This window comes from Crinia signifera, chromosome 6 (assembly GCF_055691185.1).
Source record: "Crinia signifera chromosome 6, ASM5569118v1, whole genome shotgun sequence".
NCBI lineage: Eukaryota > Metazoa > Chordata > Amphibia > Anura > Myobatrachidae > Crinia > Crinia signifera.
Genome location: NC_139222.1, coordinates 31,595,940 through 31,740,118, shown reverse-complemented (window position 1 = coordinate 31,740,118; position 144,179 = coordinate 31,595,940). Strand labels below are relative to the sequence as shown.

General features: G+C 48.9%; 3 protein-coding genes and 1 long non-coding RNA gene across 5 annotated transcripts; 2 read left to right on the top strand and 2 right to left on the bottom strand.

Moving 5' to 3' along the window:
* Positions 1–33,758: 33,758 nt before the first annotated feature.
* Positions 33,759–110,257, top strand: LOC146007499 (uncharacterized). The gene is made up of 5 exons (XR_014444336.1): positions 33,759–33,969; positions 34,964–35,141; positions 49,594–49,717; positions 96,481–96,693; positions 108,857–110,257. It is a non-coding gene; the product is annotated as an uncharacterized LOC146007499 (long non-coding RNA).
* LOC146007498 (protein kinase C delta type-like) lies at positions 43,134–44,899 on the bottom strand. Its single transcript, XM_083145902.1, has 2 exons — positions 44,751–44,899; positions 43,134–44,030 (listed from the first exon to the last, which is right to left on the bottom strand). The coding sequence occupies exons 1-2, from the start codon at positions 44,889–44,891 to the stop codon at positions 43,869–43,871; spliced, it is 303 nt and encodes a 100-aa protein (XP_083002028.1). The 5' UTR covers positions 44,892–44,899; the 3' UTR covers positions 43,134–43,868.
* On the bottom strand, positions 69,285–83,610 carry LOC146007496 (uncharacterized). 2 transcript variants are annotated; one of them, XM_083145899.1, is made up of 8 exons: positions 83,451–83,610; positions 81,944–82,091; positions 81,537–81,716; positions 79,924–80,047; positions 79,259–79,395; positions 78,986–79,177; positions 77,910–78,030; positions 69,285–70,662 (listed from the first exon to the last, which is right to left on the bottom strand). In XM_083145899.1, the coding sequence occupies exons 2-8, from the start codon at positions 82,013–82,015 to the stop codon at positions 69,401–69,403; spliced, it is 2,088 nt and encodes a 695-aa protein (XP_083002025.1). In that variant the 5' UTR covers positions 82,016–82,091; positions 83,451–83,610; the 3' UTR covers positions 69,285–69,400. The 2 variants fall into 2 exon arrangements, with proteins under 2 accessions (XP_083002025.1, XP_083002026.1); XM_083145900.1 differs by having other exon boundaries at positions 69,285–70,659; positions 83,451–83,609.
* Positions 110,258–114,160: 3,903 nt separating the features above from the next.
* On the top strand, positions 114,161–129,801 carry TCIRG1 (T cell immune regulator 1, ATPase H+ transporting V0 subunit a3). The gene is made up of 20 exons (XM_083145901.1): positions 114,161–114,312; positions 114,814–114,937; positions 116,776–116,854; positions 116,938–117,167; positions 118,161–118,246; positions 119,428–119,554; positions 120,130–120,212; positions 120,306–120,399; positions 120,506–120,712; positions 121,780–121,930; positions 122,036–122,175; positions 122,271–122,428; positions 122,653–122,743; positions 124,079–124,197; positions 124,641–124,854; positions 125,460–125,585; positions 127,757–127,858; positions 128,024–128,141; positions 129,129–129,300; positions 129,418–129,801. Exons 2-20 carry the CDS (start codon positions 114,821–114,823, stop codon positions 129,491–129,493), a joined length of 2,490 nt encoding a protein of 829 aa, XP_083002027.1. The 5' UTR covers positions 114,161–114,312; positions 114,814–114,820; the 3' UTR covers positions 129,494–129,801.
* The last annotated feature ends 14,378 nt before the right edge of the window (positions 129,802–144,179 follow it).

Below are 144,179 nucleotides of genomic sequence, written 5' to 3'. Positions count from 1 at the left end.
TTTCTGAGAAATTAACCTGTTTAAAACAGGTGATGGCAATCATACATTAAGGGGAAGTCTAGAAACAGAGCATTGTGTCCCTCCTGGAGAGGGTCATGTTGGGAGGTATGTGACAGAGAACAAGCCCAGTGAGCCCACAGACAGTGCCAGACACCCACTGACTTCCCATGTTGCCCAGCACTGCTACTCCACAGCCACCAGGTGAGCGCCCCCCTCCCGCGATTTGCGGCAAAACCTTCCCCCCCGCGCGCCCCCCCCTCCCGCGATTCGCGGCAAAAACACCCGCTCCCCCGCGACCCCCTCTACTGCGATTCGCAGCAAAAACACCCCCGCGACCCCCCCTCCCGCGATTCGCTGCAAAAAGAACCCCCCCACGACCTCTCCCGCAATTCGCGGCATAACCACCACCCCGCGACACCCCCCCCTCCCGCGAATTGCGGCAAACCCTACCCCCCCCCCCCGATTCGCGTAAAAAACACCCCCGCGACCTCCCTCCCGCGATTCGCGGCAAAAAGAACCCCCCCGCGACCCCCCCTTGCACGATTGGCGGCACCCCCCCTGCGACCCCCCTCCCGCGATTCGCGGCACCCCCCCCCCCCGCGCAATTCACAGCAGCCCCAGGATTAAATGGCACATGCAAAACACTGACATGGCTATGGTCGACAATGAAAAAGGTTGACATGAGTTTTTGAAGATTTATTTTTAATTTTTTTAATTTTTTCATATTCATTGTCATGTGTCGACATGGACACCAATGAAGTGGCACACTTATGTCAACATTTACATGTGTTGACCTTTCTGTGTTGATTTTTTCTTGTGGCGATTCGCGTCACACCCCCCGCAACCCCCCCTCCCGCGATTCGCCGCACCCCCCGTGACCCCCCACCTCCCGCAATTCGCGGCAACCCCCCACCGGAACCCCTGTGAACCCCGCCCTCCCGCGATTCGCAGCACCCACCCCCGCGACCCCCCCTCCCGCAATTCGCGGCACCCCCCCCCGTGATTCGCGGCAGCTCCAGAATTAAATTGCACATGGAAAACACTGACATGGCTATGGTCGACAATGAAAAAGGTTGACATGAGTTTTTGAAGTTTTTTTGTCATTTTTTGAATATTTTCATATTCATTCTCATGTGTCGACATGGACACCAATGAAGTGCCACACTTATGTTAACATTTACATGTGTTGACCTTTCTGTGTTGATTTTTTTCTTGTGGCGATTCGCGTCACACCCCCCGCAACCCCCCCTCCGGCGATTCGCGGCACCCCGGCACCCCCCCGCGACCCCCCCCCTCCCGCAATTCGCGGCAACCCCCCACCGGAACCCCCATGAATCCCGCGATTCGCTGCACCCATCCCCCGCAACCCCCCCTCCCGCAAATCGCGGCACCCCCCGCGATTCGCGGCAGCCCCAGGATTAAATGGCACATGCAAAACACTGGCACGGCTATGGTCGACAATGAAAAAGGTTGACATGAGTTTTTGAAGATTTATTTAATTTTTTGAATGTTTTCATATTCATTGTCATGTGTCAACATGGACACCAATGAAGTGCCACACTTATGTCAACATTTACATGTGTTGACCTTTCTGTGTTGATTTTTTCGGTACTTCTGTACTTTCACGGTGGCAGCATCGAGCCGCGCGTCAGAGTCCCCTTGCGGGGCTCGCTTCGCTCGCCCACGCTGCGGGCTCGGTGGCTCCCTACGCTCGCCACGCTAATTAAAATCAACTCCATGCCAACATGGATAGTGGAGGTATGAACTATCCATGTTGGCATGGCGTTAACTTAGTTTATTTTACTTAGTTAGTGGCGAGCGTAACCCGGAAGTACGCGCGGCGCCATGCTGGCGCCGTGAAAGTAAAGAAGTACCATTTTTTCTTGTGGCGATTCGCGTCACACCCCCCCGCAACCCCCCCCCCCCGCGATTCGCGGCACCCAACCCCGCGACCCCCCCCCCTCCCGCAATTCGCGGCACCCCCCGTGATTCGCGGCAGCTCCAGAATTAAATTGCACATGGAAAACACTGACATGGCTATGGTCGACAATGAAAAAGGTTGACATGAGTTTTTGAAAAAATTTTTTTCATTTTTTGAATATTTTCATATTCATTCTCATGTGTCGACATGGACACCAATGAAGTGCCACACTTATGTCAACATTTACATGTGTTGACCTTTCTGTGTTGATTTTTTCTTGTGGCGATTTGCGTCACACACCCCCCACCCCCCCCCCCCACAACCCCCACTCCCGCGATTCACGGCACCCCACCCCGTGACCCCCCCTCCCGTGATTCACGGCACCCCCCCGCGACCCCCCCTCCCATGATTCGCCGCAACCCCCGCCCCGTAAACCCCCTCCCGCGATTCGCGGCACCCACCCCGCGACCCCCCCTCCCGCAATTCGCGGCACCCCCCCCCCCGCGATTCACGGCAGCTCCAGAATTAAATTGCACATGGAAAACACTGACATGGCTATGGTCGACAATGAAAAAGGTTGACATGAGTTTTTGAAGTTTTTTTTTTCATTTTTTGAATGTTTTCATATTCATTCTCATGTGTCGACATGGACACCAATGAAGTGCCACACTTATGTCAACATTTACATGTGTTGACCTTTCTGTGTTGATTTTTTCTTGTGGCGATTCGCGTCACACCCCCCCACCCCCCCCCCCCCGCAACCCCCACTCCCGCGATTCACGGCACACACACACCCCCCCGTGATTCTCGGCACCCCACCCCGTGACCCCCCCTCCCGTGATTCACGGCACACCCCCCGCGACCCCCCCTACCATGATTCGCCGCAACCCCCGCCCCCGTAACCCCCCTCCCGCGACTTGCGGCAACCCACTCCGCTACCCCCCTCCCGCGATTCTCTGCAATCCCTCCCCTCCCGCGATTCGCAGCATCCACCCCCCCACAACCCCCCCTCCTGCAATTCGCGGCACCCCCCGCGACCCTGCCTCCTGCAATTCGCGGCACCCTCCGCGACCCCCCCTCCCGCGATTCGCGGACACCTAAGTTGCAATACAGGGCATCTTTCATACAATTCTAACCATATTTCTCATATACAAACGTTCACAAATTAAGGGGGCGCAGCCCCTTACGACAGTGTGAAGAGCGCCCATAGGGCGCGATGAATCACCTAGTATATATATATATATACACACACACACACACACACACTAGCTGAGTCCGATTGAGAGCTAGTCTGCTACTTTATGATTGTCTCTGTGTTTCTGTTTGGAAAGAGATGTAGTTTCACTCGCTGCCAGCAGATGGCAGTGCTTCCGTTACACACGGACACTAGACATATATATAATGGTGACAATCCTTTTAGATGTGTTAGAGATGCGTACCAATATTCAACAAGGAAGCTCTCATGTCTCATGTAACATGGGGCGGGATGCTGTATCACCCGCGCCCCCTTACCGCTGCACGTCGCCGGCAACCGCACACCTAATTATCGCATATGCTGTAACATATGGGATAATTATGGCAAAGGACAGCTCTTGCGTTAAGAGCTGTCCTTTGCGATCTTGCCGGCGATGTGCTGCGGGTCCCGGCGGCTCCCCCCTCTCTCCTTTACCCGGGGCTGCTGCTGCCGGGTGGCCTCTCCTCCTCCCTGCACCCGGAAGAGGATACAGTGCAGGAAGGAGGTCACAGGTCCAGGCAGCACACGCTGTGCTGCCTGGACACAGCAGGTGAGGGGGGGGGGTGTCGGCGCGAGGCGGCGGGGGTCCGTTAGGGGCGGCGTGGGTCGCGTTAAGAAGCCCATAGGCTTCTATGGGGTATCGCCAGCTTTTGCTGGAGATACCCCTCACAGCGAAAACCCGCCGTGCGGGTTTTGCTGCTTATTAAAATACCCGATAACGGGGTTTTTACCGCATTATTGCTTTACAGAATCTCCCCCATGGTCTTTTGCTTGTTCGTACTTAAACGATAAAAAGGTTTTAAAAACTGTAAATAAACTCACACTAGGAATTATCAAATCCTGGTGAGTTTTTCATCAGATGTTATCCAGGACACCTCAAAACTGAAAAAAGCTGTTTTTTGTAAAAAATTACATTTATTTAAAACAGTGGTTCCCAACCTTTTGTTTGTCTCCCGTACCCCTTGATTAGGCTTTTCATTTATGAGTAACCCCTCGTGAAATTTCTAGGGGGCGTGGCCTAAAAAGGGGTGTGGTTTAACAGGGGCAAGTCATACTGGCAATGACGAGAAAAAAAAAAGTGCAACCACTTGACCACAATATAAGCACAGCCCATTCTGGACAGCATATAAAATAACAGAACCTTGACAAATCTCTATTACTGAAGCAACAGACATTCCCATGGATCACGTTAGCCTTCCAATAGTGCCAGATACACATATGCCCCCAAAAGTGCCAGATACACATATGCTCCAATGATGCCAGGTATGCCCCCACAGTGCCAGAAACGGGAATGCCACCACGGTGCCAGGTATGACCCCATGGTACTGGGTATGCGCCCACAGTGCCAACAATGCCCCTACAGTGCCAGCAACAAGTATGTCCACATAGTGCCAGCAACAAGTATGCCCCACAGTGCCAGCAATGCCCCACAGTGCCAGAAATGCCCCACAGTGCCAGTAACAAGTATGCCCCACAGTGCCAGCAATGCCCCACAGTGCCAGTAACAAGTATGCCCCACAGTGCCAGCAATGCCCCACAGTGCCAGTAACAAGTATGCCCTACAGTGCCAGCAATGCCCCACAGTGCCAGCAACAAGTATGCCCCACAGTGTCAGCAACAAGTATGCCCCACAGTGCCAGCAACAAGTATGCCCCACAAGGCCAGCAATGCCCCACAGTGCCAGCAACAATTATGCCCCACAGTGCCAGCAACAATTATGCCCCACAGTGCCAGCAATGCCCCACAGTGCCAGCAATGCCCCACAGTGCCAGTAACAAGTATGCCCCACAGTGCCAGCAATGCCCCACAGTGCCAGCAACAAGTATGCCCCACAGTGCCAGCAATGCCCCACAATGCCAGTAACAAGTATGCCCCACAGTGCCAGCAATGCCCCCATAGTATTTCCCAGCAGCAGCACACTCACCATTGACGCTGCTGCTGGGGAGAGGACAGTCCAGTGTCCCCCTGCCATGTAGCTGCCGCCGCTGCTTCTCTAAGGGAAGGAGAGTACAGCACACTGCGTATCTCTCCTTCCCTTCACTGTGACTGGGCTGCCCGCCAATCAAAGTTTGCGGGCCGGCTCCTGATTGGCTGCTGGCCCGCAAGCTCTGATTGATTGGCGGACGGGCGGCCAGTCACAGGGAAGCACACTGAGGGGTAGGAGAGATGTGCAATGCACTCTCCTCCCCTCAAGCAACCTGTCTGACTGCCGCGTCCGCCATTACAGGCCGGGCCGCCGCGTACCCCCGAGCAGGTGGACGCGTACCCCCAGGGGTACGCGTATCACAGGTTGGGAACCACTGATTTAAAACAATACACATAAACAATAACAGTATAAGATGGACCCATACAATGGCATAGAAAGATATTTGCTTATCTGATATGATGCCAGTGGGGATGGAGAGGTAAATATGACCCAACCGGTTTCGTCCCTTTCTTTCTGTTGTGGGACTTCCTCAGGGGTTTAGAGGTGTGAATATTAGATATAGTAACTCAGTAGCCCCGGCAGATGAACTCTCACGTAAAGGTTCCCCATCATGATGCTCTGTATCATACAGCACTGGGTCACCAACAGCGCTCTGGCCTCTGAGCCTCACCAGCTCCAGCTGGTACACACGCTCGGCCTGACACTCTGCAGCCTCAGCATCTCGTACAGCTCTGCAGCCTCAGCATCTCGTACAGCTCTGCAGCCTCTCGTTTGGCTAACTGCTCTGCAGCCTCAACATCTCCTACAGCTCTGCAGCCTCAGCATCTCGTACAGCTCTGCAGCCTCTCGTTTGGCTAACTGCTCTGCAGCCTCAGCATCTCGTACAGCTCTGCAGCCTCAGCATCTCGTACAACTCTGCAGCCTCAGCATCTCGTACGGCTCTGCAGCCTCAGCATCTCGTACGGCTCTGCGCTCTGCAGCCTCAGCATCTCGTACGGCTCTGCAGCCTCTCGTTTGGCTAACTGCTCTGCAGCCTCAGCATCTCCTACAGCTCTGCAGCCTCAGCATCTCGTACAGCTCTGCAGCCTCTCGTTTGGCTAACTGCTCTGCAGCCTCAGCATCTCGTACAGCTCTGCAGCCTCAGCATCTCGTACAACTCTGCAGCCTCAGCATCTCGTACGGCTCTGCAGCCTCAGCATCTCGTACGGCTCTGCGCTCTACAGCCTCAGCATCTCGTACGGCTCTGCAGCCTCTCGTTTGGCTAACCGCTCTGCAGCCTCAGCATCTCGTACGGCTCTGCAGCCTCTCGTTTGGCTAACCGCTCTGCAGCCTCAGCATCTCGTACGGCTCTGCGCTCTGCAGCCTCTCGTTTGGATAACTGCTCTGCAGCCTCAGCATCACGTACGGCTCTGCGCTCTGCAGCCTCTCGTTTGGCTAACCGCTCTGCAGCCTCAGCATCTCGTACGGCTTCACGCTGTGCAGCTTCTCTATCAACAATCCCTTGGTAATGCTGCATCAGCGGGTGGTAGAGGCAAATACAGTAGTACAATTTAAACCTGCTTGAGATAGGCATACTGATATCCTCACAAAAAAATAAGGATCAAATATGGTTTGAGGCATAGCTGCCTACCCTCCTGCATTCTGCAGGAGACTCCCTGAAATAGCAGCAATCTCCCTCTCTCCCTCATTAGTCTAGCAATATCCCTCATGTCACCTAGCCCACATTACACTGTTACATCATAGTTACCTCCGCTCCTGCATTCTGCAGGAGACTCCCTGAAATAGCAGCAATCTCCCTCTCTCCCTCATTAATCTAGCAATCTCCCTCATGTCACCTAGCCCACATTACATGGTTACATTGTTTGGGGAAAAAAAGGAATGAGAGACAGATACAGTTACATTGAATCATCAGCACCATGTCCCAGCACTTTACCAAGTATTGTAGCTCTTACGAACTGCTTTGGGGATCATCTACACTTGTATATAAGTCGTTTTACAAGGTTCCTCTCAGATGTAGCAGTGCACACCCACGCTTCTAGGTGCCACGTTCACAATCTCTTTTCACAATCTCTCCATATTTGTAAATAGACACGCCCTGTGGGTGGGGCATGACACGCCCCCTCAATGGGGCGCTGTTCAAACTTATATGACCAACTATAATCTCCCTGAAACTAGTTTTCAAAAGTAGGCAAGTATGGTTTGAGGTAACATGTTTAAAAAAGGGGCAGACTAGATGGGCCAAGTGGTTCTTATCTGCCATGAAATTATATGTTTCTATGTTTAATAATGTAAATATCTCTCTGACTCATGATATCCTTTATAATAACAATGGAAATAAACCATAACAATAGAGATGTGTGTTGCTGCGTATGGGGTCAGTATATTAGATAAAATATAAAAGAATACCACGAGCTGCCGGCTGAGGAGCAGAGATCACTACATGAAGGTAGAATTCAACATCCAGCAAAGTTCAAATGAGCGGAAAATAAATGACAATACGACCACATGTATAAACCAGGGCTGGATGGTATCGGAACGCATGGGTATTGTCAGTACAGAGAGTATGTACAGCACATGGATGGGGAGGACACGGCGTGCTGGGCGGCCTTGTCCTGGCCACACCCCCCCCAGCCTAACGCAGAGAGTCTCCATGTAAGAGATGTATGCTATATCAGGCTTGTCCAAGCTGTGGCCCTCCAGCTGCTGTGACACTACACATCCCAGCATGCCTTGCCATAGTTTTAGCATTCCCTAATAGCAAAACTGTGGCATGGCATGATGGGACTTGTAGTTTCACAACAGCTGGAGGGCCATAGCTTGGACATGCCTGCCCTATATGACCTAAGGGCCTAATTCATTATCACTGGGAATGTGGTGAATTTGGCGCGGCGGCGTCTCAGGTGCTCGTTAAGATGTGATGTTCGCAGCTTACGCAGCCATCCAGAATCAGGGCCTAAGTTAACCCTTTGTAGTCCTTTTTTTATTTAAAAAAAATGATCTACATTGAATGTTGGACGATGTTAATGTTCTTATTTTATAGTGGCACACCACCGGATCTGCTGCTAGCGCTAGGGCTGCTGAACCTGACTAGAAGCCGGATCTGAAAGGGTTAAAGAGTCTATTTTGTACCTTTGACCCCCTAAAAAAACTTAATTTTTCCAAATGTCTGATGACATGCACTAGCCACCAGCCAATAGGAACTTCCTGATTGGCAACCAATCAGAAGCCAGGGCTTGCGTAGGGCAGCCAATCAGGAGCCACATTTGTAATGCTGGAGATCGTGGTAAGTATATACATATATATACATATATATATACACATATATCTATATCTATATATATATATATATATATAGATAGAGAGAGAGAGAGAGACTATGGGGGTTATGCAATCACGGATCACGACTGTCAGTCCATCCCAACAGCCGTGATCCTGGCCCGTTTGCGGTTTGCCCGTCAGGAAATCGGCAGGCAGGATTCAACGCTTGCCGTTCTGTGAAAAGAAGGCGCAGCCGTGTAAATGGCCGTGCATTGTCGAAACCGTGACAATCCGCAGCTGTTATCTGCAGAACGGGCCCAGCAGATTTTACAGTCGGCTCGTTCTGCCGTGATGCCTCTTCAATGTCGGTAATGACAACATTGAATAGGCATCCGCCGCTATTTCACCCGTCCGAAATAGCAGTGGGGGATTGCATAACCCCAGAGAGAGGGAGAGAAGCGGAGGTGCGGCACACAGGTAAGAAGCAAGACAGAAGTCAGGGATCGTATAACAACGTTTCAGTTTAAGTTTACCATCAAGGAAGAAACAATGACCTACCTTTATATGTGTACACACCACACTAAAGGATGACATCATCTCGCTAGAGCGGGACCTCCGACAGAAAGGGCAAACCCATCACCATAGCAACAACGCTACCTATAATGATATGGGATAGTAAAACAAGACATTGGTTCCCACAGCTCACTGAATAGTATTAGTAGCCAATCTGGAACACTACATGATAATAGAATTCAGAGATATTGGTTACATATACCTGCGCAGGTGTATGATATGCCCCCAAGCCACATCAAGGCTTCTCTGTATATTGGGGGTCCATATCTAGGTGACGGGTGCGGCACCCCAAAAACTCTCATAAGCTAGGAAGCCCAGTGCGGCACGCCAGTGAGATACTATAGTGTTAATAATTAGTGATAGGAAGCCGAAGCTATATATAAAGAGAGAGAGAAAATAAAAAAATTAATGGAATTAAAATAAGAGAGAGATACAGTAGTGTTAGTGAGGGAAAAGTGTTAATAGAATGTAAGGGCGTGCCGCATATGATATGATATGGGATACATGAGAACAGCTGACTGATAACATGCGCATATATCCAGGTATATTCTGCGGCTACCTAGAACACTAGGGGCATTATTGTAGCCTATAAATAAACAGAAATGGACTGACGTGCAGCACACATGGGAAGAATTAACACGCAACAGCGCACATACTTAATATAGAATATACCCTCACGTGTGCTTCCACCAGATGCAATATTTGGGCCAGAAAAGAAACCGGGCACAATATATAGCACTACCAAAACAGAGCAATAATGTAAAATAGTGTGCATTCTAGCACCCGCCATCTTTGAAAACACATGCAGTTCCTCTTCCCTGCCTGGGGTGTCACTGTCTGCTGTGGTATTTCTAGCACAGGTCTGGTTTGCATATCAATGCTGATATACAGACCACACTGTGCTAGAAGCTACAGCAGACAGCGACACCCCAGGCAGGGAAGAGGAACTGCATGGATTTTCAAAGATGGCGAGTGTTGGAATGAACACTATAAAATGTGGAAAATGACAGGTTTTCATTAAGCCCACATGGAGGAAAGAAATCCAGTGTCATGATCCATTTGGTCTGACATTGTAGTGTTCACACTAGGCCAGTGGTTCCCAAACTTTTTGAATCACGGCACCCTAATTTATCATAATATTTTTCAAGGCACCCCTAGGCCAAAAGTTTGTTACTGAGAGTTTCAGAAAAAATATTAAATTAAATAAGTTGTGATTAAATTGTATCCTTAGGTCCAGTTATATGGTGAGGAACATGATTCACTTCTGTTTACCCACATATTTTATAATTGGAAGCCATGAGCACTGATTTTGCCTATTTCATTGGCCATAAAATGGGATTTTGGTACCTACCGGTAAATCCTTTTCTCTGAATCCGCAGGGGCCACTGGCGTTCACAATGGGTAATAGAGCTTGGCTTGCTGGGAGCTAGCACACTAAAAAAAAAACTTTAGAAAAGACTGGCTCCTCCCCTCTATTACCCAGCAACCCCCAGTTAGGATTTTTGGGAACGAGAGGAGATAGAAACAGAAATTAACAATGAAACCACATTCAAACAACTGATACAACTCTAAACTAGAACTACAACGGACAGATCCTCCGAGCAGGGCGGGAGGCCAGTGGCCCCTGCGGATTCAGAGAAAAGGATTTACCGGTAGGTACCAAAATCCCATTTTCTCTTTCATCCAGCAGGGGCCACTGGCGTTCACAATGGGGAGGTTCCAAAGTCAATCCCCTGGGAGGGAAAGCTCGATGGATCCTGTAACACCAAACGACCTACAGCAGAGGAAGCTGAGGCAAAGGTGTCAAATTTGTTAAACCTAATGAAGGTATTTACGGAGGACCAAGTTGCAGCCCTGCAAAGCTGCGAAATGGATGCCCCTCTGTGCGCTGCCCATGAAGCGCCCACTGCTCTAGTAGAATGGGCTGACAAAGAAGAAGGTGGCTGTTTACCTACCTGCGTATAAGCCATACGAATTGTAGAACAGATCCACCTGGCTAGGGTCTGCTTGGATGCAGGCCAACCTCTCTTGACTGCGTCATGAAGGACAAACAGGCAGTCCGTCTTCCGCACGGATGTCGTTCTGGTCACATAGATCTTTAATGCACGGACGACATCCAGCAGTGCCGTCCCGCCAGATCCTTCTTGAAATGCAGGAACCACGATAGGCTGGTTGACGTGGAAGGAGGATACTACCTTTGGTAGGAAAGCGGCATGCGTTCTTAGTTCTGCCCGGTCGTCGTGAAAAATTAGATAAGGCGATTTACAAGACAGAGCGCCCAGCTCTGATACCCGACGCGCCGAGGCCAATGCCAGAAGTATGAGTGTCTTCCAGGACAAGTACTTAAGCTCCACCCTCTCAAGCGGTTCAAACGTAGAAGATTGCAAGAACTCTAGGATCAGATTGAGGTCCCAAGGTTCCGTTGGTGGAACAAATGGAGTCTGAACTCGTAACACCCCTTGTAGAAAGGTCTGGATCTCTGGAATCTGGGCTAATTTTTTCTGGAAGAGAACAGATAATGCCGATACCTGAACCTTCAAGGTAGCCAGGCGCAGACCAGCATCCAGACCTGATTGCAGGAACAACAGGAGTCTGGATAACTTAAAGGTCCTGAAGGGACAACCTCGGTTAGAACACCATACCGCATAGGCCTTCCAGATACGGTGATAATGGGCCGCAGAAACCAGTTTCCGGGCCCTCAGAATGGTTGGAATAACTGCCGAAGGTACTCCTCTGCTCCTTAATACCTTGGTTTCAACAGCCACGCCGTTAAACGTAACTGGAGAACGTTGTGGTGGTGAAATGGACCCTGGAGTAGTAAGTCTGGTCGCAGAGGAAGTGTCCACGGATCTTCCATCAGCAGCTGTTGTAGGTCGGAGAACCAACTTCTGCGGGGCCAGTACGGTGCTATGAGAATGGTTTTTACCCTTTCTCTTTTTATCCTTTTTAGTACCGGACCTAGAAGTGGAAGCGGTGGAAACAGGTAAATGAAGTGGAACCTCCATGGAATGGTGAGCGCGTCCACTGCCATTGCTGCCGGATCTCTCGTCCGAGAGACATAAGTCGGTAGCTGATGGTTTTGACGTGAGGCCATCAGGTCCACCTGTGGAGTCCCCCACCGCTGTGTTATCTGCTGGAAGACCTCTGGGTGTAACGACCATTCCCCCGGGTGAAGATCCTGCCGACTTAGAAAGTCGGCCTCCCAGTTGTCCACGCCGGGTAGAAACACTGCTGTTAGGATGACATTGAACTTTTCCGCCCAGCGAAGAATCTTGGAAGCCTCTCGCATTGCTCCTCGACTTCTTGTGCCGCCCTGACGATTTATGTATGCGACGGCCGTCGCATTGTCCGATCTCACCTTGATTGGCTGGTTTCTCAAGATCGTCTGAGCGCTCAGCAGTGCATTGAGAATTGCACGCAACTCCAATATATTTATGGACAGGCGGGACTCCCAGTCCGACCACCGACCCTGCAATCGAAGGTCGAGGACTACCGCCCCCAACCTCGGAGACTCGCGTCCGTGGTCAGTAGTACAGAGTCCCAGACCGCGAACCTGCGTCCCGCCTTGAGGTTGTTCGCGATGGTCCACCACAGAAGGGAAGTCCGAGTCTGGGCTGACAACCGCACTGTCCGGTGAATGAACAGATGTGAGCCCGACCACTGGCTCAGGAGGTCCCACTGTAAGGTTCTGGAGTGGAATCGGCCGAATTGCAGAGCCGGAAAGGCCGCCACCATCTTCCCTAAGAGTCTGATACAAAGGTGGATAGTCACCTGCCTGTATCGCAATACCTGAGCCACCATCCGCTGAATTGACGATGCCTTGTCGTCCGGTAAGAAAATCCTCTTGGAATTTGTGTCCAGAATTAATCCCAGAAATTGTAACCTCTGGGAAGGAATTAGGTTTGACTTTTGAAAGTTCACCATCCACCCGTGCTTGACGAGCATCTGGTAAGTCTGATTGGCATGTTCCAACAACAGTTGGATTGACGGGGCCTTGATGAGGAGGTCGTCTAAATACGGTATGATCGTGACCCCTTCTACTCGGAGGGCCGCGATCATCACGGATAGGACCTTCGTAAATATCCTGGGCGCTGATGACAACCCAAAGGGAAGAGCCCTGAACTGAAAGTGATCCCTGCCCACCGCAAAACGGAGAAATTGTTGATGTGGGATCCATATCGGTACATGGAGGTAGGTGTCCTTGATGTCCAAGGACACCATAAACTCGCCCGGTTCCAGGGAGTGAATTACCGAGTGAATGGACTCCATTTTGAACCGATGGTACACAATGGATACATTCAGGGACTTTAAGTTCAGGATAGGCCTGACGGAACCATCCGGTTTCGGCACCACAAAGAGGGTGGAGAAAAACCCCTGACCCCTCTGTTGTGACGGCACCGGCACTACCACCTGAGCGTCTAGTAGTCTTTGTACTGCCGCTAGTAGAGCAGTTCTCTTTTGCTGATCTCCTGGTAGAGGTGTTGTTAGGAACCGTCGTGGAGGTCTCTCTGTGAACTCGAGTTTGTATCCTTCTCTTATCAGCTGTCGAATCCAGGTATCCGAGGTGGTGTCGTTCCACTGAGTCTGAAAGTCTATTAGACGGGCACCCACCTGAGACCTTCCCAAGAAGGCCGGGAGACCGTCATGCCACCGGTTTTGCTGGTGGCTTGGGTTCCTGTCGACGAGCGGTGGACTGTGCTCTAGCACGGCCTCTTCCACCCCGAAAGGACTGCGAGAACCCACGGCCTCTGCCACGAAAGGAATGCTGTTGCGGCCGAAAGGAATTAAAGGAATTAAATGACGGGCCAGTGTACTGCCGACGAGCCGGCGGCGCAGCTGACGGTAGAAATGCCGACTTCCCCCCAGTGGCCTGTGAAATCCACTTGTCCAATTCTGGACCGAAGAGTATGTCCCTAGTAAAGGGCAACCCTTCCACTGCCCTCTTGGATTCTGCATCTGCAGTCCAGGAGCGGAGCCATAGAGCCCTGCGGGCAGCGATTGCATTAGCTGAGATTTTGGCCGAAATCTGGGTGACATCCCTTGAGGTTTCCCCCAAAAAGGAAGCAGCTTCCTGGATATGCTCGGCCAAAAGTTTAAGTTCCTGTCTGGAAGTGCCTGCCTCTAACCCATCTCTAAGCTGTTCCGCCCATTTAAGGACTGCTTTATTTACCCAGGCAGAAACAATAGCTGGTCTTAATTGAGTACCTGCTGCAGTGTAAACTGCCTTCAGTGTCGCCTCCAGCTTTCTGTCTGACGGGTCCTTTAGCGAAGCAGCTCCAGGGACCGGCAGCGTGGTCTTCTTTGACAGCCGGGATACCGAGGCATCTACTGGAGGTGGAGTCTCCCATCTGGTGAAAGCAGAAGCCTGGAAAGGATATATTGTTGAGAAACGTTTAGGGGTAATGAAACGTTTGTCTGGGGTTTTCCAGGGCGCTGCCAACTGATCTTGTCCTGGGAAAGGAAAAACTGCCCTAGGGGAAGGTTCCTTACCAAACAAGTCAAACTCCTGAGGTTCCTGTATGGGATCCTGAGGGATATTTAAAACCTGGCGTACTGCCAGGATAAGGGAATCTACCCCAGAGTGTGTTGGCTCTGGCTTTTCGGGAATTTCCTCGGGTAGCTCCTCCCACTCCTCATCTTCCTCCTCCTCAGCCTCCTCCTGATGACAATCCTCGTCGTCGGAGGTGATAATTGGGAGGGGCCGTTTGGCCCTAACTACCGGAGTCTTAGGGGCCGAAGTGAGAGTTGTCATTAAATGATCAACCGACCTTGTAAGGTAGGCCGCCCAAGCCGGCTCAGCCCGACGGCTTTCTGCTAACTCAGATGACAGGTTAGTCATAGCGCCTGTCAAAAGAGAGGCCCACGATGGGGCTGTGTTAGGATCCCCTTCTGTGGACACATGTGAGGAACAATTTGTACATACGGTGCTTCTAGTCTCTGATGAGGACTGAGTAAACTTGTCCCCACATGAGGAACAAGCAAAAGCCTTCTGGGCTGCCTTTGTAGAGGACCTGCCCGTCATCGTTCCAGCCACAGAAGTACCAGTTAATGACACACTTCAAACACACACCACAGTATAGTGAACAAAGCAGGGAGACCAGGGGCTGCTGGGCACCAGAGGGAATCTGCCTAAACCCACAATAAGGAAACCCCTAAAACTCCCCACTACAGTCAGCAAGGAAGGGGTTACATCTGCAGCAAGGTCTTGACCTGCAGCTGTGTGATCCTCTGTATAGGAAAAGACAGCAGTTTTAAAACCATGTACTGTTTAGTGCATTTACAGTACATATAACTTGGCTGCGCCTAGCCTGCCACCTCCAAGATGGCGCCCGCCGCGTGCGCAACCCCATTCCCTTCCCCTCGCACAGACACCTGTCTTTTGCAGCGTCTCTCTCTCCCCACGCCGACTCCAGCAGGCGGACATCAAAGCGCTTAGTAGCGCTGATCATTCCGCTCGCCGGGGAGCACGTGCGCCTCATCAGAGGGGGAGATGCCATACATCAGCGGCGCTGGCGTCGGAGCTGGAGCGGGGGCAGTCACGGGGGCGCAATGCGGTTACTTACCGCTGAGGCTGGCTTGGCTTGCTTCTCTGGTGTATGACGGTCCCTTTGTCCAGGGGCCGCAGGCACACTGAGCACGTCCCGGCAGGCACCTTTAAAGAGGTCCTGACCGACGTCTGGCTACTGCCAGGGCGCTTCAGACCCGGACCCAAGCTTTTGAAGAAGCTGGGAAGGGCTGCTTTGCAAGTTTTAAAAGAGAGAGAAAAAAAAAAAAAAAAAAAGAAGAAAGAAATATATATATATGTGCAAGTTAAGTGGAGCAGTGCTCCACTGTGACTAGCTCCCTTGAGCACAAAAATCTAACTGGGGGTTGCTGGGTAATAGAGGGGAGGAGCCAGTCTTTTCTAAAGTTTTTTTTTTTAGTGTGCTAGCTCCCAGCAAGCCAAGCTCTATTACCCATTGTGAACGCCAGTGGCCCCTGCTGGATGAAAGAGAAATAATTTTAATTGGTTCTGGACCACCAACCTGAGACACCCCTGCAAGTGCTCTGAGGCACCCCAGGGAGCCTAGGCGCACAGTTTGGGAACCACTGCACTAGGCTGTTATAGCCCCGCCCCTCTAGCAGCTCTCTGCTAGAATAGCCTGCTGCCTGTCCCCGCCAGTGCACAAGGAAAAGCCCAGCGCCGCCGTAGATGCCAGCCCTTTCCCGGCAGTGAATTCCCAGTCAGTGCCCCCTTTGGTGATGTTGGCGGATCTGAACCAGCTCCTTTGGTGATGGCGGCAGCCAGGACCATCCCCTTTGGTGACTTCGGTGGCAGGGCCCGCCCCCTTTGGTGACATCGTTGGCCCTTTGGTGCTGTCGGCAACCTGGGCCAGTCCACAATGGTGATGTCAGCAGGCCAGGTCGACCCCCTTTATGCTGCCCCGTGCAGCACCGCCCTGCCCAGTTCCTAGAAGGAACACTAACATTGTATTAGTTTGGCAGCCCTGTTACCTCCACAACTGAGGGGTTGGACCCTATCTATCATGTGATAACCTCAATGTCCTCAATGGGTGTTTTAATTCTGCAAAATGCCTAGAGACCGGTTGGTCGCTACAGCCTATGGCAAGGGCACTTTATATGGATGACCGATGGGCCGTCATCCTTTCCTTACATTTGCATTCCGTCTTGCCGATGTATACCAGGCCATAAGGGCATATGATTTGGTATAAAACAAACATACGGTCACAATTAAAATGGTGGCCAATGACTCGTAAGGAGGAACTGGCAGGCATAGGTGCCGATTTATGTTTTTGCTGGTGGGTGCTCAAGGCAAAAATATAGGGGAGTGGCTTCATGGGAAAGGGGCATGGCCACAAAATAATACTGATTTATATTACGCAGCACAGTTGTCTCCAATATTCAAATTATGGCAACAGTGCCAAATACATAAATTCCCACACAGTGCCAAATACATAAATGTCCCCACAGTGCCAAATACATACATGCCCCCACAGTGCCAAATACATACATGCCCCCACAGTGCCAAATACATAAATGCCCCCACAGTGCCAAATACATAAATGCCCACACAGTGCCAAATACATAAATGCCCCCACAGTGCCAAATACATAAATGCCCCCACAGTGCCAAATACATAAATGCCCACACAGTGCCAAATACATAAATGCCCACACAGTGCCAAATAAATACATGCCCCCACAGTGCCAAATACATAAATGCCCCTACAGTGCCAAATACATAAATGCCCACACAGTGCCAAATACATAAATGCCCACACAGTGCCAAATACATAAATGCCCCCCACAGTGCCAAATACATAAATGCGCACACAGTGCCAAATAGATAAATGCCCCCACAGTGCCAAATACATAAATGCGCACACAGTGCCAAATACATAAATGCCCCCACAGTGCCAAATACATAAATGCGCACACAGTGCCAAATAGATAAATGCCCCCCACAGTGCCAAATACATAAATGCGCACACAGTGCCAAATAGATAAATGCCCCCCACAGTGCCAAATACATAAATGCGCACACAGTGCCAAATAGATAAATGCCCCCACAGTGCCAAATACATAAATGCCCACACAGTGCCAAATACATAAATGCCCCCACAGTGCCAAATACATAAATGCGCACACAGTGCCAAATAGATAAATGCCCCCACAGTGCCAAATACATAAATGCGCACACAGTGCCAAATAGATAAATGCCCCCACAGTGCCAAATACATAAATGCCCCCACAGTGCCAAATACATAAATGCCCACACAGTGCCAAATACATAAATGCCCCCACAATGCCAAATAGATAAATGCCCCCGCAGTGCCAAATACATAAATGCCCCCGCAGTGCCAAATACATAAATGCCCCCGCAGTGCCAAATACATAAATGCCCCCACAGTGCCAAATACATAAATGCCCACACAGTACCTGTGCCAGCGGCGAGGGAGGGGGAGTGCAGTGGGACACGGGCGAGTGGGATGCTGCTGAGCAGGTGGGTGCTCATCAATTTCCGTGGGTGCTCGGGCCCTCAAGCACCCACATAATTGGCACCTATGCTGGCAGGTACCGGAACCACATCTACTGCATCCATGTTTGATATGACGCAGAAATGAGTCACTTTGAGGGGAGGACCCGGATTTTTTCATATCTGTTTTAACAAGCCAGTCCTTCAGGTTTGCGACCTCGGGTATAACATGGCATAAGGTTAGTGGGCTGGACTGTCAGTCCGTGTATGTGATCCCCCCTCCCCAATACCCACCCTCTGTGTATGCGTATACCAGTATTAGTTACTAGTAGAGGAGACTCATAGAATCACTTGATATTACAAGCTCAATACTGATTTTGTATTTTAGCACCTTTTTTTTTTTTTTTATTCTTTTTAGTATACAAATTGCATTTTATATTGTATGGGTTAGTAAACCTTTGCATGTAAATACAAATAAACGGTACTTATTTCCTAGCAGGGCGCCCAGATGTCTTACGTACGCAAACGTAGTGAAATCGCATCGCATGGTACGTTTTCACCGCGCGATGCGATTTCAGGCCCCCTTTCCGTGAATTCCATGACTCCCATAGATGGAGAGTAGAATCTGTTCCTAAAACCCCACCAGTATCAACACCACACCGAAGCATGACGAGCACAGGGAGCCCCGCGAGGGGTGGCGGAACCCCACGATCCACGTCGGCATGGAGTTGATTGTATATAGTGTGGCGAGCACAGCGAGCCCCGTGAGGGGATGTGGACTACTTTACATGTAATCCGCATCCGCTCGCCACGCTTCGGGCACAGTGGCGCGCTGCGCTCCCCACACTATATAAAGTCAACTCCACGCCGACGTGGATAGTGGGGGTATGAAAAGGTCGGAGGACGCGTTCCGCCGCTACTCGTCACGCTTCGGGGTGGCATTGATACTGGGGGTGATGCAAAACTATGGCATAGGGGATTACAATTGTAAACACCCATCACATGGCTGCTTGTACAATAAAATATCGCAACGCATTGGGTGCACTGAGATCGGATTCAATATTTCATTGTATAAGCACTCCTGTGCACTTTATATGGACATCACATGCATCGCATGCTACTATAACGCGTCATGCAATTTCACTACGGAGAATAGCCCAGTAAGCATTCAGCGCACCGGCCGCCCTGCTTGGAAACAAGTAACAAATAAACACTTACTTTTTAACCCCTTCCCGACATTTGACGTACATTTACGTCATGGTCGGGTAGTATTTCTCGATACATGGCATAAATGTACGTCATGCCATTTAACTGCCACCGCGTCTATAGACGCGGTGACAGTTTAAACATGTCTGCTGTCCCTGACAGCAGACATGTCCCTGCATGCCCAGGGGGGGCTGCGATGCCGCCCCCCCGTCGGCGATCGCTGTGATTGGCTGTTCAGTGTGAACAGCCATTCACAGCGTTTTCTGTGTCACCGGCGAATAACGTTCGCCGGTGACACAGGGATCGGAGGTGATTGGTGCTGTAAAGTACAGCACCAATCACCGCGGGGTGTAAGGGTGACACTGGTGTCACCCCACCTCACCCTGCCCGCCCCCAAAGGCCGTGATTGGTTCGTCGGACCGACGAACCAATCACAGCCATGGAGGGGGGTTTAAACTAACGGTGACTGCACTGCAGACGCCATTCCGGTCTGGAATTGCGTGCAGTGCGGTCACCGTGCCTAGCTGCCGCAGTATACTGACCTGAACCTTGCAAAATACTTACCTGATCACTGCCTGGATCTTGCTACTTCTTGTGACTTCCTGTGCTGTGTTGTGCTGCTGCAGTGTCATCGAGTTATAGATAGAGAGAGAGAGATAGAGAGAGATAGAGAGGGCTAGTGACAGAGAGTGCTATATTTTGTGCTGCTGCAGTGTGATAGAGTTATAGATAGAGAGAGATAGAGAGATAGTGACAGATTGTGCTATATATTTTTTATATAACTGACTGCTGCCCCCCCTTTTGTGCTGATCAGTATAAATTAACTGATCAGCAACTTTTTGGGGGCGCAGGTTTTTTTTTAATATATATATACCTGTCAGTGCTGCTGCTGCAGTGTCATAGAGTGAGAGATAGAGAGATAGAGATAGTGACAGAGAGTGATAGAGACTGCTATATTTTGTGTCTGCTGCCCCCCTTTTGTGCACCCCCAGCAACTTTTTGGGGGTGCAGGGGTTATTTTTCATATATATAACTGTCAGTGCTGCTGCTGCAGTGTCATAGAGTGATAGATAGTGAGAGATAGAGAGATAAAGAGAGATAGTGACAGAGAGTGATAGAGAGTGCTATATTTTGTGTCTGCTGCCCCCGCCTTTTGTGCTGATCACTATATCTGAGGTGATCAGCAACTTTTTGGGGGTGCAGAGGTTTTTTTTTTTTATATATACCTGTCAGTTGCTGCCAGTTGCACTGTCAGTTGCACCAAAGGTTGTGCACCTGCTGCCCCTCACTGGTAATCAGTGTCGCATCACTGATCACCTTTTTTTTTTTTTGAGGGTGCTGTGGGGTCTTTTTTTAATTTTTTTTTTACACACACTGTGATTTTGTTGGTGTCCTGTGGCCACTGTGCGCTGATCAGTGACGTACATCACTGATCAGCTTTTTCGGCACAGGGTTGATCTATTTTTTTTTTTTTTTGATCAAATTCCTGTTGCCTTTGAGCGCTGTTCAGTGACGGACGTTACTGACCAACATCTGTGCTCAATTTTTGGCGCAGGACCTTTTTTTTATTTTTTTTTTTACCCCTTCAATTTTTTTTTTTTTTTAACCCCTTCAATTTTTTTTTCTTTTTTTATTGGGATCAAATTCCTGTATAAAGTATTTTTTTTTTCTGCACTACATACACACTACACACTACATACCCCCCGGGTTGAAATAAAGTTTGTACCCCCCCTACACTATACACGTGTTGTAACATTTCACTACCAGTAACACAAAAATAAAAATGGCATCCCAAATGGCATCCCAAATGTCATCCCAGTCATCCAGAAGAATGTATTCAGCGGAGGAGGCATATGCCATGCTTGCCTCTGACTCTGACACAGCCAGTGAGGCAAGCGGGGAATTTGAAGGATTCGTCTTAAGCTCCTCTTCCTCCTCTGGTGATGAGGGACCCCCTCAAAGACGCCCCCGTAGAGCAGCTGAGACCCCCCCCCCAATAATTGATCTCGTATGGACCCCACCACCAGACAATTTTGAGCCCCAGGTTCCTGAGTTTTTGGCCATGCCAGGAATCCAATTTGATTCCACAGGTCTCAGAGAAATTGACTTTTTCAAATTATTTTTCTCTGATGATTTTATAAATTTAATGGTGGACCAAACTAATTTATATGCCCAGCAGTTTATTGCTCAAAACCCCACGTCATCATTTGCTAGGTGGACCCCTGTAGATGCAGTAGAGATGATGACGTTTTGGGGTCTGGTGTTTCATATGGGCATAGTAAAAAAGCCAGAAATTAGGCAATATTGGAGTACAGATGTTCTGTACAGCACCCCATTTTACCGTATGGCCATGACTCGGGCTCGTTTTGAGATGATCCTTAAATTTTTGCATTACAACGATAATGCACAGTGCCCACCCAGAGATGATCCCACCTTTGACCGGCTATTCAAAGTCAGGCCGGTCATTGATCATTTCAGTGCCAAATTTGCAGAGATGTACAGTATGTGCTGTGTCCCATCCTTGCTGGCGGGTCGCCAGCACGTCCCCTCTGGCGACCCGCCAGCAGCCTCGCCGGCGAATATACTGAGACGCGCGTGCGTCTCACGCGCACGCGCGTCTCAGTCTCCGTCGCCAGCGTGACGGAAACCCTGTCCGTCTCCGCCTCAGGGAGACGGACAGGGTTAGGGGGGGTGCTAATAGGCGGCGGGGACCCGGGGGAACCGATGGAAGCGCCGTCGGAAGGTGACGCGCGCGCCTCGCGTGCGCGCGCGTCCCCTTCTCGCAATCGCCATGGCGCTGGCGGGGGATGGCGGCTGGCGACGCCAGCGCCATCCCCTGCAAAGATGGGACCTGCCCCATCTGTACATCCCTGAAAAATTTATTTGTATCGACGAGTCCCTTATACATTTTAAAGGAAGGGTTAAATTCCGCCAGTACCTTCCCAGTAAGAGGGCAAGGTATGGCATAAAAATGTATAAGCTGTGTGAAAGCACCTCAGGGTACACCCACATGTTTAGGGTATATGAAGGGAAGGATTCAAGAATTGAACCGCCAGAATGCCCCCCCTCCCTCGTAGGTGTTAGTGGAAAAATTGTCTGGGATTTAGTGCACCCCTTCCTGGATAAAGGTTATCACCTCTATGTGGATAACTTTTACACTAGCATCCCCCTGTTTAAGGCCCTTGGTTCAAGAGGTACAGCAGCTTGCGGTACTGTGCGCAAGAACCAAAGAGGCCTCCCAAAAACGCACATTGCCCAAGTAATGAGAAGGGGTGAAAGCAGGGGAATATGCACCGAAAATATGTTGTTGGTCAAATATAAGGACAAGAGGGATGTCCTTATACTGACAACAATTCACGGAGACAGTACCACCTCCGTCCCTGTACGAGGTACCAGTACCCACACCTCAAAACCTAATTGTATCCTGGATTACAATAGGTACATGGGCGGAGTGGATCTTTCAGATCAGGTACTGAAGCCGTACAGTGCCCTGCGGAAAACAAAAATCTGGTACAAGAAGCTGGCCGTGTATATCATCCAGATGGCACTGTATAACGCTTACGTGCTATTCCGTTCTACCGGCCAGAGGGGGACATTTATGCACTTTCAAGAGGAAGTCATAAAGGGCCTAATATTTGGGAACCAGCAGGCAGAGGGCCCCAGTACTTCTAGTACTGGCCCCCGTATTGTACCAGGGCAGCATTTTCCTGATGAAATCCACTCCACTGGAAAAAAGGGCAGGACACAAAAAAGGTGCAAAGTTTGCTATAAAAAGGGAATAAGAAAGCAAACTATTTTCCAGTGTGACACTTGCCCCGACAAACCCGGCCTATGTATAAAGGAGTGTTTTAAAATATACCACACATCTATGGATTATTAGGTTCATAATTTCACCGTGCTTCGGGGGTCTTGCTAATGCCACATAGCACCCACCATTCATTCCACCAGAATCTGAGCCGCAAAATCCAAAAATCACTCCTTCCCTTCTGAGTCCTGCCATGCACCCAACTGGTATTTTTTGGTCACATGTGAGGCATTGCCGTACTCGGGAGAAATTGGGGCACAGATTTTGGGGTGCTTTTTCTCCTTCATACCTTCTGAAAATGAAAAATTTTGAGCCAGAACTGCATTTTTGTGTAAAAAAATGTAATTTTTCATTTTCACTGCCCAGTTGTATCAAAATTGGTGAAACCCCTGGGGGTTTGAAATGTACACTATACCCCTAGATGAATTCCCTGAGGGGTGTAGTTTGCAAAATGGGGTCACTTGTGGGGGGGTTCCACTGTATTGGTGCTTTGGGGGTCTTGCTAATGCGACATAGCACCCACCAACATTCCACCAGAATTTGTGCTGCAAAATCCAAATATCACTCCTTCCCTTCTGAGTCCTGCCACTTTTTGGTCACACATGAGGCATTGCCGTACTCGGGAGAAATTGGGGCACAGACTTTGGGGTGCTTTTTCTCCTTCATACCTTCTGAAAATGAAAAATTTTGAGCCAGAACTGCATTTTTGTGTAAAAAAATGTAATTTTTCATTTTCACTGCCCAGTTGTATCAAAATTGGTGAAACCCCTGGGGGTATGAAATGTACACTATACCCCTAGATGAATTCCCTGAGGGGTGTAGTTTGCAAAATGGGGTCACTTGTGGGGGGGTTCCACTGTATTGGTGCTTGGGGGGTCTTGCTAATGCGACATAGCACCCACCAACATTCCACCAGAATCTGAGCTCCAAAATCACTCCTTCCCTTCTGAGTCCTGCCATGCACCCAAATGGTATTTTTTGGTCACATGTGAGGCATTGCCGTACTCGGGAGAAATTGGGGCACAGATTTTGGGGTGCTTTGTCTCCTTCATTCCTTGTGAAAATGAAAAATTTTGAGCCAGAACTGCATTTTTGTGTAAAAATTGTAATTTTTCATTTGCACAGCCCAGTTGTATCAAAATTGGTGAAACCCCTGGGGGTATGAAATGTACACTATACCCCTAGATGAATTCCCTGAGGGGTGTAGTTTGCAAAATGGGGTCACTTGTGGGGGGGTTCCACTGTATTGGTGCTTGGGGGGTCTTGCTAATGCGACATAGCACCCACCAACATTCCACCAGAATCTGAGCTGCAAAATCCCAAAATCACTCCTTCCCTTCTGAGTCCTGCCATGCACCCAAATGGTATTTTTTGGTCACATGTGAGGCATTACCGTACTCGGGAGAAATTGGGGCACAGATTTTGGGGTGCTTTGTCTCCTTCATTCCTTGTGAAAATTAAAAATTTTGAGCCAGAACTGCATTTTTGTGTAAAAAATGTAATTTTTCATTTGCACAGCCCAGTTGTATCAAAATTGGTGAAACCCCTGGGGGTATGAAATGTACACTATACCCCTAGATGAATTCCCTGAGGGGTGTAGTTTGCAAAATGGGGTCACTTGTGGGGGGGTTCCACTGTATTGGTGCTTGTGGGGTCTTGCTAATGCGACATAGCACCCACCAACATTCCACCAGAATCTGAGCTGCAAAATCCCAAAATCACTCCTTCCCTTCTGAGTCCTGCCATGCACCCAAATGGTATTTTTTGGTCACATGTGAGGCATTGCCGAACTCGGGAGAAATTGGGGCACAGATTTTGGGGTGCTTTGTCTCCTTCATTCCTTGTGAAAATGAAAAATTTTGAGCCAGAACTGCATTTTTGTGTAAAAAATTTAATTTTTCATTTTCACTGCCCAGTTGTACCACAATTGGTGAAACCCCTGGGGGTTTAAAATGTACACCATACCCCTATATGAATTCCCTGAGGGGTGTAGTTTGCAAAATGGGGTCACCTGTGGGGGGGTTCCTAACTTTTAGCATCTTATGGTGCCTAGAATCCTACATGGTGCCTAAAAAATAATCTCATAAAAAGGAGGCTCCAAAATCAAGTAGGTGCTCCTTCTATTATGAAGCCTGTGGTTTGGTCATCGTGCACACTAGGGCCACATATAGGATATTTATGAAAACAAAAGAATTGGGGGAATCAATTTTTAGTCACATTTCTTTAGTAAAATCTACTGTGTTCCTTTATTATTATTAGTATTAAAATTGCAAATCTGCAAAAAAAATGAAATTTTGAAATTTCACCTACACTTTTAATTCCTGTGAAACACCTAAAGGGTTAACAAACTTCCAAAATGCTGTTTTGAGTACTGTGAGGGGTGCAGTTTTTGAAATGGCATCATTTATGGGGGTGTCTCACATACAAGTCCCTCAAAGTCACATCAGAACTGAACTGGTCCCTAAAAAAATCAGTGTTTGAAATTTTCTTGAAAATTTGAGAATTTGCTATTCATATTGTAAGCCTCCTAGTGTCCAAAAAATTTAAAAGGAAGTTGAAATAATGATGGAAACATAAAGTAGACATATGGTCTATGTTAGTTATTAACTATTTTGAGTGGTATGATTATTTGTCTCACAAGCAGAAAATTTAACATTTTGCAAATTGCTAAATTTTCCATTTTTTTACGACATTTTGGTATTTTTCACAAAAAACCACAGACTGTATCGACCCAAATTTACCACTAACTTGAAGTACAATGTGTCACGAGAAAACAATCTCAAAATCACTGGGATAAGTAAAAGCAAAAAAAAGTTATCCCCACTTAAGTGATACATGTCAGATTTGAAAAAAAGGCCTCTGTCAGGAAGGCAAAAACTGGCTGTGTCAGGAAGGGGTTAAACAAAACATCCTTACTCTCATTTGTATTCATTTGAAATATTGCATATAGCCATTTATATATATATATTTCATCTAGAGAAGTAAGGGAGACCAAAGCACAAGGTGAAACCCCCCCCCCCATATTATTCCTGCTCTACATTACCTCACAGACCAGTCTCCATCTTTTCACTTTTGTTTTTGCATTAATACCAGCGCTATCCTGTACTGTATTATTCATCTATTATTTATTTATCCCTCCCAGCTATATTACAATTTAGACTATCTGCATACAATGTAGACTACATAGTGCAGATCTGCACTATATAGTCTATGCAGCCAAGACTTTCTGGCTGAGATACGGGAGCATGCATCGGGATCACAAGGGTTAAAACCTGTGCGATCTACATGAGATCCAGATGAGATTTTGACTATATAGTATATGCACATTGTACAAGTGTGTACACACCATTAAGTCGCAGAGCAAGGGGATCTCACCGTGTGTACACACCATTTATCACTCAAATGTCCTAAACACATCAATCACCCGGAGTTCCATCCTCCAATCATACATTAGCAATAATAAAATGCATAAACGTTTTCCATAATTAGAAGAAGAGATGAACGGTGTCTGTCATCCAAGTATATCACAACACGCTAAGCGGGCGAGATGTACTGAGCCTTAAATAGTGATAAAATGGAGAGTGATAAACCTCCAACCAATCAGCTCCTACCTGTCACTTTTCAAACACAGCCTGCGACATGGCTATTACCAGCTGATTGGCTGGTTGTTTATTACTCTCAATTTTATCACTTTTTAAGCTTCGTACATCTCGCCCGCTGTGATGTCAGGGCATCCTCATATACCTATTGTAGCATTAATGCGACACACAGCACAAGTCACCCGGCACAACTGAGACACTCTGAGATGCGCAGCATCAAATCATCAGGAAAACTGTATTTCTCTTTACATTTTTATTTAATCAGCAAATCACCTCCCACTGGGCCACATGTACTAAGCCTGGTGACATGATACAGTGGGAAGTGATAATGCACCAACCAATCAGCTCCTAACAGGATAGGTTTAACATTGACAGTTAGGGGCTGATTGGCTGGTGCAGCTTCATCAGGCTTAATAAACCTGTCTCACGGTGTATTACAGATGCTGGGTTGCTACATTAATGCACAGAAGCTAGTGTTACACATGTACATATGTCTGGGTGTCTGTTTTTGGTCATTTCCCCTGTCCTGGAAGAGGATGATGTGGAATATAATGTAGATTGTGATGTGCCGCACGGCCATCACCAACTGCCGCCCGCATGCCACATTTGAATGATGCAGCCTCAGCACTGGCATTTCCTGGGCAGAAGTGGACGAGGACGCAGGGAAAAAACCAGCTCTCAGGTAAGAGATATTTTCAGGCAAAAAAATCGCAGCCAGTGACTGTAGTGAGTGACCAGTGAGTGGAGCTCAGCGCACAATTACATCTGTGCTTTTTCTTTCTCTTTTACCCCTTTTTTTCTTCTTTTTCTCCCTTCGATCACCTTCTGCCTCCGGCTACAATGAGCCGTCGAGAGTTGTCCCAGCTAATTGGAAACCAAGGTCAGTAAAAAGTTTGTTCAGTAAATTAAATATTTTAGTGGCCATACACACGCAGATTTATCTTCAGATCTGGCTGGTTGGAACAAAAACCTGGTTATGGATGAGAGCAAATGACAGCTGACAGCTTGGAAATGCTGGAAAACCGACAAACTGTCACTCATCCATCACCATGTTTTTGTCCCAACCAGCCAGATCTGATGATAAATCTTACTAGTGTATGGGCACCTGTCCTTTGTAGTGGGAGGGATTATAGCAGTGGTGGTTGGCCAGTGTCCCTGTGTTACTGGCTGGCACCTCCCATGCTGTTAGTTACAGATCAGGAAGCGCTAAACATTGGGGCCTGCAACCGTACACGCATACTGCTGCAGCTCTGTATTTCAGTTGTATGGTAATTTAATATATATAATGATGTTATTGCTGGATCTCTTATTGTACACAGCAATATCCGATCCTCACATGTCACATATGGCTATTTGTTATATCTACAATGTATGAAATATCATTTTAGATGGACCCAGCCGGAACATCAGAGAGGCTTGGCTGAGGTCAGGACGCCGCAGACCATCCGATGGGAGTCGATCAGGAAGAAGATCTGGACCATCGTCGGGAAGAGGAAGATCTGGACGGAGAGGAAGAGGAGGACATGAGCCCAGTGGCAGTGACCATCAGGCAGAGGCTGTGAGACCAAATCGCCTCCTGCTGGAAATATTCCTGCAGTTCTTCAAGCCCCGTCTCCCCACCTTCTGCAGGCACACCATTGCGGAAGGAGAGAAACCAGAGCACTGCGCCATCTGCATCTCTGACATTGAGGTAGGAACGGAAATGGCTTTGTCACACTGCCACCACACCTTCCATGCTCCCTGTCTTACAGAATGGCTGAAGGTCAACAACACCTGCCCTCTGTGCCGCGAGGGACTCTTCAGCCTGGACCTTCTCTCCCACCTCACCTGATGGCTCCCCAGCGAATCAGAACACCCAAAATGTAAGATCAAAGGTCTAAAGCGGTAAGTTCCTATTTAATATTATTAATAAATTTTTACATCTTTTCTTTTACTCCTTTTCTTTTAATCCTATTCTTTTTTTTGCAAACAATCAAATGATTGTTAAAGACTTGTTCCTGATCCCTCCAGTTTTTGCAATCATTTTTCTGGAGGGAATTGACGGTAACAAGCTGGGGATTAGGGCTAATGGCGACACCCCACAAAAAAAACGACATTGAGCAGCCACCTCATGGGTGTGTTGGAAGAGCTGCTAATTATTATTATGGTGACAGTTACACCGAACTTAATGATAACTTAATAACTTGATCATTTGGGTATCGCCGGGTACTTCAGCTAGTAATTAGTAACCCTGACGATTTTCCTCGCCAATAGGTCTCTGTCATTATTTTAGATTTGTTTATTATTGTTTTACGTGTGTATAAATAAATGTGGGCTAACATTAGCTGATGCAGTGTAAAATATTAATTTTATCATGATTTATAGAGTTCCAAAATATTACATTACATTGTGTCACAGGTCTTGCGATTACATCATGGAATTAATACCACACGAGATACAGAAAAACAGTGTTATAGGCTAAGGCAGAATTTCCCAAACTCCATAATTACTGGCCAGGCTTTAAGGATGTCCACGTGCGAGCACAGATGACTTAACTACATTACTCATTTTGATTTAAACGCCTGGACTCAAGCATGGCTATCCTTAAAACTTGGACTGTAATACCCCTTTCACACCAGAAATGCAGAGACAAACCCGGGAATTACATTCCCGGGACAAGCAGGGACATTCCCGGGTTGGGACCCATTCACACATGCTTTTGAAGCAGGGGCAACCCGGGTCGGCACCTTTCACACTGAACCCGGGATGACCCTGCATTTCTATGAGAATAGCATTGAAAATGGCCTTTTTTAGGCTCACATTAGATTATTGATTATTAATAATTAAGACACAAAACATTTGTAGTGTTTCAGCCTTTGTTTACTTGTATAAAACAAATTAAAAGGCATATGAAAGCATCTTCCCCTCCAATGATAAATAGCTCTTTCACCTCCTCATTTGTCCAAGACATGGCACACATTGCAGGCTTTCAGGGGTTAAAATTCACTTCTGGGGTTGGTGGTGCTACAGAACATGCACACTGTCTCCCTGCACGCTGTTTGCTGCCGCTGGGCCTGTCTGTGTGTGTCCACCACAACAGGAAGTTGCCCTGCTAGCAAATCAGCACTAGCAGAGGCAACACGGGAAGCAGGGACATGTCCCTGCACCTTTCACACCAGCCAGTAACCCTGGAAGGACCCGGGAGCAACCCTGCTACCTACCAGGGTTGAATTGCTGGCAAATTAACCCGGGAATTTGTCCCTGGAACCTTTGACACCAGAGCTAGTCCGGGGTTGTTCCCGGACCCAACCCGGGAATTTAGGCTGATGTGAAAGGGGTATTAGGCATATTTTGGGAAACTCTAGGATAAAGTGTGATGTTGGCAACAGTATCGGCAAGTAAACCAATCAGATAGAGCTGGATTAAGGATTGGGGGGTCTAATGCACCTAAGAAAAGCCCTAAGGTCTAAAATTAAAATCAGAGCATCGCAATCACTAAATTCATTTATTTTTTAAATGATTGGGTAACTGGCCTTATTTGCATGAAGCAATTCATATACCACCGGTGCTCATATATGTAAGATTAGCAGGGCCAGAATCTTAGCATTTATTTACTGGAGATGGAGCTGAAACTTCACGTTTTCATCTGGAACGCTAAATGCAGCAGCGGTATTAGCGAGTAATTATACAGGTTATATTGGAAAAAGAAACATCTGCAATGTAGCCACAATGAGGAAAATGAAATAAGGCACAATAGGCATTTACTGAATGTGAGCTGGAAAACAAAGAACAGACGATCGCTTCTGTATACATGAGCAAATACACTGTGGCCCTTATTCTAGTTGACTCGGACGGATGCGTATTTCGGACGGCCACCCAGTGTTCTTAGCCCCGCCTACCATACGGATCGCCCACACCGTCCGAATGCTATGTCAGCTGTCCGCCCCCCACTCGTGCGTCACGGCCAGATTACCATACGCATGCCCAGCTATTGCCAGAGGGGAAATAATGCCGACATTGCAGTCAAAGGTCACGAGGGACCAGCTAATAACCGCATAACCATGGACCAAAGTTCCCCACTGATTACTGAAGATCTGATGTACAAAACAGCAGACAGCAAGTAAAATGGCTGCCACCAGTATGCATAGGCGACATATTGTCCTGTGGCATACATCCCTACCAGCTACCACCATGGGAAAATATTTCATTTATTTACCGTTTCTTATATAGCGCAGCATATACCGTTGCGCTTTAAGATTTTGGCAGATCTCGTACAAGTGCCGCCAGTGGCCGACTTGAACTCTAAAATGGCGCCAATATCAGACATAAAATCCTACCAATGCCACCCGCAGGAAACAAATCTAAATGACATAGATAGCAACCTCAATCTACTGTATATTATAAAATAATATACCATAAGTCCTGAATAAAACACAAAGGAATGGTATCAAGAGAAATACTCCCTCTAATAATGGGGGCCAATAGCTCGGCAGATTTGCCTACCAAACATGCTGGAAAGGCTAAAAATCATTCCTGTTACTTAAAGCCAAAGCCGTGCAAATGCTTGTACAAGATTAACTGAAATACCGCCCCCGGCCTGGGGTAACCCGGCCCCGCATAGTGTGTCTATAAACCCTAACTGAAGGGGCTAAGCAGGATACAGCATAGCAGCCCGGGCACCTAACCGTACCCCGCCAGTATGAACGGCGCCAGAGAGATACTCCGCGCGCCAGAGAGATACTCCGCTGCACAGCCGAAACCTGCAGATGTCCCAGCCCGGACTCGGCCAGAAGGACCCGCGAGTAATGGCGCCCGCAGTTTTAGAGGCTCCATCACAGGCCACGTCGCTGCGGCGATAAACTACCGGCAGCGCTGTGACCAGGAGGCCCAGCGCCGCAAACCTAAGCGACCCGCGGAAGTTAAACTGCTAATTACACTGTGACGTGACCCGGTGCCTATACAGCGCAAGGGGACACGGCAAATGCTCAGGCCCAGCAAATGCAATATGGATAGATGAAGGAGAGAATATAACAAATAGGAAGAAATACAGATTAGAATATAGATGAGAGATTTAGCAGAGAAAGAAAAAGAAAAGTGAAAACAGAAAGATGATACAATATGAGCAGTATTTAACCACTTCAACAATATACTTATCAGCACAACGAATCTGAAAAGAGATGGAACCTTCTAGACATATATCAGATGTAGAGCCACTCCCCTGACATTCCATCAACCAATCAAATCAGTACTCCCTTCACACAATGTTCCTCCCCTTAAAACCTCACCCCCCACCTGTGCATGTGGGGGCGCCGGGGCCTGCGGTGCTATAGTCACCCCCCCCCCCCAATCCCCCGCAGACTTACCTATTTCGCTGGTCCCAGCGGCTCCGTTCTTCTGCTGAGGACCACCACAAAATGGCTGCCCCCATATAGCACACAGTTCTCTGAAACTGTCTGCTGTATGGGGGCGGACATTTTGTGGTGGTCCTCAGCAGAAGAACGGAGCCGCCGGGACCAGCGCGATAGGTGGGGGATTGGGGGGGTTTGCATGGGCGGTGGGTGCTTGGCGGGGTGGCGGCGCCCAAAACTTAGCTACGCCACTGCCTATGGCCTTCTCTTCGCATCCCCCGCCACCCTGCGCGTCCCCGTCGATCCGCGCTGCCCTCCCCTGTGTCCGGGCAGCCTCCTGCTGTGCTGCCCAGATAGTGACCTCCTCCTCCCTGCACAGCTTCCGGGTGCAGGGAGTAGGAAACGGAGCCCTTACAGCCAGGTAAGGGTGCAGGGAGGGAGGGGGGTCCCGCTACACATCGCCGGTCATCGCCTTTGAGTTAATAATCGCATATGTTACTGCATATGCGATTATTAACAATGAGAATGCCGGCGATGTGCGGCGGGGGTTATTGGAGAATCCCGCCCATACTCTTTAGTTCATCTTTTTCTCTCTCTTCTCCTCTCTCAACTGAAGTCTGTATCATCACCACACACAGGGCCAGATGCACTAAGCTTCAAAAGAGATAAAGTGGAGAGTGATTAAAACCAACCAATCAGCTCCTGTATGACATTTTGTAAACATAGTCTATGACATGGCAGGTAGGAGCTGATTGGCTGGTGGTTTATCACTCTCCATTGTCTCCCCAGTGTGTGTTACTGTTTTGTATCTGTGTTGGTTGTCAATGAATATAAAAGGGTATGGGTGAAAACCGGACCAACACAAAACCTCCGGACCGCCGGACCGGACATCAAACTCTGCATTTTGTAGCTTGTAGCCTCCGGTCCGGGGGGTGTCCTGTCCGGGGGTGTCCTGTCCTGGGGGGCTGCCTGTCACACCTGTCACCAGGTAGAGGAGGGCGGGGTAGAATAAAGTCTCCCTGTATGGTCCGGCCATGTAGCAAAAACCGGACGGTCAGGACCACCCGGGGAGGCTGTAATCTCCCCTTCCCCATGTCCCTGGTGATAGCAATCACAGGGACCCCCCCGGACAAGACACCCCTGGACAGGACACCCCCCGGACCGGACCCTACAAGCTCCGGACTGCAGATTTTGATGTCCTGTCCGGCAGTCCGGGGTTTAGTCCGGTCCGGTTTTTACATAGTCCCAATATAAAACAAGGTGTGACAGCACCACATAGTGACACACAACAGAAAAATAAACATTGGAAAATTGAGAAAAACATCGGCGGATAAATCTAGTGACGTTGAGGAAACATTGGATTGGGTTAAACATCGAACATTGGAACCATAAATCCGATGTTGTCGATGAAACATCATATGATTACCCATCCCTACCTACCAGTGTCCCTCTTCGCAAAAGCTACAAGTTGGGAGGTATGGGGGAGGGTACAGAAGAGCCTCTGCCTCTCACATCTCCTCCATCCCATGCAGAGCTCTTGTTAGGACTTACCACAGGCGCCTCTCTCAGCATCTGCCGCATACTCCCTCCTGCCGCCTGTCTGGTGTCCATGCCGGCGGTACCAGGGCTAGGGCCACTTGTCACTATATATATCATGGTGGGGAATCAGGGTGTCAGTCTCCCCTGGGCTGCGGCTGGGCTCCGATCATCCACCCTGCTGCTGCTGGGCTCCCTGCAATCTGGTCTGCTGAAGCGGGGCTGCGGACAGGCACACAGGGAGATGCTGGACTCCTCCCGCCGGATACACTGACTGCTGCTGCCGGCTGCTTCTCTCGCTGCGAATGCGCCCCCGCCCGGCCCAGCAGCAGCAGCATGACAGGGAGCCGCACACATGACGGAGGCAGCTGCAGTTCCGCCCAGCAGCCACTAGGGGCAGAGTTCCCCGGGGGCGGCGCTGTGTGTGTGATGCTGCGTCACTGTAGGGCAGGTTCCCGCCCGGGCTGCTGCGGTGACAGAGGAGGAGAAGACTCCCGGTACCGGGCATGGGAATGGCCCTGGAGGCACCTGTCAGCACCCGGGCCCAGCCGCTGTGGAGGAGAGGTAGCGCGGTGGCGGCAGAGCAGGCGGCCCTCAGGGAGAGCAGGTCAGTGTGTGTGATGTGGGCGGGGCTGGCTCCCTGCGGCCGGTGTCCCCTCAGCTCTCACATTTCTCTCTCATTTATGCTCATTTGTTGTTTTTATGTCTCATTTATTATTAGTTTTATACACAATAATTATTGGGGTTATTATATTGTCCGTATTATTACTGATATTATGTCACATGTCACCGCTGCTGTATAGCATGGGGGGGGGGGGCACGGCGGGGAGAAGTGGTAGTGGGTGCTGTGGTGACACAATACACTGATCACATAAGCAGCTGTATGCAGTGATCTGTGTGTAATAAGAGGGGGCTGCACTGATGCCACCACTGTTATATACACACGCACATTACACTCACACTTCTGATACATACAGGTGACTGGCGTCTGGGATGCCGGCATACAGAATACCGACACCGGCATCCCGAAGGAGGGAATCCTGACAGGGGTCAGGTAATCTTACTTACTCCTCATTTTGTCCCCCCCATCACCCCCCAAAAATAAAAATAAACTTCCACAGCCTATCCCTATCCCTCCACCCCCTGTAACCTGTCCTTAACCCTCCCATCTGCAGCCTGTACCTATCAGCAGGGTCTGTCCTACCATTACACTGAGTGCGCTGCTGTGTGAGGCGCCAGGCTAGGGAGGGCGCCGCAGCCTGTCATGCCTCAGCGCCACTCTTGTGGTCTACGCCTGCCTCGGACACTGACCCCTCTGACAGGTCACAGGACAAGAGCAGCGTTGCCCAGACTGCTGTGTGACAGAGGGCAGTTATAGCGACCACATCCTGTGCACTGGAAGACAGGACACTATCAGCCTGGCCAGGGGCTTACATCCTCCATCATCAGTCCCCCCGAGCTGCAGGAAGTGCTGTGACTGGTGCCTGTGTTCCCCACACGTCCTCCCACCCAGCTCTGTAACTATATACACCCCGCAGCCCCCAGAATATGTACCCCCAGAGTGTGGCTCCTCTCACATCCAGTCTTGGTCTTATACCCAGGTACTTGTGTTGGCTTGCTGAGGGAGGAGGAAGAAGATGGGGTCGGTGATGCCAGGGATGGAAGAAGGATGGCAGCAGGAGGAAATGGGAGCCCCACTGGCCCATGATGGATGGCGGCTCGGTTACCAGTGTTCTCGGAGAGCACAGACACTGTCAACTTGGGAAGAGTTACAAGAAGGTGAGTGTGGTCTGGGACCGGAGGCCGATATCTGTATGTGTATGGGGGAGGTGATGGATAGTCACTTTGGGGGATGCATAGTCACTAGGGGGGATGGATAGTCACTATGGGGGATGAATAGTCACTAGTGGGGATGGATAGTCACTAGGGGAGATGGATAGTCACTATGGGGGACGGATAGTCACTAGGGGGGATGCATAGTCACTAGTGGGGATGGATAGGAACTAGTGGGGATGGATAGTCACTAGTGGGGATGGATAGTAAGTAGGGGGGATGGATAGTCACTATTGGCCAGGGGATGTTCAGCCAAGAGAAAGCGGAGTTCATCCTTTGAAATAATAAGAATTTAAAAGATTTAATGAAGTTGGGGGTGGGGTCTAAGGATATTTTTTTTTTATGTACTTCCTCATCCTCCAGCTGTCTTAAAGCTTCACTGATATAATCTTCTCTGTTTTGGATAATTCCCCCCCCCCCCCCTTATCGGCCTGCTTTATTACGATAGAGGTGTCTTTTATTAAGTGTGTTCTTTTCGTATCTTGTGAGGTTATCTTTCAATTCTTTTTGGTTTTGTGAAGAGCACAAGTTTTTAAAGTCCTCGAGGGTCAATTTATAGAAGCTCTCTATATAGGTCCCTTTAGATTTTATAGGGAAAAACTGCCACTGCCGGTCTCCACCGTGGAACTGCCGGGAAAACCCCACCGCCACTGCGGTTTGCGCTGGGGTTTCCACAGCGAGAGTCTCAGGTGCAGCTCAGCCAGACCGCACCCAGCAGCGTTTGGTGGCAGGGGTGAGTTACCTGCTGGACACCTGACTAGCGGGTCCCCCGGCAGTATTATAGTGCGGCATTGCGGCAAAGCGTCATAATGGTGGGGACAGAGCTTCCTATCCCAGCAGCCCTGCTCAGAGAGGCCGGCGGCCATCTTCCCGCACAAGGCTATATACTGCTGCACCCACACGTAGCTGCCGCTGCAGGAGATCAGGGGGCGTGAGTAGTGGGGTAGATTTGTACTGCACAGCAGTGCATCCTCTACCCAGCACTGTTTGCTATTGCCTTTCAGGCTGGTGGTAAAAGCCTAGGCTGCTTCTCCCCTCGATTAGCCCTTTCCCTGGTCTCCCTTCCCTGCTGCCCTCTAGTCTGTCCTTGTGTTTTATTACTTCATTTAATTTGTGTTGTTTCTACTTTGCACTATGGCTGGAAAGGGCTCCAAGGCTACTTAAAAATGGGTCATATGCACTAAATGTGCAGACAAATTCTCACAGGGGTCCTCTGGTTCACAAGCCTGTGACCCATGTAGGCCTGACAGACAGGACATTGATCAGGGCCTAGATTCCCCAGCGTGGGCATCTCAGCTCTCTGCAGTTATGGCAGGTCTGTCAAGTGAGCTCTTGGCTGCCCAAAGAGAACCAGAAGCTGCTAGACAACCTGTTTCCCAGCCACCAGGGCCAGCATGGGCTCAGGCAGAGGCATCCTAGGTGGCTAGCCTATCTCCCCTCTAAATCTCCACCTCATTTAACTAAAAAGAGGCTTTTGACAGCTGTTTTACAGACGGATTCCTCTGACGCTGCCGGGAGAAGAGGCAGGGGAAGTCGCTGGTGGGAGGAGCAAGCTCCTCCGACTAGCGACCATTAGGGGGCTAAAAACGGGAGCACGCAATCCAATAGCTGGCAATATGGTCGCTCGGCCGCCCCTAGGCACACGCCTCCACATCAGGTTTACTGGGGGCATCCTAAACACACATGTATCCCGCCTGTATGATGTGCAGCATGGAGGAGATGGTGGCACTCCGCTAGGGGGAACAACTATGTGCAGAGACACACCTGGGGTCATGGATAAGGCACCTAGGGAGGGGCACACATGGGGGTCGTGGGTTAGGCACATTGGGGTAGCAATAAAGGAGAGAGATGCGTAAATGGAAGCGGGTTCTGTGGAAAAAGGCACATGGCGGGGCACAGGCAAATATGGCAATAGATGCACATATATGGCAAACCTTACATGCCACTGCCGTACATGGGCATTTTTTCCCACAAGTAGCACAAGTGGGGGGTCAGGGACATATATGGGGGGCACATGTTGGAGGTCATAGACATATATGGGGGAGAAATACACAGAAAATGTATAAACAGTGCACTAGATGGCTGTCAGCTGCCAACACCCATCGGGCTGGCGGGTGTACATCTCTGGATGAGGCCCACAGTATACACAGATATCACCCATCGGGCTGGGGAGTGTACATCTCTGGATGAGGCCCATAGTATACACAGATATCTCCCATCAGGCTGGCGGGTGTACATCTCTGGGTGAGGCCCATAGTATACACAGATATCACCCATCGGGCTGGCGGGTGTACATCTCTGGGTGAGGCCCATAGTATACACAGATATCTCCCATCTGGCTGGCGTGTGTACATCTCTGGATGAGGCCCATAGTATACACAGATATCACCCATCGGGCTGGCGGGTGTACATCTCTGGATGAGGCCCATAGTATACACAGATATCACCCATCGGGCTGGTGGGTGTACATCTCTGGATGAGGCCCATAGTATACACAGATATCACCCATCGGGCTGGAGGGTGTACATCTCTGGGTGAGGCCCATAGTATGCACAGATATCACGCATCGGGCTGGCGGGTGTACATCTCTGGATGAGACCCATAGTATACACAGATATCACCCATCGGGCTGGCGGGTGTACATCTCTGGATGAGGCCCACAGTATACACAGATATCACCCATCGGGCTGGCGGGTGTACATCTCTGGGTGAGGCCCATAGTATACACAGATATCACCCATCGGGCTGGCGGGTGTACTTCTCTGGATGAGGCCCATAGTATACACAGATATCACCCATCGGGCTGGGGAGTGTACATCTCTGGATGAGGCCCATAGTATACACAGATATCACCCATCGGGCTGGCGGGTGTACATCTCTGGATGAGGCCCATAGTATACACAGATATCACCCATCGGGCTGGCGGGTGTACATCTCTGGATGAGGCCCATAGTATACACAGATATCACCCATCGGGCTGGCGGGTGTACATCTCTGGATGAGGCCCATAGTATACACAGATATCACCCATCGGGCTGGCGGGTGTACATCTCTGGATGAGGCCCATAGTATAAACAGATATCACCCATCGGGCTGGCGGGTGTACATCTCTGGGTGAGGCCCATAGTATACACAGATATCACCCATCGTGCTGGCGGGTGCACATCTCTGGATGAGGCCCATAGTATACACAGATATCACCCATCGGGCTGGCGGGTGCACATCTCTGGATGAGGCCCACAGTATACACAGATATCACCCATCGGGCTGGCGGGTGTACATCTCTGGGTGAGGCCCATAGTATACACAGATATCACCCATCGGGCTGGGGAGTGTACATCTCTGGGTGAGGCCCATAGTATACACAGATATCACCCATCGGGCTGGCGGGTGTACATCTCTGGATGAGGCCCATAGTATACACAGATATCACCCATCGGGCTGGCGGGTGTACATCTCTGGATGAGGCCCATAGTATACACAGATATCACCCATCGGGCTGGCGGGTGTACATCTCTGGATGAGGCCCACAGTATACACAGATATCACCCATCGGGCTGGCGGGTGTACATCTCTGGGTGAGGCCCACAGTATACACAGATATCACCCATCGGGCTGGGGGGTGTACATCTCTGGGTGAGGCCCATAGTATACACAGATATCACCCATCGGGCTGGCGGGTGTACATCTCTGGGTGAGGCCCATAGTATACACAGATATCACCCATCGGGCTGGCGGGTGTACATCTCTGGATGAGGCCCATAGTATACACAGATATCACCCATCGGGCTGGCGGGTGTACATCTCTGGATGAGGCCCACAGTATACACAGATATCACCCATCGGGCTGGCGGGTGTACATCTCTGGATGAGGCCCACAGTATACACAGATATCACCCATCGGGCTGGCGGGTGTACATCTCTGGGTGAGGCCCACAGTATACACAGATATCACCCATCGGGCTGGCGGGTGTACTTCTCTGGATGAGGCCCATAGTATACACAGATATCACCCATCGGGCTGGGGAGTGTACATCTCTGGATGAGGCCCATAGTATACACAGATATCACCCATCGGGCTGGCGGGTGTACATCTCTGGATGAGGCCCATAGTATACACAGATATCACCCATCGGGCTGGCGGGTGTACATCTCTGGATGAGGCCCATAGTATACACAGATATCACCCATCGGGCTGGCGGGTGTACATCTCTGGATGAGGCCCATAGTATAAACAGATATCACCCATCGGGCTGGCGGGTGTACATCTCTGGGTGAGGCCCATAGTATACACAGATATCACCCATCGGGCTGGCGGGTGTACATCTCTGGATGAGACCCATAGTATACACAGATATCACCCATCGGGCTGGCGGGTGTACATCTCTGGATGAGGCCCATAGTATACACAGATATCACCCATCGGGCTGGCGGGTGTACATCTCTGGATGAGGCCCACAGTATACACAGATATCACCCATCGGGCTGGCGGGTGTACATCTCTGGGTGAGGCCCACAGTATACACAGATATCACCCATCGGGCTGGGAGGTGTACATCTCTGGGTGAGGCCCATAGTATACACAGATATCACCCATCGGGCTGGCGGGTGTACATCTCTGGGTGAGGCCCATAGTATACACAGATATCACCCATCGGGCTGGCGGGTGTACATCTCTGGATGAGGCCCATAGTATACACAGATATCACCCATCGGGCTGGCGGGTGTACATCTCTGGGTGAGGCCCATAGTATACACAGATATCACCCATCGTGCTGGCGGGTGTACATCTCTGGGTGAGGCCCATAGTATGCACAGATATCACCCATCGGGCTGGCGGGTGTACATCTCTGGATGAGGCCCATAGTATACACAGATATCACCCATCGGGCTGGCGGGTGTACATCTCTGGATGAGGCCCATAGTATACACAGATATCACCCATCGGGCTGGCGGGTGTACATCTCTGGATGAGGCCCATAGTATAAACAGATATCACCCATCGGGCTGGCGGGTGTACATCTCTGGATGAGGCCCATAGTATACACAGATATCACCCATCGGGCTGGCGGGTGTACTTCTCTGGATGAGGCCCATAGTATACACAGATATCACCCATCGGGCTGGCGGGTGTACATCTATGGATGAGGCCCATAGTATACACAGATATCACCCATCGTGCTGGCGGGTGTACATCTCTGGGTGAGGCCCATAGTATACACAGATATCACCCATCGGGCTGGCGGGTGTACATCTCTGGATGAGGCCCATAGTATACACAGATATCACCCATCGGGCTGGCGGGTGTACATCTCTGGATGAGGCCCATAGTATACACAGATATCACCCATCGGGCTGGGAGGTGTACATCTCTGGGTGAGGCCCATAGGATGCACAGATATCACCCATCGGGCTGGCGGGTGTACATCTCTGGATGAGGCCCATAGTATACACTGATATCATTGACGCGTTCATCTGCACCATGCACTTGGATGTATACGCTGTCTGATGGCTGATGTCCTCCCCTCCCGGCCAGATTACACCACCCCATGAACTACAACTCAAATAAAGACAAGGAGACGGATATAGGGGGAAAGGAATCAAAGCTTTTATTGATAACTTGTTCGTTTTTGTTTTGTTTTTAAGGTTGTCCTCTAGAGGACCTATATGGTGGCAGCCTCGTGACTCACGAAGAGTCGCCCTTCAGCACTCAGGAGAGGAAAAACCCCCTGTGGGGGAAACCTCCGGGGAACCATGGCTGGAAGGACCGCCCTTCCCTCCGGGCATTAAGAGGCTCTGTAGCTGTAGCCAGTGGGCTGGTGAGATGTCTGTGGTGCTATTTGTCTAGAAAAATAGGTGCAGTGGAATGGGCAGAGCTGTGGGTAATGTGGGAGGAGCTACAGCTTGTGGTTTGGGCTTGGAGACATATGCTGGTGGGTGGGGCTGGTAGACCTATACACTGGTGACTGGGGGGAGTGGGTCAAGGAGATCTGTACAGTAGGGGTGGGTCAAGGAGACCTGTACTGTATGCTTGTGACTGGGGTTTGGTCAGAATAACTTACACAGGGCTGCAGTAATTATGCCCCAGCCCTTACACAACCACCAGGGCCGGATTAAGCCCTCGGGGCAACCGCTGGAGTGATGCCTGGTGATCCCTGGGTCAGTGGGATAGTGCAATGTGTGAATCAGTGTACTGGGGGGCCCTCAATGGTGCAGCACTATGTGTGTATCATTGTGCTGAAGTGCTCAGTGGTGCTGTGTGTGTGTGTGTGTGTGTGTGTGTGTGTGTGTGTGTGTGTGTGTCATTGTGCTGGGGGGCTCAGTGGTGCAGTGCTATGTGTGTATCAGTCTGCTGGGAGGTCAGTGCTGCAGTGCGATGTGTATTGGTGTGCTGGGGTGGGCTCAGTGGTGCAGTGTTAAGTGTATATCAGTGTGTTGGGGTGGGCTCAGTGGTGCAGTGCTATGTGTGTATTAGTGTGCCGGGGGGCTAAATGGTGCAGCGCTGTGTGTGTATCAGTCAGATGGGGGGGTTGGCTCAGTGGTGCAGTGCTATGTATCAGTGTGCTTTTGGGAGTCAGTGGTGTGGTGCTATGTGTGTGTGTCATTGTACTGGGGGTGGGCTCAGTGGTGCAGTGCTCTGTAGTACTTTGCTGGGGAGTTCAGTGGTGCATTGCTATGTGTGTTTCAGTGTGCTGGGAGGTCAATGGTGCAGCACTATGTGTGTATCATTGTGTTGAGGTTCTCAGTGGTGCAGTGCTGTGTGTGTATCAGTGTGCTGGGGGGGCTCAGTGGTGCAGTGCTATGTGTGTATCAGTGTGCTGGGGGACTCAATGGTGCAGTGCTATGTGTGTATTAGTGTGCTGGGGGGCTCAATGGGGCAGTGCTATGTGTGTATCAGTGTGCTGGGGGCCTTAGTGGGGCAGTGCTATTTGTGTATCAGTGTGCTGGGGGGGCTCAGTGGTTCAGTGCTATTTGTGTGTCAATGTGCTGGGGCGGGGGCTCAGTGGGGCAGTGCAATGTATGGATCAGTGTGCTTAGGTGCTCAGTGGTGCAGTGCAATGTATGGATCAGTGTGCTTAGGTGCTCAGTGGTGCAGTGCTGTGTGTGTGTATCATTGTACTGGGGGGGCTCAGTGGTGCAGTGCTATGTGTGTATCAGTGGGCTTGGGGGGGCTCAGTGGTGCAGTGCTGTGTGTATCAGTGTGCTGGGGTGGGCTCAGTGGTGCAGTGTTAAGTGTATATCAGTGTGCTGGGGGGGCTCAGTGGTGCAGTGCTATGTGTGTATCAGTGTGCCGGGGGCTCAATGGTGCAGCACTATGTGTGTATCATTGTGTTGAGGTTCTCAGTGGTGCAGTGCTGTGTGTGTATCAGTGTGCTGGGGGGGCTCAGTGGTGCAGTGCTATGTGTGTATCAGTGTGCTGGGGGACTCAATGGTGCAGTGCTATGTGTGTATTAGTGTGCTGGGGGGCTCAATGGGGCAGTGCTATGTGTGTATCAGTGTGCTGGGGGCCTTAGTGGGGCAGTGCTATTTGTGTATCAGTGTGCTGGGGGGGCTCAGTGGTTCAGTGCTATTTGTGTGTCAATGTGCTGGGGCGGGGGCTCAGTGGGGCAGTGCAATGTATGGATCAGTGTGCTTAGGTGCTCAGTGGTGCAGTGCAATGTATGGATCAGTGTGCTTAGGTGCTCAGTGGTGCAGTGCTGTGTGTGTGTATCATTGTACTGGGGGGGGCTCAGTGGTGCAGTGCTATGTGTGTATCAGTGGGCTTGGGGGGGCTCAGTGGTGCAGTGCTATGTATCAGTGTGCTGGGGGGGTCAGTGGTGAGGTGCTATGTGTGTGTATCATTGTACTGGGGGGGCTCAGTGGTGCAGTGCTCTGTAATAGTGTGCTGGGGGGGTTCAGTGGTGCATTGCTATGTGTGTATCAGTGTGCTGGGGTGGGCTCAGTGGTGCAGTGTTAAGTGTATATCAGTGTGCTGGGTGGGCTCAGTGGTGCAGTGCTATGTGTATATCAGTGTGCCGGGGGCTCAATGGTGCAGCACTGTGTGTGTATCAGTTTGCTCAGTGGTGCAGTGCTATGTATCAGTGTGCTGGGGGGGTCAGTGGTGCATTGTTATGTGTGTATCAGTGTGCTGGGGGGTCAATGGTGCAGCACTGTGTTTGTATCAGTTTGCTCAGTGGTGCAGTGCTATGTATCAGTGTGCTGGGGGGGTCAGTGGTGAGGTGCTATGTGTGTGATTCATTGTACTGGGGGGGGGGGCTCAGTGGTGCAGTGCTCTGTAATAGTGTGCTGGGGGGGTTCAGTGGTGCATTGCTATGTGTGTATCAGTGTGCTGGAGGGTCAATGGTGCAGCACTATGTGTGTATCATTGTGCTGAGGTGCTCAGTGGTGCAGTGCTGTGTGTGTGTGTGTATCAGTGTACCGGGGGGAGCTCAGTAGTGCAGTGCTGTGTGTGTATCAGTGTGCTGGGTGGGGGCTCAGTGGTGCAGTGCTATGTTTGTATCTGTGCTGGGGGGGAATCAGTGGTTCAGTGCTATTTGTGTGTGTGTGTGTGTGTGTGTGTGTGTGTGTGTGTGTGTGTGTATCAGTGTGCTGTGTAATAAACCAGTGTGGTATACTACCTGCCTGTTGGTGTGAGCGCTGCTGAGCTCAGAATGGCATCTCGCTCTGATCTTCCTACTGGCCGGATGTCCCTGGCAGGGATCTCCAGGTGGTGCTGATGTACGAGATCCCGCTGAATGCTGCCTGGTCTTGGGCTGGTATTGGTGGTCTCTGGGCCTCTGCTGCTTCCATCCTTTCCAAGCTGAGCTTTTTGGAGACAGCGTGTGTAATGGTTGGCTACAGAGAGAGGAGATAAAGGGGTGTCAGTGATCACTGCATCTGGCACTGGAATTAGTGAGCTGGAGACATTATGGAGAGGTTAGATGTCAGGCTCTTACAGCGTGGTCTTTATAACGTATAAATGTCACACAGATGTAGGAACCTGTCACTCAGGCCGGACATTACAGCAGTGTTACTGCAGACACTGAGTTACTGCGACGTAACAAACTCCAAGACCTTTTGCTTTATAGAGCTTGGTAAATAGACTCACGTTTGCAGTCCCCATAGGAAGCTCTGGGGAAACGCGTCTGTGACTGACACCAGAGGGAATGAGGATGGGGTGCAGCTGACTTTGGAATATTGGCTACGAGAGTATGTTAGTAATAGTCTCCTATGTCTTATGCTAGGTACACACTGTCCATATTGTTAGCTATGTCATCGGTGACGTGGGAGCCATGATATATCGCATACACACTGACATCACCCGCTCCGTACCTGCAGGCGTGGACTAGACCGTCAGTACTGAGCTGCATGTACAGGCCACAGGGAGGGGTCAGTAACGATGTGCGGGATGAAGCATCACTAACGGCATTGAGCGCACACACTGGATGATTTGCGCTATATAGCGATATTGTCCATGCTTACGGTATATCGCCCAGTGTGTACCCAGCATTACACTTGTGCAGCATTTAGTCCCACCCTGCCCAGGAGCCCATAGGCGTTCTGTGTGGTACTTACTGGCGCAGGTATGTAGGGGGGTACAAGCTTCAGTTCCTCCAAAGAGACCCAGTCCATGTCCTCAAAGAACACGTGGCGGCGGATGTTTCCATGGGCTCCGAGGCGTCTGGATGGATCCCGCTGGAGGAGCTTCTTCACCATGTTCCTGGCAGCAGCTCCTGGTGCGGCAAACAGTCTCCGATGGTAGTCAGGCGTTCCGGTGAGCATTTGTGTCAGGATAACTCCGAATGAGAACCAATCCACAGCGGCGCCGTACTCCTCGCAGGCCTCTATCTGCAGTACCAGAGCGATGCCAGTTACCAGCTTATTCACCAGCACTTTTACCATTATTTGTTATGTCATTGTCCCTATATATCAGTCCTCATAGGGGTAATGCTGTGATTCAGGGCACACATGTGTGACTGTATGTAACATGTAATAATGGGCCTGATTCAGGGCACACATGTGTGACTGTATGTAACAAGTAATAATGGGCCTGATTCAGGGCACTGATGTGTGACTGTATGTAACATGTAATAATGGGCCTGATTCAGGGCACTGACGTGTTACTGTATGTGACATGTAATAATGGGGCTGATTCAGGGCACTGATGTGTGACTGTATGTAACATGTAATAATGGGCCTGATTCAGGGCACACATGTGTTACTGTATGTAACATGTAATAATGGGCCTGATTCAGGGCACAGATGTGTGACTATGTAATATGTAATAATGGGCCTGATTCAGGGCAATGATGTGTGACTGTATGTAACAAGTAATAATAGGCCTGATTCAGGACGCTGATGTGTGACTGTATGTAACATGTAATAATGGGCCTGATTCAGGGCACACATGTGTGACTGTATGTAACATGTAATAATGGGGATGATTCAGGGCACTGATGTGTGACTGTATGTAACATGTAATAATGGGCTTGATTCAGGGCACACATGTGTGACTGTATGTAACATGTAATAATGGGTCTGATTCAGGGCACTGATGTGTGACTGTATGTAACATGTAATAATGGGGCTGATTCAGGGCACTGATGTGTGACTGTATGTAACATGTAATAATGGGCCTGATTCAGGGCACGGATGTGTGACTGTATGTAACGTGTAATAATGGGCCTGATTCAGGGCACACATGTGTGACTGTATGTAACGTGTAATAATGGGCCTGATTCAGGGCACTGATGTGTGACTGTATGTAACATGTAATAATGGGCCTAAATTCAGGGCACACATGTGTGACTGTATGTAACATGTAATAATGGGGCTGATTCAGGGCACTGATGTGTGACTGTATGTAACATGTAATAATGGGCCTGATTCAGGGCACACATGTGTGACTGTATGTAACATGTAATAATGGGGCTGATTCAGGGCACTGATGTGTGACTGTATGTAACATGTAATAATGGGCCTGATTCAGGGCACACATGTGTGACTGTATGTAACATGTAATAATGGGGCTGATTCAGGGCACTGATGTGTGACTGTATGTAACATGTAATAATGGGCCTGATTCAGGGCACGGATGTGTGACTGTATGTAACGTGTAATAATGGGCCTGATTCAGGGCACACATGTGTGACTGTATGTAACGTGTAATAATGGGCCTGATTCAGGGCACTGATGTGTGACTGTATGTAACATGTAATAATGGGCCTAAATTCAGGGCACACATGTGTGACTGTATGTAACATGTAATAATGGGCCTGATTCAGGGCACTGATGTGTGACTGTATGTAACATGTAATAATGGGCCTGATTCAGGGCACTGATGTGTGACTGTATGTAACATGTAATTATGGGCCTGATTCAGGGCACACATGTGTGACTGTATTTATCATGTAATAATGGGCCTGATTCAGGGCACTGATGTGTGACTGTATGTAACATGTAATAATGGGCCTGATTCAGGACACTGATGTGTGACTATGTAACGTGTAATAATGGGCCTGATTCAGGGCACTGATGTTTGACTGTATGTAACATGTAATAATGGGCCTGATTCAGGGCACTGATGTGTTACTGTATGTAACGTGTAATAATGGGCCTGATTCAGGGCACACATGTGTGACTGTGTGTAACGTGTAATAATGGGCCTGATTCCGGGCACTGATATGTGACTGTATGTAACATGTAATAATGGGCCGGATTCAGGACACTGATGTGTGACTGTATGTAAGATATAATAATGGGCCTGATTCAGAACACTGATGTGTAACTATATGTAACATGTAATAATGGGCCTGATTCAGGGCACTGATGTGTTACTTTATGTAACGTGTAATAATGGGCCTGATTCAGGGCAATGATATGTGACTGTATGTAACGTGTAATAATGGGCCTGATTCAGGGCACTGATGTGTGACTGTATGTAACATGTAATAATGGGCCTGATTCAGGGCACTGATGTGTGACTATGTAACATGTAACAATGGGCCTGATTCAGGGCACTGATGTGTGACTGTATCTAACATCTAATATTGGGCCTGATTCAGGGCACACATGTGTTACTGTATGTAACATGTAATAATGGGCCTGATTCAGGGCACTGATCTGTGACTGTATGTAACATGTAATAATGGGCCTGATTCAGGGCACTGATCTGTGACTGTATGTAACATGTAATAATGGGCCTAATTCAGGGCACTGATGTGTGACTGTATGTAACATGTAATAATGGGCATGATTCAGGGCACTGATCTGTGACTTTATGTAACATGTAATAATGGGCCTGATTCAGGGCACTGATGTGTGACTGTATGTAACGTGTAATAATGGGCCTGATTCAGTGCACTGATGTGTGACTATGTAACATGTAATAATGGGCCTGATTCAGGGCACACATGTGTTACTGTATGTAACATGTAATAATGGGCCTGATTCAGGGCACAGATGTGTGACTATGTAATAATGGGCCTGATTCAGGGCAATGATGTGTGACTGTATTTAACAAGTAATAATAGGCCTGATTCAGGGCACTGACGTGTTACTGTATGTAACATTTAATAATAGGCCTGATTCAGGGCACACATGTGTGACTGTATGTAACATGTAATAATGGGCCTGATTCAGGGTATTGATGTGTGACTTTATGTAACATGTAATAATGGGCCTGATTCAGGGCACTGATGTGTGACTGTATGTAACGTGTAATAATGGGGCTGATTCAGGGCACTGATGTGTGACTGTATGTAACGTGTACTAATGGGCCTGATTCAGGGCACTGATGTGTGACTGTATGTAACGTGTAATAATGGGCCTGATTCAGGGCACTGATGTGTGACTGTATGTAACGTGTAATAATGGGCCTGATTCAGGGCACTGATGTGTGACTGTATGTAACATGTAATAATGGCCCCGATTCAGGGCACACATGTGTTACTGTATGTAACATGTAATAATGGGCCTGATTCAGGGCACTGATCTGTGACTGTATGTAACATGTAATAATGGGCCTGATTCAGGGCACTGATGTGTGACTGTATGTAACGTGTAATAATGGGCCTGATTCAGGGCACTGATGTGTGACTATGTAACATGTAATAATGGGCCTGATTCAGGGCACACATGTGTTACTGTATGTAACATGTAATAATGGGCCTGATTCAGGGCACACATGTGTGACTATGTAATAATGGGCCTGATTCAGGGCAATGATGTGTGACTGTATGTAACAAGTAATAATAGGCCTGATTCAGGGCACTGACGTGTTACTGTATGTAACATTTAATAATGGGCCTGATTCAGGGCACACATGTGTGACTGTATGTAACATGTAATAATGGGCCTGATTCAGGGCATTGATGTGTGACTTTATGTAACATGTAATAATGGGCCTGATTCAGGGCACTGATGTGTGACTGTATGTAACGTGTAATAATGGGGCTGATTCAGGGCACTTATGTGTGACTGTATGTAACGTGTAATAATGGGCCTGATTCAGGGCACTGATGTGTGACTGTATGTAACGTGTAATAATGGGCCTGATTCAGGGCACTGATGTGTGACTGTATGTAACATGTAATAATGGGCCCGATTCAGGGCACACATGTGTTACTGTATGTAACATGTATTAATGGGCCTGATTCAGGATCAGCTGCAGTTCTGCAGTCTGTCCTATGTTGGGGGTCGCCCAGCCCAGGATAAGGCCGCCAAGAATGTAAGTTAGCGTCCTGCAATGTGATGGCAATCTAATAGCGATTACATGTGAGAACCATAAGGCTAGCCCCCCCGCCGTCACAGTGCCGCCATATTTGTCACACAGCTGACGTGATAATGGTCCGGACCACACACCTGCTGCCATCACAATGTGACACTTAGCGCACTGGCCTGATAGCGGTATCGCTGCTAGCTGAATTAGCCCCAATATATATTAGTGACTGGTGTTATTATGCCTCAGGACCGTATGATGTGATTTCCCCGTGCCGCCCCCCACACCGGCCACCTCCCTCCCCCCTCTGGGAACTCTCCTGGAGGGGGGAGATAGCGTGTTGCCCAGTGTGATGTACAGGTGTCTTACAGTGTGTCCTGTGCAGCCATATTGCCCTTCCCTACAGTGTGTGTGCAGTCAGTAAGCAGCAGGGATATCCTGTGCCACTCACCTCAGGAGCAATGTAGTCGGGTGTACCAGCGTAGTCACTGGCTGTCCGGCCTCCATGCATGTTCACCAAGGCAATGCCGAAGTCGGCGATCTTCAGATGTCCAGTTCCAGCCACTAAGATGTTGTCCGGGTTCAGGTCTCTGTGATGACAATAAAACCTTTATGGTCACTTTGCTGTTGTGTACATAATGTATTACAGTAACATGAAATGACTTGTGTATAATCCTAGTATGTGGACTTTCCTTACAGGCTCCCGCTATACGATATACTAAGCATGGAGCCGGGGACTACAGATCTCGCATACAGCCTGCTATCAGTGTGCCGTGACAGTGCCGCCAGTGCTGACAGCTCCTGGGAGGATCCTCTGACACATGTGAGTACAGATTACTCTCTGCTCACCCACAGATGCCAGGATAAATCACATGTGCAGGAGATCCTTTATGTGCTGTGAGTCAGTGGTGGATTTCCCACTAGGCATGTCCCGAGGGGTGCCACCTGCAGGGGGCGGTACAGCGGGTGACTCTGCATGAGAGCCCGGCTAGGTGACTGGATAGTGTAACACGTGTAGAGTAGGGAGCAGGCCTATTACACCTGCAGGGGGCGGTACAGCGGGTGACTGCATGAGAGCCCGGCTAGGTGACTGGATAGTGTAACACGTGTAGAGTAGGGAGCAGGCCTATTACACCTGCAGGGGGCGGTACAGCGGGTGACTCTGCATGAGAGCCCGGCTAGGTGACTGGATAGTGTAACACGTGTAGAGTAGGGAGCAGGCCTATTACACCTGCAGGGGGCGGTACAGCGGGTGACTCTGCATGAGAGCCCGGCTAGGTGACTGGATAGTGTAACACGTGTAGAGTAGGGAGCATGCCTATTACACCTGCAGGGGGCGGTACAGAGGGTGACTCTGCATGAGAGCCCGGCTAGGAGACTGGATAGTGTAACACGTGTAGAGTAGGGAGCAGGCCTATTACACCTGCAGGGGGCGGTACAGCGGGTGACTCTGCATGAGAGCCCGGCTAGGTGACTGGATAGTGTAACACGTGTAGAGTAGGGAGCAGGCCTATTACACCTGCAGGGGGCGGTACAGCGGGTGACTCTGCATGAGAGCCCGGCTAGGTGACTGGATAGTGTAACACGTGTAGAGTAGGGAGCAGGCCTATTACACCTGCAGGGGGCGGTACAGAGGGTGACTCTGCATGAGAGCCGGCTAGGTGACTGGATAGTGTAACACGTGTAGAGTAGGGAGCAGGCCTATTACACCTGCAGGGGGCGGTACAGAGGGTGACTCTGCATGAGAGCCCGGCTAGGTGACTGGATAGTGTAACACGTGTAAAGTAGGGAGCAGGCCTATTACACCTGCAGGGGGCGGCACAGCGGGTGACTCTGCATGAGAGCCGGCTAGGTGACTGGATAGTGTAACACGTGTAGAGTAGGGAGCAGGCCTATTACACCTGCAGGGGGCGGTACAGCGGGTGACTCTGCATGAGAGCCCGGCTAGGTGACTGGATAGTGTAACACGTGTAGAGTTGGGAGCAGGCCTATTACACCTGCAGGGGGTGGCACAGCGGGTGACTCTGCATGAGAGCCGGCTAGGTGACTGGATAGTGTAACACGTGTAGAGTAGGGAGCAGGCCTATTACACCTGCAGGGGGCGGTACAACGGGTGACTCTGCATGAGAGCCCGGCTAGGTGACTGGATAGTGTAACACGTGTAGAGTAGGGAGCAGGCCTATTACACCTGCAGGGGGCGGTACAGCGGGTGACTCTGCATGAGAGCCCGGCTAGGTGACTGGATAGTGTAACACGTGTAGAGTAGGGAACAGGCCTATTACACCTGCAGGGGGCAGTACAGCGGGTGACTCTGCATGAGAGCCCGGCTAGGTGACTGGATAGTGTAACACGTGTAGAGCAGGGAGCAGGCCTATTACACCTGCAGGGGGCGGTACAGCGGGTGACTCTGCATGAGAGCCGGCTAGGTGACTGGATAGTGTAACACGTGTAGGGTAGGGAGCAGGCCTATTACACCTGCAGGGGGCGGTACAGCGGGTGACTCTGCATGAGAGCCCGGCTAGGTGACTGGATAGTGTAACACGTGTAGAGTAGGGAGCAGGCCTATTACACCTGCAGGGGGCGGTACAGCGGGTGACTCTGCATGAGAGCCCGGCTAGGTGACTGGATAGTGTAACACGTGTAGAGTAGGGAGCAGGCCTATTACACCTGCAGGGGGCGCTACAGCGGGTGACTCTGCATGAGAGCCCGGCTAGGTGACTGGATAGTGTAACACGTGTAGAGTAGGGAGCAGGCCTATTACACCTGCAGGGGGCGGTACAGCGGGTGACTCTGCATGAGAGCCCGGCTAGGTGACTGGATAGTGTAACACGTATAGAGTAGGGAGCAGGCCTATTACACCTGCAGGGGGCGGTACAGCGGGTGACTCTGCATGAGAGCCGGCTAGGTGACTGGATAGTGTAACATGTGTAGAGTAGGGAGCAGGCCTATTACACCTGCAGGGGGCGGCACAGAGGGTGACTCTGCATGAGAGCCGGCTAGGTGACTGGATAGTGTAACACGTGTAGAGTAGGGAGCAGGCCTATTACACCTGCAGGGGGCGGTACAGCGGGTGACTCTGCATGGGAGCCCGGCTAGGTGACTGGATAGTGTAACACGTGTAGAGTAGGGAGCAGGCCTATTACACCTGCAGGTCAGTGTCCATTCTGGTGTCCCTGTAGTACACTAGCGTTATATTGTAGCTGTATAATTACCGATGGATGATTCCCTGAGAGTGGAGGAATTGTATCCCGCAGATGATCTCAGCAGCGTAGAACCTGTAAATGGGAAATAGGTTATATTACAGCACAGCATGGCTGAGAGATTTCCAGCCAACACTCCCCACATTCCCTAACAACGTCCCTGTTTTCTATTCCCATCTGCCCCATGTAACGTGTCTGTTCCTGTAAGGCTGTAGTTACATCACTGAGGCTACTGACTGAGTATGCAGTCACATGATCATGGCCATTGGGGAATAGAAGCCGCAGTCACATGATCATGGCCATTGGGGAATAGAAGCCACAGTCACATGATCATGGCCATTGGGGAAGAGAAGCCGCAGTCACATGATCATGGCCATTGGGGAAGAGAAGCCGCAGTCACATGATCATGGCCATTGGGGAAGAGAAGCCGCAGTCACATGATCATGGCCATTGGGCATTAGAAGCCGCAGTCACATGATCATGGCCATTGGGGAAGAGAAGCCACAGTCACATGATCATGGCCATTGGGGAAGAGAAGCCACAGTCACATGATCATGGCCATTGGGGAAAAGAAGCCACAGTCACATGATCATGGCCATTGGGGAAGAGAAGCCGCACACATACATGTGACACAGATGTCCAGCAGTCCTGCGTAACTTCCCAACCTCCCATATACTACAGACAGCATCAGTGACCTCTCATATACTACAGACACCACCAGTGACCTCCCATATACTACAGACACCACCAGTGACCTCCCATATACTACAGACAGCATCAGTGACCTCCCATATACTACAGACACCACCAGTGACCTCTCATATACTACAGACAGCATCAGTGACCTCCCGTATACTACAGACAGCATCAGTGACCTCCCATATACTACAGACAGCATCAGTGACCTCCCGTATACTACAGACACCACCAGTGACCTCCCATATACTACAGACACCACCAGTGACCTCCCATATACTACAGACACCACCAGTGACCTCCCATATACTACAGACAGCATCAGTGACCTCCCATATACTACAGACAGCATCAGTGACCTCCCATATACTACAGACAGCATCAGTGACCTCCCATATACTACAGACAGCATCAGTGACCTCCCGTATACTACAGACACCACCAGTGACCTCCCGTATACTACAGACACCACCAGTGACCTCCCATATACTACAGACAGCATCAGTGACCTCCCATATACTACAGACAGCATCAGTGACCTCCCATATACTACAGACAGCATCAGTGACCTCCCATATACTACAGACAGCATCAGTGACCTCCCATATACTACAGACAGCATCAGTGACCTCCCGTATACTACAGACAGCATCAGTGACCTCCCATATACTACAGACAGCATCAGTGACCTCCCATATACTACAGACAGCATCGGTGACCTCCCGTATACTACAGACAGCATCGGTGACCTCCCATATACTACAGACAGCATCGGTGACCGCCCATATACTACAGACAGCATCAGTGACCTCCCGTATACTACAGACACCACCAGTGACCTCCCATATACTACAGACAGCATCAGTGACCTCCCATATACTACAGACAGCATCGGTGACCGCCCATATACTACAGACAGCATCAGTGACCTCCCGTATACTACAGACACCACCAGTGACCTCCCATATACTACAGACAGCATCAGTGACCTCCCATATACTACAGACAGCATCGGTGACCGCCCATATACTACAGACAGCATCAGTGACCTCCCATATACTACATACACCACCAGTGACCTCCCATATACTACAGACACCACCAGTGACCTCCCGTATACTACAGACAGCATCAGTGACCTCCCATATACTACAGACACCACCAGTGACCTCCCATATACTACAGACAGCATCAGTGACCTCCCGTATACTACAGACAGCATCAGTGACCTCCCGTATACTACAGACAGCATCAGTGACCTCCCATATACTACAGACAGCATCGGTGACCTCCCATATACTACAGACACCACCAGTGACCTCCCGTATACTACAGACACCACCAGTGACCTCCCATATACTACAGACACCACCAGTGACCTCCCATATACTACAGACACCACCAGTGACCTCCCATATACTACAGACAGCATCACTGACCTCCCATATACTACAGACACCACCAGTGACCTCCCGTATACTACAGACACCGCCAGTGACCTCCCATATACTACAGACACCACCGGTGACCTCCCATATACTACAGACAGCATCAGTGACCTCCCGTATACTACAGACACCACCAGTGACCTCCCGTATACTACAGACACCACCAGTGACCTCCCATATACTACAGACAGCATCACTGACCTCCCATATACTACAGACAGCATCAGTGACCTCCCATATACTACAGACAGCATCAGTGACCTCCCATATACTACAGACACCACCAGTGACCTCCCATATACTACAGACAGCATCAGTGACCTCCCTTATACTACAGACAGCATCGGTGACCTCCCATATACTACAGACAGCATCAGTGACCTCCCATATACTACAGACAGCATCAGTGACCTCCCATATACTACAGACAGCATCAGTGACCTCCCATATACTACAGACACCACCAGTGACCTCCCATATACTACAGACAGCATCAGTGACCTCCCATATACTACAGACAGCATCAGTGACCTCCCATATACTACAGACAGCATCAGTGACCTCCCATATACTACAGACAGCATCAGTGACCTCCCATATACTACAGACAGCATCGGTGACCTCCCGTATACTACAGACAGCATCGGTGACCTCCCATATACTACAGACAGCATCGGTGACCGCCCATATACTACAGACAGCATCAGTGACCTCCCGTATACTACAGACACCACCAGTGACCTCCCATATACTACAGACAGCATCAGTGACCTCCCATATACTACAGACAGCATCGGTGACCGCCCATATACTACAGACAGCATCAGTGACCTCCCGTATACTACAGACACCACCAGTGACCTCCCATATACTACAGACAGCATCAGTGACCTCCCATATACTACAGACAGCATCGGTGACCTCCCATATACTACAGACACCACCGGTGACCTCCCATATACTACAGACAGCATCAGTGACCTCCCGTATACTACAGACAGCATCACTGACCTCCCATATACTACAGACACCACCAGTGACCTCCCATATACTACAGACAGCATCAGTGACCTCCCATATACTACAGACAGCATCAGTGACCTCCCATATACTACAGACAGCATCAGTGACCTCCCTTATACTACAGACAGCATCAGTGACCTCCCGTATACTACAGACACCACCAGTGACCTCCCATATACTACAGACAGCATCAGTGACCTCCCTTATACTACAGACAGCATCACTGACCTCCCATATACTACAGACACCACCAGTGACCTCCCATATACTACAGACAGCATCAGTGACCTCCCTTATACTACAGACAGCATCACTGACCTCCCGTATACTACAGACAGCATCGGTGACCTCCCATATACTACAGAAACCACCAGTGACCTCCCATATACTACAGGCCACATCGCTCTACATTATTCAACCTGGTGCTTTCACACTGCAGAATATCCCAGGTTGCTGCGTGTGTACAATAACCCGGGTTATTCAGAGCAGTCACAGCATGATGCAAATGCAGGAACTCAGAATAATATAGATATATACTAGAACACAAGTGAACACACATCCTTATATGCATTATATATGTAATTATCCACAGACAAAACACAAATGGCTCAAAACCGCTATAATCCAGTAAGTAATAAATAATAGCAGCGGTGCCGCGTGTTGGGACGGCTGTAGCGCAGTAATGATCGGCTCAGCCGGTCGGGCCGCTTGTCATTGAGCACTGGCGGGGGGCAGCGGGCCAGGCCCACCCCTAATTCTATACGCCGGCTATTTCTGTACATCAGAGGAGCCCTTTCCACCACGTAACAAATGGGCAGTGACACTACATCATCTATCATTAGGTGGCATTACACCAGGTTATCCTGTGCCCTGACCTTGCGCTGGCGATGTCCAGGCGCCCTTCTCTCTGGAGGAGTTGCTGGAGGTCTCCACCGCTGGCGTATTCCATGCCCAGCAGCACGTGCTCCTGTTACAGTATAATAAGTACACGCGTGTCAGCTGCGGAGCTCGCTATAATGGTATGTATCATGTAATATCATAAGATAATGTAATAATGAGGAACGGGAGGAGCACGTAGCAGAGAGGAGAGTATTGCTAATAGCCACCTGACCCTTAGCAGGGTTCCCAGGTTAGGACATGCCACCCACATAGCCTGCATACAGTGAGGATAGATGTATGTGTGTGGGTATGCGGCAGTCACAGCAGTACTGTACCTTGGTCTGCAGGGCAAAGTGGGCATGGACGAGAAAGGCGCTGCCAGCTGCCAGTTGTAGCACTCTGCTCTCCACCAACACTTGCTCCCGGGCCTCCTCTAGCAGGTCTCTCTTGCTGATGATCTTCACTGCCAGATGCTGCCCACCACAGGCATCTGCTGCCAGCAGGACTCTCCCAAAGCTGCCTCGGCCGATCTGATGGCAGAAGGAAAGTCTTCGGATGGTGCGTGAGACTTCCTGTGCGAGACAGGCTGGCTGAGCGTTGCTGGGGCCTAATGGTATGAGGGAGGGCGATACGAGACATCACCATTTACTATATAGACTGTAAGTTACTATTACACCAACCAGGATGACTGCTATAGGAGCGGAAACCGGATTCGCAGAGATTATTTATAAATCATTTTACTCATTGGTGGGGTAATTAGTATAATAAATCAGTGACTGAGGCTTCCTCCTCAGGGGCGGTTCCCCATAATCCTGTCATCCAATCACAGCTCATACACACCCTGCCCCTGAGTAACACAGCGCCACAGTACACATAGCGGCTCCGTGGCAGAGACACACTGCACAGTAACACGTGTGGTGTCATTGGGGCCTTACACAGTCCGCATACGTGTTGTGGAGTAGGTAGGACATGTAAGGTTTGGCTGCAGTCCCCGGGGCCCAGTGTTACAGCCCAGGTATATCAGCCCTTATTATTAATCATTACAGACACTGCCACGTGTAAGTGCTCCTGGGTTACCAATAAGGGAAATACCACTTATATAGATTCTGATGCAAGTAACTTATCACAGCGGGAATACATTTGTTACTCTGCTGGTAAATGGTGGAGAAATGCCCCAGCCTTCCCGCTGTGTCTGGGACAAATCCCTCATTTTGATCATTGTGGGGCAAATGTACTAAGCCTTAGGGAGCGTTGCAGGCTGGGTTTCAAATATGGCAGGAGCTGATTGGTTGAGGCTTAATCTCTCTCTCTCCAAGGTTTAGTACCCCCCACCCCCACCCCAAAATCAAAATTAAGAAATTGCAGGAGCGGGATCCTTAGCTACAAAATGGTGACACCCAGTACACAGCTAAGGGGGTGGAGCCAGGTACAAAGTGGTGACACCCAGTACACAGCTAAGGGGGTGGAGCCAGGTACAATGTGGTGACGCCCAGTTACACAGCCAAGGGAGCAGAGCCAGTTAGCATATAACATCCACTATCACTTTCCTGCCCAATGGGAGCAATAGCCATCATTATCTGTACCAGCGATTTGCCATACATTATTATATGTGTATTATTATACTGTAGTACAGGTCCCAGTAGCCATGCATAGTGTGTATATGGGGATAGTGTGTGTATGTATGATTACTCAGGTGTGTGAGTGTAAATGACAATGGTTTCCCCTACCTGCTCTGTCCTGAGCACAAGCAGCGCTGGTCTTCTCCTCCTCATCCGAGTCCTCCACGATCCTCCTCGTCTTCTTTCTCTTCTTGCTGATGGTCTTCTCCTCTTCCTCCTCATCCGAGTCCTCCACGATCCTCCTCGTCTTCTTTCTCTTCTTGCTGATGGTCTTCTCCTCTTCCTCCTCATCCACGATCTTCCTCGTCTTCTTTCTCTTCTTGCTGATGGTCTTCTCCTCTTCCTCCTCATCCGAGTCCTCCACGATCCTCCTCTTCATCCTCGTGCTGATGTTCTTCTCCTCTTCAGCCGCAGTCCTACTTACCTCCATCTTCGCGCTGATGTCCTTCTCCTCCTCACCAGCCACGATGCTCCTCTCCTCCATCCTCCCGCTGATGTTCTTCTCCTCCTCACCAGCCGCGATGCTCCTCTCCTCCATCCTCTCGCTGAGGTTCTTCTCCTCGTCTTCCTCCAAATCAAAATTTCTGAAAATCTCTGTCCGTTGTCTCTCTCTTGCGCAGTGGCTCCCACCTCTCACCTTCAGCCGTCCACAAGTGGCAGTTGGTGAGAGTAAACAGACTGGTTGCTATGACAACAGCATGGGCAGTTGGCTGCCCATGATTTCTGTACAGTGCATTCGTGGCACATGTGTATGAGCATTAAACATCCATGTGGATGGGGGGGGGGGGGGTGATACGGGGACAGGGGAATGATTATTGGGGTACAGAGGGGTTTCCTGGCTCATGGGGTGGCAGGATAACAATGTATTAAACTCCCTAGCAGCTGATAACCTAAACATGTAATATATATATATATAACCAGTGGCGGCTGCAGCACAGTTCAAGATGTAAATAGGGGAGCCCCACCCACTGCCAGTGAGTCCCATACAGTGATATATGAAATGGCGGTTGGGGAGGTTCCCCTATTGGAATTTTGGACTGTGCCCCTCCTCTGGAGCCACCACTGTATATAACATACACATATATATGCCACTCTGTGTGATGGCAGCAGTGCGGCATTGGGAGGGGTTAGATTTACGTGTGACATGTAATGTAAATGTCCTGAATGGAAGCTATGGTGGTGGATGGAGGAACGGACAGGGAATGAGCACAGACACATACAATGTCCACAATGAGCGCACCCAAATCATCTCTATCATTATAGCAGCACCTGAGTGTTGTTCTGTACCTCCTCCTAATCCTCAGCAACCAGCCCCATAACAGCGGCTGCTGTAAGGATCCTCTGACCGGAGGCCGGTGTGAGAGACCCCTAATGCCCAACCAGATGCTATTGTGGTGACAGCCTTACACCCTAGGGTGTGCACCAGCCCGCAGGTTATGGGTTATAGTTACTATACGGCCGGACTGCTGCGGCTGTTATAGTGGTAATTTGGGGGAATGATCGCCCAGTCTGGATACATAGGCCCCTAATGTTACACCCATCCCACATGTAATGCTGCAGCATGTACTGTGGTGACGGTGGCAGCAGCTGTGTGATATGTCTCCTGTCTATGGTGGAAATGCTGACACACAGGGAATGTGCATTGTGTGTGTCTGTACCTGCAGCGTCTCCTATCTGTTATTAGGGGGAAGAGCAGGTGACATGTAGGTGACAGTCGTGGGGAATATGGGGCCTTATATACAGCGGTCCCTGTTCTCCTCTCAGCGGCAGCTATAACTCCCACTGATGGGTTATCACCGCTAGTAACACGGCTGCTACACGCATGTGATAAACTTTCATTACACTGTATGTATCACAGATGGTGTATCCAGGGATGATACAAGTAACATGTACTGTATGTCATCTTACACATCACACGGGGGGAGAACACTGTATTCCTTGGTCCTGTGACGTGTTTAGGCCATAAAATGGGTACTTGTTTCCTAGCACGGCGCCCACTACGCAGTGCTGTGCGATGCGATGTCCGAGTTAACTGCACAGGAGTGCTTATACCATAAAATATCGCATAGCATCGCATGACAGGAAATGCAATGCGATATGTCATTGTACAAGCACCCATGCCATGAGATATGATGGGTGCTTACAATGACATGTGATGCTATGTGATGTGTGCATAGTATGTGATGTGATGGCTGCTTACAATTGTAAACACCTTCACCTACGCCATTGTTTAGCGTCAACCCCAGTATCCACGCCCCCCCCCGAAGTGTGGCGAGCGGCGGCGGAACGCGTCCTTTTCATACCCCCACTACCCACGTTGGGGTGGAGCTGATTTTAGCCCGAAGCGTGGCGAGCACAGCGATCCCCGGGAGGGGACGCGGAATACATGTAAAGTAATCCGCTTCCCCTCGCAGGGCTCGCTGCGCTTGCCACACTATCTAAAATCAACTCCACACCAACGTGTATAGTGGTGGTATGAAAAGGCCGGAGGACGCATTCCGCCGCCCCTCGTGTGCTTCGGGATGGCGTGGATAGTGGTGGTGTTTTATTAACACATTTACCCCTGCAAAATCATGCAACTGACACAGTAATGATGACATGTGTTGACTAAGAAGTATCATTTACTGCAAAAACTAATAAACCATAATATAACAGGTATACAAACAATTGAATTAAAACAGGAAAGATTAATTAATAGCATGTAATTAAGATCAAATAATTAAATTGTCCTTCGGTAGCAGTGTCAGGGTGTGGGGGATACGTTCAATAGGGTCATCCCCACCCAAAGTTTTCTGCCACATGAATTCTTCCAAATATGATTGCAACATGTGCCTTGCGGTGCCCCGATGACGTTTATTGCGCCATTTACATGCGCCCCACATCCTTTCAGTGTTCTGCATATGTACCCCCGTTGATGGGTCAATGAAATTGTATCTGTGGTTCACCTGGGCGTGCTCGTATCTGGCCAATCGCAGCTGGTCTGTGCTGTACGCCCTCCAGCAGTCTGTATATATTGTAGATCCAGGCTCTACGTTGTCCATTATAGCCGACATTAATGTGCTGGCATCGCGGGTGGCCACCTTTGTCAAGAAACACTGCCCTGTTTCCCTGCAGATTCCCCCGGATACCCACTGCTGGGGTAACATCCGGACTACATTGCTTTGCCTCCTGACAAATAAGGTCTCGTCCACCTCTACTATGCGGTCTGGCCCACCAATACAGCGTTGCGGCTGTGCCATTAGATCCATCAAGCAGGCCTCCCGCATCCACTTATTGTACAGTACTGCAGTCTTCTTGGACATATCAAGCTGCTGCTGGCAGTACTCTACCGAGGTAATCTCCTGCGCCCAGGAGTAGATAAACCTCACCAATGTCAGGAAGGGTAAGCGGCACCCGTGGAAAAAGTGTGCCGCTCGAAGGCTTGCCTTTAGCCGACAAACCTTCACATGGCACCGCCACATACCTTCCTTGAGACTCAGCCGCATACTGTGTCCATTGGCGCAATTCGCCGCCACCGGCAGAAGATGATTGCGCTAGAAGAATTCAATTGCCTCCGCCTCAGCCTGCGGCAATGAAATGAAAATTCTGCGCAGTAACCATATCAGTCGAAATAAGCAAATCACCAAGAATCAATCACTAGCTCACAAATGCACGTCTACTTCTCTCACAAAATCACCTCAGAGTGATTTCTGTGAGGATGTGACAGGGGGCAGGATTACCAGTGAGCCAGGGAGCGGGAGACAGTGAGCGGGAACGGGAGTGACTGAAATCGCATCGCACGCATCGTATGACACTATATTGCGGCATGCGATGCGATGCAATTTCACTATGTTTGCGTACGTTAAAAATGTGGGCGCCGTGCTAGGAAACAAGTACCATAAAATGTTCTTAGTATAAGAGTCAGACTGTGCTATAATCTCATACAGTTACTATGGGCCTTATTCTAGTTCACTCTTTCTGCCAAAATCCTTCTTAGATGGACAAAACCATGTGCACTGCAGGTGGGGCAGATGTAACATGTGCAGAGAGAATTAGATTTGGGTGAGTTATTTTGTTTCTGTGCAGGGAAAATACTGGCTGCTTTATTTTTACACTGCAATATAGATCTCACTTTGAAGTAAAACCCCACCCAAATCTAATTCTCTCTGCACAAGTAACATCTGCCCCATCTGCAGTGCACATGGTTTTGTCCATCTGAGATGGAATTTGTCAGAAAGAGTGAACTAGGATAAGGCCCTATATTCCCAGTACTCATTGGAGGTTATTCTGGTTAATTCGTACGCATTTGCACGCAGCTGTCCGAATGGAACCCACATGCCGCGAAGGCACGCCTATGACACATGCCAACGTGTTCGATCGCAACAACCGGCTACGGGGAGTGGCCTCAAACTGCACGCACGCTTAACTGTTCATTCGCGCATCGGCGTGTACACAAGGTCAACCACTGAGCGTGCGAACGAACAGGCTGTGCTTGCAACCCATTCTCATCCCATTAACTCATTGCCCTCATTTCATTGTGTTTATTGGATCCAATTTACGAGTTCACTGCCCAGTTAATAATAGCAAGTAATTGCACTTAATCCTGTATCCATGTCGACTGTGTTGACATTCTGGGGAAAAAAAAACTGTAAAAAAAACCATGTCGACCTTTTGATTGTTGACCTAGACCAGGCATGTCCAAACTGTGGCCCTCCAGCTGTTCTAAAACTACACTTCCCAGCATGCCTTGCCATAGTTTTAGCATTCCCTACTAGCAAAACTGTGGCAAGGCATGATGGGACTTGTAGTTTCACAACAGCCCGAGGGCCAAAGTTTGGACATGCCTGACCTAGACCATGTCAACCTAATGCTTGTGTTGACCTACTGACTTGTCGACCTTGCAGTATGTCCACCTAGTGGTGTCAACCTAATGACTGTCCACCATCTTTAGGTCGACCATACATTCCATACCCCAATATATCGGCCAGTGTGTACACTGCTCACCTGCTTATGATTTGGCACTTGAAATTATACATGCAATAAATTGCATGCGATTCATTGCATGTATATCCCTGGGGAGCTGGCAGTGGGGTCCCTGTGGTGGGCAGCGTGGTCCCTGTGGTGCTGGTCAGCTGGTCCGTGCGGTGTATGGGAACTAAGTGAGTAGCGCTATTCGCCGGGCGGCAGCGCGGGAAGTGCTGCTGAATTTGAAAACACTGGCCGGACACTGATTGGCTGAGATTCAGCCAATCAGCATTCAGCCAGTGTTTTCAAATTCATCAGCACTTCCCGTGCCACCGCCCGGCGAATAGCGCTACTCACTCAGTTCCCATCCGCCGGACCCGCTGACCAGCGCCGCAGGGAGTCAGAACCCCACTGCCCGCCCCACGCCGCTCCCAGCCACCGTGTCAGAGGTCCCAGGACGGGTGGTCGGACGGCCAACAGGTACGACCACCTGCTCGGGTCCGATGCGCACGGGACCTGAGGGAGCATCAAACCGAGCCGATTTGGGAAGATTTCACGGCCCGATTGTTCGCAATCGGCCCAAATTGGCTCGGTGTATGGGCGAGTCGAGACTAGTATATTGTTTGGTATATTTCCACACATGACATAAGCTTCAATTTTCTTGCTGCGGAGCCAACAAGTTTTGGACGATATTGTTTTGGATGACGATATTTCCCAGAAGCTTTTCGCATTAGTATTTTAGATGTTTATAAGGAACAATTTGGATGTTGACTCCCTTTGCTGCCAGATCTTACCATTACCTCTTGCTTCAGGGAGTTAGGTTATTTCTATATTGCCCTGATCACTAGCGATGTGTTTTCATTTTCTAGCCTTCTATGTACCTTGCACTTGTACGGCCTCCCTATCCCACCTGGCATAACATCCTCAGTTTGCCTTTGATAGTTCACTATAATAAATGTTGAATACGACATGAGCCGGAAGAAAAACTACTCCTGTGCATTTACTAAGGTTTGGAAGATGATGAAAATGTGGTGTAGAATCTGTGCGTCATGTCGCTTCCATATGCTGATCCATTGCACCTTTTTTTTACACCCTTGGAAAGTATCAACTCGCTTTTATTGCAAGTCATGCACTTATTGTGATTCAATGCCGGTGCGAGCGGCCGGCGAGGGGGTTAAACTGCGAGGATCGCAGAAAACCAGTGATCCTCGCAGTTTAACCCCCGCGCCGGCCGCTCGCACTATGCAACATTCCGGGGGAATCCTCGCCGTCACGGAACTGCGAGGATTCCCCTAAACTGCGAGAGCCGCGGCTAGTGCAGCAAACTCGCTGTAATTAGCCTCGGCTCTCGCAGCTTTTGGAGGCACATTCGCAAATTCCCCCTCGCTCAAAAAACGGAGCGAGGGGGAATTTGCGAATGAGGGGGGTCAGTTGAATACTGACAGGGTGAGCGGTGACTGCAAGCAAAAAGTCCTGCTCGCAGTCACCGCTCGCCCACGGCATTGAATATATGATTGTGTTTTTGATATTGCAATTGTATTGTTTCAAATCTTATACTTGTTTATACCTTCACTATATATACAGGTTAACCTTACTGATGTGTATGACTTATTCTGATTCAAAAGCTTCAATAAAAACTACAGTATATAATAAAAAAAATATATATATATAGTAGTTTTCACCATTCAGACCACTCGTCTTCTGTATATCTTGCAAAAAAAAAAAGTTGAGTAAAATAAGATTATATCTCCCATATAAGGTAACATCACTGTATTGCTGAGGGCACGTGGTGCACTGAGACGGTCTCATGTCGACTTACGTCGAAATTCGGGACAAAACGCAAAAAGCTCAGGTCGGCCTTTTGACTGTGAACATTCCCATTGTCAATCTGATGTTTGTGTCGACTTTCCGACTTCCTGCATTGTATTTTCTATACACATGCCAGTATTTTATTATTAATATACTACGCTGCGGGATTGATCCCAGTCAGTGCAGCCCCATTTGTATTTCCGAATCACAGTCCTATCGTCAGTCAAAGCTATAATGTTGACATCGTTAAAATGTCTACAACCAAATTGTCAATAGCACCAAAATTCTGAAACATGAAATATGGACAAAAGAATATTAGGGTTGAAGGGAGTTCTATTGAAGATGCAACCAATCGGACTGTACTTCTTATTTATTTATCACCTTCTAGAAGATCATAGATCAAATCTGATTGGTTGCCATAGGCACATCCCATCTTCAGTAGAACTCCCCCAGTAAACAAACCCCATATGACTCTAGAAAACAGACATTTCCTCGCACCAAACCTGTAGCCTGAAGGCACACACATGTTACCTCTGGGCATTTGCCCCTGCCTCCAGAGTTAGCTGTGGATTCATTCTTTTTATTTATTAGCCCGTTGAGCGCCAAGTGAATTTGTCAAAAGTGGTGTAGATATTGCCAAGCAGACATTTTATATTCATCACAATGACCTGTAATGTTACCTTATATAGGAAATATCTTTTTTTTTTTTTTTTTTACCCAACATTTCTTTTTTGAATTTATATAACAAATGTGAGCGACGCTGGCGTTTTTTGCCGATATTTTGAACATCTCCCACAGAGACGCTGGCACTCAAAGGGTTTAAAAAAAGTTGAGGTCACATTTCTCATTTCCCCCCCGCGGTCATGTAAGAAGGTCTGTGCAGGACTGGCCAGACGGGAAGACTTTGCTGCAGTCGGCCATCATAAATTCCCGTATGTTGCAAAATTTGGAATTCTATTCCTTGGTTTTTTTCATGTAATTAATGTGGTCACAGCCCTCTGGCACCACAGATAGCTGAGTGCTATGGATTAACCACTTCCCCTCAGAGGATGAGTGTGGCTCCTCCTCCAAAGATCTACTAGACTGAAGATGGGCCTCCCATAAGCCAGGAGAGGATTACACAGCGTGAGCCAGTAACACTGACGCACAGGTCTGTTTTCATGCTGCATTCACCTTTCCTGTGCAATAAATGAGCTTTACACTTGGAGCATGATGTGGTAGCTATGAGCACATATTAGTTCTCCATACTGCACAATGGGGGTCATTCACACCGGGGACCGATGTTTGCGCTCAGCACATGTGCATATTCGCATATGCAGTTTGTGGCGTAGGGGGTGGCCAGATCGAGGCAGACAGGGGGCATTCGCGTGGGGACGGCCAGCGTTCGCTGGGTGCTCCAGGAAAACACTGTGAACGCCAGCCCCGTTCTCGGACCTCTACCCGCACAGCAGAGCCTGCAAAGCAGGAAGGCGCTGGGCTGTGTAGGCGCTAACCTCCCTGCTCTGCGACTCTGCCACTCTGTGCAGGGATGTGCGGTGCTGCGCCTGTCACAATATAAGACAGGCAGCAGTAGGGTCGGGACTTGGTAGGGCTTACAGAATACAGAGACGACAGCAGCAGCAGGGGAAGTCCATTCCCCTTCCTCACTGCGGTCCCCAGCCCCTCCCCTTGACCTCAGCATCAGGGTCAGGACAGCGTGTGGCAAGCTGTGATTGGAGGAGCTTGGCACATACTGATTAGAAGAAAGCCCCTGATTGGAGGAGGCTATCTTATGCTCCTCTGACCCCTGGATCAACGAAGAATAGATCCCACAGTATGGCTTCCCCTGTGAGTATGCACCCTGCCGCCTCTGTCTCTGTAGCTCTTGCCTCTCTGCAGCTTCTCTCTCTCCTCATCATCATCTGTCCTACCCTCTCCAGTATCTTCCCCCTCTCAATACCCAGTATCTGTTCCATCTCTCCATGCCCAGTATCTGCCCCCATCTCCCTGCCCAGCAGTCCCCCTCTTATACCCCTTTCACACCAGAAATGCAGGGACAAACTCGGGAATTCAGTTCCCGGGACAAGCAGAGTCATTCCCGGGTTTGGACCCATTCACACCAGAAAAGTCCCTGCATTTTCTTTTGTGTGAAGGGGGGTGGGAAGGAGGCCGGCAGGTGGTGGGGAGGAGGCGGGCAGTCGGCGGAGGTGGGGAGAATACTCACCCCGGTTGCTGGTCCTCCGCACAGGCCAGGGATCCACACAGGCGGCGGCGCAAATGACGGGACAAGCGGCAGATGAATATAACGCAGCTCTCCGGCGCCCTCACTGCCGCCGGAGAGCTGCATCATTATCATCCACCACCTGTCCCGTCATTTGCGCCCGCCGCCTGCATCAAATCCCCGCTGGACAGGATACCGAGGACCCGGCAACCCGGGTAAATATACCCTAACCCATTCACACCAGCCAGGTCCCCGGGTTGAACCCGGGAACAACCCTGCTACCTAGCAGGGTTGGATTGCTGGCAAATTAGCCTGGTAATTTGTCCCTGGTACCTTTCACACCAGAGGTAGTACCGGGTTGTTCCCGGACTCAACCCGGGAATTTAGGCTGGTGTGAAAGGGGTATTAGTAACCAGCATCTGTTCCCTCTCTCTCTGCCCAGCATCTGTCCCCCCCCCTCCTGTCCAGTATCTGCTCCCTCTCCCTGCCCAGGATATGCCCTCCTTTCCCTGCCCAGCATCTGGCCCCCCACCCGGTATCTGCCCCCTCTCCCTGTCCAACATCCCAGTACATTTCCCCCCACTCTCTGCCCATCATTTATCCCTTCTTCCTGTCCATCATCTATCCCTCTCTGCCTAATGTCTGTCCCTGTCTCCCCACTATCTGCCCAGCAACTGACCCCCTCGCCGCACATCTGTCCCTTCTCTCTCCCCAGCATCTATCTTCCCTCTCCATAGTATCTGCTCCTCTCTTTCCACATCTTCTCATGTTTCTCTTTTTTTTCTGCTCTCTTCACTCCTTACACTTACCTTACGTCACTACTACTGTGGGCATTATATGTATAAGGTGCATTACTATTGTGTATTTTGTGTGTGGTGGGCATTACTGTGGGAGTTATGTATAAGGGTCACTACTTTTGTGGGCTTCATGTTTTTAAGTAACATTACTGAGAGTTATGTATAAGGGGCAATTATTATAATAATTTTATTTATAAGGCGCCACAAGTGTTTCGCAGCGCCGTACAAAGGAACAGCACAGGGAGACAAAACAGTATTACATTGAATAAATAACAAAAATAGAGTACAGGTAAAGAGCGCCACAGTTCAGTACACGTGACAGCTTAAATATAAGTAGTGAGGACTCAATCAACATATTACTAGAGGCTTGTGGCCAGTGATGGAGATGAGTATGTGGTTGAAGATGGTCACTGAGTGTTTGAGTATAGGAGAGCTGTGAGTGAAATGTGAATAGAAGTGGGCTTTGACAACAGGAGGAAAGAGGGTCCTGCTCTGAGGAGTTTACAATCTAGTTGGAAGGGGAGACAGATTACATGAGGTGCAAGCAAGTGGGCATTGGCTTGATAGCAGGATGTAGGCAGGGGGTCGGAGAATCAGTTTCAGGGATAGTTTATGCAGGGCCGCCGACAGGGGGGGGTGCCAGGGGTACAGCTGTCAGGGGCCCGGGCAGCTGCCCATAGTGGCATGGCTCCACACCCGCACAGTATCCCCCACCCGGCGGCCAGGCGCGCACAATACACAGTGCAGAGTGCCGAGCCTAGGATACAGAGGAGCTCGGCGCTCTGCAGGCTGCACTGTGCAGTGAGTGCTCCGAGTCCCAGAGGAAGAAGATGCTGCGCCGCCGCTGGTAAGTAATATTAATGGGGGGGGTGGGGTGTCGGCCCATGAGGGGGGGTGCCACTGGGGGCCCGGGCTGAAGGCCAGTCCCGGGCCCCAACATTACTAGTGGCGGCCCTGAGTTTATGCAGGGGAAGGGTACACTTTGATGAATACTACTGTGGGTGTTATAAATGGCAGCGCTGTTGGCATTATGTTTAAGGGGCACTGCTTATGTGGGTAGTGTGTATAAGGGACACTACTATGTGCTGTATTGTGAATCAGGGGCACCATGTGTGATGCAAATAACATTCTGATACTGTATGGTGTAATTTAATTGGTGATTCCTTATTCCACACCCCTTATTTGTTTGCGCTGTCCCTTTATTGAATATCGGAGGGCGCAAATATATAGTTTGCAGGAGGGCGCCAGACACCCTAGCACCGGCCCTGCCCCCTTACTTGCACAACTGCGAACTACACTGCAGCAAGTTCTACAAATGGTCATGTGACCTGTTCATCATCATCAGTATTGTCCCTCACTATACTACAGCCCAAGGTTTGGCTTAGTCTCTCACTGTTCTACCTTCTCCCACTATTGGCCACATCTTTGTCCTGGTGATCTGTCCTCAGCTGGTGGGACTGATTCAGCCCTGCTTGCTAGGCGGCTTATATATCGAGGACGGGGGCCGAATTTACTGGATACTGAGACCATCAGCAGCTCTCATCTAATAGGTCCATTTTACACTCCTAAAACTATAATGGGTAATTATCAAAGCATGGAGAGAGGGAGATAAAGTACTAACCAATCAGCTACTGTAAAATAAGTTAGAAGCCAATTGGATAGTGCTCTAGCCCTCTCCACATTCTGATAAACACATCACCTATGTTACCAGCATGTGGTTTCCCCCTGCTGGTGGTAAGATGGTACTACTGTCACGTATTATAATCAATGGCCACTGACTGTCTGGAATATTTTTATTAACTTGGTTCATAAAACACACAAAAAAATATAAGAATTTTGCCTCAGAATCCCACAAACATCCAGTAATGTGACAACCATCCACAAGAAACCCTCACTCCGCACTACAGCTATTAGTCCTCCTGTGCTTTCCTAGAAGAGTACAATTGACAAAACACTTCCCGCACACGGGACACGAATACGGTTTCTCTCCGGTATGTATCATCTGATGCTCCGTCAGACTGCTGTTGCGGGTGAAAGATTTCCCGCACTCGGAACACCGGTAAGCCTTCTCCCCCGTGTGGATCTTCTGATGCCTCTCGAAATCGGAGCGGTTCCGTAAGCGCTTATTGCATTCCTTGCACTGAAACGGCGGCTCGTCCGTGTGTATCATCATGTGCTGCGTCAGCTGACACTGCCGGTGGAAGCGTTTGTCGCACTCGGAGCAGGCGAATGGCTTAAGCCCGGCGTGGATTCTCTGATGCATAACCAGATGCGAATTGTATGTAAAACATTTCCCGCACTCGGAACATGACAGCAGCTGTCCCGTGTGAAACCTCTTATGTGCGATCAGGTGGGACTTATACCTAAAGGTCTTATCGCACTCCGAGCAGGCAAAGGGCTTCTCTCCGGTGTGCACCCTGTAATGGGCAAGTAGATTGGTGCTCTGCGCAAAACACTTGCCGCACTCGGTGCACTTGTACGGCTTCTCGCCTGTGTGCACTCTCATGTGAACCAGGAGGCCGCCGGCAGTGCTGAAGCCCCTGCCGCACTCTGCACACTTGTAGGCCTTAGTCACCGTGTGACGCTTGGCATGTCGGTCACAGGAGGATTGTGTAGGGAAGCTCTTCCCGCACTCGGAGCAGGAGAACGGATTATTATCTTTGGCGAGGCCGCACTGTAGAGACAGACATTTCCCGCAGGCCCCTCTGCCGGCTTTAGAGGCGGAAGCTTCGAACCCTTTTATAGAACTGTACGGACTTCCACAATCTGAGCAGGTCAACTTCAGCACCTTGTGAGTTTTCCGATGTCGGAGATATTCCGTGTTACTGAGGAAAGACTTCAGACACATTGAGCATGTATGCAGCTTATCTGTCCCATGTGACACATCAGGAGCTGCAGCTAAGGAACCACCGTCATCATGGCTTCCCTGTATAGGACTGGCTGTGCTCTGTTCACGTTTCCATCTGACGGCTGGATCAGAGGATGTGCCGGTTCCACAAATCACAGCTTCTTCTGTCACGTGACGCTTCAGCTTTTTCCTTAGAGGCGGAGGTTTACGTAAAATCTCTTGTAGTTGAGCATCACCATTGTGATGATCCGTAATTCCACCATAGAGAACGGTGTCACAGGTGTTAGCAGAGAGAGCGCCATCTGCTGGGAGAGAGACAGTCATTATATAGAGGAGACAGACTTGCTTGTAAAGGTGACCTCTGTTTAATGATACACAAGTGTACATACATGTATAAATGGTTAATGCACAAAATAAGCCATCTAGGCCAAAACAAAACATGTGGAGCGAATAACATCTGGATAGCCCCACGCCATGCAATTATCTGGGTTCAAGGATCACTGCTAATTGGATTCCCCTCCACAGACTTCAGAGTGACATCATGTGGGAAAGAGGATGTATCAAAGCGTGGAGAGAGGTAAAGTAGTAACCAGTCAGCTCCTATATATCATGTTCCAGGCTGTGCTTTATAGATAACAGGAGCTGATTGGTTGGTACTTTAGGGACGATTCCTTAGGGTCCGAATTTGGACCTGACCCCAATATTCGGGCTTTGCGCATAGCTAACGGTTTTGTTGGTAGTTTTACACTCGCCAAACCATTCGCTCCATAGTGGGATTCGCTCCCCTCCCACATACATGCCCATTGCCATATCACAGACAGGCTCCCCTCCCTCATACATGCTCACTGCCATATCACAGACAGGCTCCCCTCCCTCATACATGCCCACTGCCATATCACAGACAGGCTCCCCTCCCTCATACATGCTCACTGCCACATCACAGACAGGCTCCCCTCCCTCATACATGCCCACTGCCATATCACAGACAGGCTCCCCTCCCTCATACATGCCCACTGCCACATCACAGACAGGCTCCCCTCCCTCATACATGCTCACTGCCACATCACAGACAGGCTCCCCTCCCTCATACATGCTCACTGCCACATCACAGACAGGCTCCCCTCCCTCATACATGCTCACTGCCACATCACAGACAGGCTCCCCTCCCTCAGACATGCCCACTGCCACATCAGAGACAGGCTCCCCTCCCTCAGACATGCCCACTGCCACATCAGAGACAGGCTCCCCTCCCTCACACATGCCCACTGCCACATCAGAGACAGGCTCCCCTCCCTCATACATGCCCACTGCCACATCAGAGACAGGATCCCCTCCCTCATACATGCCCACTGCCACATCAGAGACAGGCTCCCCTCCCTCATACATGCCCACTGCCACATCAGAGACAGGCTCCCCTCCCTCATACATGCCCACTGCCACATCAGAGACAGGCTCCCCTCCCTCACACATGCTCACTGCCACATCACAGAAAGGCTCCCCTCCCTCACACATGCTCACTGCCACATCACAGAAAGGCTCCCCTCCCTCATACATGCCCACTGCCACATCAGAGACAGGCTCCCCTCCCTCACACATGCCCACTGCCACATCAGAGACAGGATCCCCTCCCTTACACATGCTCACTGCCACATCACAGACAGGCTCCCCTCCCTCATACATGCCCACTGCCACATCAGAGACAGGCTCCCCTCCGTCAAACATGCTCACTGCCACATCAGTGACAGGCTCCCCTCCCTCATACATGCCCAGTGCCATATCAGAGACAGGCTCCCCTCCCTCATACATGCCCACTGCCATATCACAGACAGGCTCCCCTCCCTCATACACGCCCACTGTCACATCACAGACAGGCTCCCCTCCCTCATACACGCCCACTGTCACATCACAGACAGGCTCCCCTCCCTCATACATGCTCACTGCCACATCACAGACAGGCTCCCCTCCCTCATACATGCTCATTGCCACATCACAGACAGGCTCCCCTCCCTCATACATGCTCATTGCCACATCACAGACAGGCTCCCCTCCCTTACACATGCCCACTGCCACATCAGAGACAGGCTCCCCTCCCTCACACATGCTCACTGCCACATCACAGACAGGCTCCCCTCCCTCACACATGCTCACTGCCACATCAGAGACAGGCTCCCCTCCCTCACACATTCCCACTGCCACATCAGAGACAGGCTCCCCTCCCTCACACATGCCCACTGTCACATCAGAGACAGGCTCCCCTCCCTCATACATGCCCACTGCCACATCAGAGACAGGCTCCCCTCCGTCAAACATGCTCACTGCCACATCAGTGACAGGCTCCCCTCCCTCATACATGCCCAGTGCCATATCAGAGACAGGCTCCCCTCCCTCATACATGCCCACTGCCATATCACAGACAGGCTCCCCTCCCTCATACACGCCCACTGTCACATCACAGACAGGCTCCCCTCCCTCATACACGCCCACTGTCACATCACAGACAGGCTCCCCTCCCTCATACATGCTCACTGCCACATCACAGACAGGCTCCCCTCCCTCATACATGCTCACTGCCACATCACATACAGGCTCCCCTCCCTCATACATGCTCACTGCCACATCACAGACAGGCTCCCCTCCCTCAGACATGCCCACTGCCACATCAGAGACAGGCTCCCCTCCCTCAGACATGCCCACTGCCACATCAGAGACAGGCTCCCCTCCCTCACACATGCCCACTGCCACATCAGAGACAGGCTCCCCTCCCTCATACATGCCCACTGCCACATCAGAGACAGGCTCCCCTCCGTCAAACATGCTCACTGCCACATCAGTGACAGGCTCCCCTCCCTCATACATGCCCAGTGCCATATCAGAGACAGGCTCCCCTCCCTCATACATGCCCACTGCCATATCACAGACAGGCTCCCCTCCCTCATACACGCCCACTGTCACATCACAGACAGGCTCCCCTCCCTCATACACGCCCACTGTCACATCACAGACAGGCTCCCCTCCCTCATACATGCTCACTGCCACATCACAGACAGGCTCCCCTCCCTCATACATGCTCACTGCCACATCACAGACAGGCTCCCCTCCCTCATACATGCTCACTGCCACATCACAGACAGGCTCCCCTCCCTCAGACATGCCCACTGCCACATCAGAGACAGGCTCCCCTCCCTCACACATGCCCACTGCCACATCAGAGACAGGCTCCCCTCCCTCATACATGCTCATTGCCACATCACAGACAGGCTCCCCTCCCTCATACATGCTCATTGCCACATCACAGACAGGCTCCCCTCCCTTACACATGCCCACTGCCACATCAGAGACAGGCTCCCCTCCCTCACACATGCTCACTGCCACATCACAGACAGGCTCCCCTCCCTCACACATGCTCACTGCCACATCAGAGACAGGCTCCCCTCCCTCACACATTCCCACTGCCACATCAGAGACAGGCTCCCCTCCCTCACACATGCTCACTGCCACATCAGAGACAGGATCCCCTCCCTTACACATGCTCACTGCCACATCACAGACAGGCTCCCCTCCCTCATACATGCCCACTGCCACATCAGAGACAGGCTCCCCTCCGTCAAACATGCTCACTGCCACATCAGTGACAGGCTCCCCTCCCTCATACATGCCCAGTGCCATATCAGAGACAGGCTCCCCTCCCTCATACACGCCCACTGCCATATCACAGACAGGCTCCCCTCCCTCATACACGCCCACTGTCACATCACAGACAGGCTCCCCTCCCTCATACACGCCCACTGTCACATCACAGACAGGCTCCCCTCCCTCATACATGCTCACTGCCACATCACAGACAGGCTCCCCTCCCTCATACATGCTCATTGCCACATCACAGACAGGCTCCCCTCCCTCATACATGCTCATTGCCACATCACAGACAGGCTCCCCTCCCTTACACATGCCCACTGCCACATCAGAGACAGGCTCCCCTCCCTCACACATGCTCACTGCCACTTCACAGACAGGCTCCCCTCCCTCACACATGCTCACTGCCACATCAGAGACAGGCTCCCCTCCCTCACACATTCCCACTGCCACATCAGAGACAGGCTCCCCTCCCTCACACATGCCCACTGTCACATCAGAGACAGGCTCCCCTCCCTCATACATGCCCACTGCCACATCAGAGACAGGCTCCCCTCCGTCAAACATGCTCACTGCCACATCAGTGACAGGCTCCCCTCCCTCATACATGCCCAGTGCCATATCAGAGACAGGCTCCCCTCCCTCATACATGCCCACTGCCATATCACAGACAGGCTCCCCTCCCTCATACACGCCCACTGTCACATCACAGACAGGCTCCCCTCCCTCATACACGCCCACTGTCACATCACAGACAGGCTCCCCTCCCTCATACATGCTCACTGCCACATCACAGACAGGCTCCCCTCCCTCATACATGCTCACTGCCACATCACAGACAGGCTCCCCTCCCTCATACATGCTCACTGCCACATCACAGACAGGCTCCCCTCCCTCAGACATGCCCACTGCCACATCAGAGACAGGCTCCCCTCCCTCAGACATGCCCACTGCCACATCAGAGACAGGCTCCCCTCCCTCACACATGCCCACTGTCACATCAGAGACAGGCTCCCCTCCCTCATACATGCCCACTGCCACATCAGAGACAGGCTCCCCTCCGTCAAACATGCTCACTGCCACATCAGTGACAGGCTCCCCTCCCTCATACATGCCCAGTGCCATATCAGAGACAGGCTCCCCTCCCTCATACATGCCCACTGCCATATCACAGACAGGCTCCCCTCCCTCATGCACGCCCACTGTCACATCACAGACAGGCTCCCCTCCCTCATACACGCCCACTGTCACATCACAGACAGGCTCCCCTCCCTCATACATGCTCACTGCCACATCACAGACAGGCTCCCCTCCCTCATACATGCTCACTGCCACATCACAGACAGGCTCCCCTCCCTCATACATGCTCACTGCCACATCACAGACAGGCTCCCCTCCCTCAGACATGCCCACTGCCACATCAGAGACAGGCTCCCCTCCCTCACACATGCCCACTGACACATCAGAGACAGGCTCCCCTCCCTCATACATGCTCATTGCCACATCACAGACAGGCTCCCCTCCCTCATACATGCTCATTGCCACATCACAGACAGGCTCCCCTCCCTTACACATGCCCACTGCCACATCAGAGACAGGCTCCCCTCCCTCACACATGCTCACTGCCACATCACAGACAGGCTCCCCTCCCTCACACATGCTCACTGCCACATCAGAGACAGGCTCCCCTCCCTCACACATTCCCACTGCCACATCAGAGACAGGCTCCCCTCCCTCACACATGCTCACTGCCACATCACAGACAGGCTCCCCTCCCTCATACATGCCCACTGCCACATCAGAGACAGGCTCCCCTCCGTCAAACATGCTCACTGCCACATCAGTGACAGGCTCCCCTCCCTCATACATGCCCAGTGCCATATCAGAGACAGGCTCCCCTCCCTCATACATGCCCACTGCCATATCACAGACAGGCTCCCCTCCCTCATACACGCCCACTGTCACATCACAGACAGGCTCCCCTCCCTCATACACGCCCACTGTCACATCACAGACAGGCTCCCCTCCCTCATACATGCTCACTGCCACATCACAGACAGGCTCCCCTCCCTCATACATGCTCACTGCCACATCACAGACAGGCTCCCCTCCCTCATACATGCTCACTGCCACATCACAGACAGGCTCCCCTCCCTCAGACATGCCCACTGCCACATCACAGACAGGCTCCCCTCCCTCAGACATGCCCACTGCCACATCAGAGACAGGCTCCCCTCCCTCACACATGCCCACTGCCACATCAGAGACAGGCTCCCCTCCCTCATACATGCCCACTGCCACATCAGAGACAGGATCCCCTCCCTCATACATGCCCACTGCCACATCAGAGACAGGCTCCCCTCCCTCATACATGCCCACTGCCACATCAGAGACAGGCTCCCCTCCCTCATACATGCCCACTGCCACATCAGAGACAGGCTCCCCTCCCTCACACATGCTCACTGCCACATCACAGAAAGGCTCCCCTCCCTCACACATGCTCACTGCCACATCACAGAAAGGCTCCCCTCCCTCATACATGCCCACTGCCACATCAGAGACAGGCTCCCCTCCCTCACACATGCCCACTGCCACATCAGAGACAGGATCCCCTCCCTTACACATGCTCACTGCCACATCACAGACAGGCTCCCCTCCCTCATACATGCCCACTGCCACATCAGAGACAGGCTCCCCTCCGTCAAACATGCTCACTGCCACATCAGTGACAGGCTCCCCTCCCTCATACATGCCCACTGCCATATCACAGACAGGCTCCCCTCCCTCATACATGCTCATTGCCACATCACAGACAGGCTCCCCTCCCTTACACATGCCCACTGCCACATCAGAGACAGGCTCCCCTCCCTCACACATGCTCACTGCCACATCACAGACAGGCTCCCCTCCCTCACACATGCTCACTGCCACATCAGAGACAGGCTCCCCTCCCTCACACATTCCCACTGCCACATCAGAGACAGGCTCCCCTCCCTCACACATGCCCACTGTCACATCAGAGACAGGCTCCCCTCCCTCACACATGCCCACTGCCACATCAGAGACAGGCTCCCCTCCCTCATACATGCTCACTGCCATATCACAGACAGGCTCCCCTCCCTCACACATGCCCACTGCCACATCAGAGACAGGCTCCCCTCCCTCACACATGCCCACTGCCACATCAGAGACAGGATCCCCTCCCTCATACATGCCCACTGCCACATCAGAGACAGGCTCCCCTCCCTCATACATGCTCACTGCCATATCACAGACAGGCTCCCCTCCCTCATACATGCTCACTGCCATATCAGAGACAGGCTACCCTCCCTCATACATGCTCACTGCCTTATCAGAGACAGGCTCCCCTCCCTCATACATGCTCACTGCCACATCACAGACAGGCTCCCCTCCCTCATACATGCCCACTGCCATATCAGAGACAGACTCCCTCCCTCATACATGCTCACTGCCACATCAGAGACAGGCTTCCCCGTACAATGCACTCTTATATAAGACAAGCTCCCCCTCCCTGTATGCATCTACTGCCTCCTTCCAGAGACAGGTTCTCCCCATGCACGTCTCCCCTCCCCATGCATATCTCCCCTCCCCATGCACGTCCCCTGCATCAGCGATGGGCTTCCCTGTGCACACCCACTATACTCATATGAGACACAGGCTCCACTTTCCTTTACTTGCCAACTATATTCCTATCAGACACAGCTATCTGCGTGTCTGCGCCTACTTCACATTATTCTCTGTATACACAAGATATGCGACACACCCACCAGCTAGTGTCTTCGGACACATCGTTCAGCGCATACGCGCACCAGGGTCAGTTTTCACAGAATCACGCCCTATGTGGTCACGTTTCTGTGTAGCAGTCAGCAGCTGAGTAAGCCAGTACAGTTCCACTTACCATATGTGGCAAGGAATCTGTGGCTTCTCATAATGTCCTTGTAGAATTCCTCATGTCCTTCTAAATACTCCCACTCCTCCATGGAGAGATAGATGGTGACATCCTGACACCTTATAGGAACCTGACACACAATAATACAGTCATTACCCAGACACATCCCCCGGTGTTACTGTATAATGCCCCATTCCCAGCAGTCACCTCTCCGGTCACATCCCCCGGTGTTACTGTATAATGTCCCATTCCCAGCAGTCACCTCTCCGGTCACATCTCCCAGTGTTACTGTATAATGTCCCATTCCCAGCAGTCACCTCTCCGGTCACATCCCCGGTGTTACTGTATAATGTCCCATTCCTAGCAGTCACCTCTCCTGTCACATCCCCCTGTGTTACTGTATAACGTCCCATTCCCAGCAGTCACCTCTCCGGTCACATCCCCCGGTGTTACTGTATAATGTCCCATTCCCAGCAGTCACCTCTCCGGTCACATCCCCGGTGTTACTGTATAATGTCCCATTCCCAGCAGTCACCTCTCTGGTCACATCCCCCGGTGTTACTGTATAATGCCCTATTCCAAGCAATCACCTCTCCGGTCACATCCCCCGGTGTTACTGTATAATGCCCCATTCCCAGCAGTCACCTCCCCGGTCACATCCCCCGGTGTTACTGTATAATGTCCCATTCCCAGCAGTCACCTCTCCGGTCACATACCCCGGTGTTACTGTAAAATGCCCCATTCCCAGCAGTCACCTCTCCGGTCACATTCCCCGGTGTTACTGTATAATGTCCCATCCCCAGCAGTCACCTCTCCGGTCACATCCCCCGGTATTACTGTATAATGCCCCATTCCCAGCAGTCACCTCTCCGGTCACATCACCCGGTGTTACTGTATAATGTCCCATTCCCAGCAGTCACCTCTCCGGTCACATCCCCCAGTGTTACTGTATAATGCCCCATTCCCAGCAGTCACCTCTCCGGTCACATCCCCCAGTGTTACTGTATAATGCCCCATTCCCAGCAGTCACCTCTCCGGTCACATCCCCCGGTATTACTGTATAATGCCCCATTCCCAGCAGTCACCTCTCCTGTCAGCAGCTGGATGATCTTGTTGGCGAGATCCAGGATCTTCTGTTCGTTGACTCTCCCATGTATCATTGAGCGAGGTGGACGCACTAGGATTTGGCTCTGGGTCCGGCTTCGTTCTCCTGACATTTGGGGATGGACGCTACTAGGAGTCACATTGTCACCAGACTTCCTTACTAGTAAATATTTCTAGAAATTTACGAAAGTTGTATTACTCTGCTGCCATAATGGTCTAAGCCAAGTATCAGTAAAATTCCCAGAATCCCTCACCTCTCTTGTCAGCAGCTCTATGATCCCCATTGTGAGATTTAAAATGGTGTCCATCACATGATTGTCATCTTCGGCCATCGGTGGGTCAGCTGTGTGCACCAAGACTGCATTGCTGGAGCTGTGGATATTAGGGTCACCTGGTGAGAGTAGATAATTAGATGGAAACCTCTAACATCCATGGTCAGTGTCACACAGGGCTCATCCTAGTGTGCAATGTATTACAGAGGAATTGTTACAGTTCCTGGGAGAAGAACACTACACAGCTAGGTGGAACTAAACTTTAGGCGTCACTGTTAGGGTTAGGCCGCTGTTAGGGCTCAAACAAGAAATATGTTATGTTGACACGCCCAATGCTGAAATGATGACTATATTCACATGTCAACATAATGCGCATGTCAACACTATATTCACATGTCAACATAACGCCCATGTCAACATGCTGACTGTCGACATTGCATACCAAACATATATATATATTGCTGTCTGTCATATGTGGTTCAATATGGTCTCTCACTGAATGGGAGATCTGGTTTTGGGTGTTCGATATACTAAATCCTGAAGGAAACAGCAAAACGTATTCAAAATACATACGTTATTATGTGTGATTACAAGATGGATTGTATTTATTTTTTGGAAACAATACAGGGAAAAAAAACTGCCCTTACCCACTGAATTGAGGAGACTGTGACCCTCCATAAAGACGTCCTTGTACAGATCCTTGTGTCCCTCTAAGTACTCCCACTCCTCCATGGAGAGATAGACAGTGACATCCTGACACCTTATAGGAACCTGACACAGACAATGATACAGTCATTACCCAGACACATCCCCCGGTGTTACTGTATAATGTCCCATCCCCAGCAGTCACCTCTCCGGTCACATACCCCGGTGTTACTGTATAATGTCCCATTCCCAGCAGTCACCTCTCCGGTCACATCCCCCGGTGTTACTGTATAATGTCCCATTCCCAGCAGTCACCTCTCCGGTCACATCCCCCGGTGTTACTGTATAATGTCCCATTACCCAGCAGTCACCTCTCCGGTCACATCCCCCGGTGTTACTGTATAATGCCCCATTCCCAGCAGTCACCTCTCCAGTCACATCCCCAGTGTTACTGTATAATTCCCTATTCCCAGCAGTCACCTCTCCGGTCACATCCCCCGGTGTTACTGTATAATGCCCCATTCACAGCAGTCACCTCTCCGGTCACATCCCCCGGTGTTACTGTATAATGCCCATTCCCAGCAGTCACCTCTCCGGTCACATCCCCCGGTGTTCCTGTATAATGTCCCATTCCCAGCAGTCACCTCTCCGGTCACATCCCCCGGTGTTACTGTATAATGCCCCATTCACAGCAGTCACCTCTCCGGTCACATCCCCCGGTGTTACTGTATAATGCCCATTCCCAGCAGTCACCTCTCCGGTCACATCCCCCTGGTGTTACTGTATAATGCCCCATTCCCAGCAGTCACCTCTCCGGTCACATCCCCCGGTGTTACTGTATAATGTCCCATTCCCAGCAGTCACCTCTCTGGTCACATCCCCCGGTGTTACTGTATAATGTCCCATTCCCAGCAGTCACCTCTCCGGTCACATCCCCCGGTGTTACTGTATAATGTCCCATTCCCAGCAGTCACCTCTCCGGTCACATCCCCCGGTGTTACAGTATAATGTCCCATTCCCAGCAGTCACCTCTCCAGTTACATCCCTGGTGTTACTGTATAATGTCCTATTCCCAGCAGTCACCTCTCCGGTCACATCCCCGGTGTTACTGTATAATGTCCCATTCCCAGCAGTCACCTCTCCGGTCACATCCCCCGTGTTACTGTATAATGTCCCATTCCCAGCAGTCACCTCTCCAGTCACATCCCCGGTGTTACTGTATAATGTCCCATTCCCAGCAGTCACCTCTCCAGTTACATCCCTGGTGTTACTGTATAATGTCCTATTCCCAGCAGTCACCTCTCCGGTCACATCCCCCGGTGTTACTGTATAATGTCCCATTCCCAGCAGTCACCTCTCCAGTTACATCCCTGGTGTTACTGTATAATGTCCTATTCCCAGCAGTCACCTCTCCGGTCACATCCCCCGGTGTTACTGTATAATGTCCCATTCCCAGCAGTCACCTCTCCGGTCACATCTCCCGGTGTTACTGTATAATGTCCCATTCCCAGCAGTCACCTCTCCGGTCACATCCCCCGGTGTTACTGTATAATGTCCCATTCCCAGCAGTCACATCCCCGGTGTTACTGTATAATGCCCCATTCCCAGCAGTCACCTCTCCAGTCAACAGCTGGATGATCTTGTTGGCGAGTCCCAGGATCTTCTGCTCATTGTCTCTCTCATGTATCAGTGAGTGAGGTGGAGGCACTGTGATAGAGCTCTGGGTTCTGTTCCATGCTCCTGACCTTCTGAGGTATTTGACAGAGTCCCCAAAACTCTTCAGAAGCACACAATCCTATATATTGAAGAGAAAACATGCTCAAACACGTGTGGAATAAAATGTCCCTGATACATATTAATAAAAAGCAGCAATGCCAGGGTTCAGGTAGCCTGTACAGAGTGTTGCTTAATCTTCTCACTTAACAGATGCTTATAAATGTTCACTCAAAATGGCAGCCAGGCTCATGGTTTCAATGACATGACCAGGTCCAATAGTTGTCAGACCGTTCCCAAGTTACTCACCTCCCCGGTCAGCAAACACATGAGTTTAGTGGCGTGCGCCAAGGCTCTCTCCATCCTCTGGTTGCTGTCCATGGTACTCCAGTCAGTCAGACAGTCTGAGAATGTGCCATGTACAAGGGGCGTTACATTTGTGCCAGCGGATTTCCTCCTAATGTGAAAATGTAGTAAGTACCAGCACAGACTAGCATTTGGCTCAGCCACAATAAATCATATGTACCTTGTGACATTTTAGGAGAATATAAATGAGCCTGGATTTGAAATAATAGATTTTCCTTATGCATATATTTGGACACACACACACACCGGATCTACACAGTGTAGGAAACAGGAAATTACATCACTTCTTGATTCTTGTAGGATAAACCCTATGCGGGAATATTTATTTAGATCCCTATCTGAAATAATATAGTACATAGCTGCAGTCTCTGTACGCGCTGTCATCCTCGTAGCTGCGGTCTCTGTACATGCATGTAGCTGCAATTTATAATTAAAGGGGGCGCTGCTCGGAGATGGTCCAGTTCTGGTGTTCACCTAACACCAACACACACACACACACATCGAACCCCACCCTCACACACAACCCCAGCATTAGCCAGGACAAAGGTCACACATTACACAGTGACATTTGAGCAGCATACAGCATCCAGGAAACATCACACAGTGACATAGGAGCATTACCCAGGTGACATCACCCAGTGACATAGGAGCATGACCCAGGTGACATCACCCAGTGACATAGGAGCAGGACCCAGGTGACCTCACAAAGTGACATAGGTGCAGGACCCAGGTGACCTCACAAAGTGACATAGGTGCAGGACCCAGGTGACATCACACAGTGACATAGGTGAAGGACCCAGGTGACATCACACAGTGACATAGGAGCAGGACCCAGGTGACATTCCACAGTGACATAGGGGCAGGACCCAGGTGACATCACACAGTGACATAGGTGCAGGACCCAGGTGACATCACACAGTGACATAGGTGCAGGACCCAGGTGACATCACACAGTGACATAGGTGCAGGACCCAGGTGACATCACACAGTGATATAGGTGCAGGACCCAGGAGACATCCCACAGTGATATAGGTGCAGGACCCAGGAGACATCCCACAGTGACATAGGTGCAGGACCCAGGAGACATCCCACAGTGACATAGGAGAAGGACCCAGGTGACATCCCACAGTGACATAGGAGAAGGACCCAGGTGACAGCACACAATGACATAGAAGAAGGACCCAGGTGACATCACAGTGACATAGGTGCAGGACCCAGGTGACATCCCACAGTGACATAGGAGCAGGAGGACCCAGGTGACATCACAGTGACATAGGTGCAGGACCCAGGTGACATCACACAGTGACATAGGAGCAGGATACAAGACCCAGGTGACATGAGAAGGACCCACATGCCTGCTGGATCAGGGGCATGCAGGCATCACGTACACGAGTCACTGTCAGATTACACCTACAGATCTGTGCTATAGACACCCGGGCACCGTACTCACCACTGCGCTGCGCGTCCACCTCCCGGTTATCGTGAGAAAAAGGAATTGCTACTTTCCGCACTGTCTGTGACTGCAGAGCAAAGTCTCTGCCGCTAGGCATCACGGGAGATGTAGTCATCATAGGCCTATACGTGTAGGTACGTCATCCGCCAGCAGCCGCCCGGCTGTGCGCATCTAATGATACAGTGTTGGGCGATCGAGCACTGGAATGGTAAAGCTGTACTCCACTTTGTGTCTTCTTTGCGGCCATCTTGTTGTAGACCAGGAATAGACTGACTATAGTGCTGCTGGGATATACATATAAGGAAGTAGTGAACTCAAGCTCTCAGAATAAGGACACAATTATATAATATATGCACTTTTATAATGTCATCTGTGTGTAATATTAAGCACGTGATCAGTCACATGTTCAACATTGTTCCATTCACCTTCCCTGTAACTAACTTAGGGAGAAATATTAACCTGCAGTGACTGTGTAGGCTCTAAAAAAGCATCTGACAGCCTAACCATCGATGGTTAAGCATCTGTGTGCATGTGAAGAAGCGGCCAGAGCTCTGCACATACGCAGATTGCCCGCCAGCTTTCAGAAAGTGGCATCCGATGGCTGGAAACCATCCAGTACCTGAAATTCTATGGGCAGAATACTTCCATCAAATCGGGAAACATCGATGGTTGCTAAGCATTTGGCCATGTCCATCCCTGTTTTGTAGATATTACATCCATGTGGTGTTCTATGTACTGATTGTTGGAACCATATTGAATACATACCTCCCAACTGTCACGATTTTAGAGGGACAGTCCCGATTTTCGGGTCCTGTCCCGCTGTCCCACCCGCGGCAGGCATTGTCCCGCTGCGGGGGGTGGCAGTTGGGAGACCCCCCAATCTAGTAGAATAGACGCGGTGCTAATTAGCATAAGCCACGCCCTCATTTGCATACCCCCGCCCCCTTTCGCGCGAGTGTCCCTATTTCTTCAGGTCACAAGTTGGGAGGTATGATATTGAAGCAATAACCATCATGGGCCAGATTCTCTAAGCTTCAAAAGTGATAAAATGGAGAGTGATAAACAGCCAGCCAATCAGCTCCTGTTTGACATTTTTCAAACACATCCTGTAACATAGCAGGTAGGAGCTGATTGGCTGGCTGTTTATCACTCTCCATTTTATCACTTTCGAAGCTTAGAGAATCTGGCCCCATGTTTGGCATGAGTCAGACCGATCTGACCGTATGGCTGTGTCAGCATTCCATGAGGACAGGATTTCCTTGTTGGTGGTTGGTGATCTTTGTTTGCTTTCCAATCCATTGTCCCTCAATATTTTACCTTTTGACACCCATCCACTTTGACCCTCGTGCTTCTGCCTCCTCCATTACAACAACTTCACCTTTGTACATTACAAGTCTTCTTCATTCTCCGCCACTCCTTCAAAATGAAGTGACACAACCTCGTTTAGATGAATGGTGCTTGGGGGTACCTCCACAAATTGGGTCTTGTGCCTGCTCAGACCGACAAACATTGCATTTTTACGCAAACCATTTGTTTTACATATAAATACGAATTAGGCAGCAACCTACCACTGATTGGTGGGTAGATTTCAGCCATCCTCCAATTATTGTTTGGAAACCTACCGCCACTGCAAATGGTGAATGGCCAGCACCATCCACCAATAAGGTTGCTAGCAGTGCACTGCCTGGAGACATGTATAAGAAAAACTGCTGCCTGCCCTGTCTGTGTGATAGGGCAGCATCCTTGGCTTGCACCCACCATTGGCAGACAGCAGACTGAGCTGCACTCTGCACTAAGCCCAATGCTTCCTACCGCTTAACTGTTGTTTTTTCAAGATAATAATGATGGGCCTATTTTCAAGGGGGCCTGGTGATGCAACTTCAACTTATAATGTTTCATTGTGGTCAGCAGCCAGGATATAAAACACAGGAAACAATCTTCAGAGCAGCAAAATGTCAGTCTTGTGATGGTAACATAATGCTGGGTATAATATCTCAGCTAATATGGGGCATGTTGTTTTCAGGTGCAGTGGCTGAATGACTGAATTGCTCCAATGTGAGGACAGAAGTATCAGATTAGCAGTAACTCTTACCACTGCCCAGTGCACATGGGTGACCTGAGTACATGGATAAACACCATAGTTTCTTACCCTCCTGCATTCTGCAGGAGACTCCCTGACATAGCAGCAATCTCCCTCTCTCCCTTATTAGTCTAGCAATATTCCTCATGTTACCTAGCCCACATTACACTGTTACATCATAGTTACCTCCCCTCCTGCATTCTGCAGGAGACTCCCTGACATAGCAGCAATCTCCCTCTCTCCCTCATTAGTCTAGCAATCTTCCTCATTTCACCTAGCCCACATTACAATGTTACATCATAGTTACCTCCCCCCCTGCATTCTACAGGAGACTCCCTGAAATATCAGCAATCTCCCTCTCTCCCACATTAGTCTAGAAATCTCCCTCATGTAACCTAACCCACATTACACTGTTACATCATAGTTACCTCCCCTCCTGTATTCTGCAGGAGAATCCCTGACATAGCAGCAATCTCCCTCTCTCCCTCATTAGTCTAGCAATCTCCCTCATGTCACCTAACCCATGTTAAACTGTTACATCATAGTTACCTCCCCTCCTGTATTCTGCAGGAGAATCCCTGACATAGCAGCAATCTCCCTCATTAGTCTAGCAATCTCCCTCATGTCACCTAACCCACATTACACTGTTACATCATAGTTACCTCCCCTCCTGTATTCTGCAGGAGAATTCCTGACATAGCAGCAATCTCCCTCTCTCCCTCATTAGTCTAGCAATCTCCCTCATGTCACCAAACCCACATTACACTGTTACATCATAGTTACCTCCCCTCCTGTATTCTGCAGGAGAATTCCTGACATAGCAGCAAACTCCCTCTCTCCCTCATTAGTCTAGCAATCTCCCTCATGTCACCTAACCCACATTACACTGTTACATCATAGTTACCTCCCCTCCTGTACTCTGCAGGAGAATCCCTGACATAGCAGCAATCTCGCTCTCTCCCTCATTAGTCTAGCAATTTCCCTCATGTCACCTAGCCCACATTACACTGTTACATCATAGTTACCTCCCCTCCTGTATTCTGCAGAAGAATCCCTGACATAGCAGCAATCTCCCTCTCTCCCTCATTAGTCTAGCAATCTCCCTCATGTCACCTAACCCATGTTAAACTGTTACATCATAGTTACCTCCCCTCCTGTATTCTGCAGGATAATCCCTGACATAGCAGCAATCTCCCTCATTAGTCTAGCAATCTCCCTCATGTCACCTAACCCACATTACACTGTTACATCATAGTTACCTCCCCTCCTGTATTCTGCAGGAGAATTCCTGACATAGCAGCAATCTCCCTCTCTCCCTCATTAGTCTAGCAATCTCCCTCATGTCACCTAACCCACATTACACTGTTACATCATAGTTACCTCCCCTCCTGTATTCTGCAGGAGAATTCCTGACATAGCAGCAATCTCCCTCTCTCCCTCATTAGTCTAGCAATCTTCCTCATGTCACCTAACCCACTTTACACTGTTACATCATAGTTACCCCCCCCCCCTCCTGCATTCTGCAGGAGACTCCCTGACATAGCAGCAAACTCCCTCTCTCCCTCATTAGTCTAGCAATCTCCCTCATGTCACCTAACCCACATTACACTGTTACATCATAGTTACCTTCCCTCCTGTATTCTGCAGAATAATCCCTGACATAGCAGCAATCTCCCTCTCTCCCTCATTAGTCTAGTAATCTCCCTCATGTCACCGAGCCCACATTACACTGTTACATCATAGTTACCTCCCCTCCTGTATTCTGCAGGAGAATTCCTGACATAGCAGCAATCTCGCTCTCACCCTCATTAGTCTAGCAATTTCCCTCATGTCACCTAGCCCACATTACACTGTTACATCATAGTTACCTCCCCTCCTGTATTCTGCAGAATAATCCCTGACATAGCAGCAATCTCCCTCTCTCCCTCATTAGTCTAGTAATCTCCCTCATGTCACCGAGCCCACATTACACTGTTACATCATAGTTACCTCCCCTCCTGTATTCTGCAGAAGAATCCCTGACATAGCAGCAATCTCCCTCTCTCCCTCATTAGTCTAGCAATCTCCCTCATGTCACCTAACCCATGTTAAACTGTTACCTCATAGTTACCTCCCCTCCTGTATTCTGCAGGAGAATCCCTGACATAGCAGCAATCTCCCTCATTAGTCTAGCAATCTCCCTCATGTCACCTAACCCACATTACACTGTTACATCATAGTTACCTCCCCTCCTGTATTCTGCAGGAGAATTCCTGACATAGCAGCAATCTCCCTCTCTCCCTCATTAGTCTAGCAATCTCCCTCATGTCACCTAGCCCACATTACACTGTTACATCATAGTTACCTCCCCTCCTGCATTCTGCAGGAGACTCCCTGACATAGCAGCAATCTCCCTCTCTCCCTCATTAGTCTAGCAATCTTCCTCATTTCACCTAGCCCACATTACAATGTTACATCATAGTTACCTCCCCCCCTGCATTCTACAGGAGACTCCCTGAAATATCAGCAATCTCCCTCTCTCCCACATTAGTCTAGAAATCTCCCTCATGTCACCTAACCCACATTACACTGTTACATCATAGTTACCTCCCCTCCTGTATTCTGCAGGAGAACACCTGACATAGCAGCAATCTCCCTCTCTCCCTCATTAGTCTAGCAATCTCCCTCATGTCACCTAACCCACATTACACTGTTACATCATAGTTACCTCCCCTCCTGTATTCTGCAGGAGGCTCCCTGAAATAACTGCAATCTCCCTCTCTCCCTCATTAGTCTAGCAATCTCCCTCATGTCACCTAGCTCACATTACACTGTTACATCATAGTTACCTCCCCTCCTGCATTCTGCAGGAGACTCCCTGAAATATCAGCAATCTCCCTCTCTCCCTCATTAGTCTAGCAATCTCCCTCATGTCACCTAGCCCACATTACACTGTTATACTTTTTGGGGGGGGGGGGGGGGGGGGGAGAGATAGATACATTTACCTTGAATCATCAGCACCATTTCCCAGCACCTTACCAAGTATTGTAGCTCTTACTAACTGCTTTGGGCTCATCTACATTTGTATATAAGTCATTTTACAAGACTCCTCTCAGATGTAGCAGTGCACACCCACGCTTCTAGGTGCCACGTTCACAATCTCTTTTCACAATCTCTCCATATATGGAACTAGACACGCCCTTTAAGTGGAGCATGACACGCCCCCTCAATGAGGCGCTGTGCAAAATTCTATTACCAAATATAATCTCCCTCAGAAACTAGTTTTGAAAAGTAGGCAAGTATGATACACACTGCTATGCGAGATGCATGCCAGGGCACTGGGATCCATCACTAACTGATGATGGTTAGGCAGCCAGTACAAATGGTAATCAATAATGTCTAAGCACCTAAACACCATAATTTATGGCAGATTTATACCCCTTTCACATCGCACTTTTAAAACGGTATATTGCCGTTTTTTTCCCTTTTTAAAACGTTTAAGCCTGCACTGTGAATGCACCACAGCCAATTTACCGTTTCAAGTTAACTGGCATTTCGAACCGTGTAAAAAGCAGAGTCCTACATGGTTCCTTGCCGTTTTTTGTGCAATGTGAATGTGTACAGTTTGTCTGAAACGGTATTTCAGGCAAACAACACAAGCACAGGCACAATTTGTGGCGCCCCCTCCCCTCCTATATGTCACACAGGACACACAATCACACTAGAACCCGTTACACAAAATCTCCGGGCATACCACTGCTATACAATAAGTGCGCGCCAGTGGTGTCCAGGTGTGCACCACTGGCGCAGCACCTCTACGGGACACCCCCGTGACCAGCTTCTGTCCCCCCAGTCGTTGTCCCCCCCCTGTACCTGTGCTCCGGCGATCGGTACGCCGGAGCTCCCGCCCGCCAGCCAGCCCGCCCAGCCCGTCCGACAGCCTGTCACTCGTCAGGAAAATGCAAGAGCGCATATGACAGGCAAAAGGCACACATAGCACTTGAAACGTGTTCTGGATGAAACGTTTCAAGTGCTATGTGAATGACACTTAACCGGTATTTAAAACGGTAATCTGGGTCACTGTTAAGGCTCTGACCCGTTTTAATTACCGTTTTAAAATACCGGTTTTTAAACCGTGTCTGCGATGTGAAAGGGGTATTAGTGCCAAGAGAAACGTCCATAAAGGTTACAAACAGTACATTCTGAAAAGTACCACTAGGTGGCAGCAGAGTACGAAAAGGCTATATACTCTACAAATAGGCATCTCATAAGAAATTCTGATAGCATTTTAGACACAGTTGTAAACCAAATATATATATACAGTATAAAAGGCATACTTGCCTACTATTGAAAACATGTTTCAGGGAGATTATAGTTGGTAGTAGAATTTTGCACAGCCCCCCATTGTGGGGGCATGTCATGCTCCACCCAAAGGGCGTGGCTAGTTCCATATATGGAGAGATTGTGAAAAGAGATTGTGAACGTGGCACCTAGAAGCGTGGGTGTGTACTGCTACATCTGAGAGGAATCTTGTAAAATGACTTATATCCAAATGTAGATGAGCCCCAAAGCAGTTAGTAAGAGCTATTATACTTGGTAACGTGCTGGGAAATGGCGCTGATGATTCAATGTAAATGTTTACCTCTCATTACTTTAAAAAATATATATAACAGTGTAATGTGGGCTAGGTGACATGAGGGAGATTGCTAGATTAATGAGGGAGAGAGGGAGATTTCTTTTATATCAGGGAGTCTCCTGCAGAATGCAGGAGGGTAGGCAACTAGGCAAACTACTCTCCTATGAGAAGTACCACTAGAGGCCACTCAATGGACCAAATGACTAATTTGTCTGTTAAAAGATGTCATAACAACACGTGATATGGACAAAAAGAACTGTGAAGACAGAAATTGGAGATAGAAGCAGATAGGGACTGGAGGTGGGGTGGTGAGTTTGTGGGCTAAACACTGTCACAGCTCAAAGAGAAAGTAAAAACTGTCACAGCTCAGTATTAGATAGCAGGGCCCGTCACCAAATAAAGTGCCCCATTAGCATTAGGAGTAAGTCCCACTTCACATCAATTTGCTTCTTGAAAACAACATGGTGCTCTGCTGGGGGGACTTCCCTGCAGCCCAAACATGTAATACTCCAATGATAGCCTGGGGTTGGATTTATGTAAGAAAATCCCTTTCATACACACACTTGTTGAGTTTAAATAACTGAAAACAAATTCTGTAAATGATATAGTTATCTGAATAATAAAGTACTGACAAATATTGTGGTGGTTGTTCCTCTGACAGATGTGTTAGAAGTTTGAATGCTCCAAGCCTGTGTAACTTATGCTGCGGTAATAACAGCACGGGACACTAGATGGCAGTATTGCACTGTGATATCATCAGTGTATGTGGGTTCTGACACTGGGGGCCGCGGATGCACAGTTGAACAGAAGTCTGTATGGCCAGCATATCTTGCAACCTTTTGCACTGATTTACTCTGGAAGTTATAGAAGTTGGTTGAATATGTGATGTCGGCCCATCACCTATAGTACATGTATCTCCTCATGGCTGATTGCAGGAAGCGTGGACTAGTGGTTGTGTGTTACGGTACATATATCTCCTCATGGCTGATTGCAGGAAGCGTGGACTGGTGGTTGTGTGTTACGGTACATATATCTCCTCATGGCTGATTGCAGGAAGCGTGTGCTAGTGGTTGTGTGTTACGGTACATATATCTCCTCATGGCTGATTGCAGGAAGCGTGTGCTAGTGGTTGTGTGTTACGGTACATATATCTCCTCATGGCTGGATGCAGGAAGCGTGGACTGGTGGTTGTGTGTTACGGTACATATATCTCCTCATGGCTGATTGCAGGAAGCGTGTGCTAGTGGTTGTGTGTTACGGTACATATATCTCCTCATGGCTGATTGCAGGAAGCGTGTGCTAGTGGTTGTGTGTTACGGTACATATATCTCCTCATGGCTGATTGCAGGAAGCGTGTGCTAGTGGTTGTGTGTTACGGTACATATATCTCCTCATGCCTAGTTTATTGTGCAGTCACAGAATTAGTGGTGCACATAGAGGGCTATTATGTCCCAATTCATCACACATAGCTTCCCAGTAACACTACGCTGGAGAATCACTTTGCTTGTGTGTGCAAACTGGCAAACTATCTGGTTTGTCAATCCCACCGTTGTAATAAATACAGGTTCCTCATTCCATAGCAACAGGTCTGATAGTAATGCTTTCCATGCCGTGACCCTCACCCCACGGAACATCTCTTTGCAGGAGGGCCATGCATGATTTCAGGGCTTGTCATCAATGTACTGATGAATATCCTCACATCCTGTAGCTAAGGGCCATGTTTCCCAGTCTGTGCACACCTGTGCTGGTGACATTGTTTGCAGGCAGCACTGCTACCCCTGATGCATCCACTCCAAACACAGCACCAGGCCCATTGACCCTCTCAGTGTGATATTACCGCCAAAATCACCTTGTGGTATGTGATAATACCGCCAGCAGTATATCCCAGCGTATACTCCACAGGATGCCGAGCTCAGTACATAATATCCTCTAGGTCTGTGATAGCCAACTCCAGTCCTTGAGAGCTATTAACAGTTAATGTTTTCCAGATCTCCTCACAGAATCACAAGTGAAGTAATTAGCTCCACCTGTGGATGCTTTATATTGTGTCAGTGAGTAATGAGTGCACCTGTGCCGCAGCCGGGTTGTCTGGAAAATGTGAACTGTTGGTAGCTCTCGAGGACCGGAGTTGGCTCCCACTGCTCTAGGTTCATCCAGGTTATACTTGTACCCAAGTGTCTGGGTCACTGTGCTTCCTCAATGGAATGGTCACTTACCGTAGCCTTCAACACACTGCGGATGAGTGCTGATGCTGGCCACCACTTCATTGCGTCTCTGTATTAAAGTGCGTACACACGGGCTATAATCGCTGGCAATATGGCTGCTGAGCGACCATATTGCCAGCGATTGGTGTGCACCGGCTGGGTGCGCGCTCCCATTTTTAGCCCCCTTATGATCACTGGTTGCAGCAGCTGATTCCCTCTGCGGCTCCCCAGGCAGAGGTTCCCTTTCATCAGTGACCATCTCTGGTCGCTGATGAAAAGGAGACACTGAGCAATATATTGCCCCCGTGTGTACACAGCTTTACAGTTATGTGCCATGCCGTCACTAAGGGCCTTATTCTAGTTCACTCTTTCTGACAAAATCCTTCTTAGATGGACAAAACCACTGCAGGTGGGGCAGATGTTACTTGTGCAGAGAGAATTAGATTTGGGTGGGGTTTTTCTTCAAAGTGAGATCTATATTGCAGTGTAAAAATAAAGCAGCCGGTATTTACCCTGCACAGAAACAAAATAACTCACCCAAATCTAATTCTCTCTGCACATGTTACATCTGCCCCCCTGCAGTGCACATGGTTTTGTCCATCTAAGAAGGATTTTGTCAGAAAGAGTGAACTAGAATAAGGCCCTATGGTCCTTATTCTGGTTCACTCGCAACCATGTCCCCAGCAGCCACGTGATACAATGCTAATGCATCAGGTGACATCCATAGGCCACCTGCAAGACCATCAGCCCTCTACGTTACTCAGATTGGCCATCCCAGCTCCGTAGCTGAAGCTCGGAAGTTGGGGTGTATCTACCCCCTGCACCGAGCAGCTCATTAAATAGTTATGGCCGTGCTTGAGGAGAGGATCGGGCTGAAGAAGAGAGATGTCAGGCTCTGTAGTGTTACCTCTGCTGTGCTTATCTCAGCTGTGCCGGAAGCCTGATGATGTCACATAGGTCCGCCGGCGCTGCACAGTGCTCACATCTACTGTCTGTGCTATGTCTGCTCAGCGCTCCCCTTCTGTGCATAGACGCACTTCCTCTAAGCAAAACCAAAATAATGGACAGACTTATGAGACAAACAATATTGCATGAGGTGTCGCATGTAAGTGGAGCTGGATGTGGTAAATCTATGGATGCTCTGTAAAGTCCGGCCTTACGTTTTGCTTTGAGGCGCACTGTGGAGGAAATAAGTGGGAGGACGGTTGAGGAGAGTCTGGCTGCAGGTTATATATGAGACGTGACGTGACTACAGGGGGGGGCGCGTGATCAACGAGTCGCCGTTAACTGCTTCCTAGGCTCATAGGTAAATATACGCAGCCTAGCGTGCAGGTCTGAATCAGGCCCTTAGTCATACTTGCCGACTATTTTTCTCCTCTCCGGGAGAAGCCCAGAGAGGAGACCCGACAGCAGCAGGTCAGGGCGATGGGACGGGCAGATGTCATCAAGCACCGCCTCCATGGCAGTCAAACAACGTAATTCGCGGGTCTGCAAATTGGGGGAGGGGCTAAAATGGAGCGAAATTACGCGATTCGCGGCATTTTAGCCCCGCCCCTCGCTGCGGACCCGCGAAAACCGGTAATTGTATGCAGCATTGAAGGGGGGTGCCGGGGGCTGCCCGGAATATGCGGGACGATTGCCCACCTTCCCGGGGGGGGGGGGGGGGGGGGCGGGAGGGGGACCTGATTTTCGGGAGCCTCCCGGCAATTCCGGGAGGGTAGGCAAGCCTGCCCTTAGTGGTTTCAGTTAAGCGTCCCCTTCCTCATTGGCTATATATAGGTGTGTGTGTGATATTATAAATGCAGAAGCAATCTGTCTGCATCTAATACTCGGGGAACGGAATTTCCAGAGCGAGCAGATAGGGAACAGATAGGGAGGAAGTTGGCCGGCGGCCATTGTGGGTGCTGCAGACACTCATTCACCTCACCAGCTTTAGCTGCCCAACAGGTCTTGCACTGGCAGCACAGACCACATGGGAATAACAGGGTAGGACCAGTGTCCCTGGCTGATGTCCAGCTGACAAGCATGTGATGGGGAAATGATAGTGCTGCAGCCGCATTCCTGTTATTACCAGCGCAGAACAACGCAAGTATTCTCTGCTAATCAGTGTTGGCTAACGAGAGTCCGGAACATGGAATTAGATGATCCATTCCTAATGACAGGCAGTGAAATAAAGAACATTTTATAAAAAAAAAAAAAATGAAGCACACGGGGTCAGATGTACTAAGCCTTGCAAAGTGATAATGTGGAGGGAGATAAAGTACCAGTTAGTGTCAAGCACAGGATTTCTAGAGGGGGGAATGTGCAGTAGACTGGGGGAGGGGTAGAGGAACTGAGTAACAGCCCCGGAATTGTAAATATTGGTCTTTTTATACTCTGGAATTTGTATGGAGTACAGTATTAATATCTAACACTAAAGATGGTCTATAATATAAATAAAGTGGTCAGGAAAAGGTTAACATCAGGCTTGCCTACCCTCCCTGAATAGCCGGGATCCTCCCGAAAATCGGGTCCTTCTTCCGGCCCCCCGGGAAAGTGGGCAAGTCTCCTGCTTTCTGGTGATAGCCCCCACTTCCCCCTTGCCCGCTGGTGTAATTACCATAAATTGCTGGTCCGCGGTGAGGGGGCGGGGCTTAAATGATGCGATTGCGGCATTTCAGCCCTGCCCCCTCTCCACAGCCCGCCATGGGGGGCGGGGCCAAGTGATGTCAGCCTTGCCCCTGCCCCACTGACGTGTTGTCTCGCCGGGCTTCTCCCGGAGAGGTGAAATCTAAAGTAGACAAGTATGGTTAACATACCATAATAAATTAACCAGTAATGTACTTTCTACAGTCTCCCACCTCATGGTAATGCTCCTGTCTCTTCTTCCTGGTAGCTGCTCTCTGGTCCAGTGCACTGATTGTGGGTTCAGAACACACACACACCTAACTTGGTTGAAGAATTGGCTACCCTCGGGCATGTGCAGCAGCTCCGCTCTGTCCCTTATACTGCATGATGTGGCGGCAGCTCTACAATTGCTATTGTCATAATTTGATCCAATAGCCAAGGGGAGATGGTTTCCGCATTTGCCTATGCAAAACAATCAGCTCCTAACTGCCATGTTTCTGTCCGTGTTTGAAAAATGACAGGAGCTGATTGGTTGGTAGTTTTTCACTCTCCACTTTATCACTTTTCAAGGGATAGTAAAAATCTGGCCCAGTATGTGGTATGAAAGTAGTATGTAGTTATTATTAACCTTACAGTATATTATAGACTAAAAGAGTGAGAGAAGGGCAATTACATCAGTTCTACCCAATATCACATGGAACTAATCGCCCTCTCATAAGACGGCCTATGGGCCTGATTCAGGTCTGTTTGCAGCACTGCCGATTATAAAATAACACAGCGTATCGTGCTTCTGTGTGGGGTCCTCTTGTGATAGAAGCCATCGCTGGCTGTTTGCATGGTAATTGATTCGCAGAAGATTCGCAGCCCATCAATCAGGTCTGAATGGGGCCCTATCTCTGTCCACTTCATAATCAGTAAACCTATCCCTGCATGTGCCTCATATTACACCTCGGTACGGACACAGGGTGCATGCACAGTAACAAATAATCCCTCTGCTACGTCCAATATCGGCAGTGCCTCCACCCGTGTCATAATCATCTCACCATTATTCAGATTCCCACTTCCTAAGACTTATGTGGTTAATGGTCTATGCTCATACACTATGGGGGGGATTCAATTAGCCAGAGGAATTTACCTTGGAATGATCTCTTGCAGCACTAGTAATATATCACCCTTGACCCATTGTAAGGATTTGTACACATGAGCCACTGATACACAACACTAAAAGGGGCACTTTGTCCTCCCTGTCAGCACAATGATTGACGTATTCTCGCAGCATCTCTGTGACATAAGGAACCGAGGAGCTGAGTTGGACAGATCTCTTACGGACAGATTCTGATTTGCAAGTAATTTTGGGTCTGATTCAGACAGACGTGTGCATGTGTGCTAGAAAGATTGGTTAGAAAATGGACTAAAGTCGCCCTGTGTGGGCCTTATCCCTCTCTACACGTTACATCTGCCCCACCTGCAAAGCAGTTTCATTGCAAGTTTAATCTTTTTTAATACCCCCCCCCCCCCCAGGTTTCTGTGACATCACGCAAATGCAGCCACTTGCATCGGATCCAGTACCATCGCCTGAGTGACCAATGGTAACCGGAGGGAACGCTGCAGGAGATGATGAAATTGATGCTAAGGAAGCAGAACTTTTTGTTTAGCCGCCGCAGTGTGCTTAACCCTTTCAGGTCCAGCGTCTACTTAGACTCAACAGCCCTAGCGCTAGTAGCAGATCCAACGGTGAGCCACATCAAAATAAGAACATTAACATTGTTCACCGTTATATGCAGACCATTTTTTAAATTAAAAAATATATATATTTTACAATTAATTTAAACCAGAATGTTTGAATTGCAAAAATAAAAGTAGACAGCAAAGGGTTAACATGCTAAAAATGGCCTTCATACACATGAATGCATGCAGGTGGGACAGAAGAGCTGTTGCCGCTCCCCAATATGGTCCTGATTCAGACCAGTATGCTAAGAAGCTTTCTTTCGCTGCTTAGCGAGCGTGTAAACGCTGTCCGCCGATGTGAATGCTGACACTTCCATTAACATGCAGGGAAAAACAGTCGATGGTCGCCAACAATTGAATTATTTTTTTTTACCCATTCGCAAATCTAGACTAGGCCGACTTTTATTTGCCTCGGATAGGGCTGAAATTGGGGCGGGCACTGACGTCATGTGACACCAGCCGCCCGTCTTGTGCAGGATTTGACAGGCCTGCGGTTGCATGGGGACTCCCAGAGTTTTTCGGGGTGCACCCACCGTTTAGTGGACACGCCCGGGCAACACTGGGCGTTCCTATACGACAACCCCCCTGCCCGCCCCGCGTGCACATGCATCTTTTCACCGATACGCATGCGCAGAGCCGTACCATCGGTCCCAGGAGCGAATTTGGGAAAAACTAAATTAGGGCCTATAATCCAGACATTGCCCCCTAAAGGTGCGTACACACTGGCCAATACTAGGATTTTGGTATTTCCCGATAAATCCCTTTCTCTGATTCTATAGGGAACACTAGAGAAGTCCTCACAATGGGGTATAGACGGGTGACTATGGAGCTGGGCACTTTAATATTAAAATGTGTGCGAGATGGCTCCTCCTCCTCTATGACCCTCCCACAGACCAGTTAAACACTGTGCCCAATGACAGACGGGAAACAAACAATGGAGGAGGAGATACATAAGCACATGACCCAATCACACATAAAGTAAAACATAAGTGGCAAGCAACAGACGACGCAGCGCAGTGGTGGGCGTCCAGTGTCCCCTATGGAATCAGAGAAAGGGATTTATCGGTATGTACCATAATCCTATTTTCTCTTTCATCCATAGGGGACGCTAGAGTAGTCCTTACAATGGGGACATCCCAGAGCCCCTCCCACGGGCAGGAAAGCGCTGAGAGTCTTGTAGAACAGTGCGGCCAAACAAAGATTCAGGAGCCGCAAACGTATCAAACCGATAACATTTTATGAACGTTTGTCTGCCAGCCCAAGTGGCTGCACAACATAATGGTAAAGTTGAAACTCCTCGGGCAGCCGCCCAAGAGGGACCCACCGAACGGGTGGAATGAAAAAATCGCATGCGATGTGATGCGATGCCATTCTTCACAGAAATCATTGACATGTGTTAAAATCATGTTAAATGCACCTCAAAGGGCATTTGTTACTGTACCACCCCCACTATGAACGCCAACCCGAAGCGTGGCGAGCGCAGCGAGCCCGCGAGGGGCGGCGGTACGTGTCCTACGACCTTTTCATACCCCCACTATCCACGTTGGCGTGGAGTTGAGAATAGAAAGTGTGGCGAGCGCAGCGAGGGGACACGGATACCTGTGAAGGTATCCGCGTGCGCTCGCCACGCTTCGGGCTCGGGCTTTATATTCTCAACTCCACGCCGACGTGGATAGTGGGGTTATGAAAAGGTCGTAGGACGCGTACTGCCGCCCCTCGCGGGCTCGCTGCGCTCGCCACGCTTCGGGTTGGCGTTGATAGTGGGGGTGGTACAGTGTGAAAAATGACATTTGGGGTGCATTTAACATGTTTGCTACTAATTTAAATGCATTTGGGTGCATTTGTGATCAAAATCGCATGCCATCGCTTCGCATGGCATCGCATGGTATGCGATGCGATGGCATTCGATTTTTATAACAAATGCATAAAAAAAACGGGAAAATCGCATTGCATCGCATGCCACTACATATGGCATGCGATGGGAGCCGTGAAGGTATACAAGTACCAACTGTTCTCTTAACATAGGTGCGAAGCGTCCTTACAACATCTAGCTGCATCTGGCTGCATCTAGCTGCATCTGCAGCTGGAGACTTGTCAGTTACTACAGGCACCACAATAGGTTGGCTTATGTGGAAAGGCGAAACCACCTTTGGTAGAAAATCCTGCCGAGTTCGAAGTTCTGTCTTCATGAAAGTTCAAATAAGACGAACGCCATGACAGAGCTTCTAATTCAGACACTCATCTGGCTGAAGCAAGGTCCAGTAACAAACTGGTTTTCCAAATTAAATATTTTATATCTGTACACTTAAGTGGCTCAAACAGTGGAGACTGTAGAAACTGTAATACCAGGGTGAGATCTCACGGAGCTGTAGGTGCCATAAAAGGTGGCTGAATGGATGCTAGAATTTTTTGGGAAAAAATTAAAAACGCTGAAACTTGGACTTTTAGTGAACCAAGCCAAAGACCAGCTTCCAATCCAGATTGATGAAACCGAAGTAGGCGATTCATTAAAAATGTCACCACTGACTGACACTGTCAAATGTACGCGACATAAGTCCTGATAAAGAAAAAGGACCCTGCAGAAGCAGGTCGGGTCCAAGGGTCGTTGGATTGTATAAACTGGAGATTGTCCTACCAATCTGGAGCAATGAGAATGACCATCACTTGTTCCTGCTTCACCCTCTTGAGAAATCATGGAAGAAGAGTAAATGGTGGAGACTAATTGAAACGGTCACTGAGCCGTCAATGCGTCTACTGCAAGAGCTTGCGGATCTTGAGTCCTAGAGTAGTAACTGGGCAGCTTCTTCTTGTTTCTTAAAGCCAAAGGATACAAAATGGGGTCAACACCTAATGTTGTCCCCCGGGAGCGCTTGTACTGAGCTATTTGCTTAAATGTGAGCAGCTGCTAGAGTGGGGCGGGTCAATCCCCACAGAGAACTTCAAAACAGAAAAAACACACAAGGGGAAGCAGTGCTCAAATTAAAATGAGTGAATCAATTGGATAAAAATTGTATATTTAATGATTAAAAATTAATACATTTTGCGACACTAATTAAGTAAACACTTTTTGCATGATATTAAGACACTTTGGTCGCTTTTGTAGGAAATCAGTTAAAAAATGATGGTACTTGTTTCCTAGCACGGCCACAATCGCGAGCATCAGGTGTCATTTTTAGTGGTATACGACGCGACCGACGCGACGCCCCCGATTTTCCCATTGAAATGCATTGAAAAAAGTCAATATTGCGTCGGTCGCGTCGTATGCGGCTAAAAAAGGCTTAAATGGTCCAGACGCGATGCCCCCGATTTCCCCATAGGGAACAATGTTAAATGCCTCAATTTACTCGCGATGCCCCCGATTTCCCATAGGAATCAATGTTAAATGGCTCAATTGACCCAAATCATCATAGGGAACAATGGTAAATGGGGCAGAAAACCCAAAAAACACCCCTGAACAGTGAAATGTCCCCCCAAAAGTAGTTGACGCCACCCCACGATCAACGCCAACCCGAAGCGTGGCGAGCGCAGCGAGCCCGCGAGGGGCGGCGGTACGCGTCCTCCGACCTTTTCATACCCCCACTATCCACGTTGGCGTGGAGTTGAGAATAGAATAGTGTGGCGAGCGCGAGTGTCGAGCCACCGAGCCCGAAGCGTGGCGAGCGCAGCGAGCCCCGCGAGGGGACGCAGATACCTTCACAGGTAAACGCGTCCCTTCGCGGGCTTCACAGGTATCCGCGCCCGCTCGCCACGCTTCGGGCTCGCCACACTATTCTATTCTCAACTCCACGCCGACGTGGATAGTGGGGGTATGAAAAGGTCGGAGGACGCGTGGGGTGGCGTCAACTACTTTTGGGGGGACATTTCAGTGTTCAGCGGTTTTCTGGCCCATTTCCCATTGTTCCCTATGATGATTTGGGTCAATTGAGCCATTTAACATTGATTCCTATGGTAAATCGGGGGCATTGTGGCTAAATTGAGGTATTTAACATTGTTCCCTATGGGAAAATCGCGGGCAAGATTTTTCCTCACGATGCCCACGATCAACATCTTTGTGGCCGTGCTAGGAAACAAGTACCAAAATGATAAATATCAATGGCTGGATGATCAGATCTCACGTGGGTAGATTAACCCCAATCGGGGTGAGAGTATGTCCTGCACTGACCACAATGCGATGGTCCCAAATTGGATGGAGTCCTGTGAGTGCAGCAATGGATTATCCTGTGTGCCCACAGAGGGAGTGGCTGGTGATGAGCCTGACTACAACATCATGGCACTCTGTATCCAAGTTGACAGGTATTTAGCCGAAGACTTCCACTGATTGGGGGACCCATGCTCAGAAGATTGAGCAGGTGAATGTTCCCACGTTCTCTCTGAGTCAAAATAGCCAAAACAGCACCACCAACGCATTTCCCTGGACCAACGCCAGCTTTGTCAAGGTGTGTGTGCAGAAGCAGGTCTGGTTCAAGGGTCAATGGATAGTATAAACTGGAGATTGTCCTACCAATCTGGAGAAATGAGAATGACCAGCACTTCTTCCTGCTTGACCCTCTTGAGAAATCATGGAAGAAGAGTACATGGTGAAACTGCATAGACTAATTGGAACGGTCACTAAGCCTTCAATGCGTCTACTGCAAGAGCTTGCGGATCTTGAGTCCTAGAGTAGTAACTGGGCAGCTTCTTGTTGTTTCTTAAAGCCATAAGACCCACCTCTGGCATCCCCCTGATCTACTAATTGGTGGAAGGGTACTTGTTTCCTAGCACGGCGCCCATCACATCGTATACCATTACACTAAATAAGGTATGCAATGCGATTCGACACGATATTGTGCCAACGTGCATAGTGGGGGTATGAAAAGGTCGGAGGACGCGTACCGTGGCCCCTCGCAGGCTTGTTGCGCTCACCACGCTTCAGGTTTGAGTTGATAGTGGGGGTGGCGTTGCCAATGGGGGTGCATTTAACATTAAAAGCACCCATCAGGGTGCTTGTACAATTAAAAACCGGATCGCATCGCATGCCGCTATATTGAATGCAATGTGATTATATAAGATGTAATACAATCAAAAATCGGGGACGCCGTGCTAGGAAACAAGTACCGGCGGAAGATGCTCGTATGAAGAGACCACACTCCCAGATGGATTACCTATCTGCTGAGGTAATCCAATTCCTAGTGGTCCAAAAATTGCTGAGAATGCTTGAGAATGTCTTTTGGCCCAACGAAGGATAGGTACAGTACCACCTCCTTCATGGCTGCCCTGCTTCTTGTTCCGCCCTGTTTGTTGATGTATGCCACAGCCGTGGCATTGTCGGTCTGAACCTGCACAGCCTTTTATTTGAGAATTGGAGTAGCTTGAACCATATCGGTAAACCGCCCTCAATTCTAACACATATATGGGAAGAATTGCTTCTTGAAGAGTCCATTGACCTTGAAAAGTGTTTTGAAGTGTCACCGCACCCCAGCCGTGCTGACTGGCATCGGTTATGAGAAGTACCCATTGTAGGAGTCCGAACCGATGTCCCTGCACAAGATTATGCTCCTTGAGCCACCACAGCAGAGACGAGTTTGAGGAAACAATATGACCAGATGATGCAAATGGAGTTGGGACCCTGTCCATTTGGATAGTAGATCTAGTTGGAAGGGTCTGGAATGGAATCTTCCAAATTGTAAAGCCTCAAAGGCTACTACCATCTTTCCCAACAACCAAATGGAAAGATGAACTGATACCTATTTCGATTGCAGGACCTGGCGAACCAACACCTGAATGGCATGTGCCTTGTTGACAGGAAGGAAAACCTTCTCCAAAACGGTGTCTATGATCATGCCCAGATATAAAAATCTCTAAGTGAGAACCAACTGTGACTTGATCACATTGATTATCCATGTTGAATGAGAGCCTTTTGAGTAACGACAATGTTGTAAAGAAGGTGCTCTTTTGATGATGCTTTGAAAAGCAAGTCATCTAAATAAGGAATGGTGTTAATAACTTGTGTTTGTAGATCAGCACAGCCATCGCTTTGGTGAAAACACTTGGTGCTGTGGACAACCCAAAAGGCAGGGCTTGAAACTAATAATGGTCATCGACTATCGCAAACCGCAGATACTGCTGATGTGGTAACCAGATAGGAATGTGGAAATAAGCATCCTCTATGTCCAAAGACACCAGGAACTCCTCCCTTTCCATACCTGCGATGACTATCGCACAGATTCCATCTTGAATTTGAATACCCTGAGGTAAGGATTGAGTGATTTCATTGGTCGCACTGTTCCATCTGGTTTGGGAACCAGAAAAAGACTGGAATAAAATCCCTGGTGCCTTTGCGGAACTGGGAACAGCACAGTGACAATGTGTATTAAATTAAATGAACTTTAAATGAAATTAAACAACTTACAGGATACAAAACAGCATGGTTTTACTGCAGGGAGAGCATGCCAAACAAGTCTCATTGACTATTTTGACTCCGTGACAAAAATACTAGATGAAGGGGGGGCTGTAGATGTGGCATATCTAGACTTTAGTAAGGCATTTGACACTGTCCCACATTGCAGGCTGCTAAATAAACTTGAAAGTGTGGGATTGGATTATAAAAAAATTAAAGGGATAAGAACCTGGTTGCAGGATAGGAAACAGACAGTTGTAGTAAATGGAGTGCATTCTATGGAGGGACATGTTACCAGTGGAGTACCCCAGGGATCTGTACTTGGACCAGTGCTCTTTAATATCTTTCTTAGTGACATTGCAAATGGTATTGAAGGGAAAGTATGCCTTTTTGCAGATGACACAAAGATATGCAACAGAGTAGACACACCAGGAGGGGTAAATCAAATGACTGATGATCTAAGTAAACTTGAGAATTGGTCAAGAGCATAGCAACTACAGTTTAATGCTAAAAAAATGCTAAATTATGCACTTGGGACTCAAAAACCCAAAGGCTCAATATAGCATCAAGGGTACTATAATGGAAACTACTGAGGAGGAAAGAGATCTAGGAGTCATTATTTCACGTCACTTAAAGGCAGGAAAGCAATGTAGCAAAGCAATGAGGAAGGCTAGTCAGATGCTTGGTTGCATAGGGAGAGGAATCAGTAGCAGAAAAAAAGACGTAATAATGTCACTTTATAGGTCATTGGTACGACCTCATCTAGAGTACTGTGTCCAGTTCTGGAGACCATATCTTCAGAAGGATATAAATACATTAGAGACTCTACAAAGAAGGGCAACTAAAATGGTGCATGGCCTACATCACAAAACTTACCTGGAAAGACTAAAAGATCTTAACATGTATAGTTTGGAGCAGAGAAGGGAAAGGGGGGACATGATAGAAATCTTCAAATATATCAAGGGTTTTAACATAGTACAGGAGGGAAATTTTCTTCAAAGGAACAGAAGTAATAGAACACGAGGACATGCACTGAAACTGGAGGGAGGTAGGTTCAGGGGAAATGTTAGAAAGAATTACTTCACAGAAAGGGTAGTGGATAAGTGGAATAGCCTCCCATCAGAGGTGGTAGAGGCTAAGACAGTAGAACAATTTAAACATGCTTGGGATAGGCATATGAATATCCTTACAAAGAAATAAGGATTAAAAAGGGTTGAGATTACCTGAAGGGTAAAAAAAGGGACAGACTAGATGGGCCAAATGGTTCTTATCTGCCGTCAAATTCTATGTTTCTATGTATGGCAGCCTGAAGAAGTTTTGCGATTTTCAATCAGCTTTGAAAAAGTCGAGCTGAAAAACCTGTGAGGTGGCGCCTCAAACTCGTTTGTAGCCTCAAGCGATGAGCTCCTTGACCCAAGCGTCTCCACAGGTTTGATCCCAAACCAGGTGAAAATCTGGAAGCCGAGCCCCCACTCTGGGATCCCCCAGGTGAGTGAAAAGGCTGTCATGCTGCAGGTCTGGGCACGGCTTTTGTATCAGAATGGGAGGCCGGAGTATTGACTCTACCTCGGCCCCTTGATCCACGAGCGCCTGAAAAAGAGCCAACACAGCCTCTGCCTCGAGACCTAGATGGCATTTGAAAGGACCGAAAGGAAGGTCTGGCATAAGACTGCAGGGTGAAGAAGCACCCATATGTAAGAAAGTGGATTTACCTCCAGTGGCCTGCGAGATCCACTTGTCCAATTCTGGACCAAACCTCACCAGTAAATGGAATACCTTCAATGCCCTTTTTTAGATTCAACATCGGCCTGCCATTTTTTTTAGCCACAACGCTCTCCTGACCGACATTGCCATCACGAGATACGTGAATTAAGTAACCCACTATCTTGAGAAGCATCTCCGAGACATGCTGCAGCCTCTCAGTATTCAACTGATCGACATCAACATCGAAGCCATCATTTACTCCCGCAGAAATCTCATCTGCCCAAACTTCGATGGCCTTGGTTACCCAGGACCCCACTAAAGCAGGGCGTATAGCCACACCTGCTGTGGAGTAAATATTTTTAAAGACAGTCTCCAATCTCCTATCAGCTGCATCTTTTAAGGACATAGCTCCGGGTACTGGCAAAAGAGTCTTCTTTGTAAGCCTGGAAACGGAAGGATCCACTGTTGGAGGGGTTTCCCACCATGCCCTGCACTCTGCAGGAAAGGGATAGCAAGAAAACAATCTTCTAGGCATGACAATTTTTTTGTCAGGATGTGACCGAGCTGCTTCCAGATCCTTATCCAAATCTGGTGCCACCGGAAAAGTGAGTAGAGACTATGGGCACCATTTATCAAGTAATATTTGCGGCTAAATCCCCCGAAACACCCGGGGATAAACGCAAATATTAAGTATCCCCTGTATTAAAGTCGATGGCCATAGAGGGATATCAGTAATGGCCTTCAATCCCTGCTGTAATCCCCCTGCACCGCTGCCGGCCACATCCCTCATAGGTTTCTATGGGGGATGCGAAGCTGCCCGATGTATGAACAGGTATTCTGAGATGGTGATTGCCACCGGGGCAGAGTGATAGGCTGCAATGGGCTGTGTGGTCAGCACTAACTGCACATGCGCAGCCCCCCCCCCGGCTTCCGGCTCCGAATTCGCAGGGACGGGCTTTTTTCGGAGCCTTGTCCTTGCAGTGTCAGAGATGATACATCCCTGTGATGTGATCGCATTTACACTGCGATCAATGATAAGTGTGCCCCTTAGTCTTTTTTACGAAAGAGCAAGGTCTGTAAAGGTGCTTGTTCTTCTGACAGCAGCACCTGGCACACTGCTAAAATCAGCACTTCATCACTCTGAACAGAGTCTTCTGCATTAACCTGCAGAGACTCAATATTTACCGTGTTTCCCCGATAATAAGACATCCCCCGAAAATAAGACCTCCCCCAGATTTTGGACATGTGTCCAAAATAAGACCTCCCCCGAAAATAAGGCCGATTCAAATATCAATCCTGTGGATTGCAAACAATAAATACTAGACCCCGCTAACCTCCGCTAACCTCCAGATGATCTTCAATCACCTCTGAGGTATTTAGAGACCTCCGGCTTCTACAGATGCCGCTTTGCTCCCGTTCCCAGGGATGCATTGCGGGAGCCGCGTGACGTCGCCGCGCACATCACGCGGCTGCAGCAGAGCACGGAGCGCTGGCGTTGATGAGACAGAGAGGAGGAGAGGTGTTTAAAGGAGGCTATGGTACGTTCCCTCTTTAACTGGGGGCATGTTTACAAGGAGCACTGGGGCATGTTTAAAAGGAGGACAGGGGCATGTATTAAAATAAGACCTCCCCTGAAAATAAGGCCTATGGTGTTTTTGTGGGTTGAAAAAAAATAAGACAGTGTCTTATTATCGGGGAAACACGGTAGCTCCTGGTCACCTTCCCCCCTCCTGTAACTGTGGCTACTCAGTGTCTGAATCATCAGACTGCAAAACCAATGGTAACGGTCTCTTTTGGGAGACCGGATGTTAGGGGACACAGATGGCGGTTTCACACACTCCGGCTCCTGCCGGACAGTGAAATCTAGCACGGCCAGGGAGCCGTGCAGCACACATTAGTTGTGAATGGACACTATTGTGTCCATTCACACGGGACGGCCACGGCCCGGCTGCAGTCAGATCCCACCACTGGAAGGGAGGGCTGCCGGGCGGTGGCCATCCCCTCCATGATAAACTACTGTGTGCGGCACGGCTCCCTGGCAGTGCGGGATTTCACCGTCCGGCAGCAGCCGGAGTGTGTGAAACCGGCCAGAGGAGGGACTTTTCTTTTGCATGACTGAAGTAAGGCCCGCAACTGAGTGAACCAAAGCCTGGGCCTAAGCCGGATCAGGAAGAGGTATATTCATTTGACTAATAATGCCAGACAACTGCGACACCCAAACCCGGCGTCACGCCTTGTACTACAGGAGCCGGTTGTGTGGAACTACCACAAGCAGCACAATAGCAAGCTAGAACGTCTGTGGTTTTTGAAAATGTTGGTCTGCAGGACTTCCAGGCTGACAGCTCTTGGGCGCATGTGCTCTGCCAGTCATGTTCACAGAAATCACAACACCCACAGTTAGCACAGGCAGTGTACTACAGTATATCAAGGGAAGGTACAGGGGAAGGAGGAGATGCACACACACTCCCTGCAGTAAAAGGTCTTTGACCCCAATATGCATACCATACATGTAAATATATATGTATAACATATAGACAATGCAGGACACATTATTAGTGCCTAATAGTTTATGTCCCCCCAATACAATCTGCACTGTCTTCAGCTGTAGCTGGGAAGATGGCTGCCGCCACATGAGCTGGTAGTTAGCTCCGCCCCTCTGCCCATTCGCTTGAAGGATGTGAGGAAGAGCCGCGACCCTGACAGATACCCCTCTATACTAGGGATGGCCATCGACTATCAATGTTCCCAAAACATCGATGGGTGGGACCTAGTGCTCAATGTTATGGGCATCGATAGTCGAATAGTTTTGTGCCATCGATGGATGGCTGGCGATGGTACGGTTGGGGGCACGTGCGCACTAGGTGCGCAGCGTTGCTGTATTCAGCAATGTCGCTGCGGGTGGCCCGCCCCATCGGGAGGTGAACCTTAAACTGGATGGATAGCTAGTTGAAGCTTCTTTTGCGCATGCGCGCACATCCTGGCTGGGCAGGCCGCCCGCAGCAACACAGCTGCCAGTCCCGTTGTTCTTCGCATTTGTGTGGCGCATTGATAGCAGGAACCATCGATGGTAGGGGGTAGAATGTTTTATAGCCATTATGGTTCCTGCTTTAAAAGCCATCAATGGCAATCATCGTGGGGGATGTTCCGATGGCCATCCCTACTCTATATCCCATCGTAAGGACTACTCTAGAGTCCCCTATGGATGAAAGAGAAATAACCGCTGTTCGATTGAACGGCCGATATATCTACGCACCATCGGCCATGTGCGGGCGATATAGCTGTATAACCGCATCATTTACAGATATATCGCGTCGGCTCTGCAACACAGCTGATGCCCGATATACCTAGAGATATATTAACGAATTCGCCAGGTGCCGGTACAAACACGCCACGCAGAGACTTCTGCTACTCGACTCCCAAGTGTGGAAAAACCCCAAAAGGCTGCATTGCAGTGCAGGGAATCAGCAGCCGGGACACCACCACCTAAAGGTCAAAATCGGAGGAGTGGCAAGTTTCAGCTCAATTGAGCCCTATATCTTGTGTTATATCAAATGAAATCATACTTTCCAAAGCATGGATGCTAATTACTAATATGGAGCTGTGAGAGAGCTAACCAATGGGCATAAAAACTGACTGCTGCTTGAAGTGTGGAAATACTAACTTGGTGAACATCAATCCTCACTAACTGCTTAACAAGCCTCACTAACCCTATATATAGGTGCAGTAGAGACCATTTTATAAAGAGGTTCCTATAAACAGAACCCTTCTTTTTTATACATTGTTTTTTCTTTTGCAATTGCTTTTTCATATACTTGTGTGGTACTGGCCGGTACCTGTATTGAATCATATTTGAATATTCTATTGTGTATATTTTATTGTGTGAATATATAAATAAAATAGTACACTTATATATTTATTTAAAAAAAATAAAAAATATTTGAACTGTATACCTGGCTCAGCGCTATCTCTAAATTCTTTATTTTTGTGTCTTGGTCTTAAGGGGTGGAGTACCCCCTTATTAGAGACAGCTGCAGACCCAGGTGGCTATATTATAGATCTGCGCTCTGACATTCCTGTTTTTCTCTTTAGATATATTAACGCATCGTGCTGTGTGTAGCGGCGATCCGCGACTTTTGTTGAGCAGGTCGGTACTGCGGCACCACTGAGCTGCAATTGGATCTCCCTGTGGGGCAGAAGACACCTGGGTGCACAGTGAGAGAATACACAATAATAAGTCTCCTGGATCCTGCCGCCCATCAGTGCTCACTAGTAGGGATGGGACATCGAAAGAAAACATCGGTCAAGTTATGTTTTTCAACATTGGTTGCAAAACATCATTTAGACCTAAACATTGGTACTGTGAACCCGATGTTAACCGATGTTTCGATATTTTTTTAAATAAACTGGTTACCAAAGCATATAATACAGTACACTAATAAGCTTCTGAAATGATAAATAATCCCTCTATTAAGTTTATCTTAGTGGGTTCTCCATGATACTCTCTGACTCTCCGTAACAAGTTATAAAAAAACATGACTATGCTGGCATTTGTAATAGCCAGCTATTGCTAATTCATAAAAAAAAAATACTTTAATTTAAATACATTTATCACAATTGTTTTAATATGGAAAAACTTTGGGCACTCTCAAATCCACCACTTAAGTATAAAAGATGCAACATTGCCAACATCAAACATATGAGCAACCCGATTGTTGCTTAGAATAACCATCAGAACAAAGACGCTGGAGCCAGTGCAACTGCAAATTAATGTTTGAAACACGTCTGCATTTGACAAACCAGCCCCCATCCCCTCCCTCAAATAGAAACTACTGTACCTGTCACTCAGTATCTGCAGCCGCTGTTATTAATAAATCACTGCACAGAAATAAACTGTGCAAATGTCTCCACAACTGAATCAGGCCCTTTGTAAGTTGATGTGATATGCTTGCTGCATAATAATAAATCAATTGATAGATTGTAAGCTTGCGAGCAGGGCCCTCATACCTTTGACTGACTGTAAATACCCAGTTTGTTGTATCACTGGCTCCTATTGTAAAGCGCAAGTGAATATGCTGCTCTATATAAGAAACTATTAATAAATAAATAAATATGAAGGGAGTTCACCACAATGTCACTACTAGTGACTATCGTATTATACTGTTCATTCTAGCACCCGCTATCTTTGAAAACCCATGCAGTTCCTCTTCCCTGCCTGGAGTGTTGCTGTCTGCTGTAGTGCTTCTAGCACAGTGTGGTCTGTATATCAACAATGATATGCAAACCAGACCTGTACGACAGTGACTCACTAATGCTGCTTTCCCACTGCCTACACGGGTAAAGACCCGTTTTTTTTAAACGGGTCTTTAAACGTGTAAGAGCCATAAAGCCCCTTTCCCACTGCAGCTTTTAAACGGTAAATTACCGTTTAAAAGCCGTTTTTGTCCCATTCCCACTTACCCGTTTAAAGACCCGTTTAAAATGATAGTAAAGATGGAGGGTTTTTATATAAAAAAAAAACAAAAAACGGCATGGGCCCCCCCCCCCCCCCTGCCGTAACCAGTACCAGGCTGAAAGAGCCGGGGCTGGTATTAAAAAATCAGGAAACCCGACAAATAGGGCTTCGCTGATTTTTTAAAACCAGCCCCATGCTCCAGGTCCGGGGCTGGTTCCCAAAATACGGGGGACAAAATGACTAGGGGTCCCCCGTATTTTAAGAACCAGCCCCAGGCCAAACCAGCCAGCAGGGTAATGCCACAGCCGGGGGACACTTATGATATAAGTTCCCGCGGCCAAAGCATTCATCCCTACTGACCAGTCAGCCTGGCCAGGGGCCCTGGGGGAGTGGGGACCCCCCCAATGAAGGGGTCCCCCCCCTCCAGGACTTACCTGACCAGGCTGAAGCCTGGTACTGTCCCCGATGCCCCTGGGCGGTGGGCATCGGGCTGATGGAATGGTGTAAAAAAATAGAATAAAAACTATTGTCTTTTGCTGTGGAACTATGAGTCCCAGCAAGCCTCCCCCGCAGGCTGGGACTTGGAGAACCACAAGTCCCAGCCTGCGGGGCATTAAAGGGCCCGCTGGCACTTGTAGTTCCACAGTAAAAGAAAGAGTTAAATAAACACACTGACACACGTGAAAAATAAAAGTTTAATACATACATACAAACACATTGATACTTACCTATCTTGAGCCTGTAGGTAGCCTTCAGTCGGTGTCGGCTTCCGGTGTCGCCATCCTCCTCCGGTGTCGGTGTCCGGTTCCGACGCAATCCATAGGGACTCATAGTTCCACAGCAAAAGACAATAGTTTTTATTCTATTTTTTTACACCATTCCATCAGCCCGATGCCCACCGCCCAGGGGCATCGGGGACAGTACCAGGCTTCAGCCTGGTCAGGTAAGTCCTGGAGGGGGGGGACCCCTTCATTGGGGGGGTCCCCACTTCCCCAGGACCCCTGGCCAGGCTGACTGGTCGGTAGGGTTAATGCTTTGGCCGCGGGAACTTATATAATAAGTGTCCCCCGGCTGTGGCATTACCCTGCTGGCTGGTTGTGCCTGGGGCTGGTTCTTAAAATACCCCTAGTCATTTTGGGAACCAGCCCCGGACCTGGAGCCTGGGGCTGGTTGTAAAAAATCAGGGAACCCCTATTTGTCGGGTTTCCTGATTTTTTTAAAACCAGCCCCGGCTCCTTCAGACTGGTGCTGGTTACGGCAGTGGGGGGGGACCCCATGCCGGTTTTTTTTTTAACGGGTAAAGGGCTACCCCTTTCCCACTGCCGAAAAAACGGCTCTTACACGGTAAAAACACTGCTTTTTACCCGGTTAACAAATACCGGTATTTGTTACCCGTGTAAAGCAACCTGGAGCTTTCCCACTGCAGCTCTAGCCGTTTAAAAAGTCTAAAAAAACGGCATTTTACCGTGTAAAGACTGCAGTGGGAAAGGGGTATAACAGCACCAGTTGCAGTGAGGCAGGGGTGGGGCTGTCCTGTGTGCTGCTGCTGAATGGCTGACCAGACTGTCTTTCACTGTCAGCTACCACCCACAGCAGCAGCACACAGCCACACACACATATGAAAGACCAGCCAGCAGTGATACTGTCATCAGGGGCGGGCTGGGCCAGGGGGCAGGATGCCATGTGCCCCCCGGGCCGCTTTATCAATTGGTGCGGCGGGCCGGTTTAAATATTGAAAAGGGCCCTGGTGGTCCAGTGTATTTAGAGCCGCGCCCGCTGGGAGGAGGAAGAGGGATGCGCTCTCCCCACGGCACCTCCTGCTTCAGCGTGTGACGTGACAGCCGCGCTGCGATCCCCTTCAGTTACAGTTACCCTGGCATGATATTGACTAGTACTAGTGGTCTCACGGTAGAGACTAGATCTCCTTCAGTTACAGTTCCTGGCTACCGTAAGACCACTAGTACTAGTCAATATTATGCCACCCGCAGCGCGGCCGCGGCTGTCACGTCACACGCTGAAGCAGGAGGTGCCGTGGGGACAGTCACACGCTGAAGCAGGAGGTGCCGTGGGGAGAGCTCCCAGCGTGCGCCGCCCACAGCAAAGAGTGCCAGTGTAGTTAGTCAATGAATGCCGGGCTGCGGGCTGGGCCTGGGTGCTGCCAGCCATGGCACATGGAGGGGGTTAAGCCGGTAAGGGACTTTACTGCGCCTGCTGCTTGCCGCCTGTGAGACCACGGTAGTGCTATATCATAAGCCAGTAACTGTAACTGAAGGGGATCTAGTCTCTACCCTGGCAGCACCCAGGCTCCAGTGACTGGCCCATGCTGTGGCCTGCCTCCCCAGGACTTCAGGATGCAGAGCAGCCAATGGCTGTCCTGCACCCCCTACTATGTGCCCTGTCCAGCGGTGCCCAGGTCCCCAGACTCCAGTCAAGTCATTATGTGCCCTCAATTGCACTCAGGCGGCCTCAGGAGCAGGCAGCTCAGCAAGCACGATGCCACCCTTGACACATAGAGCATGCAACCCCAGGTGTCCTAGCATGCGAACCCTGGCATCAAATAAGAAGCCTGTAGCAACGAGCATGTAGGTAAGTGGCACTTATGTGGCATAAAATGTAATAGGCATCACAGCGTGTGGTATTATATGTAATGGGCATTACAGATTACAGTGTGGCATAATGTGTAATGGGCATTACAGTGTTTGGTATAATGTGTAATGGGCATTACGTGGTTTCGTATAATGTGTAATGGGCATTATGGCATGTGGTGTAATGTAATGGGTGTGCAACGTGTAATAGGCATTATGGTGTCAATTTTTGGCTTGCACTCTCCCAATTTTTGGTTTGCCTAGCTCTTTTATCCTGGCTCCTACATTAACATAAAATTTGTTCAGCCCTGGCATAACGTGTAATGAGTGTCACAGTGTCTGGCTTAACATGTAATGGGTATCACAGTGTGTGGCGTAGCGTGTAATGGGCATCACGGTGTGTGCCGATTCATGAAATGGGCATCATGGTGTGTGTGTGTGTGTGGCGTAGCGTGTACTGGGCATCACGGTGTGTGGCATAATGTGTAATGGGCATTACGGTGTGCAATAAGCCTGTGAAAATTGCACAGGCCTGCGATTATCTGCAAATCCATTTGCAATAATTTACCATCAAATGATTTTCCTAGTGTGTGGAGTCTGTGCGTAGCCCAGGACTTACTCTGGTGCTGCGATAGAAACAGGAACAGGGTCGGAGCTGACGTCACGGTCTGTGACTGTTACTTATGGGCCAGTGCTCTGGACTTGCCCCCCAGGCTAAAAGTTGCAAGCCAGCCCCTGACTGTCATGTTTGTTAATGTTTTTTTTTTTTTATCAGTCTCTTAAGTTTTTAATGAATATAAATCAAGGAGAGAGTGAGCTGGCTGCAAAGCATTGAAAGCAGCACACATTGACACACAAAAGCAAAAACATTGGAAGATTGAGAAAAACATCGGGGGAGAAATCTAGCGATGGTGATGAAACATTGGATCCGCAACATTGCAGGGTTAAACATCGAACATTGGAACCATAAATCCGATGTTACCGATGAAACATTATATGATTACCCATCCCTACTCACTGGTAATACAGACTCCTCATAATCTCTGCTACAGCAGTCTCCTGTCCTGTCCTAACATGTGATCATCCCACCTGCTCCTCCTCCTATCGTGCGCAAGGTAGCCGAAACAACAGCACCCACACACAAAACAAAGCAATCAGAGATACCAAAGCCCCCTCCTCCTCCTGCCCTCGAGATAACAAAGCCCCCTCCTCCTGCACTCCCTGTCCCTGTCCCTGTCCCTGTGCCGGCCGGCAGCCGTGATTCAGCCTCATCATGTGACCACTAAAGTTTCCCAACCACAGAACTTCCTCATTCAAAGCCACGGGATTCTTATATCCCCGCCCCTATCAGGAAGTGGCCGCCCACTTATTCCCCTAAACCTATCAGAGGTCCTCAGCCCCCCTCTGGCCCTCTCCCTTACTGCTGCTGCTGCTTTACTCGTCTCACACAGACCAGAGGAAGGAAGCTGCTGCTGCTGATCCCTGTTCTCCTGAGCTGAGCTCCCCAGGTCTGTGTGCAGCAATGTCCCCGGCATTGTATTATGTCCTATGTCCCCTCCTGTAGATTATATCCCTGCCCTGTCCCCCTGTATGTCCCTGTTATTATGTCTGTATGTGCATGGTACAAGCTGCTGCTATTACCCCTATTACAGGCTCCTGTTATATTTCTGATACTTTTTGCACTATATATAAATAATGCAGCAGGTTTGCTCCCAGCTAGTTCAGCTGTTTGGGTATTCTGGCAGTAGCACAGCTGTACACATAGGAGCCATGTCTGTGGGGGATAGAGGAGATCGCCACCCTAATATATGATGCTAGCCATGTCTATAGATAGCCAATGATATAAGAGGGATCATTTCAAAAAGTTGTTCCCTATGGTGGTACCTGAGAACCCTCCCTGTGTCTGATTATGCCCCTGGTGCATGTCCTTCCCTGCCAGCCCATGGATGTATGGACCCAGCGCACCGATAACCACAGTCCCATTGATGTTTGGCTTTTGTGTCTTGCAGAGGCAGGATGGGCTCCATGTTCCGGGGGGAAGAGATGTGCCTGGCCCAGCTCTTCCTGCAGTCTGGCTCCGAGTATCAGTGTGTGAGCGAGCTGGGCGAGCTCGGCCTGGTGGAATTCCGAGATGTAAGTACATTGTGCAATACCACCGCTACCGCTTTCCCCGCTGTTATATTCTATCGGCAACTTTTTACAACTTCCCATAAACCGTGTGGAACTCTTTGGAACACTCCTCTGTAATCTGTATGGGATGGCAGTGCTCGGAGAATAAGCCATGCCTGAGAATTGCATACAGCTACTAATATTCCATGCCGGAAAATGGTGACATGTCCTGGGATAATCATTTCCAAGGTCGGAGCTTTAAAAACGTTGATTATCCCTGGACAGTAGGGACAGGGGGCATCTGTGTGTCGTTATAGTATAACATTTGCCTCTTGTGTTCTGCCGTTCATGCATTCTCCCTACAAGGAGACTATTGTGGGCATTGCATGGTGTCTCTTGCTAGTTGCAGGATACTGTTAATAGTAGCACAAGTGCTTCTTGCTGGGGGCCGGATGTTCTAGGCCATAGAGAGTGATAAACTACCAGCCAATCAGCTCCGAATACCCCTTTTTCATCGCAAAAGTGACCTGGGTTGTTACTGGGTTGACCCCGTTTGCTGTACAGTGTGAACGAGTAACCCAGGTTGAGCGACCCGAGTAGGGTTACCACCTAGTCCTTTTAATTCCGGACACATGTTAATTACACAGGTTCTGTGGCAGTTTAAAATCAGGTGAAGTGGAGTCTTGAAGTCAGCCAGCCACAGAACCTGTGTAATTAATATGTGTCCGGAATTAAAGGGACTAGGTGGTAACCCTAGACCCGAGTCCCTTTCGGACGATGGAGGAGGCAGCAATTGGAGACCGTGTCGGCTCCAAGCGCTGCCTACACTCCACGCCGCCCCCGTCCGACGTCGGCACCCAAGGAGCTAAATCTAGCAAATTTCGGATCCCTTTCAGGGCGGACCTGTGTACAAATCCTAGGTGTGACCCGGGATTTACGTTGTGAAAAGGGTATTACTGTCATTTATAAACACATCCTGTAATAGTTAGGTGCTAATTGGCTGATACTTTTCAAGGCTTCGGCGTGGTATTACCACCGCTCCTCCTTCTAATGGTAACCCCTGCCCCGGCAGCCATTGCGTCTTACAGTAGATAAATAGAGTAAGAGAAGTGGGACTGATTACAGTAGCTGTATGGAAAGAGGAAGAGACCAACCCTTAGCACTTCGAGGTCTATGGGCCTTGGAGCGAGATACAGTAGACGGAGATTAACTTCCAGCCAATCCGCTCCTGACTTCCTACTTACAGACTGTGGGTCCAATTCAGACCTGCTTGTTCAGGTCCGAATTTGGCTCTGTCGCCGATGCCTGGGCGGTAATGGGCATGTGCAGACCCCCACAGCGAGCGCTTTTGGCGAGATTTTTACTCACCAGGGAGTTTGCATAGTGATTGGCAGCCAGGGGGCATTTCATGAGCGTGCCCACAAAGACGGTGGGAGGGCCCCAGAGAACGCATGTGCTCCCCGGCCTGCTCGGGGCGGGCTGGTGACGTCACATGACGTCAGCGTCGCCCCCAATTCGGTGAAAACCGTGCCGCGCAAAAAGCCCTGGGCTACTTTTCTGCTGCGGGGCGGTGTTAACCTGCTCATTAGGCTCAGAATAGACGTAGCCGAGCGAGCAGATCTGAATGAGGCCCTGTGTTTGAAAAATGACAGTCAGGAGATGGTTGACTTTTACTTTACCTCCGTCCTCATATCTATCCACTGTCTATGTTGGGACAGACTGACCTGTTGGTAATGAGAATGGTGGAATATTTACAGCAGCACAGAGTATTTAATGCAGGATAGTGCTGTGATGCTCCTGTCCGATGTGCGTTTATGTGACCGTTCCGGAGTCCATCTTGCTTATTGTTCTGAACCTTGCAGCTGAATCAGAATGTGAACGCCTTCCAGCGGCGCTATGTGTCGGAGATCCGACGTTGTGACGACATGGAGACAAACTTCGGTGAGTGCTGGGGATTTCCCTGTGGAGATAAATGACAGTGATGTCGGTCTTAGTGGTTTCATGGCTGATTTACGGCTTTCCAGGGTTTCTGGAACAGGAACTGCGCAAAGCTGGGGTGACCGCGCCGGTTTCCGTGCTCTCTCCGCCTGCCCCTCTACCCAGAGATGCGCTGAGGATTGAGGAGGAATCGGAACAACTATCACGGGAGCTGAGGGAGGTGTCCGGCAACAGGCAGACCCTGCGTGAGCGCCTGCGGGAGCTGAGGGAATACGCCAACATCCTGCGGGAAAGTCAGAGGTTCACAGGGCCGCTGGTGAGTTGTGTGTGGGAGAATTGGGGATGTTGCAGTAAAGTGTTAGTATAGGCTGCATTCTTCTAAACCAGGCCTGGCCCTCCAGCTGATGTGAAACTATACATCCCAGCATGCCTTGCCATAGTTTTAGCATTCTCTATTAGCAAGACTGTGGCAAAGCATGATGGGACTTGTAGTTTCACAACAGGGACATAGTTTGGACATGCCTGGTCTATTGTGATTCAGGGCTAGATGTACTAAGCAATAAAGTGGAGAGAGATCAACTACAAACCAATTGTCTCCAAACTGTCATTTTTCAACAGTTAGGAGTTTATTGGTAGGTGTTTTCTATGTCTTCACTCCATCACTTTTCAAGGCTTAGTTAGTATATCTGTTCTTCAGTCACTTGGGGAGATTGTCTGATTGGTAATTATGGGGTAAATGTACGAAGCAGGGAGAAGGGAGCCAGAGGAGAAGTGGCCCATGGCAACCAATCAACTACTCTGTATAATTTTATGCAAATTGTAGATGTTACTTCAGTGCTGATTGGTTGCCATGGGCCACTTCTCCCCCCGTATGGCTGCTTCATACATCTGCCCCTACGGGCCTTCCAGTTCTTCCACATCACTATTCTCTCACTAGTATTTTGGACCTGTTATTCTCTGGGTCACTGGCTACTATGCCAGGCAATAAGCAGCCAGAACTAGAGACTGCACTGCGTGCATAATTCACATCACACGCGGTCACTAATGGCGGCCTCTGAAGCCCCCCAGGGCTCGGGTGGGTTCGTGTCTGCTATATTTGTTTTGCATGCTGCTAATTTTTCAGCATTTTAGGAATTTCTGGAACGGACTGTGACTAACGATAATGTCACTTCCTGGGCTATATCTTCGCGGCTATACAATAGAGTTCTCAGAGAGCGTAAGCTGCATCCGGTATTGGCGTTAACACCCCAAAATGTTCTGCTGTCCTGTATTATTGAGGTGCATCATTATTTTTTATCTATTGCTACAGCCGGAGACTGAGGCGTGGAGGGAGAGGACGGAGACCGATCCTTTGATTGACCCTGCCGTAGCCTCCAGGCAAGACCTCAGAGTGAGGTGAGTAAAATGAGTCCCGTTTATACGCACCAAAAAGAAGGTCCGAACCGTACAGGGGCCAGATGCTCGAAGCTTCAAAAGTGATAAACAGCCAGCCAATCAGCTCCTGCCTGACATTTTTCAAACACAGTCTGTGACATAGCAGGTAGGAGCTGATTGGCTGTTTATCACTCTTTATTTTATCACTATTGAAGCTTAGTGCAACTGGCGGAATATGTCGGAAATCTCCTATCAAATTAATAAATTGCTAATTAAATTCTGTTTGTATCTCTGGCCGCTTGCCCAGAGCTTATCAATGTTATCATGTGCCCGGGATTTATACAAATGTTATTAATCAGTCACTGGCACGGTATCTGTACCAGCTGTCCCTGTTATCTCTGGTGTGACCGGTTTTTGTTCTTAGGTAACCAGCATAATGGACGTGACTGGGACTCTTCAGTGTTTTTCATATCACATTTTAAATATTACAGACGTGTATTCATTATAAATGCACATCTGCCATCTCTCCGTGTGGCTGCTGTCTCTCTCTAGTCCGGTATCCTAGCAGCCAATCGGTCTTGTGCTGAACACAGCAGCCAATCGGAGTCCGGAGTAGGGCAGGAACCCCAACGGCTATTGGTCATTAAATAAAACTGCTTGACAGCAGTAAAATGTTCTATTTCAACAAGCTGTACTGGGGACCCCCAAAAAATCGCACACAGGGATTCCAAACCATTGTCTTGGTTATTGCTGACACTGTCGGTGTGCCTTGAGGACTGAGGATGGGAAATGCTGCTCTATTTACTGTAGGTTCCTGACAGTAGCTTTTTTTCTTAATCCACAGTTTCTCAAACTTGGTCCTCAGGACCCCACACGGTGCATGTTTTACAGGTCTCCTCGCAGAATCACAAGTGAAGTAATTGGCTCCACCTGTGGCTCTTTTTGAATGTGTCAATGAGTGCACCTGTCGGGTGACCTGTGTGGGGTCCTGAGGACCCTGTTTGAGAACCACTGCCTTAATCTACGATCAAGCACCCAGAAAATGAATCTTTCTGTCATTTGTGTTTTGTTCTTTTACTTACTGAGATTGTATATCCATTTGTTTTGCTGTTTTTTTGTTTTTTTTTCACATATTCAAATTTCTGTCAGCCATAAGAGAGTTTGGCAACGTATACTCAACACTACTGTTAATCTCTTTCCAGCTTCTTGGCGGGCGTCATCCATCCCTGGCGCATTAACTCGTTTGAGCGCTTGTTGTGGCGAGCCTGCCGCGGTTACCTTATTGTCAACTTTGTGGAGATGTCCGAGCCTATGGAGGACCTGGTGACGGTGAGGAGTCGGCCATCTTTTCTTCTACCATTACATTGTTGTTGGTCAGGACAGTTTTAGTCCTTTGTTTATATTTAAAATGAGTTCAAATTTTATAATTCATTTTAGTTGTAACTGACCTGACCGGTCTGAATGTTGGGGTAATGATGGCTAGACCTAATTGAGAAGAGATCCGTGTAATTAACTGATGGAACAGGCCTAATTCAGACCTCTTGCCTGTGCAGATCCTCCCACCATCGGAATAGGGACAAATTTGGCCCTGTCTGATGGGCTCTGAATCGGTCCCAATGTTCGAATCCTGTATTCATTATTGAAATATTCTAGATAAACCTGCTGCCACACCTATCCTAGATGTATACTGCTTTATTTCCCATAATGCCATCTACTGCATGTATTCTGTGGACGGGAATGCACAATTCTTGGGGGCACATGATCAGACCGCTACCTGTCCTCTACTAACGGGTGCTCCGGTCACATCTGCCTTCCGCTATACCAAGGCGGGATGAACTCAATGTGTGTGCTGCTTGTTGATGCTTCTGACACCCCTTTTTATTTTATTTTTTGTACCTTTTTAGGGTGAGAGTGTTACCCAGATTATATTCCTCATTTCATACTGGGGGGAACAAATTGGAGAGAAGATTAAAAAGATTGCAAACTGGTTAGTGTTGGTGTGCTAACATGACCATTACCTTTTATTCAGCTACAATTGCTGCACTCTCCAACCTCGCTTTCCCGCCTTCCTCCCTCCTAGTTTCCACTGTCACCTTTACCCATATGCTGACGACGAGTCCACCAGGCTGGACACACTGAAAGATCTCCTGGTACGGATCCAGGACATGCAGAAGGTGAGAGAGAGAGAGATCATTTTCCATAGCAGTGTTTGCAGACTGCCCTCTGACTTTGTTGGGTGGTGCAATACATCAACATTTATACGTCTCGTATGTATTACAGGTTCTGTCACAAACCGAGGGTTTCCTGGCGCAGGTACTCAACCGAGCTGCTTCGGCATTGCACCCCTGGAGAGTCTCTGTCAGGAAGATGAAGCACATTTATCAGATTCTCAACTTGTGCAGCGTTCGAGAGCGGTGCCTGATCGGGGAAGTGTGGTGCCCGGTGGCTGACCTGCCTGTACTCCAGGGGGCGCTAGCTCGAGCTTCGGTAAGCATCTGAGTTGGCTGGCTAGCTGTTACCATTGTACTGCATAGCTATACAATACCTATAGGGTAGGCATTGCGGCTAGATCCACTTCTGTTTTTTTACTTTTCCCATTGTGCACTGGGTCCACGGATACCTGGAGGGGGGGATACAAATCTGGCTGTCCGAAGTGTGGCGAGCGAAGCAAGCCCACAAGGGTACATTGCAGCTGAGCTCTAAGAACAAAAGCTATGCACACGTAAATTACAGATAAAATAAAAAACACTGTGAGGGCATCTAACAGCTTTTGCCCTCACCTAATGTCACTTGCTGGTCAAGAAACAGAAGTGGATCTAAGCCACCTGTTTCATGGAATCTACTTCTCCTTTTAAGAACAATTTTTTTTTTTTTGTTTTATGTTTGGTTTGATTCTTTCTTTCTTTTTTTTTTTTTTTTTATAATGTATAGATCAAGAAGAAATAAAGGGCTATCCAGTAATTAGTTCCATATATCATAGGCTGTGATTTGCTGTTCCCCATGTTGCTAAGACAAAATAGCCACTAAATTTAATGCAGCAATTAGTTTTAAGACAAAATCAGGTTATTTTGTTATTTTTTGGAATGGGATCATTGGGTCTACAAGACAATAGATCGACATGGGGAAGGTCGATGGGTCATACGGTCGACATGGGGTTCTTCACTGTTTTGTTTTTTTTACACGAATGTCGACAGTCGATATGATACTGAAATGTAGCATCGTAGCTTGCTACGCTCGGCACACTTTTTTTGTTCTCCCACTACGCCCTAGTGGATGGTGGGATATGAATGTTTGTCGGCTCAAGAAACAGTGAAAAACACCATGTCTACCTTTATGACCCAATGACTATATCCCTTTTTTTTTTTTTTTTTTTTATAAAAGATATGCTGCTTTAAAACTAGTTGTAATCTAGGTAAAACCAGCAAAACCCAGCCACCATTTTATTTAACCCTTTAAATAACAAGTGGATTTATCAAAATCAACATGATTTGAGGAGTGTTAATTAAAACCTTAGGACCGGTTGTTCCGGTGTGATGTAATAACTGTTCTTCCAGGTGAACAGCGGAGGCGGCGGGGAGTCATTCTGTCAGCGGATCCCCTGCGCAGTCAGCCCCCCCACCCTAATACGTAGTAATAAGTTCACCTCTGGATTTCAAGGGATTGTGGATTCCTATGGCGTAGCCAGTTACCAGGAGGTGAATCCAGGTATGCGCCAACCATCTCATTCGTTTGCTTTAGTCTGAGTATTCCTGTTCTCTTAAACCGCTCCTATTCGGAAATGAAACCGCTTCTGTCTGCCTCTCATTTCAGCTCTGTTCACCATCATAACATTCCCATTCCTCTTCGCTGTCATGTTCGGTGACGTGGGACACGGCCTTCTCATGTTCCTGTTTGCCCTTTGGTTGGTTTTGGGGGAGGACAACCCAAAGCTAAAAAATGTGGAAAATGAGGTAAGCGACTAACCGTGGTAGGTGACCACGACTGCTGTAGAGAAGACCGCGGGTCCGCAGATCAAGGGTAATTTTTCTCTCTTCTGTCTATGCAGATTTTCTCCATGTGCTTTGGAGGACGTTACCTCATCCTCCTGATGGGCCTGTTCTCTATATACACCGGCTTTGTGTATAACGAGTGCTTCAGCCGAGCCACCACCATTTTCCCCTCAGGCTGGAGTGTTGCTGCCATGGTGAAAGACAAGCATTGGACGTAAGTGGGCGGCCAGTGGGGTGTTGGTGGTAAAAGGTGTCTGTTTCTTTAGTACGAGGGATGGGGGAACCACACATCCCAGCATGCTTTGCTGCAGTTTTTGCTATTTGGCCATGCTAAAACTGTTGCAGGGCATGCTGGGAGATGTTGTTTAACAAAAGCTGGAGTGCCAAAAAGTTCCCCCACCCTTGCTTTAGTATAACCCTTCTTTCCCTAACCTGTAGAATCGAGGACATTTCCAAATCTATTCTTCCACCGCTGGATCCCAACATAACCGATGTATTTACTGGTGCATACCCCTTCGGCATTGACCCGGTGAGAGATGTGTTGCTGCTTTGATCATTTTGTGTGTTCTTTACCTCATTTTATTAACGGTTCCTTAAGCAGCCATTGGGGGGCGCTGGAAAGAGCGTGATGTAGTTTGCTGTGCAGGGAGCCTGGCTGCTTGAATCCAGCTCAGGCTTTTCTATAAGGACAGGTGTCGGGATGTAGAATTATCCGAGTTCACCAGATGTCGGTGAAGAAGGCTGAACTCTGATTTGGCATTAAAATGGGATGGTTCTGCCTCATAAATGGGTGCCACTTTAAAAAAAAAAAAAATAGTCTGCGTTTGGCCAGTGTACTCTGGCGCTATAACATTCCGACAGCTGTTTAAGGTCTCCCAAGTGGTATGGGTCAAACGGACCGCTTTGAGGTAACATTTATCAAGTGCATTCTATAAAAGTAAACGTGGCAACACCACACATTAGTATGTCGAAAGGGACTGCCCTATGAATAGATCCTATTGAACTGGGCTCTGGTGGAGGGAGAACCATCTCTTATGGGGCGGGGTGTATTAATATACATTGCCGCCCAGCTGCCGCGATGCTACCGCATATGTACTAACATATGCGGCTAGCATCGGGGTGCAGTGACGGAGACCTGTAATGTGGTCTGCGGGGGGTCTCCGTCACATCCCGGCAGCTGTCAGTGTCCCCGGCGTCTCCTCCTCCCCCCCCTGCAGCCGGATGTCCTCCCGGCTGTGACACCTGCTAGGGGGGGGGGGGGGGGGTGTGGTCGCACGGGCAGCGATAGAAGCCCATAGGCTTCTATAGGGTGGTATCGCCACCCAGAGGTGGTGATACCCTGCCCGGCGGAGACGGGGCGGACAGGTAATGGTAAATAGGAAAATGCGGTTAAACACCCGTTTTACCGCATTTTCCCTTTAGTATATCCCGCCCATAGACGTGAACTATTTGGACAGATAATCGACTTGGTCACTTTTGGTTAGGGCAGTTCCGGTAGGGTCCGGGGGGGGGGGGGGGGGGGTGGTGTGTGCTAATTGTAGATTGCTGATGAAACATAGGTGGTAAATCAGAACTGATTAGACGCCTGAGAATTTGCACAGCGTACGATAATCGATAAACAGCATGCATACGGCCATACCGTAAAGCCTGCTTCTTTTTTTGACCGCTGGCCAAACACCAGGTGATGGACAGGAAGTAGGCGTCTGGGCAAGGTTACATAGCGTGGCTACTGACCATGCACCCAATCTGGCTACCTCACCCGCTGCTGAATAAGTCCTATTAAGAGAAATGCGATGTATAGATCCAGAAATATGATTATTTTTATTGTTCTCTGTTCTATTATACATTGTCGCCCCCACTGCAGATCTGGAGCCTTGCCACAAACCGCCTCACATTCCTCAATTCGTTCAAGATGAAAATGTCCGTCATTTTGGGGGTGTGCCACATGACCTTTGGCGTTTTCCTTAGTATCTTTAACTTCGTGTGAGTATCATTACTGCGTTGAAAGGCTTAAAAAGTAACTCACGCCTACCCAGATACACACAGCGGAGGCGGCCATTTTGTGAATTGTGCTGCCCCCATTCCCTCAGCGCTTGGACTTCTGGCAGAGGACATTTCAGCAGCACCAGTCCCTATACTGGAACTTTAGGATGGAATTGTATTAACATCCTAAATTGTTCAGCTGACACCTTCCTAGCATTATACTATGTTGTAGTCTACTATAAAGACTTCGGGCCAGATGCACTAAGCTTTAACAGTGCTAAAATGGAGAATGATAAACCACCAGCCAATCAGCTCCTACCTGTCATGTCACAGACTGTGTTTGAAAAATGTCAGGCAGGAGTTGATTGGCTGGCTGTTTAGTGCATCTGGCCCTTAATGTAGATTACAAATGAATGCAATGTTTCTGTATCCATCTCTGGCAGTCACTTCAAACAGAAATACCGCATTCTGGTGGTGTCCATCCCGGAGCTCCTCTTCCTCCTGTGCCTCTTTGGGTACCTGGTGTTCATGGTTTTCTACAAGTGGTTTGCGTTCGATGTAAGAGACGCTCGGACGGCTCCGAGTCTTCTCATTCATTTTATCGACATGTTCCTCTTCACCAAGAACCAGAACAACAGAGAACTCTACCAAGGACAGGTGAGCGCAAGCCCCGGCATAACATCGGCTTTAGTGTGATCAATCCCATCTGGCATCCCAACCTAATGGTAAAACGCCAATGTGTGTGCAGGCGGATAGGTGTGGCGTGTAAATAGTAGTCCCAATATCCCCGATTGTGGCCTAGAACCCACCGGGAGCCTCGCTGTGCCGGGTTCCCATTCAGTGAATACCAGTTATCTCAGCCCTGTCACAATGGACTGCACAATGTTCTAGCAGCTGATTGGCTGCCTAGGTCCTCTGACAAGTTACTGGCAAGGACTTGCTTTGGTTTGCCAAAGACACGGACACCGACCAACATTGTGTTATTCGCTGAATAGGTGGAAGGAAATTTAGGATTTTTCTCTGGCTGTGTGCACAAGTTTAGTTTGTGCTACGACACATATTTAAATGTTCCTTCATTTTATAAACGAAGTACCGGTAAACCTGGCCTGCGCCACTGTATTGTTAGAGTACCGGAACTGAAAGATGACTACTTATTTACTGCTTTAGCAGGCCCTAGCTTTATTTTAAGATGCCATATAACGGGTAAAAAAAACGGCACCTCCCAATTTGTGTATATAAAGTGTTTTTGTGTTCTATTGTAGCAAGTCGTCCAAATGGCCCTGGTGGTTGTAGCTTTGGTTTGTGTCCCAGTCCTGCTGCTGGGCGATCCCATCTGTCTCTACCTTCAGCACCGCAGGAAGAAAGGAAGCCAGCAGGCTCACGGGCAGGTAGGACATCTGGTGCTGAATTAAACAATGGCCAATAGGAGGCTCCAGAGGAGGGGCTGCAGCACAGTTCAAAATTCAAATAGGGGAGACACCCCAACTGCCATTCCAAACTGACTCACTGGCAGTGGGTGTGGTTCCCTTATTTGAATTTTGAACTGTGCTGTAGCCCTGGATCCGCCACTGGGTCATCACTTCCTTAGGTAAATGTGTCCCTAGAAAGCTTTGCTCAGTTGTGTATCCTCTCATATGTTCTGGGGTAAAAGGGTTGGTGTGCTTGGTATAGGGATCAGAGAATCCATTCTAGGTCAGCACAAACAGGTGTGAATATACCCATAGGGTGGTGGGGGGGCTCCGTAATCCTTTTTAGATCTGTTATCACCTTATGTCCTGGCTGTGCATTAGAAGTCGGTGCCCTTTCACATGCGTGGCCAGTGCTATAGATATGTTAGGGAGGCACCGGAGTAGGGCAGGGCACAGACCAGAACGCCCTGACATGGTACCGGCCAGTGACCTGCATAAACAATCTCCTGTTAATGCCGGTATCCGGTCCCACCGCACTGCGCTAGTGATCAGTCTCAAAATATACTACAGCTCCCAGCAGTCCACTTTGCCAAGAGGTCCGCATAGCATGGGAGCTGTAGTTTTATATTGAGTCTGGTACAAACCTTGGTGCCATGTTAATCTGCACTGCGATTTAGAACTTTCATAAGCACCAATAATACTGTGGGCATAATATGTGAGGGGCACTACTACTGTGGGCATAATATGTGAGGGGCAGTACTGCTACTGTGGGCATAATATGTGAGGGGCAGTACTGCTACTGTGGGCATAACATGTGAGGGGCAGTACTGCTACTGTGGGCATAACATGTGAGGGGCAGTACTGCTACTGTGGGCATAACATGTGAGGGGCAGTACTGCTACTACTACTGTGGGCATAATATGTGAGGGGCAGTACTGCTACTGTGGGCATAATATGTGAGGGGCAGTACTGCTACTGTGGGCATAACATGTGAGGGGCAGTACTGCTACTGTGGGCATAACATGTGAGGGGCAGTACTGCTACTGTGGGCATAACATGTGAGGGGCAGTACTGCTACTGTGGGCATAATGTGAGGGGCAGTACTGCTACTGTGGGCATAATATGTGAGGGGCAGTACTGCTACTGTGGGCATAATATGTGAGGGGCAGTACTGCTACTACTACTGTGGGCATAATATGTGAGGGGCAGTACTGCTACTACTACTGTGGGCATAATATATGAGGGGCAGTACTGCTACTACTACTGTGCGCATAATATGTGAGGGGCAGTACTGCTACTACTACTGTGGGCATAATATGTGAGGGGCAGTACTGCTACTACTACTGTGGGCATAATATATGAGGGGCAGTACTGCTACTACTACTGTGCGCATAATATGTGAGGGGCAGTACTGCTACTACTACTGTGGGCATAATATGTGAGGGGCAGTACTGCTACTACTACTGTGGGCATAATATGTGAGGGGCAGTACTGCTACTACTACTGTGGGCATAATATGTGAGGGGCAGTACTGCTACTACTACTGTGGGCATAATATGTGAGGGGCAGTACTGCTACTACTACTGTGCGCATAATATGTGAGGGGCAGTACTGCTACTACTACTGTGGGCATAATATGTGAAGGGCAGTACTGCTACTACTACTGTGGGCATAATATGTGAGGGGCAGTACTGCTACTACTACTGTGCGCATAATATGTGAGGGGCAGTACTGCTACTACTACTGTGGGCATAATATGTGAGGGGTACTACTACTGTGGGCATAATAGGTGAGGGGTACTACTACTGTGGGCATAATAGGTGAGGGGCAGTACTACTGTGGGCATAATAGGTGAGGGGCAGTACTACTGTGGGCATAATATGTGAGGGGTACTACTACTTGGCTTTTCCTATGACACCACACCCCTTTTTTATCTGTTTGGCACAAGCAGAAGTACTCCAGGGGGCGCCAAGGTATAATCACTTTCCAAAAATTTGTGTTAAGGCCGAGCCCTGTTGATGTACCCACCATGAGCGGATTAGCAGAGTAAAGATACGGATATCATTTCCAGATGACTTCTGAACACCTGCTAGCACTGCGTTCATGATGGAATCCTATTTGTTAAGTGTTGATGGGTATATGTATTTCAGGATTCGGTGAATGATGAGGAAAGGACTGGCCTAGTGGCGGAAGAGGACGGGGGTTCCATACAAGAATCTGGGCATAAGAAGGGGGAGCATGGTAGCAAAGAGGTAATACTTGACCTGTGGCATTAGGCTCGTCCTGTGCGCAAAGTGTTTTGTGTTTGTTTGTCAGATAGAGGGCTTGTCGCTGGTGACCATGGTATAACCGGTCCGTGCTCCAAAGTTCTGGCCTTATACTAACAATGGAACTCTGTTTGCCCCCTGTGTATATAGTTTGATGCAAGCGATGTGTTCATGCACCAGATGATTCATACCATAGAGTACTGCCTGGGCTGCATCTCCAACACTGCGTCCTATCTGCGGCTGTGGGCGCTAAGTCTTGCTCATGCACGTAAGTAACGTCCTTCCTATATTATACCATCATCCTCTCTGTGTAATTGCTGGTACTAGAAATAATTCTGTTTTTATCATCTAGTTTCTATAACTGTTACCCTGTTGTGGAGGTTATTATTATTCTGGCGTGTCTCCAGCCACCAAGTCCCACCCTCTCCCCAGCGTGTCTCCAGCCACCAGGTTCCACCCTCCCCCTGGTGTGTCTCCAGCCACCAGGTTCCACCCTCCCCCTGGTGTGTCTCCAGCCACCAGGTTCCACCCTCCCCCTGGTGTGTCTCCAGCCACCAGGTTCCACCCTCCCCCTGGTGTGTCTCCAGCCACCAGGTTCCACCCTCCCCCTGGTGTGTCTCCAGCCACCAGGTTCCACCCTCCCCCTGGTGTGTCTCCAGCCACCAGGTTCCACCCTCCCCCTGGTGTGTCTCCAGCCACCAGGTTCCACCCTCCCCCTGGTGTGTCTCCAGCCACCAGGTTCCACCCTCCCCCTGGTGTGTCTCCAGCCACCAGGTTCCACCCTCCCCCTGGTGTGTCTCCAGCCACCAGGTTCCACCCTCCCCCTGGCGTGTCTCCAGCCACCAGGTCCCACCCTCCCCCTGGCGTGTCTCCAGCCACCATGGCCCACCCTTACCCACCCTGGCGTGTCTCCAGTCACCAGGTCCCACCCTGGCGTGTCTCCAGCCACCAGGTCCCACCCTTCCCCACCCTGACGTGTCACCATCGCCCCTTCCCGGCGTGTCTCCATCCACCAAATCCCTGACACACACACATACACACCCTGGCATGTCTCCAGCCACCCAATACTCAACCTACCTCTTAACAAACTTTCATAATGTGTCCCGATCAGATCATGATAGTCAGTATTTTGACCGTCAACATCAGGTCGGGATCCTGTACACAGCCTGGCACTGAATTTACAGTAATGGGTTAGATTGGGATGGCACAGGAGTTAGACCTTTTACTCATTTCTGTTTCCATCTCCGCCTGGCAGAACTGTCAGAAGTACTATGGCAAATGGTGATGCGCCTGGGATTCTCCCGTCTAGACTACACGTGGAGTATCGCTCTTGTGCCAATCTTTGCCGCCTTTGCTGTGCTGTCAGTGGCTATACTGCTGGTTATGGAAGGGCTCTCTGCGTTTCTACATGCCCTCCGTCTGCACTGGTAAGTGTCAGAGTTCGTTGGCATGTGCCTCTAAATGTACAGGGGGAAGGGAACAATAATTACCATTATAATACCACCTCAGCATTCCACCAATCAGACTCTCTCTCTCCTCTGCAGGGTGGAGTTTCAAAATAAATTCTATTCCGGAACTGGATACAAGTTTACACCATTTTTCTTCGAGAATTTTTACTGATCGGAGATCCCTGTTGTTGTTGTTTTTGTTTCCTTCCAAAACCTCAAATTTTAGGGGGTTCAGTGGTCCAGGGAGAAGGATCCAGTTCTATGGGTGCCTCAGCATCCCCAATATTTGCTCTACTGCGGACAAAAATAAGTGTTCTATGGGATGTGTTCTGCAGACATATGGGGGGAGGGAGGAGGAGTACAAGCTCACTCCATCATTTTAACAAGTTGGCTCTTGTGATTTTGGGCATTTCTCTATTGACGCAAAGTGTACTTGATTGCACTAAATAAATTCATTTTAAGCATTGGGCTTTTGTAAAATCGGCCTTCAGTGGTTCTTTAAATGTCTAGATGATGGGCCTTATTCTGGTTCACTTGCAAAAGCAAATTCTCTAATAGATAAAACCATGCTTCACAGCAGGTGGGGCAGATGTAACAGGTGCAGGGAGAGTTAGATTTGGGTGGTGGTGTTTCTGTGCAGAGTAAATACTGACTGCTTTATTTTTACACTGCAATACAGATATCAGTTTGAAATACAAACCCCAGCCAAATCTAAATCTCTCTGCACATGTTACATCTGCCCCACCTGCAGTGCACATGGTTTTGTCCATTAGAGAGAGAATTTGCTTTTGCGGGTGAACCAGAATCAGGTCCTTTGTGTATTGCGCTACGATCTTAAATACTCTGTACTACAGGGACCTCACCATTTGTTTATTACGGTTATTGATTTCACAGTGTCCTTCGTGAGGGTAACAGGGCAAAAAAAACGAGCCCATAAAAAAAAAAAATAAAGACATCAACAAAATTCTGGTACGGTAAGGACCCTGACGTGAGTCTGCTATGCCTACAAAAGAATCCATGTCCTATGGAACATAAGCAGTGGCGTAACAATAGCCCCGCTGTCGTGGTGAGGCGCTGAGTAGGTGTGGGCACCAGGGGCCTGCGGGCTATCTATGCTCTGCGCTGCCCTGGTGCCTTACCCCACTGGTGCTAGTGCTGCTTGCCGTTGCCGCCGCCGGGATCCGCACATCTACTAGTCTGCGTTCCCCAAAAACACAATTTGAGAACACACTTTAGCGCTATCCCAATAGAAAATAGCTCCTCAGCACAACACAAGACTTGCTTGCAGTTGTGTACATTTTTGAAATGCATGGAAACATTATGCGTCTCTGTGCCTTTCTTGATGTTTCTCACATGCTCGGCCATACGAGTTTTTAACATTCTTATGGTCTTACCAATATATTGTTTATGGCATGTGCACTCAATAATGTAAATACAGAATTTACTGTGGCAAGTAATAAAATCATCAATGGTGTGCCATTCATTAGTTTGCACTGATTTGTACTGGTTTATAACCCTGCTGTCACTTTTGCATACTCTACACATTGAACAGGTGCTGCACCTATAAAAACCCTTAGATTTTATGGGGTTTAAAGGGGACGGTGTGTTGATGGCACTTGTTACCAATAAATTTTTCAAGTTATTGGCCCTCCTGTAAATAACATGGGGATTTTCGTCAATGAATTGTTTAAGAATCGGGTCACTTTTTAAGATCCCCCAGTGTTTCTTAATAATCTTCTCCAATTGCTTGGATTGATTAGTAAATTTTGTAATAAAGTTAACACCCCTATTACAGTTTTTTTCCGGTTTGGGGGCTGTTGGTGTATACTTTTTATCGTCTGTTTTACCTTGTATATCGTGTGGAATAAAATACTTTTTATACTGAGCATCCTGGATGTGGGAAATTTCCTGATCAGGACCGAATTAAAGAAACTGCTCTATGCATATAGGGCCTCACATTGAGGTGAGTGTTGTTCCACCAGACGAGTGATGTTTTATGATTGAATACGGGGTGTCGAACTATTGTTGAAGATTGTGATCCTGGTGTAAAGATACCGTTACACGCACATAGGGCCTGTAACACAGGTCAGTCATTTTTATATTCTGCTTGTGAGTGACGGGCGGTCACAGAAATATAGAGGAGACTACCGTGGAGTGTGAACATAAAAGATACCCTTATGGGCATATAGGGACCCCTACGGAGGTCAGTAGAAGGCCCCAATTACTCTACAGCACTCATTTAGGACACAAGTAGACCCAAAAATCCTGCAAGCAAGTCTTGTGTTGTGCTGAGGAGCTATTTTCTATTGGGATAGCGCTAAATTGTGTTCTCAAATTGTGTTTTTGGTGTATTGTTGCAGTGGGGTGTAGTGACCCACAGAGAACACACATAGCAGCAGTCCAGGGCGCATTTATCTACCTGTCGAAATTTGCTTTTTGTGTATATTAGTCTGCGTTCCCGACTCTCCTCTTATCTGGCTTCCTGCAGTGCTAATAGGAAAAAAAAAACTCACACAAAATGTCCGCCCCCTTAACAGCAGACAGTTGGGGTGGACATTTTGTGTTAGTTTTTTTTTTTATTAGCACTGCAAGAGCCAGCTAAGAGGAGAGTCGGGACCGCAGATTAGTAGATCTGCGGGTCTCGGCCACACATCTGGCGGAGGCAAGCAGCACCAGCAGGTAAGGCAGAGTTGGGGGGGGGGGTGGCTTAATTATACCGGGGGTGCTTATTTTTAGGGGGGGGGTGCAGTTTTTATAGTTACGCCACTGAACACAAGTAATTGTTTATTTGATGTTTAATGTTTCTGATCATCGAAACTGTTTGAACTTTGCAACATATTCAGCGCAGCTACTTCCAAATGGGCCTCAACACAGGCTCTGGTTCCCAAAAATATGCAAAAAGAAGAGAGGAGCGCACAATGAGCTTAAAATTCACAACACTTGACTAAGTGTAACAGGCTCACGTACGTGATAAATGAAGATGAACCAGCATTTCAGTGATGGCTAACCTTGACACTCCAGCTGTTGTTAAACTACACATCCCAGCATGCCCTGCATCAGCTTTGGCATGGTCAAATAGCAAAACTGTAGCAAGGCATGCTGGGATATGTAGTTCAAAAACAGCTGGAGTTTCAAAGTTTGCCATCACTGGTATAAGATGAACCACCAGTGACTCATGGAGGAGTATCAGTGTTTCCACGTCCTTGCTAGAAGCCACGCCCAACTAGTGTCATCATGTCTGAACTTCATCAGGGCGTGGTTATGACACTGCTCCAGTATACAGTATATATTATATATACACTCCACCAGCTAAACATCATAAGCAAAATGGTACATCACTAGTTAACTCTTTTTCATAGGTAATGCTTACCCTAGGCATGCATACATACATACATACATACATACATACATACATACATGGTATAACATTAAACAAATGTAATACAAAAATATATAATATAAAACCAATTTTTCAACTTTGGAGTAAAACAAATAAAAACAGGAAGAAAGAAAAACTAGACCTAATAAATCATAAATACTTCATATTACAAAAAGAAAGATCAATCAATATGTTTATACACCACGTCAAACATGATTTAATCAATATCAGACCGCTAAATAATCACGGATATATTTAGACACTAGGTTTATACGCTATTAGTCAACTTTGTCCCATAGATCACTATAACAGCAGAAAATCACCATAAGAGGCTGTATCTCCAGGAAGGAAACACAAGTAATTTAGTTTATCAATATTGTATATATGAATTTATCATTAAACGAATATAAATCACAAGTTAAAAAGAAATATAACCTATAGCATAATCTATGATAATAATGATGAAACAGAATAATATAATAAAAAAAAAAAAATAGTAAAATCTTAAGTTAAAAAGAGGAGACCATCAACATCATTCCACTCCTTGGTGTCCACTGTCAATCCACTGTAGACCAATGCAAAGGGGTACGCTACCCAACAACAGTGCAAGGCCAGCAGGAGGGCAGTCTGTCTACAAACTACGGCCCTCCAGCTGTTGTGAAACTACACGTCCCAGCATGCCTTGCCACAGTTTTGCTATTCGGGAATGCTAAAATGATGGCAAGGCATGCTGGGATGTGTAGTTTCACAACAGCTGGAGGGCCACAACTTGGAAATGCTTGATCTACCTCCTAGGATGTAAATGTGGGAAAGGTATGTTGGAAAAACTAAGTGGTGGCGCCAAATTCATGTTTTAGAGCATATTCAGAGCATATGTAATATCCTCACTCACAGGCCCTTATTCAGATCTGATCGCAGTACAAATTTGTTTGGAAAATGGCAAAACCATGCAACACTGCAGGTGGGGCAGATGTGACACGTGCAGAGAGTTACTTTTGGGTGGGGTGTGTTGAAACTGCAATCTTAATTGCAGTGTAAAAATAATGCAGCCAGTATTTACCCTGCACAGAAATAAAATAACTCACACACATCTAACTCTCTCTGCACATGTTACATCTGCCCCACCTGCAGTGCACATGGTTTTGCCCATTTTCCAAACAAATTTGTACTGCGATCAGATCTGCATTAAGGCCACAGTGTACCCGGATACTTTGCAGCATGTTGTAGATCGAACAAGTGTTACTGGATGAAAGGGTTGGGGATATTCTTAAGAAATTGAGCAAGAGGAAGATCTTTTGGATCTACACAATAAACAGTCACCGCCGGCGCTCTCCTGCGCACGTCACTTCGAACAGTCCAAAAATGATGTGATGCAGGTACTTTTTGAACTACAATGCATCGTATCTAGTTCAAAACGCACACTGCGCATCGCACCGAGTATGGGTGACCTAAGAATAAAGAGCATGAGAATATCATGTGAGACGGAAGCCAGCGGGGGAGTGGCTGTGACTGATCTACAGACCATTCAATTCAATAATTGATAGACTCGGAGTGGGGTAAAAAATATGTATTCAATATAGTGTGCTTGGGAGAGGGGGGTGTACAGTAAGTGTCCCTGTCACCAAATAATTAGCGTATGGAGCATTTAGGCCACTGTATAGATTTAACACAGATGTAAACTGAAGCTGTAGATGCAGATCTATAGCTGGCTGTACACTTACCCGGGTAGGGGGTATGCAGTGAACCATATGCACGATGATATTGTTGACATAAATCATATAGTGCGTACTGGGCTTAATATGTAACAGACTCTTATCAGTGGGCCTAGCTCAAACCTGATGGCACTCCTGCTCCTTTTTGGTCTGCAATCAGATATACGCCGCTTAGCCACAGTGAAATCTGCGCCCCGCGCAAGTCTGCGAATTGCTTAGCACGGCTTGAGAAATCATCTGGGTCGGCGATTCGCTGCAAATCCGTTCACAAGCCGTTCAGCATCGAATGATGTCCCAGTGTATGCAGCCTGTGCTTAGCCCAGGAGGCACCTGGCGGGTGCAGTAGAAACAGACCTATCGGGGCTGGAACTGTCATCACATGACTTCCCCCTAAAACGCCAAGGCATGTATATTTTTATGTACCACCACTATTTTATGGCTCCACTTGTGTAAATGAAATTTATATATATATATATTTCTCTTTCAATGGTCCTGGTGACACAGCTTCACATTGGGATGTAGGAGGGTCCGCAGGAGCCAGGCACCTATCCTAAAGCTTTTGGAGGGTAGGCTCCTCCCCTACTGCATCCCAGACTCCTCAGTTCGTGTTAGGTGCCCACTGGAGTGGGTGCTATTCTAAAGGGCTGCTGGAGCAGCCGAAGGAGTAGAGTTAGTTAGGGTTTTTATTATTTTATTAACTTCTACACTAGCTAGGTAGGCACAGTGTGAGGATTCTCAAGTGAATCCTCACACTGCTAGCGCAGCAGGAGCTGACAGAAACGAGTCCTGTCAGCTCACTGTGCACGAGGGAGACGCTGTCTGGCCTCCCTGTGCAGCGCTTACAGCTTCTTTTAAGAAGCTGCCTGGGCTCCGGAGCGCTCTGAAACCGGCTTCACGCTAGGTGGGGATCATGGGGGACAGGCGCTCCGTGATGGCGGCGGCCATTTTCTGCGGAGCTTACACACTGAGCTCCTGATATGAGAGGACAGCAGTGTTGTTACAGGCATGTTCCGAGTGGTCCCCAGCTGAGGGGGAGATACTGGAACGAGGAGATCCTACAATGGGAGCGGCTGTCTGGGGGTAGTTGGCGCCAAAAGTCACAGACCCCGCAGCAGCAGGGACTTGGTCCCTTCCCTCACTCTGTTTTGGCGCCATTCAGAACGCTTGCAGCGGAGCTGAGCTGGCTTACAGATCCTGACAGAGTGATTGGATTTCCTGGGCTTCGCTTTCCCCATTCTGAAGACTACAGAAAGCTAAGTGACTGAGTACACTGTATATAATGTATGTACATTTAATGCTGTGACTGTGTTATTGAGAACATCATGTCTGAGCAACAGTCTGTGGTTTTGGGGGAGGGAGCCTTTAATGCATTGAGCGCTTGCAGTGTTGTACACTGATATTTGTCCCTAAGGGCTTATGTATTTGTTGCGCTGCTGTGAAACCCATGGGGAGTGAACCCCAGAGGGTAGTGCATCGGACCTTGCGAGGGCTAAATCCCTGAGACAGGTCGGAAAATGCTTTGGTGCATTACTGGACAGGCAAGAGTGATGGCTGGTAATTTCCCTAGACCAGGACCATTCGCTCAGCAATCCGTCCAGCTCTTTGCCTCGGACCCAGACAGATCCTGACTTCTACATGTCATGTAGGATACTGCTATGGGAATCAGCAGGTTTAAATTACTTGTTTGACAAGCTTTATGGTTATTCTGGGGGGACCCCTAAAAGGTCTTATTCAGTGCCATTATTAGCTGCTGATGAGGAGGGAGAGTACACAGACATACCCTGGGTTCAGGGTGATGTTTCTGAAGAGTCCTCACCCTCTGGGGTGGAGGATTTGATTACTGCTGTAAACAGGCATTGAATTTGTCTGTGAAGAAAAAACTCCTGCTAAGGTTGTTTTTAAGAGACAGCGTGAGGGAAATGATATCTCTCTGCAGACAAGGGTTTACAAGATTTATTGGAAAACCCCTGACAAAAGGCTTGGATGCCTAATAGATGGTTAAGCCTGTATCCTATGCCTGAGGATCATGCAGACCTCTGGGAAAATGTTCCAGTGGTAGAGGCTTCTGTGGTATACTGGTCAAAAGCCACTGTGCTACCAGTGCAAGCCTTCAAGCAAGCAAGTTCTCTGATTGGCTTCAGTCTGGGTCCCTAAGGCCAAGATTGGTGGGTCAGTGACCCGTGCTCTAGTTGACATACTGTTTTTGTGTGTTGTTACTAGGCAGAGAAGTCTAATGCTGCTGCAGAAATGTGATTCAGGCTGAGCAGGAAGCTCTCAAAATGGCTGCCAGAGTTTCCTCAGGGTCTGGAGTGCCAGGAGACTGCTCTGGCTTATAGCTTGGAAGGCAGATAACAAGTCTAAAAAGGCTTAGAGGCATTAGCTTTTAAAGGAAAGCTGTTATTGGTTTACGACTGAAAGAGATCAATAAGCAGGCCACAGGTGGAAAAGCACTTTCCTGCCTACCCCTGCAGCCAAGCAGACATCAAGGTTTTCTGTTTTCAGGCCATCCTTTCGGCCCTCCCCTAGAGGAGGTGCGTTCTTTTGAGAACAGTCTTTTAAGGGATAGTCTCAATCCTCCAGGGGCAAGGCCCCATAGTCAAAAATTGGGTTCTTTTTATAAGAAACCAAAGGAGAGGAAAAATCCTCCGCATTCTGCCAAGGGTTTTGCCCGGCGGTGTTTAAGGAGGGGGGACGTCTGTCACTGTTCAAAGACGCAGGGGCACTGTTAGACCGGAACGCTTGGGTTAGAAATACAACCCAGGGTTAAAAGATTCCCTTCAAAGTTCTTCCACCGAGAAGGTTCATTCCTACACCACTACCAAAGGAGGCTCGACTCCGTACAGCTCTCTTGGGAGCGGCTCATTCTCTTTTAGAGAAGGGTGTGGTAGTCCCGGTCCCCAGAGCGGAGGGAAAAAAGGCTTTTATTTCACTCTGTTTTTGGTGCCCAAACCAGACGGGTCTTTCAGCTGATCCTAAACTTAAAGGCATTAATAGCCATTTGTGGGTAGACCATTTCAAAATAGAGTCTCTACGGTCTGTGCTGCTAAGCCGGGACCAGGGAGAATTTTTAGCGTCCATGAAGGTCCAGGACGCATACTTGCAGGTTCCTATGCACTCGGAACATCAGGGTGTGCAATAGGAGACCTTCTCCTGTAATAACAGGCGTTGCCCTTCGGTCTGGCCACAGCGTCAAGGGTATTCACCAAATAATGTCAGAAATGGCGGATGTGCTCCGACTTAGGGAAATCATGGTTATTCCATTTTTGGACGACCTGCGGTTTAAAGCGGAGTCAGCAGACGAGTGAAGAGTCACTTGGCAGAAACCATCAGGTTTTGCAGATTCACGGCTGGCTTTTAAATTTACAAAAAGCTCAATCGGTGCCGCCACAGAGACTCCAATTCTTGGGGATTGGTCTGGATACCCAGTTGCATTGGGTGTTTCTACCAGAGGCATAGGCCAGGGATCTGGCTGCCTTGGTACAGGAGATCCTAGGGTCTCAGAGCACAGCAGTATGGAGGTGCCTCAAACTGCTGGGGAAGATGATGGCGTCTTTCGAGACGTTACTGTTCGCCAGGTTCCACTCTAGAGTGTCCCAGTGGACAGGGAACACTCAGACCATGAGGTCAGAACAAATGGTGTTGTTTTCAGAAACTCGATCCTTCCTAAAATGGTGGATGGAGGTGGATTCCCTTCGGGGGAGTCGGTCCCTGCAGTCCTGGAGCTAGTTGGCAGTCAAAACTACCGACGCCAGTCTCAGAGGATGAGGGGCAGTAGTCATGGACCTGCGTCTGCAGGGCTTGTGCACTTTAGAGCAGAAAGACTGATACTTTACAGTCTGCCTTACTGATCAACATCCTGGAACTGAGGGCTGTGTGGAAGAAGTTTTTCTCTGGCGGGAGAAAAGATTACAAGAGCTCCCTTTTAGGCATTCAGACCGACAACGTCACAGCTGTGGCATATCTGAATCACCAGGGAGGCACACACAGCAATCTGGCCATGTGGGAGGTGTCCCGAATCTTCTTGTGGGCGGAACAGAATGTTCTAGCATTATCAGCAATCTTCATACCAGGAGTGGAGAATATAGAGGCCGACTTCCTGAGCAGGGAGAAACTGATGGAAGGAAAATGGAGGCTGAATCCACAAGTATTCCACTAGATTACAATAAGGGGGAAACCCCGGATAGGGACCTGAAGGCATACAGGTTCATCCATCAGGTACCCAGGTTGTATGACAGGATGTGGGATCCACTGGCAGAAGCAGTGGATGCCATGACTATCCCCTGGGAGGGGAATCTTCTTTATGATTTTCCGCCAGTTCCAATGCTGGCAAGAGAGTTGAAAACAATACAGGCCCAGACAATTCCAGTAATTTTAGTGGCCCCAGATTGGCCAGGGAGATCCTGGTACTCGAGGCTTCAGAGATTCTCTGTGGACTCGTGGCGTCTACCTCTGAGGTCAGACCTTCTAAAACAAGGACCGTTCAACCAGCTGGATTCAGCTCGATTAATTTTGACGGTCTGACTGTTGAAAACGCCATTTTGAGGTATATAGGATTCTCAGAGGCGGTGGTTAACACAATGAGGAAAGCCAGAAAGTCAGTGTCTTCTGTAAATTATTTTGGGGCCTGGAAGACCTATATTTGGTGGTGTGTAAGACAGAGGTCACGCACATCGAGATTTAAAATGGCTAAATTGTTGGAGTTTCTTACAGGAGGGCCTTTCCTCTGGGTTAGGCCTTCAGTCACTCAGAGTACATATCTCGACCGTGTCAATTTTTCTTTCCAAAGAAGGATTGCGTTAGAACCAGAAGTACAGACCTTCCTGCAGGGGGTTTATCTATTGAAACCTCCCTACAACCAACCAGTAGCACCAAGGGAATTATCTCTGGCTCTGGAGTACTTTAAAGAGGCGCCTTTTGAGCCGTTAAGGTCGGTTGACCTTAGTTTCCTTTCAGGGAAGCTGGTATTTTTGTTGGCGGTGGCGTCAGCAGAAAAAAAAAATAAAAAAAAAAAAAAAATATCGGAGTTGATTGCTTTGTTCTACAAGTATTCCTCCCTTATATGTCATGATGATAGGGCTGCCTTTCGGACAGTACCCCTAGATTGTTACCAAAAGTAGTCTCTGCTTTTCTTCTAAATCAGGAGATTGTTCTGCCTGTGTTTCAACCCCCAGAGGGTTGTTAGGAAAAGGGACAAATTGAGGAATTTGGATGTTGTGCGCGTCTTGCGCGTTTATGTGGACAGAGTTAAGAGTGTCAGAAAGACTGATACTTTACTGGTTTTGTATGACATACACAAACTTAGTTGGCCGGCTTCTAAGCAGACCATTGCTAGGTGGTTGCACTCTGTCATTGCGTTTGCATATACTAAAGTTGGTAGGCCTGTACCGGCCAGGATTAATGCGCATACCACCAGGACGGTTGCCACCTCTTGGGCGGTTCGACATGGGGCAACAGCTGAGCAGGTTTGCAGCGCTGCCACTTGGTCATCTGTTCATAATTTTGCCAAATTCTATAGGTTCCATGAGTTCGCGTCGGTGGACGCATCATTCGGGCGAGCAGTGATGAATACTGCAGACCTGAGCGTACCCACCCAAAAGGACCGGCTCTGGAACGTCCCAATGTGAAGCTGTGTCACCAGGACCATTGAAAGAGAAAAAGGGATTTTTGTAAGAACTTACCGTTCGAATCCCTTTCTCTGATATGGTCCTGGTGACACAGCGATCCCTCCCTTACGCTCAGTAAGTATGCCAGTGTTCATGATGTTTCATGTTATAATTGGTTGAAAAGTTAAATTTAAAATTGTGCATATAATATGTGCAGTTGTTTGTACTGAGTTAATGTATTCCAGTGGCTTTGAAAGATTGAACTGAGGAGTCTGGGATGCAGTAGGGGAGGAGCCTACCCTCCAAAAGCTTTAGGATAGGTGCCTGGCTCCTGCGGACCCTCCTACATCCCAATGTGAAGCTGTGTCACCAGGACCATATCAGAGAAAGGGATTCGAACGGTAAGTTCTTACAAAAATCCCTTTATACACACACAAGATTTCGTGTTTGTTTGTAATGCACATTGCCATGTTGGATGAAAAGCAAACCTAGATACTTCACACTAGTGGTTCCCAAACTTTTGGGAATCACAGCACCCTAAAGTATCACAGTTTGATTCACAGCACACCTAGGCCAAAAGAATCTTATTGAGACCCTCTTTTAAAAAATATTAGGTACTTGTTTCCTAGCAGGGTGCCCAGATTTCCTACGTACACTCAGTAGTTAATTTAGTTAATTTATTCACTGCACGCTGAGTGAAATCGCATCACATGGCCCTTTTTTGACGCGTGAGATGAGATGAGATCTCAGTAGTTCAAATGGTAAAACACCTAAAACAGCACCAGTCTCCACGTCACCCCGAAGTGTGGCGAGGGGCGGCGGAATGCATCGTCCGACCTTTTCATACCCCCACTATCCACGCCGGCGTGGAGTTGATTTTATATAGTGTGGCGAGCGCAGTGACCCCAGCATGGGTATGCGGAGTACATGTAAAGTAATCCGCGTACCCTCGCCACGCTTCGGCCTCGGTGGCTCTTACTTTACATGTATTCCGCATCCCCATGCTGCGCTCGCCACGCTTTGGGCTCACCACACTATATAAAATCAACTCCACGCCGATGTGGATAGTGGGGGTATGAAAAGGTCGGAGGATGCGTTCCGCTGCGCTCGCCACGCTTCGGGGTGACGTGGAGAGTGGTGCTGTTTAAGGTGTTTTACCATATGAACTACTGAGATCTCATCTGCGATGCAATTGCACTCAGCGTGCAGTGAATAAACTAACTACTGAGATCGCATCGCACACATCACAAGGCACAAAAAGCAATGCGATGTACGATGTGATTTCACTACGCAGAATAGCCCACTAAGCAAATAGCTTAGTGGGCGCCCTACCAGGAAACAAGTACCAAATATTAATTTAAGTAAATTGTGTTAATGACATCCTTAAGGTGTAAGAGAAGTGGACCAGGGGCGATGAAAAGTTGTCAACACATCCGTTGAGTTTTCAGATGGATGAAAGATGTCTTTAAACAGAAACCGGTGAATGGGTATCTGAAAGCGTACCCGTACTCACACTTGTGAAATGAGAATAGTGCGCATAAAGGTTTCTTTAGATCTGTGTGGGGTTTACAGACTCAAAAATTTGCCATGGGATGCGTACCAAACTCACAGATTAATTTAGCTGGTACAGACGCATCTGGGTATCTTTTTGGGAGAATCCAATGTCAGAGGTGGACTGACTGTCCGTAGAAAGCTGGACGGATGGTATAAAAGAATAAGTAAGACACAATATGTAAACCTGTACTGTTGTCTGGAGTAGGTATGGGACAATCAATGTTTAAACCCTATTGTGTGAGTACCAAACTCACTTTAGGAGTAGGCCTCTGTAAGCTTATAAAGGTATCTTTTTCTTTATAATTTCTTGTTCACTGAAAGACTCCTCCCATGTGTGGGAAGGAAAGACAAAGTTCCTCTTTCAGTGTTAATCTGTGCCTTGGGACTGATTCATTTGTTTGTTTTTGACATCCTTAAGGTTATTTGGTACTTGTGTATTATCAGGGCGCCCGTGAAATCAGCCGAAAATCGTATGCGATTTTGCGGCTGATTTTTCGCGTTTTCCGGCTGATTTGCATGCTGTTATATCATTGCACACCCCCTATTTCCATCGTAGTGCATCCCATTGCATGCAATATAGCGGCATGCGATGCGATTTTTAATTGTACAAGCACCCTGATGGGTGCTTACAATGTTAAATGCACCCCCATTGTCAACGCCAACCCGAAGCATGGCGAGGGGCGGCAGTACGCGTCCTCCAACCTTTTCATACCCCCACTATCCACGTCGGCGTGGAGTTGATTTTAGATAGTGTGGCGAGCGCAGCGAGCCACCAAGCCCGAAGCGTGGCGAGCCCCGCGAGGGGACTCGGAATACATGTAAAGTAATCCACGTCCCCTCGCCACGCTTCGGGCTCGCTGCGCTCACCACACTATCTAAAATCAACTCCACACCGACGTGGATAATGGGGGTATGAAAAGGTCGGAGGACGCATACCGCCAGCGCTCGCCACGCTTCGGGTTGATGTTGATAGTGGGGGTGTCATTGACAATGGCTGTGCATTTAACATTGCGAATCGCATCGCATGCCACTTTATGGCATGCAATGCAATGCGATATTTAATTGTAGAATCAGGCATTTTCCCGAGCATTGCATCGCATACCCCCGCATACCATCGCATAGTACCTGGGGGGTGTGCAAGGAAGTAATAGCATGCAAATCGGCAAGAAATGGCCGAAAATCTGCAAAAAATCAGACACAAAACGCCCGCTAAATCGCATCGCAGATTGAATCGGCCCATAAATCGGATGCGATATCGTATACGATTTACATTACATCGGGCGCCCTGACAAGTACCGGTTATTTATACACTGAGGGATTGGATTGGCTTCTGTTTGGCAACAATAGTTTGTTATTATACTGGCCAATTTGAATTACTCACGGACCACCAAACCGAGGCACCCCTGCAAGTGTCCCAAGGCACCCCAGGGAGCCACGGCACACAGTTCCAGAAAAACTGCTTCACACTTTAGTTGTGCATTGTCCCAGAATGTACAAGCGATTCCTGTATTTGAGGAGTTTTCCCGGCAACATTGTATCTATTATCTTCTAGAACAGTGGTTCCCAACCCTGGTCCTCAAGTACCCCCAACAGTGCATGTTTTGCAGGTCTCCACACAGAATCACAAGTGCTATAATTAGCTCCACCTGTGGATCTTTTCAAATGTGCCTGAATAATTAGTCCTGCCGGGTGACCTGGAAAACGTGCACTGTTGGGGGGGGGTTATTACTGATATATACGAGGGTGGGTCAATAAATACCTGTGTTAAGAGTAAATATGAAAAATTTTCTTAAAAAAAGTTTAATTTTCCACATCATCCCCTTTCACGACAATACACTTTTCCGAACGTTCCGGCCATTTCTTTAAACCCTCTAAAATATACGATTTGTCGCACTCACGTAGGCTTCTGTCTTGACGATGAACTCCTGATTTTTTTTTTCCTGCGAGAGACGTTTTCAGGTTAGGGAACAGAAAGAAGTCGCGGGGACCCAAGTCGGGCGAGTACGGTGGATGCGGGAACAATTCATTATGCAAGTTGGCCGCAACAATTCCGGATGAGGGAGCTGGTGCATTGTTGTGGTGGAATAAACTAACCTATGAATCAGTTTGAAATTTGGTATGGCGTTGTTTGAAAGATGGTAGAACACGATAGTAATACCAACTTTCCTCAGCAGCGCCACCTGTCTTCAAACACAGGTACTAAGAAGTACTAATTGATCCACCCTCATATATATTCAGTACGGGATAGAAATCTTGCGCCTTCAGTGTTCAAATAAATAGTGTTATAAAACAGCGCTAATCAGTGTCCTTTCTTGTTGCTTAGGATCCTCTTCGCCAAAAATCCCCTTGGTTCGACAGTTGGCCAGCTCATCGATAATATATCACAGAGGAGCAAAGATTTGGGGGGGGGGGAGTGTTAAAAAAATATGCATTTTTTTGTTTAAATGTGGCTTTTAGCGCTTATTATATATAAAGCGGAGTAGTGCTTATATATTTCAAAAACTGAGCTCTGCTACCACCTTGTTGTCAAAGCAGAAATTAGAACAAAAAGGTATGAAATACAATTGTTATCACCCTGGCGTATTTTTTCAATAAATTGAACTCACTTTT

Bases quoted from the DNA above. Each gene is read 5' to 3' on its own strand.
- LOC146007498 (XM_083145902.1), bottom strand. From the start codon at position 44,891: ATGGTGAAGAAGCTCCTCCAGCGGGATCCATCCAGACGCCTCGGAGCC. The intron at 44,031-44,750 runs GTAAGTACCACA...CTCTCTCTGTAG, and splicing joins CCCCCTACATACCTGCGCCA to CCAACCATTACACACGCTGT.
- TCIRG1 (XM_083145901.1), top strand. From the start codon at position 114,821: ATGGGCTCCATGTTCCGGGGGGAAGAGATGTGCCTGGCCCAGCTCTTC. The intron at 117,168-118,160 runs GTGAGTTGTGTG...CTATTGCTACAG, and splicing joins AGAGGTTCACAGGGCCGCTG to CCGGAGACTGAGGCGTGGAG. The intron at 122,744-124,078 runs GTGAGAGATGTG...CCCCCACTGCAG, and splicing joins ACCCCTTCGGCATTGACCCG to ATCTGGAGCCTTGCCACAAA.
- LOC146007496 (XM_083145899.1), bottom strand. From the start codon at position 82,015: ATGGACAGCAACCAGAGGATGGAGAGAGCCTTGGCGCACGCCACTAAA. The intron at 78,031-78,985 runs GTGACTGCTGGG...ATTGTGTGTCAG, and splicing joins TCCAGCTGCTGACAGGAGAG to GTTCCTATAAGGTGTCAGGA. The intron at 70,663-77,909 runs GTAAGTGGAACT...TCTCTCTCCCAG, and splicing joins CAGATTCCTTGCCACATATG to CAGATGGCGCTCTCTCTGCT.